The following is a 123,199-nucleotide window of genomic DNA, read 5'->3' as shown; positions in this document are numbered from 1 at the left end:
CTGGATGCCATGCATATCCTACATTTCATGTGCCAAGTGTTTCTCTTGGATATATGCCTTACAGAAGACTGGCTAGATTGTGAGGTATATAAATATTCACTGTAGGAAGAAATGCCAACTATTTTCTTTTTAAAAAATATTTTTAGCCCTGGCTACTGTAGCTCAGTGGATTCAGCATGGGCTGCGAAACAAAGGGTTGCTTGTTCAATTCCCACTCAGGGCACATGCCTGGGTTGCAGGACAGGTCCCCAGTGGGGGCCACATGAGAGGCAACCACACATTGGTGTTTCCCTCTCTTTTTCCCTCCCTTTCCCTCTCTCTAAAAATAAATACATAAAATCTTTTAAAATACTTTATTAAAAATAAAGTGTGTTATCCTTTATACAATCTTTTGGGAATTATAGGATTTTTTCCCTTAATATTCATCCATATTGTTGGGTATTATTCTTTTTTTTTAATCATTTTTAAATATTTTGTTGATTTATTTTTAGAGACAGGGGAAGAGAGGGAGAAAGGGGGGAAAGAAACATCATGTGTGAGAGTTTACACTGATTGTTTGCCTCTCACACGCCCCCAACTGGGGACCAGGCCACAACCCAGGCATGCACCCTGACTGGGAATTGAACTGGTGATGTCTCAGTTCGCAGGCTAACACTCCATCCACTGAGCCACACCAGCCAGGGCAACTAGTTTCTAAAGTGGTTTCACTTATTTACATTCCCTCAACAGGGCAGAAAGATCCTGTGGGTGCACTTTCTCTCCAACATTTGGTATTATTGGACAAATTTTTGCAAATTAAGTGTAAAATGTCATTTCAACATGTCCTGATTTGTATTTCCCTGATCACTAATGACTTTGAACATCTCTTCACATGTTTATTGACTCTTCTTTCCTTCTTCTCTGAGATGGTCTAACAGATAGACCTATTTTTTAACATAAACTAGTACTATTATGACACTCAACAACATTAACAATGATTCCTGGCACTGTATTAGAAATATATGCATGCCAAATGTTCTTCTGCTGATTCCATTTCTTCTTTCATTTATTTATCCAACAAACCCCCAGACCAAGGATATAGGGGACCCCTCAAAACACCTTCCTCACCTGAGGATTCAGAAAGGCCTTCAGCAGGGCACAGAGCCTTCTACCCCTGTCTGGAGGATTCCCTGGAGGAGGAGATGTTTGAACTTGGTTTTGAAGTGTAAATAGGCATTCCCAGGTGAAGGGCAGCACAACTTCTTCCCCTTTTGCACACCCCAGTCCCCGCCCTGGTGATATCTCCCAGAAGGTCAGGGCATCTCCAGAATTTCCATATTGGAGATGTTAAGGGCAAACTGGTTGAAGGGCAGAATCAGCCTTGTCTTAAAGCTACATTTGCAAAGTAAGGGCATTATCACTTCGCAGATTTTATTTTATGAATAAATAATAGTTTCCTAAAGATGTTTTTTATCGACATATTGCATTAAGTTAAGGAAAAATAAATTATTATTGGCACACACTTTTATTTTAGCTTGGGTAGCTGGAGTACAAGATAATGTAGATTATGGGAACATTCAAATCCCACAGTCAGCTTTCACAAGCACAGCAGAGGAGAAGGTAACACTGACTTCTCCCCTTTTTTCTCCAGTGCTGTATCTTAGGGCAAGGCCTACACATCCCTGACTTCTTTCCCTTCTCCCCTCGTGGTATGTTCCAAGAGAAGCCTGTAACCCATCTGCCTTCTCCCCACTTCTCATCCTGTGGTATTTGCCAGGAGATGACAGCCACTGGCACTTCTGCGTCTTTCCAGGGCCCCCTCGGCTTCTCTGAATATTATTACACAGATACATAGAGACGAGACCCAAAGACCCCCCCTCCTTCAGGAAGCCCGCTCAAAGAATTGTCCCTAACTCTGCTCCCCGCCACCTGCGAGACAGATTCACTGCTCGGCTCTCTTTGACTTTAGAGGCTTCTTTATCCTCAGTACGGAACAGACACTCCTCCAACATGGTGTACCCCACAAAGAAGGGCGACCTGGACACGGCCATGTTTCCCACCGCTGCTGAGGGGCACCGAATGCCCCAAAGCACTGACTGCATAACATTTCCAGCTTGACTCTCGGATGACAGCAGCTTCAAATGTGCTTTTGCGCATGTGCAGCTCCTTTTCTGCGATGCCCCAAATCCCGAGAAGGGGCGGTGCTAGGGATAGTGACCGGAAGCGGCTGTGGTTCTCACTAGTTGTTGTCGGGAGGATCTTAGTGCTTTTCGCCGGAGGCGTTTCGCGGTGGTGAGGCCCTGGGGAGGGTGAGTGTTGGGGAATTTTGTGTGGTCAGTGATGGACTCGATTGTCTAACTGTAGTTGGGTGGTTAGCTCATTATTTTTCATTATTTTCTCATCTCATATCGATATTAAGGTCTTAAAGTTCGCTCAAACCCACAAGGTTTGGTGCATTGTGTTGTAAGTATTTTCTAAGAGTTGATAATTTTTCTTTTGCCCGTGAGTTATTTAGAAGTGCATTTTCAGTTTCCAAAAGTTTATCAATTTAATAGTTTTCTAACCTTAAAAAATGCAGTCCAAAAAATGCCTATGTGAAGCTCATTCCTTGAAATATGAGGGGATGCATGGCCTACTACATGGTGAATTTTTATAAATATTCCATATATAGCTTGACAATAATATTTAATTATTTAGCTGTCAGTTGTGTTGTACAAGATTTGTACACTTTTTTGTCTGCTTCTTCTGTTCCTTGGAGAGGAAAGAGAAATTTTCTCCTGTGATGCTGATTTGTCCATTCCTCCTTCCTGCTGTCCATGATCCATTTGAGTTATGTTTCGTATGAAGTGTGAGACTTAGATTGAGGTTCATTTATTTGAATGTCCAATTACTCCAGCACCATTTATTGAAAAGACTATCCTTCCTCTGTTTATATGTTTTGCGCCTTTGTCAAAAATAAATTTGACATATTTGTGTAGGGCTATTTCAAGGTTCTCTATCATGAATAGATGTGTTGAATTTTGTCTTACTGTATGAATTTATATGGTATCATGATTTTTTATCTTTAGCCTGTTAATATGGAGGAGTACAGCGATTGAGTTTTGAATATTGAACCAGCCTTACATTCCTGGAATAACCTCACCTGATTATGGTGTATAATTCTGTGTACGTATTGCAGGAATTGATTAGCTGATACTTTTTTGAGGATTTTTGCATCTAAGTTCATGAGAAATGTTGGCCTACAGTTTTTCTTTTTTATACTGTCTTTGTCTGGTTTTAGTATTAGGGTATCATAGAATGAGTTGGGAAGTGTTCCCTTCTATTTTCTGAAAGAGATTGTGTAGAACTATGCTAAATGTTTGGTATAATTCTCCAGTGAAACCATCTGGGCCTGGACATTTTCTTTTGGGAGATTTTTGATTGTCTTCAATTTCTGTAGAAGTTATATTACTATTCAGATTACCTAGTTAATATCTTTTCAGAGTATTTAATAGTTGGTGAATTGTGTGAGTTTGTGTTTTGTGAGGAATTGGACCACTTCATCCAAGTTGTTTAGTTAATGTGCATGAAGTTGTGTGTGGTATTCCTTTTCCTTTGAATGGCTGCAGGAGCTGTACTTATATCTCCTCATTTCTGATATTGGTAATTTGTATCTTCTTTTTATCTTTGTCAATCTTGCTAGTGGATTACCAGTTTTATCAAAGTTTTTGAAGAACCAGCTTTGGCTTTCATTGATTTTCTCTATTGTTTACTGTTTCCAATTTGATTGATTTTTGCTCTTATGTTTATTACTTCTTTCCCTCTGCTTGCTTTGAGTTTACTATGCTCTTTTTCTAGTTTCTTGAGGTAGGAGCTTAGATTATTGATTTAAGACATTTATTTTCTAATAAAACATTTAAATTTATAAATTTTTCTTTCAACACTGCTTTATCTACATCCCACAAATTTCATTTATATTTTCATTTTCATTCATTACTTTTTAATTTCCTTTGAACCTTCCTCTTTGATCCATGGATTATATAGAAATGTATTGTTTAATTCCCAAGTGTTTGGAGACTTTCCTGTTATCTTTTTGCTATTGATTTCTAGTCCAATATTATTATAATCAAAGAACATATGTTTTAAGATTTCCATTTGTTGAAGTTTGTTTTATAACCCTGGATATGGTATGTGTTGGAGATTGTTGCATGGGTGCTTTAAGAGAACATGTATCTATTAGTATTTAGCTGGAGTAAGGTGGGTATGTTCAATTAGTCCACACTTTTCTTGGTCCTTTGATTAAGGAAAGTAGGCTTTTCTTATAACTTTTTTTGTCGGTGGCTGTTGACAGTTTTGACTTACAGGCTTCTCCAGTGATATATGGGATAGGAAATAAAACATATAGAACTCACCATTGTGATGTTCCCCCAGCCCAGAGGTCTATGGGCTGTCCGCTTTTCATTTCTACCTTTCAGTCTTTGTATTTGTTGTATTATCATTTTTGTTCTGGTCTCTTGTGCATTCATTGTTGTCTTCTATGTTTCTCCTCTATTAACTTTGTTAATTTATATTTTGCTAGGGAAGCACCTGTTTCACATCAATATTAAAATATGTTGCTATGCATTTATACATAGTATCCACAATAACTACTTTGAACCACTGCCATATTTGGGAAAGATTTTTCCTCTCTCATTGTATATATGTAATATTTAAACTTTTCTCCTTTATCTGGTCTGCTAGTGGGTTATCTTATGATGTTGAATCTCAAAGATTCAAGTCTTTGTCTGATTTAAACTCCCTATTACTATATTTTATTTCTTTAAGATGTTATTTTTATTAAGTACTACTTTCTTTTTTCAGAAATTTAATTTTTTTTTTACTTCTAATGTTTTAGGTTGAACACATAGCTCTTTTTAATATTTATTTTATATTAAAAATAAAGCCATTTAAAGCTGTAAATTTCACCGTCTATACAACTTTGGTGTGTTCCATGACTTCTGGTAAAGATTGTGTATTTTCTGTATTGATTTCCCACTTTAGTCCTGGGTTATCTAGGAAAGTTTATTTTCTTTTAAAACAGACTTATTTAGCCCTAGCTGGGTGGCTCAGTTGATTGGAGCAACCAAAAAGGGTTCAATCCCTGGTCAGAGCACCACACCCAGGTTGCCTGTTTGATCCCCAGATGGCCTGAGAATGGGAGGCAACTGAGTATGGGAGGCAACTGATTGATGTTTTTCTTTCACATTGATGTTTCTACCTCTCCCCCTCCACTTCCTCTCTCTCTAAAAATAAATAAACATAACCTCAGGTGAGGATTAAAAAAACAGACTTACTTAGATATATTACAATACCATCAAATTCACCCATTTAAAGTATACAATTCAATGGTTTTAAGTACATTCACAGAATTGTGCAGTCATCCAAACTTCCAGCCAAGATGGAGGCATAAGTAGATACACTTTGCCTCCTCACACAACCAAAAGAAGGACAACAACAAATTTAAATACAAAAAATAACCACAACTGGCACAAAATCAAACGATATGAAGTCCGACACTCAAGGAGTTAAAGAATAAACACTCATTCAGAGTGGTAGGAGGGGTGGAGATGGGCAGCTGGGACGGAGAGGACATGCAGCAAGGTGGCAGATGGTGGACCTGGCGGTCTGACCTTTGCATGTGGATAAACTGGAAGGAACAGCTGGGGAGCGAAACAGACCATGCAACCCAGGGTTCCAGTGCAGGGAAATAAAGCCTCAAACCTCTGGCTGTAAAAACCTGGGGGGGTTTGGTGGTGGGAGGAACTTCCAGGTTCAGTAGACAGAAGTATTCAAAGTCATGAAAGGCAAGGACCTACATCCCAAATTACTCTATCCAGCAAAGCTTTCATTTAGAATAGAAGGGCAGATAAAGTGTTTCCCAGATAAGGTCAAGTTAAAGGAGTTCATCATCACCAAGCCCTTATTATATGAAATGTTGAAGGAACTTATCTTAGAAAAAAAGAAGATCAGAACTATGAACACTAAAATGACAACAAACTCACAACTATTAACAGCTGAATCTAAAAAAAAAAAAATTAAGCAAACAGCTGTAACAGGAACAGAATCACAGAAATGGCAATCACAGGGAGGCTTATCAGTGAGGAGTGGGGAGAATGGGGGAAAAGGTACAGGGAATAAGAAGCATAAATGGTAGGTAGAAAATAGACAGGGGGAGGTTAAGAATCGTATAGGAAATGGAGAAGCAAAAGAACTTATATGTATGACCCATGGACATGAACTAACGGGGGGGGAATTTTTTATTTTATTTTTTTTTAATCTTTATTGTATTTTTTCCATTACCATTTAGTCCTGTTATACCACCCTCCACACTCCTATTTTTTTTTTATTTTACTCCTTACTTATTTTACCTCCTTGTTTTCTCTTCATCCCATCTCTTACTTTTGTTGTCTTAATGAAGTTCCTCTTTGAGTTTACATGGATATTTTCCCTTTCCTAAAAAGAATGACTAAATCTGTAGTGCCTCTAGAATGACAGAGACACCCTCTCCTCCTTCAACAGGAGAAACAATTTTACCTTTGGATATTAAAATTGGACAATTTTAGTCCCTCCCAGGCTATTAATATTTTCCTTGTGACTTGTCTCTTGTAGTTTAAGAAATTTTAGTTAACATTTTTATTCCAGATCACTGTCATGTTTTCAACATCTATTAAACAGAACCACATTTATTTTGAGTCTACCACATATATAGTAAGTACTGTGTGGTATAGTATGGAGAATGTGAACGTTGAAGTCAGGCAGACTGCATTTTACTTAACATCACTAAACCTCTGTTTCTGTAGGCACAAAGTGAAACAATAATTACAGCAACACATAGATGACAGGATTGTTGTGCAAATTAAATGAGGTACCTGGTTCTGCTCATTATATAATTCCTCGTAATAACAATACTTGCTAATATGAATTAAAAGTTTACCTGAACTGATCTGGTCTGGTGCTAAGTGCCTTACAATTACATCTCATATAATTTTCACAATTCCTTGAGATTAATAGTTTTTACTCATTTTGAAAAAAATTCATATTCTTATAACTAAAATTTGGCAAAGCTAGAATTTAAGCCTTTATTAATTTTAGTCTAAATCTATGGTCTTGTTCATATTCCATTTTGATGAATAACTAGACTAGGTATTGACCAGACAGTGTTTACCCCACAGCATCAGTGCCTTGAACTGTACTTTGGTGCCTCCAGAAGACGTGTGTGGGGTGAATGCTGAACGACTGACCATGTGGACACTGTCTTCCAGGTTTCTTGGAGTCTCTGTGGAACCCCTGGTCCAGACCCCATATAGTGAAGTCTGAATCTTCCTTCTGGCCCCAGAAGCTGTGGTTGAGTCCACCGACCCTGCCTGACCTTAGGCTTCTTGGAAAAGCTGAGTTGTGAGCAAGAGAGCCTGAGGGCTGAGGCCCAAAGTAGACATGCCAGCCAACCAGAGCTCTCCCCAGTGGTCCTTGGCTTTGACTACAGGAGGAAGAGACAACTCCTGTGAGGTAAGGAGAAGGAAGAAGTGCCAAGGGGCAGAAATTCATTCAGAAGATAGTGTCTTATTATTTTAATATGTATGACTTTTAAAAATCAGGCAGCATAATCAGGATTTTTATTGGTAATTTATTTCTCTTGAATTTCCTTCTCCTGTCCATTGCTTATTTATTTTAAAGAGTTTTTTTTAAAAAATGTTAAGGTTAATAACCAATTATCATTGTCATATATTTTTGTGAATATTTTTACCACTTTGTAATTAAAATTAGTTTTTAGTTTTATTTACAAATGGTAAAAGGTCAAGTAGTTCTCTAAGACTTCTTTAAAAATGACTCTTCCCACCCTGGCTGGTGTGTCTCAGTAGATTGGGTGCTGGCCTGCAAACCAAAGGGTCACTGGGTCGATTCCCAGTCAGGGCACATGCCTGGGTTGTGGGCCAGGTGCCCAGTAGGGTGTGTATGAGAGGCAACCACACATTGATATTTTTCTCCCTTTCTTTCTCCCTCCCTTCCCCTCTATCTAAAAATAAATAAACAAAAAAATCTTTAAAAAAATTTTTTTTAAATGAGTCTTCCCTGCTTTGTTTCCTCCCAGATTCCAGCTCCCTAGAGGGAAGCACTCTTAATTTTTTAACAGACGTTAATATTTAGTTTTGGACATTATCTATTGACTTTCCATGATAGGAGGTAGAGATATAGCCTTTCTATATACCTCCACTCACATACATATTTGCCTATAAATATTATTGTTTTCATCAGATCCACCGTCAATGTTTATTACTGTGAATATATGTAGTTGAGTCATGTGGTATCCATGCTGTGGTTACTATTTCCATACAACTTTTTCTTTTCCATGCAATTAAGTTTTCTGGTTTTATTCATTTCTTTGCTTTTTATATACATATCAATAATTCAACTCCAAATTATTCCCAGTTATTTAAGTCTCTCTGTATATTCAAACATACTAGATAATAATCATAGTGACAATAATTGTAAATACTCATATAATGTTTACTATGTGCCCAGCACTATTATATACACACAATATATACTAACTCATCTTCATAACAACCTCAAGGAGTGGGTACCATTATTGTTCTCATTTTATAGAGAGGGAAATTAGGGCATAGAGAAAAACTAACTACTAGCCCAAGTTCACACAGCTAGTAGTACGTGAGGCTGTTCTCAAATCTGGGCATCAATACAATGTCTTCTCTTTGAAGAAATCTTTCCTGGAACTTGTTGACTTGCTGAAGGCTGGTCTGGTTGCTCTCAGCTTGACACACAACTATTATCTTGGTCTCTTCCCTTTGCCATCCCCCAGGAAATCCTTTTCACCTCTGTCTTATCATACACACCCTTTCCTGGGGATCCTATATTTTTCTTCCTTTTTTACTGGATCCACTATCTTCTTCTTTCTTGGTTTACCCACCTCATTTTGTGGGAGCACATCCTCTAGTCTGTTCTTGAAAATGGGTACATGACAGGTGGATTTTGCATGTCTGAAAATGTCATGCAAAAATTATTTATTTAATATATATAATTATATAAATAAAAAAGTAATAAATGCCTTGGTATTAAATTTATTTAACTCTGACACTAAATTTATCTTTTCAGGCGGATATAGAGTTATAGGTTGGAAATCATTTTTGTGCAGATTTTTAAAAGGCTGTTTCCAGTCCAGTCCTTGTCTATCCACACATACATTTTCTCTGCTTTTTTTTCTTTTTTTTTTTTAGCATTTTTTATTTATTGTTGTTCATTTACAGCTGTCCTGCCTTTTTCCCCATTGCTCATCCCTACCCCACCCCTCCTCACTCCCACAGTCAGTCCCTGCATTGTCCATGTCCCTGAGTCCTCTATTCATATTCCTTTGTTTGCCCCTTCACCTTCTTTCCCCCATTATCCCCCTCATCCTTCTCCTCTGCTCCCTATCCGTTTGTTCTTTATTTCCAAGTCTTTGGCTCTATTTTGCTCATTTGTTTGTTTTGTTAATTAGGTTCCACTTATAGGTGAGATCATATGGTATTTGTGTTTTCACCACCTGGCTTATTTCACTTAGCATAATGCTCTCCAGTTCCATCCATGCTGTCATGAAGGGTAGGAGTTCTTTCTTTCTGCTGCGTAGTATTCCATTGTGTAAATGTACCACAGTTTTTGGATCCACTCATTTACTGATGGGCACTTAGGCTGTTTCCAGCACTTGGCTATTGTAAATTGTGCTTCTATGAGCATTGGGGTGCATAGGTTCTTTTGAATTGGTGATTCAGGATTCTTAGGGTATAGTCCCAGCAGTGGGATCAAACTGTTCTTATTTGATTGTTGAGCCTCCTCTTTTTAGTCTTTGTTCTACTTATTTTCATTTCTTTCTCCTTGCCATCCTTTCTAATAATTTTTTTAAAAACTTTATCTTCCAGATCTCCTTTTGTGTTTCTCATTAATGCTGTTATATATTTTTATTTTAAATAGCTCTTTTTATTTTCAGAATATTCACTTTTAATAGCATGCTATTTTTGTTTGATGCATGCATCTTACCACTCTAAAATATTAGTAAATTTTTTAATTTAATTTTTTGAGTAACAATATAGACACATGTCTCAAAATTGAAACTACATAAAATTTTAAAATATAAAAATCTACATAGTCTAAGTTCTCTTACCCATCTTTCTGCTATCTGCTCACATATATCTAATACATATAAGCAGGTTAGTTTTCTCTGCATGGTTAGGGTTTCTTTATGCAAATAAAAGCAGCTGAGAACACATTCTTACTTTGTCCTTTTTACTTCACAAAAGGTGGCCTAATAAACACATTTTATCAGTTTTTGTTAGTTTTAAGTATTTTAGTGAAATATGAATTATAAACAATGTCGCAGTGAACACAAACTTTTGTTCATTCTTCTCACGTACATGTGTATACACCTCTCTTAACTACATATGTAGGGGTGGAGTTAATTGGTCATAGATTAAGCCTATTTTTAATGGTTTTATTGTGAAATATAACATACATACAGAAAAGTGTACAAAAAACATTTACAGCTCAGTGACTTTTCGTTATGTCAGTCTAGAAAGTGTCCACAGTCAGCATTTTAGAATCTCCCTACTCCCAAAATAATTACTATCCTGACATTTATGATAATCACTTCCATTAAGAAGAAAATTACAAGCCACAGAGTATAAGAGATAGACAACAGAGTACTTATAGGCAGAATATATCAAGAACAATAAAACAGTAAGGAAAAGCAGGCTACACAGCAGTCAGAGGACTTATTTGAACAGATACATAACAAAAGAAGATGCCAAATTGCTCATAAGCACCAGAGATGGTGCCCAATCTCATTAGTCCTCAGGGAAATGCGAACTGTAAACCACAATGCAATACCACTACACTTCCACAAGAATGGCTAAAATTAAGATGACCATTGATGACAAGCGGTAACAAGAATGAGGTGCCATATCAGCTGCTCATAGGCTCATATCAGCACACCTAGCTGCTGATATGGGATGATATATACATGCTACTGGTGGGAGTGTAATTGGCACAGTCTCTTTGGGAAACATCTTAGCCTTCTTCATCAAAGCATATGTAGACCATATGAGGAAACAATTCCCCTAGGAAAATACCAACAGAAATCCTTGGCTGATGTACTGGACACATGCATAAATGCTCACTGTATTGTTAGCTAGACCTGTGGAGAATCATCTCCCAACAATATCTACCCTTCATTATCTTGCCTTCTGCCAATTTTCCCTTGAGTGTACTACTCTGTCAGCCACTTTGATTGATATGACTGACAGAGGTGAGGGCAAAAATTATTCAGTTTGTCTTGTGCAGCACTGAATTAATCAACAGGACTCCAAATGGCAGAATGAGGGCCAATCAACAGTATTTTGCTCAACCATGACATCCAGGGTTCTGGATTCAGTCAGGTGAACAAATCCTTTAAAGCCATCAAGGTTTACCTTACAAAGCCAGGTGCTTTTCTACCTAAGTTTCTATATTGACCTTTCCGCTTGGCGTGAGACATTACTCCAGGTACAGCAGGATATATTAGCAGTTGCACAGATTCTGCCTTGGCCCAAAGGGGAAAGTTCAACTTCTGGAACAACACTGGACAGTAAGCTGGGCTTGACTCAGAATGCCTTCCAGGGCCAAGATGGTATGTTGATCACCTCAGATAAAATCAGGGACAAATGTCTTACCACCTTTGTCTAATTGGATGATTCCTATCATGAGAATAATTGCCCTGGAGGTGTACATAAGTAACAAGCCATTTACCCTTCTAGGAAGCTCGTAGTAGCAACCAAGTAGGTAGCCTCCTTTTGGAGAGATCCCCAGAATCATTTAAGGGCTACCTGAACCACCGGTCACCACCTTGAACACTTGCAGGTCACATATGACCACCCTTAAGGTCCAGATCATGATATTTTTGGGAGGAAGGCAAGTTAATGCTAGTGCCCCCAGAAGAAAGTATTGTTTACAATTGGTGGGACCCCCTAAGTAGGGCCTCCAGCAGTCAGGAGACATAGGTTGAAAATGCCTCCACTGTGGCCTCTCAGCTAGCTGATAGTCTCTTACTGTTAAAGACAAAACTGAACAAGAAGGGAAATTGATTTTATTCAAGCTATTGTAATCGAGAGAGCATCCCACACGTGAAGATCAGAGCATCTCATCCAGTGATTTTGCCCTTTACTTTCATAATGAGGATTAGTCAAGTTGTGGCAGGGAGATTTACAGGTGGAATTGTTTCTACATTCAGGGGAAGTCTCTGTCAGCTGAAAAGGAAATGTTTATCTCTGTGTCCAAACTTCTAATCTCAGTTAATTATTCATGAGACAGCGAGGAGTTGGAGGGTCTGGGTCTGGCCTTTGAGCAAGTTTGATAAAAGGAGAAATGTCTGTGTTTAGCCTTGTCAGAGGTAAACCCTGGAAGTCTTGTGGGGGTTCATGGAAAGAGTGGACAGCAAATCTTGTCTAAGTCATAAGGGGAAAGGTGTTATTTGTGGTAAGTCATTTCTAAGAGCATAAAAGGGTGAGGGAATTTCTTAACTGTCACTGTTTTTAGGGCTCAGGTGAAGTTCAGCATTGTCAAGGGTCCTCAGTTCTGTTTGTAAACTTGAGTCTAGTTCTTGTTATTGGAGAGACAGCCTAAAGGTGTTCATTCCCACCTGTCCTGTATGTCCATGCTACCAGCTGCATGGCATTCTTCTGTCACATAGAATGACTGAGCAACAGCCAGCGGAAATGGTTCGAGGGGAGGAGACATTTGGACGTATGTTTTTTGTGTGTGATGCAGGAGCTGGGGCCCTCCCTGATGTTTCTGATAGACTTCTTAGCAAGCTTAAGTGGAATGGTGATAACATTGTGGTTGCAGGTATTAGCAGACCTGACAGTCAGGTAAATTTAAGGCACTTGCAGCAGTTGGGGGAAATGTACCACGGCATTTTCCTTTGTGAGGAATGCTCCAAGGGTGGTTCTGAAAGACAAGAATTGTTAATACCCCTCCCTTTCCTGTACCTCCTGGGGTGTAAGGTGTTTCTTCTTCAGTTTCTGTGTTGTTGCTCACCCTCTACTGACACTAAATCATTATGGTTCATTCTAGTAGCTATAAATTCACTCCCCCCACTTATCTCCTCCTAGTTTCCTGACCTTTCATTTCAATCACTCAGATGCAACAGGAACACAAGCATATTTATAAATTTACAGAGATCTGCTATGTTCTACCCTTTGGCCCATGTGGGTTATTGAAGAGGAACACAGTAAGCAGTGTACTTAACCAAGTGGTCATTATTTTATGATCTAGGACAGTGTCAAGCCAACCAGTGAATGCAGGTGACTGAATCAGAATTAAATTTAAATCTCCTAGCAGCCTCCCTTCCAGCTGGTTTGCCACCCATAGGGTTAGCAATCAGACTAATCTGGGGTTGCTCTTAGGTGAAAGGAAGAAGATTGATTATACCCAAGAATATTCAAGACAGGATCCCAAATTATCATATAACCCCTAACAGCTTTTGTTCTGATCATTACCTAGGGAGCGGCTGAAAGGAGATGATTCACCTGTCGGGACAGCCACATTCATTGACTAAACTGCCTTACTAGAGAGCATATATGGAGCAGGAGGAAGTGAGGGAGGTAGAGTCTGAAATCCTTTGGAGTTTCTTTTTCTGAAAATTCTCACCTGAGGACATGTTTTTCATTGTTTTTAGAGAGAGGGGAAGGGGGAGAGAGAAATGTTGATGTGAGAGAGAAACATTGATTGGTTGCCTCCCTTATGCACCCATACCAAGGATTGTACACACTTGGACTAGATCAAACCTGCAAACTAGGTATGTGCCCTGACTGAGAATCGAACCCGCAATCTTTTGGTTATGGGATGACACTCTAACGAACTGAGGGCTAACCAACTGAGCCACACTGGCCAAGGCTTGAGTTTCCTTTTGAGGAGGCCATTCCAATGCTCAGCAATATCAGATGCCAGTGGGTGGTAGGGAGTGTGGAAAGTCCATCAAATACCTTGACTAACAGCCCATTGTTACATGGCTTTTGCAATAAAAGATGTTCCATTTTTAGGCTGCAAATAGTCTAGAAAGCTGAAAACCTGACACAGGTTAATTCTAAGGGCCACAATTGTGTGGATGAAGTGGGATAAGCAGACTGAAACAGAAATGTTTTGACCTGAAAAAGTATCTGTTGATGCAACATCAGTAAAAACTCTGAGACGGGGCTTGAGGTGTGATACATTCAGTTGGCCAGGAGCAGGTGGGGCCACCCTTTGTGCTATGTGCCCTTCATCATCACAAGTCATGTTTTGGAAGGAGTCACAAATTTGGTATACAGTGGTAGCTTCTGTATCAGAAATGCAGTATTGTCATTTGTGACCAGTCTGTTATGATGGATGCATTGCCATGCCCAATGTGATGATGGATGCAGAAAGCAGTGGCAGTAATCTGGTCAGTGAAGGCACAATCAGCAGCTTGATTCCAGTCACTGTCATCAAAGAATGGACCCTTACCATGGGCATCTACATGGGTGATCAAGACCATTCAATTAGTAGCTGTGATTTGTTTCCACAGTCTGTGATATCAAAGAGGGCTGTTCAAGCTCTCAATGTACAGTCTTCCACATGGGAGCCTGAACAGCTGGACATTGACAATAGCTCAATAATAAATAAATGTAAAAGGGAATATTATCTAGAGTTATGAGAATAGCCTTCAGTTCTGCCTGCTGACTGGAGTGCTCACATCCATTCTTAGTTCTGCTGAGGTGGAACAGTCATGCAGCCCAGTTGAAATCATTAGAGTCCAGCTTAGCCAAACCATTAGTGGATCAAGTCCAGGCATTGGGGGAGCTTCTGTGAATTGAGGGACCTATTAAGCTCAGCATCCTTGGTCTGGTTGGCAGAGTGGGAAATAAATTTTTCCCCAAGGAGATAGCTGTCCCATTTTTATGTAAAGCCAGTATGCTGCTGGAACCAGGCCAGCTGTGGTCTTGAATATACTCTTTCCTTTTGACAAGTTAAGCTTGTTGGGCCCTTCCCACCTCATTAGTCATTGAGTCTGAATTGACCTACCCCAAAATGAGAATCTCAGGCTAGAGAGGTGCAAGGCCATCACGGCTCAGGTGTTCACTTTTGACAAAGACCCAGTAGCAAGCTAATAGCTGCTTTTCATAAGGAGTATAGGTGGTAGCTGTGTAAGGAAGATGACAAGGTCAAAACCCCAAGGGGCTATTCTGAAAAAAGGCTGCCTACCTTTGCTAGGACCTCAATAGGTAAAATCATCAATTACACAGACTGGTGGCTCAACAGGGCCATTTAGGCTTTTCGGACCCTAAACATAGGAAGCCAAGAATGTGCTACAGCTTGCTGGACAGCATCCTGCACTGCCTGTTAGTTTGTGTCCCATTCAAAGGACACTGGTTTGCAGTTGAGGATCAAGTAGAATGCCCAGGTGAGGCACATACAGTCTCCCATACCTAGAGAGTTCAGTATGGTGCTGGGCTTCCTTTTTGCTATGGGGTTCAACAAGATAGAAGTTTTTCCTTGACTGCAAGGAAGATAGAGCATTGTGAATCTATTCAGAGGTCCCAGGCATTTTATTTGGTGATCTAGCCCCTGAATTCTGTCAGGGTTTACCAGCCATCTCTGATGGCAAAGGCTTGATAATATCACAGGAAGAGCCATTGAGACTGAGGCTTCTGACTGGCTGACCAAGAGGACTTCATCTAGATAGTGAAGAGTTTGGATAGCAGAGGGTAGAGACTATCACCCTAAAGCCTGACCCACTCACTGGTGTGAAACACCAAAGTACTCTCATTACTCCTGGAACAGCACTGCGAATGTGTATTGAAGGCCTTGCCACATGAATGCAGCTTGGGCTTAGTTCTTGGTGTCAAGAACTGGAAATAGTATGAGATTTTACTCTACTTGGAAGCTAAGAGGTGGGCTCACCACAGTTCCAAGTATGTTGACAGAAGTCATGAGACTCCTGAGTCAGTGATGAAAGACTTTATTACTCAGAGAAAAAGAAAACTGTAGCTAGAGTAGCTTGGTTGCATGTTAAGGGAAAACAAAATTAAACTTTCCTGCAAACCCAGGAAATCCTCTCCACAAATGTAGAATAGAAAGAAACCCATTTTGTTATTAAATAAGCATTAAACCAGACTGCAATGCACATCACAAACAATTGGCTAAGGAGATTGCAAAGACAGAAATCTTACCCTTTTGCATAGCTGAGCAAATAACAGTCCATCACATGGCATGTTCTCAGGATAAATGATAACTTGTCCTCATGCAAGAGGACTTGACAGTGTTGTTTCCCCAGCATTCTTTCATAGTTCACCATAGGTTCACCTGGTATGTGGAGTGGCCATCTGTGCTAGTTAATTGGCTTTACCCAAAGGCAAAATCAAACTTCTCTTGTCTCTATGACAAGCAAGTGGTTACAGCTTAGAGACAGGCACCCAGCCCAAGCTCCCAAGGTGACAGGTAGATAGGGGCTCTATTGTCCTTGATGTCTGTATTTCAAAGAGATGGCTTCCAGACCTTTAAGAAAAAAAATTCCTGGGTTGTAATGCTGACAAAAGGTTTATTTAGCCTTTTAAAAGATACATATATCTATCAAAAGGGCAGAAGAAGGATTTACAAATACCAGTATTCTCTAGGAAATGCTCTAAGAAAGGAAAGGAGGTTTCTTTGCCTTTTGGCAGCAGGGAAAATTCCTTTCTTTCTATCCTGAACAACAGGGGAAATAAATTGACTTCTGCTGGATTCCATATGCTCTGGTATCCTCAAAATGGAAATTATGTGTATTAACAGAACCTTTACCATTACCTGAGAATCGGCTTTTTGAAAAGAGGAAAACTTCAAGCCATCCCAACTGCATACACACCATGATTAGACAAAACCTACCTTCTGCAAGGCATGGGGAGAATGGGGGGAAAGGTACAGGGCATAAGAAGTATAAATGGTGGGTACAAAATAGACAGAGGGAGGTTAAGAATAGTATGGGAAATGGAGAAGCCAAAGAACTTACATGTGGGACCCATGGACATGGGACTTAGTTCCCAGGAACTAAGGTGGTGGAATGCTGGTGGGTGGGGGGTTACAAAGTGGAAGGGAATAAAAGGGAGAAAAAAAAAGGCACAACTGAATAGCATAATCAATAAGATATATATATATTTTTAAAAGCTAGAGTGAACTAAGGACTGTATGACTGCTTTGCCCCTGGCTGATATAAGAGCAACAGTACCAATCAAGTGTCTCTCCTTGCCCATTGATTGCCAGGGGGTTTGTCCTTAAAGCAGCCACCAAACTTGCTCAGCCAACCTGGCTCCACCCAGCAGCCTTCCCATTTGACTTAGGAAATGGGTGGAAAAAGTAATGCTTATTGTGTTTGGGTAGATACCTCAGTTCTCCCAAGGTCGTGGTGGTTGGGGAGCAGAATGTGATTTTTGTATTGTACTCATTATTTCTAAAGCAGTCTTTCAGGGGAGGATAAATAAGCTACGTTCTCACCTCCTGTGCCAGGTCTTTTGTGAGTGCCAGGACCAGTGCGTGGGTGACCTTTAGATCCAATTTGACCTGTTGTAGAATTGATATGGCAAAAGTGGCCATTTTTCTATCCCAGATTGGGCTTGAGTGATCACATCATAACCTGTACAAATCAGGAGAAAATCTTGATATGGTAGAGGGCATACAGTTTGAGATCATGGAACATTCAAGGCATTGCAAAATGAGAACACTAAGTACCCAATAGAGCTACGTGCCAGGCATAAAGTGCTTCACAGACATACTCTGCCACAAAGATAGTACCCCAATGGGAACAGATCTGGAAGCCAGATCTGGTTATTAACTCATTTAATAGTGCATAGATAGTAATAGATAGATAGATAATAGTAATAGGCTAGAAATACAGATGTAAAAAGCAAGTATGAGCATGTTTCCAGGGCATGAACCAGGTACAGACACAGACCAAAAGCCAAGTGGGGTAAACAAGGAGTTACTTTATCTCTGGCTGATAAGGGACAAGCACCACCAAACCTGGTACAACTCTACCCAGGTTAGGGACAGTCTAATTCTTTTATAACTGATTTTGTTACCTCTCAACAAAGAGCTCTCAACAAAGGATATTGTTTTACACATGGTCATAGCTTATGCTTTTGGAAAGTATTTTTTATCAATTCAATATCTTGAATTAGCTTTGTGCTGTAGCAGTATTGTAGCCAATGAAGTTTATCTGAGGCACGATTATTGCTATTGAAAACTTTTCAATATCTTGAATTAAACCAGTATCATTATTCTGCAGGGCCCAAAGTAATGAATTGATTTGTTTCAGTTTGGGGTACTTGTCCAGTGCAATGGGAGACTGCCACTCTCTCTCATACTCCTTTTCTTTCTGAAGGCACATAGTAACCAAATCAGGTGCCTTTTCTCTAGGAAGTGCCACAGGTACTCCACACAGAGTACAGAATACGGTAGCCTTTATTTTGCACAGCAAATTTGCAAGCAGATTTCTACCTAGTATGTTTACAGGAGAAAGTAAGAAAACATGTTCTTCATTAGAGGACCTATCTTTATAGGAACCATGGAAGAAAAGGAACAAGTAGAAAGCTGACATGAAATGTCAACAACCTGCATTGACCTACCACTAGATGAAAAAGGACAAAATTTTGAGGAAATTGCAGAATAAGTAGCACCAGTATTTACTAGAAAAGGCAAGCATAGGTTAGGCTGAGGGAAAGTTATTGAAACTTGTGGTTCACCAGTTTGCACCTCCAAGATTCCCTCCCTCTGTTGATTTTGAGCCATTTGCCTATTATTCCCCAGCTGAGGGTTTTGTCCTGGGCCTTCCTGAATCCCTTGCTCCTACAGTATCTGTGTCTCCTGGTCTTTTTACCAGCCCTCTTCCAATGTATTGGCTTCTTGAATAATGACCTACAGCCTTCCCATCTACCTTGGCTCCCTTTATATGTTGTCCAGAGTAGGTGCTATTCCCTTAGAAAATAGTCATAACTGAGCAGCCAACACAGTGGTTTTTAATTGCTTCCTTTCTCCATCTTTCTCTAGATTGCCCCAAACCTGAGCAGCTGCTGCTAAGATTTGAGTAATAGTCTGTCCTAGGCTGACACAATATGGATACCAGAGAGTGATTTTGATCTGTCCCTCCATCCATGCTGGTAAATTTTGAGAAGGTCTCAACAAACTGCTGATGGAAATTAACAGGGAACTCACTGGTGTTCTGGGTACACTGCTTCAGTTTCTCCCAACTCACTTTTGGCAGAAAGGATTCAAATATGGCCATCTGCAGCCCCTCTCAGTGGGTCCCTAAAGCCCTTAGTTCTTCCATGGTTGTCTGGGGCAGCAGATAGTCTTTTGGCTATGAAACGCCTGATGCAGTGGATCATCTTCCAGTCCTGATGTGTCTGCTCTATCAAACAAGCAAAGCCTGCTTGTTGCAGAATTCTGTGCAGCAACCAGTGCACATCCCATGAAACCATACCGCCAAGTACTTGTGCAAACTTCTGTGAGTCTTCCCTGGGCACAGGAAAAGAAACCCTTAAGTGAGTAATATTAGTGGGGTTGAAGGGCGTGTACATTTTTGCTGTTTCAATTCCCCACCCCCCAACCCCAGGGAGGTCTGGGTAGCTTCTCAATGGCATCAGCTTTATGAGCCATGTGGTTAGGAAGGGCTGGCTGTCTCTTCATTGAGTAAAGAAACACATAGAATTAGCCCTGGCTGGTGTAGCTCAGTGGATTGAGTGCCAGCCTTCAAACCAAAGGATCGCTGGGTCAATTCCAAGTCAGGGCACATGCCTGGGTTGCAGGCCAGGTCCCCAGTTGGGGGCACTCGAGAGGCAACCACACATTGATGTTTCCCTTTCTTTCCACTTCCCTCCCCTCTCTAAAAATAAATAAATAAAATATTTAATTAAAATAGATGGCATTTAGGTTTCCTTTTCCACGTTGGTACTTTTCAAGCTAGCACCCTGTTTTGTTTTTCATTTCCAAGTGATGACTACAACTACTTTCCATTCTGTCACCTTCATATAGGATCACAGACTCTTACCCAAGTTCTCAATTATTCTCTGATAGTGTTGCTTTACAATCTCTGCTTTCTTAGTTATGTGATGATGTGGATGAGAAGGGGACTCTTGAAGATAGAATCTAGGCTAAGTAGGAAATTGAGTCAGAGTGTGGGGGTAAAAAAATAATCTTTCTTCCCACCTACTAAGTTCTTCTAGCTGGGCTAATAATCAAATTATCATGAGACAGATTAACAGCAGAAAATGTTTAACATTTATTATGGACTTGCATGTGGGGGTGCCATAAAAATATTAGACCCAAGGAGACATTGGGCAGTTGAGGCTTATGTGCCATTTTGGACTAAGGAGAGTGAGGCAGGGTCTGGTATTTGTTTAAGTCTTTTTGGCGTGATCTTTCCAGAGACTACTGCATGCAGTTATAACCATATTCATGTATATGTACAAATAAAGAATGCTGCTTTTTGGTTGTTCTTTACATAAATTAGATCACACTAATTCTTGTTCTGCAACTTGCATTTGTCACTTACCAGCCCAACTGGGAGATTTTTTCTTTTTTAATTTAAATTATATTTTATTGACTGGCTAGTATGACTCAGTGGATTGAGTGCTATCCTGCAAACCAAAGTGTCCTCTGTGCTTACCTGGAGTCATTTTGAGGCTGGAAGGGATACAAGTGTTTCAATGGAAGGGGAGCAATGGGAGTGGGGACAGCAGAGAAAGGAGGAGGGTTTATTAAAAGAGAAAGTGACTTAATCCTCCCATTTCACCTTCCATTTTCCTCAATCTTTCTGAATAATTTTAAACTTTCTTCTTAGAATGATATTCATCCCATGAACACAGGTAATTCATTTCCTGGGCATAAAATCCTTCTAAAACCCACCACACATAAGTTAATTCACTCAAATCAAAAACATCTTCCTCAGGCCACTGTAAGACTGTATTTCATTCCAAATGTTATAGAGAGAGACTGTACAGGGTGGGGCAAAAGTATATTTACAGTTGTTCATATAGAAAATAATACAATAATTAATAGATAGCAATACAAGCATAAACTCTGTGTTTTGCCTACTCAAAACTGTAAACTTATTTTTGCCCCACCCTGTATATTAGCCCTTTATGAGACAGACCTGCAGGCAACATTCTTGGCTTCCCATATTTTACCACCATCACAGCTAATGGTGATCCTGATGGATTTTAGGTCTTGTCTAACACATGCTTACTCAAGAATAAAATCTGGAATTTGGAGAGCATGGTTCATTTGGTTAGTATTTGGAAAGAGCACAGAGCTAGGAGGGAGGCATTTTATACTTCACTGGTCCTTAGCTGGTCTGCTCAGTTGAGAACTTTCAGACCATCCCATCCTCATCAGCAGATTGTTGGGGAAAATTTTTTTTAAATTTCCTAACAACTCAGGAAATTGTGTCTACTAATGTAAAAAAGAAAAGAAAAGAATTTTATTACTGAGTATTAAACCAAACCGTGATTTGCATCATGGGCCATCTGCTAAGGAGATTGCAAAGATAAAAAAGATACATCACCCTTTTATGTAGCTGAGTAGATAAAGCCCGTCACATACATGTTCTCAAGATAAATGATAACTTCTCCTCATGCAAGAGGACTTAAGTGTTGTTTTTCTTGGCATTCTTTCATAGTTCACCCTAGGTTCACCTGGTATGTGGAGTGGCCATCTGTGCTAGTTAATTGGCTTTATCCAAAGGCAAAATCTAACTTCTGTCTCTATGACAAGCAGGTAGTTTAAAGCTTGGAGCCAGGCACCTAGACTAAGCTCCCAGGGTGACAAGTAGATAGGGACTCTATTGTCCTTGATGTTTGTATTTCAAAGAGATGGCTCCCAGGCTGTAATTCTGACAAAAGGTTTATTTATCTTTTCAAAAGATTAACATACATATCAAATGGTCAGAAGAAAGATATACAAATACCAGTTTTCTCAAGGAAATGCTCTAAGAAAAGGGAAGGGGTGGAGAAAGGTCTTTTCCCCTTTGGCCACAGGGAAAATTCCATTTCAAAAAACCAAAAACCTTTGACTATAGCTTCCGTAAGCCCCAGTTCCCACAGAGGCGGCTCAGATAATCCTTGACAGCAGCCAGTCTGTGCAGTGAGTTGCATTACGGGAAATGAACACTGAACCTGAGGAACCTGTTGGTTAATAGCAGCTGGGAAGCCAGCCTCAAAGTTGCTTGCTGCCAATGCAAACCTGTGAAACCCAGGGAAAGGGCATTCCCTTGCTTTCTTGTCATACCCAGCAAGATGTGCGGGAGCACAAGAGATCCATGGAAGTGTCTGCCAACTCCACTGGGATAAAAAAAGAAAAAAGAAAGAAAACCCAGGCAACATCCAACCCAGCATCCCATGTGACATCGTCAATCTTTGCAATGTGTTACAGTCACAATGGCTGGAACGGCCAGGGCCAGCCAGAGTGACAGCAGAATTCCATTTGCAGTAATCTCCAGTGACTGCAGCCCATGCTGGACTATTTCACTGGCCATACAAGGCTATTGTATTGACACATTATATAATTACACCTGCTGCCTTTTAGTCTTAATCAAGGCTGTGACTTCCCTTTGTCCTCTGAGAATTCTCTGTTGTTCCTGTTAGACCACCTGGGAGAAGACACGGAGATGGGTTGGGAAGTGATTTGCATGCCCTGCTACCATCTCTCCACATACGTCAGTCATGAAACAGGAGAACCTCCTTTGCATTTTATTAGCATTCATACAACAAGCATTTAAAACACCATACCAGTGACACATTCAGCCATGGAAGCTGCAATGACAGTACATTGTATTGGCCCAACCCCTGCCCTCCAAAGGTGGCCTAGGTGCTTTTCCTCATTAATCCCTGCTGAAACCCTATCACCTGAACTTGGCTGCTGCCTCACCTCCTTGAGATCTGGTAGGATGGGCACTCATTAGGCACCTGTATCCAATATTGCCTTAAAAGTCAGAGGTTCTCCATTCCCTGAAGTTCTCCAGCATACTCAGAGGGTGTATGTATGGCCTTCAGTCCCTCTTGGGAACAGGGAACCCTCTGTCCCACCCCTAATCATTTCTTCAAAGCAGTTGATTTCAAGGTAGATGGGGAGGAAGGGATGAGGCATGGAGTTGAGAGGGTGGCTCCATTCCAGCAAGGAAACCTTTACATTGGTTTTTGGTTTTGAACAATATGGCCAGCTGCTCAGGGTTCAACCAATGAACATCTCATGTTTTCAGTATGCCCAGAACTCTGTATCAGGCGTCAGGGTTCTCATGAATGATGCCATCTATTTCAACTTTAGGGATGCCTCAATTCTGCAGTCACAGCCACATTGCTCTCCAGTCATGCCCATTGGCTAACTCAGGCTTTGCAGCACAGTAGCAACTTTTTCTTTTTAAGATGTCCACTTAAATTTGGAGAGATTGAGCAAAAAGGAAAAAAGAAAAAAATTCAGACAAGAAAAAAAATCATACAGAATATATTTTCTGACCATTATGGAATTAAATTAGAAATGAGCAATAAAAAGGCATCAAAAGAAAATGGCCACCCTGAGTGGTGTGGCTGAGTGGGTTGGGCATCATCCCACAAACCAAAAGGTCACCAGTTCGATTCCCAGTCAGGCCACATTCAGGACAGGTCCCTGGTTGGGGGCGTGGGAGAAGCAACCAATGAGTTTCTCTCCCTTTCTTTCTCCCTTCCTTTCCCTCTCTCTAAAAAATAAATAAATACAATATTTTTTTTAAAATGGCGATATTTTTTAAAGTAAATGAAAGCAACAGTAGAGGGAACTATGTGAAGTGGGTTTTTATTTTTTTTATATTTTATTTTATTTTTAAGTATATTTTATTGATTATATTATTACAGTTGTCCCAATTTTGCCCATTTGCCCCCTCTTCCTGGTACCCCTCTTCCCTCCACCAATCCCCCCTTTAGTTCATGTCCATGGGTCGTGCACATAAGTTCTTTGGCTTCTACCTTTCCTATACTATTCTTAACATCCCCCTGTCTATTTTGTACCTACCAATTGTGCTTTTTAACCCCTGCACCTTTTCCCCCATTCTCCTTCTCCCTTCCAGCTGGTAAACCTTCATGTGATCTCCATTTCTATGACTCTGTTCCTGTTCTAGTTGTTTGCTTAGTTTGTTTTTGTTTTTGTTTAGGTTTAGGTTTAGGTTCAGTTGTTGATAGTTGTGAGTTTGTTGTCAGTTTACTGTTCATAGTTTTGATCTTTTTTTTTTTTTTTAAATAAGTCCCTTTAACATTTCATGGAATAATGGCTTGATGATGATGAACTCCTTTAGCTTTACCTTGTCCGGGAAGTTCTGTGTCTGTCCTTCCATTCCACACAATAGCTTTGCTGGATAGAGGAATCTTCGGTGGAGGTCCGTGCCTTACATGACTTTGAATATTTCTTGCCAGTCCCTTCCTTTTTTTTAAAAAAAGATTTTATTTATTAATCTTTAGACAGAGGGGAAGGAAGGGAAAAAGAAAGGGAGAGAAACATCAGTGTGTGGTTGCCTCTTGTGTGCCCCCTACTGGGAACCTGGCCCGCAACCCAGGCATGTGCCCTGACTGGGAATTGAACCAGCCACCCTTTGGTTTGCAGGCCAGCACTCAGTCCCTGAGCCACACTAGCCAAGGCATTGCCAGTCCCTTCTTGCCTACAAAGTTTCTTTTGGGAAATCAGCTGATAGCCTTATGGGTACTCCTTTGTAGGTAACTCTCTTCTTTCCTCTTGTTGCTTTTAAGATTCTCTCTTTATCTTTAACCTTTGTCATTTTAATTATGATGTGTCTTGGTGTGGTCCTCTTTGGGTCCAACTTGTTTGGGACTCTCTGTGCTTCCCAGACTTGTATGTCTGTTTCCTTCACCAAATTAGGGAAGTTTTCTTTCACTATTTTTTCAGATCAGTTTTCAATTTCTTGCTCTTCCTTTTCTCCTTCTGGCATCCATGTGATTTCAGATGTTGGCATGTTTGTAGGTGTCCCAGAGTCGTCTTATACTATCTTCATTTTTTTTGAATTCTTACTTATTCTTTCTGTTCTGATTGAATGATTATTTCTTCCTTATGTCCCAAATAGTTGATTTGAATCCCAGCTTCCTTCCCCTTACTGTTGGTTCCCTGTAGAATCTACAGTATAGATTTTTCTTTATTTCACTTACTGTAACCTTCATTTCTTCTATTATGTTGTTGCCATACTCAATGAGTTCTTTGAGCATCCTGATCACCAGTGTTTTGAACTCTACATCTGATAGGTTGGCTTTCTCCATTTTGTTTAGTTCTTTTTCTGGCGTTTTGTTCTGTTCTTCCATTTGGTTCATATTTCTTAGTCTCCTCAATTTGGCAGCCTCCCTGTATTTGTTTCTGTGTATTAGGTAGAGCTGCTTTGACTCAATGTAAAAGGCACCTGTAAATTGTGTGGGGCGGAGCCTTAGGTAATCGACAGGGTGGAGCAACTCACTTCATTGCTTTGTGGCTCTGTGTTGGGGGAGGGCTCGGAGAAGGAACTGTGCCGCTGCCTGGCTTCTTGGGGTGTGCCTAGCACTCACCCCGTTCCCAGTCATTTCACTCACTCCTCTTATGTGACTTTTGCTCTTCCAGCTTTGGCCCTAGTGTTGAATCCCAGAGTGGGTTGATTTGCATACATTTTAAGACCATGCAGGCCCTTTAAGTAAGGTTTACTGAAAATCCAGCAGTTTCTTCCACCACCCCCACTGGTTTTTACAGCCAGAAGTTATGGGGATTTATCTTCCCGGCCCTGGAGCCCTGGCTGTGCAATCTGGCCTGGGGCTGGGAGCACTCATTCCCAAAGTATCCTTCCCAATTTTTATTCACCACATGTGAATGTGGGACTGCCTATGCCCATTCTGCCCCCATCACCTCTCCACACCACACCATATCTCCTTGCCTCTCTGCCCTGTCTCCATGTCTCTACCCCTCCTACCTGTCTGGTCCATTATCGCTTCTTTAAAGCCTTGGTTGTCAGACTTCCATACAGTTCAATATTCTGACAGTTCTGGGTGCTACTTGTTTTGAAATTTAGTTGTGATTTTTTTGTGGTTGTGTGAGGTGGCAAAGCATGCCTATCTATGCATCTACCTTGACCGGAAGTCCCTATGTGAAGTTATAAAAAACATATATACATACTTCCTCCTAAAAATTATACAATAGAAATTTTTAATTAAAATGAGCAACATCATAGGATCAGGGCCAAATTCTGTACAAAATTATTCTTTTTAAAAATGAAAGACTAAATTTATACACAATGAATAACAAAATTTTATGATTTGATGTTTGTACTTTACACAACATTATGTATAACTAGGTATTTAGTAAATATATAGTATGGTATATTGTGGTGAAAAAACCATTAAAAACTATTTCCTATCTATGTGTTCCCCATCCCCCCAGTGCTAACCATGTCAGCTTGAACAGGATTGTGTTGTTACAGGTCTCGGTGTCATTTGAGGATGTGACTGTGGACTTCAGCAGAGAAGAGTGGCAGCAACTGGACTCTACTCAGAGGCGCCTGTACCAGGAGGTGACGCTGGAGAACTACAGTCACCTGCTCTCAGTGGGTAAGCACAGTCACCATCTTCATCTGTGAGGAACCTGTTATGGGTAAAATTTTGTCCCCCAAATAAAATCTGTTGAAGTCATATCCCCTAGTACCTCAGAATGTGACCTTATGTGGAAATAGAGTCTTTACAGAAGTAATCAAGCTAAAATGAGGTTATTAGGCCAGGTCCTAATCCAGTATGACTGGTGTCTTTATGAAAAAGGGAAATCTAAACACAGAGACAGATACACCCAGAGAGAAGACAATGTGAAGACACACAAGGAAAAGATGGCCATGTGAATGGAGTGATGCATCTATAACCCAAAAAATGCCTGAGACCACCAGAAGCCAGGACAGAGGCATGAAATAGTTCCTTCCCTAACACTTTCCAAAAGAGTATGGCCCTGTTGACACTTTGATTTTGGACTCCTGGTCTCCAGAACTATGAGACAATACATTTCTGTTGTTTTGAGCCACCCAGTTTGTGATACTTTGTTAGAGCCATCCTAAAAAAAAAACCCCAAAACAAATACAGATTTTTGTACTGGGAAATGGGGGTGCTGCTGTAACAAATACCTAAGAAAACATGGAAGTGACTTTGGAATTGGGCAGTGGGCACAGTGGAAAGGTTTTGAGGAGCTTGATAGAAAAAGCCTACCCTGGCTGGTGTAGCTCAGCGGACTGAGCACGGGCCTGCAAACCGAAGGGTTGCTGGTTCTATTCCCAGTTGGGGCACATGCCTGGGTTGTGGGCCAGGTCCCTGGTAGCGGGCATGCAAGAAGCAACCACACATTGATGTTACCCTCTCTCTCTTTCTCCCTCCCTTCTCCTCTAAAAATAAATAAATAAAATCTTCTAAAAAACCAAAAAGCCTAGATTGCCTTGAAGAGACTGTTGGTAGAAATATGAATGTTAAAGGTGGTTTTGATGAGGTCTTGGATGGAAATGAGGAACATGTTATTGGAAACTGAAAGAAAGGCAATCCTTGTTATGAAGTAGCAAGTAATTTGGCTGAATTGTGTTCTCTTGAGTGGAAAGTAGAACTTGTAAGTGATGAACTTGGATATTTTGCTGAGGAGATTTCTGAGCAAAGTATAAAGGCATGGCGTGGTTTCTCCTTGCAACTTAGAGTAAAATGCTGAAAGAAAGAGATAATCTGAAGGAGAAATTTTTAGTAAAAATAAAAATTAAAAAAAGAAACTAGAACATGAAGATTTGGAAAATTCTCAGCCTATTGATATTGCAAAAAATGAGAAGGTGTACTCTGGAAAGAACACCAAGACTATGGCTGGACAAACAGTTGCTAAAGATTGGTGTATGACTTGTGGATCCAGTCAGTCTGAAGATGACAGACAGGAAAAAATGAAGGAAAGCTGTTGGATTTATGGGATTTTAGAGACAGGAAACAGGCGGGTAAAGCTATTTGGCTGTGAATATGTGTTTAACTCCAAGAAAAGGGATGTATGATCCCAAGAATGGTTCAGAAGCCAGCAGGGATGTCACTGCCACCACAGGCCCAGAAGGCATAGGCCAGGAAAATGCGAGGAGATAGGCTGTCACCTCTTTGGTTCCAGAAGGTGAGTCACCCACTTAGTTTCAGGACTGAGGGGGCAGCACTGCCACCTAGGGCTGAAGGTGTAAGGTCACCACATCTGATTTGAAGTCACACCTCTCAACAGTTACATGCTTTCTTCAAAGTTTTTTCAACTTTCCCTTATGGTACTTGTTGACTATTAATTTCATGCCAATATTTAGCCTTACATGGATTTTACCACTCACATTAGGCTGCATTCTCAAGCAACACAATTCTGAGAAGACCAAGGGTCAGTGGTCCAGTGGCTGCTACTGGCCTCACACCACCCACAGGTCCTCAATCAGAAGGACCTGGGTTCACTATAAGTGACATCAGGAAGTAGGTCTTCCAGATCCTACATTTCCTGTGTCCCACTACAGGGCAAAGATTCAATTCAGTCAGTACTGGGCTCTTCCGTGTCCACTCACTGTTACTGAGGGAATCCTTGGTAAGCTTCTTTTCCTCCATTGACTAATATGCTTAAATTCAGTGAGTGACTACATTAAGACTCAGTAGCAAACCAAAAGCTGTTTCTGAAAAGGAGACCAGTTATCCACAGAGGATGGCAGGGTTCTGCTCCAATACCTCTGAGGTAGGACAGTAAAGATGTATAGTTGGACTTGCTTGTACATGCCTTGTTTATAGCACAGTCACCCCAGCAAAAGGCAAACTGCTTCTAGTGGTCTTTACTAACAGGTATGGCAAAAAAAAAAAATAGCATTTGCCAGATCAGTAGTTGCATACTGGGCACCAAGGGATGTGTTAATTTGCTCACAATGAAATCACATCTGGTACAACAGCTACAGTTGGAATCACCACCTACTTAAGCTTCTGATGATCCACTGTCATTCTCCAAGATCCATTTATCTTTTGCACAAGCCAAATAGACTAGTTCAATGGGGATATTGTGGGAATAATCACCCCTGCCTCCTTTAAATCTTTGATGGAGACACTATCTATACAATTCCACTTAGCCTGTCTTACCATAGTAGCCCTCACTCAACAGATCAGAGAACCAATGTGAGGATTTTGCCAGTTACTGAGTAAGTCTATTCCGATTATGCATTCCTGAACTGAGGAAATAACCACAGGATGGATTTGGGGACCCACTGGGCCCACTGTGAGACAGACCTGAGCCAAAACTACAGCAATCACTTCACTTTCATAAGCCCCTGCTCTGTCTGGTGGGCCACAGTGACCTTTTGGGTCTCCTGGAATCAGTGTCATGTTCAGAGCCGGTGTCCAGTAATTTCTGAAAAGTGTCACTATTGCCTTTTCTTCAATGCACAATCACCCTGGTAAAAGCCTGTAGGTTCCTTCAAGGAAGGCTGGGAGAAAGGTTAGTAGTATATCTTTTTGGCAGTATAGTGGGGTCCTTCCTCAAGGGATCGGGTCTTCCCTTAATTCAAGGTTTCTGTGTCTCCAAATTGGTTCATCTGGTAATTGATTGAGGATTCAATACTCTGTTTTTATGTTTCAAATTAGAGTTTTGTTCATTTGACCTAGAACACTTCTCACACAGATCAAGTAGGGATTTAGTAGATTGCCCATCTGTCTCTGTTTTAGGGACATCATGATTAAGTAGCCAACAACAATAGGTGTCTGCAAATCAGACTATGCTGAATACTGGTGTGACCCTGCTGTCCATTACAGTAATCACATCCACCTTGCATTTGGCAGTTAAGTGCATCCGCTTGGCCCCTGACACCCCTGGATCCAATTACCCCCATTGCATTTAGATTTCCCAATTCACTGGCCACAGTTCCTACTGTAATTTCTGACCTACTGAGAAGAGCATTCACAGAGCTCTTCAAGGACATGGCAGGGCTCCCCTCACAAATTTATTTCTCACAGTTGTGATGACATGTGTTCTTTGGACCCTCCCAGTGTGGGTGAGCAGATCTTACATGATAAATCCACTTTAACATTCCAGTTTCCCTAAGCATTTGGATATCTTTTTATACAGTATACCAAAGCAGTTCTGGTATTTCAAATGCATTTAATGTGGACCATTTTTTGATCTGTGTTTCAGCCAACCAACCAAGCCCTGTCTAACCCTTCAAGTGGAAATATTAAGTTCTAAATCTTCTTAGTGTGTCTATATCAATAAATTCATCCTCATCCAACTTTGTTTCTTCCATTACCCCACACTCTTAATATCCATTTCCACACATATTTCCCAGATTTCTGTCTGTATAAACTGAACAAATCATGCAGTCTATTTGGTGTGTAGTGCACCTCCTCATGGGTCACACCTCACCCCTTGAAGCCTGATGAGACTTGAGTCTAGTTACAGGTCTAGAAGCAAAGAGGGGTTTGGGGGGTGGGTGCTGAGGGGAATCAGCAGTGCCTTTTGAGGCAACTGCCTCAGGGGAGGCCATTGCAATCTCCTCAGGCTAAGTAGGGGTAATCTGCCCAGTCAGGAATGGAAAGGCTGCTTGTGCTGGCAAAGACGATTCATCAGAATTTAGAGGTTCCATGTCCTCATATGGTCACATTCAATTTTCAGGATCCCATTCCTTCTCTATCAGTGCCTTCACTTTAATAGCAGACACCTGCCAAGTTGGGAATTCAATTTGGGTTGTAATTTAGCCACTCTCAGGATGACACTTGGGTTTGGGTTTCAGCAATCTCAGCTCTGAAGCTACAGAAGCTAAAATTTTCTTTCAGGACAGGAGTAGAAATTTTTAGGTCATTTATGCAGTGCTTGAGCTGGGAAATCAAATCCCTGAGCTTGTCCTTTTCTTTTCCCACTTTGTCCAGAGACATTAGGAGCAATAAGCCAACCTTATTATACTTGTCTGACAGAAATTTTTAAGGTATTAAATGCATGGTCATCCAGGATCTTGCCTTTTATAAGCACTTATTTAGGAGAATCCAGTGGTGATATTTTTGCATATCTCTATTGCTGCATCATACCACAGACTGTCAGTGACCTCTCTACTACTGGAAATAGTCATTAGTGCCTTGAAATACAATCAGAATAGGAAACCAATTCTAGAAACCCCATAACCAATTCAGAAAATGCATCCTTAAGATTCAAGGTTCTGTTCCTCTAAAACTACTCTTGGTACCAAAATCTGTATTAGTGTTCTCCAGAGAAATGGAACCAACAGTGTGTGTGTGTGTGTGTGTGTGTGTACACACACTATACACCCACAGAATACTCATATGTAGGGGGGCTTTATTTTAAGGAATTGGCTCAATTGTGGGGACTGTAAGTCTGAAATTTATAGGGCAGGCCAGCAGGCTGGAAATTCAGGTAAGAGTTGTTTACAATCCTGATTTGGAAATTTGCAGGGCAGGCCAGCAGACTGCAAACTGAGGCAAGGTTTCTATGTTGTGGCCTTGAGGCAGAATTCCTTATTCCCTTTGCCCTCAGCAAGCACCCCAGCTGCTTGTGGTTCTTTACCTGTTGGAGTCACCCAAATCTTCATTCCTGAAGAGTGTGGGCCATTTAGTAGTCCTGCCTGAATTGGATTATTGTAATTTTTCATTCACTTTCTTTAATTTTTTTAAAAAATTTTATTGTTATTCAATTACAGTTGTATGCCTTTTCTCCCCATCCCTCCACCCCACCCCAGCCGAACTCACCTCCCTCCCCCACCCTCCCCCTTGACTTTGTCCATGTGTCCTTATAGTAGTTCCTGTAATCCCCTCTCCTCACTGTCCCTTCCCCACTCCCCCCTGACTATTGTTAGATTGTTCTTAACTTCAATGACTCTGGTTATATTTTGTTTGCTTTTTTCTTCTGTTATGTTCCAGTTAAAGGTGAGATCACTTAATCACAGGGCATGGTAGTATGCCCTAAGGGCTTGCCTGCATTGCAGACATACTCTTCCTGATCTCTACTGTGCAGTAGCAGTCCAGTTTCTCCTAGGTAGACAAGTTCAATCACCCCAGCCAGCACAACAATTCCTTTATTGCCTGTTGATTAAGAGGCGTGAGGAGCCCAAAATGTCCCTAACTTCCAGTTTTGTGGAATCATTGTTGAATCTCCTGGTAGATGGAGCAGCATTCCTCTCTTTGGAACTAAGACCTCTAGACCAGCAGAGCATAAGGTCAAGGGAACAGGAAGTAAACATTTTGCTTGTGAACCACTAGGGGTAATAGTGAATGCTGTCATTCCTGGCCCAGGGCCAAGGGGGTGGTACTACCACCCTAGTGGACTTAAAGGACAGAGCATTGAGCCAATGAGAATTATTCTCAAGCCTTTAAATTTGGATGAAATTTTCCCTGCTACATTTCAGACTTGCATGGGACCTGCAGTCCTTTTTTTCATTTCAATTTCTCCCTTTGGAAAGGGAATGTCTATCCCATGCCTGACCCACCATTGTATTTTGGAAGCAGATAACTCGTCAGCTTCCACAGGTTCTCATGGAGAGTAATTTTATTCCAAGATGACTCATATTCAAGTCTCACTCATAACTGATTTGGGTGATTTAGATAACATTTCAGACTTTGAGTTGATGATCTTTAGGTAACAGTTTTGGACTTAAGACTTTTGGGGATATCGGGATGGGGTTAGTATATTTTGAACATGGGAAGGATATTAATTTTGGGGGGGTCAGAGTGCAAGCTCTGATGGGATGTGTACCCCCAAAAGATATATGGAAGACAACCCCCCTATTCCTCAGAATGTGGCCTTATTTGGAAATAAGGTCTGGATAGAGGTAATCAGGTTAAAATGAGGTCCTGGGGATGGGCTCTAATCTAATATGACTGGTGTCCTTAAAAAAGGGGAAATTTGGGCACAGGAATAGACATGTATAGAAGGAAGGTGATGAGGAAACACACAGGGAGAAGATAGCCATCTGATGACCAGAGTGATGCATTTACAACCCATGGAACACCAAAGATTGCCACTAAACACCAGCAGCTAGAAGATGCAAGGAAGGACTCTCCCTGTGTCCTCCAGAGAGAACATGACCCCGCTAACACCCTGATTTCAGAATTCTGGCCTCCAGAAATATGAGATAATAAGTTTCTGTGGTTTTAAATCAGCCAGTTATTGGTACTTTGTTATAGCAGCCCTAGGAAACTAAGACAGAATGTCAGTGACAGTATTTCCATTCTCAGCTGCTGAGTGCTCTGGGACATCTTAAGTGTGTGATGATGTTGTCCTTGATTGGTCTGAGATTCTTCAGTCCCATTCACCTCTGTGATTATTACTCTTTTCCCAATGAAATGTGGTTACTTTTCTGAAGAACAAATGGAAAGCAATTAGCTGGACCCAGTTCTCTATTATGTCCTATTAACAGGGTATGAAGTTCCCAAACCAGGGGTCATCTTCAAGTTGGAACAAGGAGAGGAGCCATGGATGTTGGAGGGAGAAACCCCACATGAAAGCTGTTCAGGTGAATGTGGCCTGCAGTCCTTTTTTTTTCATTTCAATTTCTCCCTTTGGAAAGGGAATATCTATCCAGGCAGAAGGGAGACATAGAAATTTTTTTTTTCTGAGAAGCTAGTCCCTTTAAAATGCTGTTATCGCTGCTGTTCTTGAAGGTTTAAACTTTAGAAACTGCTTGAGAAGAAATAACATTGGCCTCTTAGGTACCAAATTGCTCTCTCCCTTTATTTTCTTTACTGTTATCAACTATCTTCTTTGCTTGGCTTTCCTCTAGGAGAATTACTGCAATTCGTATTCTCTGGATCATATGCCAGCCTTCTTCACTGTGGATGTTGCTTTCTTGGATATTCTCTTCTTCTATCACATTTTTATGCTTCATTACTTAACCCCAACCCCAGGGTCTTAGAGTCTTATACATGGTACATTCAGGTTTTAATGGATTTGCCTTCTTTGAAAATCAGTTGGTTGCTTCACTCCTGTTTTTCCTAGTATCCTTTTACTTTCTTCCTTTAACTTTTGTCTTCTCATTCTAAGATAGCAATAAACTGTCACCTACAACCAGCCTTACCTCCTCCCTTTGTACATATTACCTTCAGATTCCTCATTCCTCTCCACCTCCCCTATCTCCATGCCACTCTCCCATCTTCCAACTTTGCAAGCACTATCGTGTAGCATTTTTTCTTTTAAAATCAACTTTATTAAGGTGTAACTTACACACAGTAAAGTGTATCCGTTTCAAATGTACAGTTTGGCAAGGTACACACTGGTATAACTACCACCCCAGTCATGCTATGTAACATTCTATCACACAGAAATGCTTCCTCATGCCCTTTGTAGTCAATGCCTACCACCATTTTGGCCCCAGGCAACTATTGACATTTTTTGGGGGGTCACTATAGATTGTATTTGTCTTTATTAATGTTTTAGATCAGTGGAATCATACTGTCTGTACTCTTTTCATTCAGCATAATTATTTTGTGATTTATCCCTGTTATTGAGTATATCACTAATTAGTTCCTTTGAGATGCTGAATACTATTCCACAGTATGAATATATGGTTATTTGTTGATATGCCTGTTGATGACAGATGGATATTATGACCTGCAGTGAACATTTTTGTATGTCTTTGTATGAACATATGTTTATATTTGTCTTGGTAAGCATATACTTATATGACATGGCAACTCCATACCTAGAAGTTGCCATGTCATATAAGTATATGCTTACCTTTATAAGAAATTGCCAACCTGTCTTCCAAGTGGTTGTGCCATTTTACATTCCCAACAGCAATACATGAGAATTCCTGTTACTCTACATGCTCACCAACACTTGCTATCATCAGTCTCTTTAATTTTGCTATTATAGTATTAATAGATATGTAATAGTATCTTATTATGATGTTAAGTTGCATTCGTCTGGTGAGTAATGATGTTAAGTATCTTTTCATGTGCTTATTGACCATTTGTACATTTTTTTGTGAAGTGTCAAATATCTTTCTCATTTTATTGGGTTGTTTGTCTTCTTCTTAATGAGTTGTAAGAGTTGTTTATATTTGCTGGATACAGTTCATGTGCCAGATCTATGTATTGCCAATATTTTATTTCAATCTGTGGCTTCCAATTTTATTGTCTTACTTGTGCCTATCAAAGACCAAAAATTTTAATTTTGATGGAGTTTGTCATCTTTTAATATTTTTAATTGATTTGAGAGAGAAAGAGAAACTTCAATTTGTTGTTCCACTTTTTTATGCACTCTTTGATTGCTTCTTGTATGTGCCCTGACCAGGCATCAAACTCGCAACCTTGGGGTATTGGGATGACGCTTTAACCAACTGAGCTACCTGGCCAGAGCCTAATTCATCATCTTTTAAAAACTTGTTATTTTTTGTGATCTGTTTAGCAAGTCTTTGCCTACCATGAGGTCACAGAGATTTTCTTATATTTTCTCCTATTAATTTTACCATTTTAGCTTTTTCAGTTTAGGTCCATGACCCATTTTGTAATGTTTGATGTAAGGATCGTTGTTCACTTTTTCAATTTGATATCCAGTTGTTCCAGAACCATTTGTTAAAGAGACTTTCTTTTCCCCCATTGAATTTCCAAGGCATGTTCATCAAATCAATTGATTTTACATATGTGAACCTATTTCTTGACTCTCTATTCTGTTCCTTAATTGATATGTCTTTCTGTTTTAAAATACTGGTTTTATTATTATTTAGGTATGGTGAGGCCAACAGATCCAGAGATGATTGCCACTGAAAAAATCATTTGTAACTCATAGCCCCCAAGATGAGGGGCCATGCCACACCATGCAAGACCAGAAGGGAAAGTACCAGGGTCAATCAGAAGGCAGAAGTTGTGATGAGAATGCATAGGCAAGAACCTTTATTGTGGTTTTCTTGAGAAAGAATGGATGAGGCGGAGTAAGCAGGCTGGGAAGGTTCAGGATTGGCTAGTTTGAGTAATTCATTGGAGGCTCTGTGGTGCAGAGACTGTCCCTAGTTGCCTGGTGCCTGGCCCTGAGGTGATTAGGGCAGAGAGATAGTGACTCAAACTGTGAAAGCTTGATAAAGGAGATAGTTGGTGGATATGGGCCTGTGGATTGGTTGGTTTGCATCTGAAAGGTATGCTCACAGGGAATTCATTTGCTGTCTCTAGGAATTAACTACCCCTGGGAGGGACAGTCTCTTCAGAATCAGCAAGGCACCAGGTGACAGAGCATCAAGAGTACAGAAAATAAGAAAATATAGTTAATACACAGTCCTTTTGGCAAACCCACACATGCTTTTATAAAGAGTCTTGAAATCAGGTAGGATAAGTTCTCCAACTTTGCTTGTTTTTATTACTTTGGCTTTTCTAGGTAATTAGCATTTCCATATAATTTTAGAATTAGTTTATAATTTTTTAAAACATGCCTACTGAGATTTTGTTTGGAGTTAAGTTGACTCTCTAGATCAATTTTAGGAGAATTGACATCTTAACAATGTTGAGCCTTCTAATCCATGAAGATGGATATTTTTGTATTTATTTAGATCTTTGATTTTGTTCAGTGCTATTTTATAGTTTTAAATGTAGAAGTATTATGCATCCTTCATTAAATTTATTCCTAATACTTAATTTTTTCACACTATTGTAAATGGCATTTTTTAAATTTTATTTTCGGATTGCTCATTGCTAGTACAGATCACTAGTGATTGATTTTTGTACATTGTGTATCCTGAGGCATAACTAATCTGCCTATTAGTTTTCTTGCAGGTTCCTTGGGATTTTTCATGTAAATAATGATTATCACTTTAGGGGCACTTTTACTTCTTCCTATCTAATCTCTTGCTTTTTACTTCTTTTCCATCCCTTATTTCACTAAGACCTTCAGTTTGATGTTAGATTAAAAGTGGGAGTGTGGGTTTGCTTGACTTTTTCCAGATATTAGGGGTAAAAAATGTATATTATTAAATATGATTTTAGCTGTAGGCTTTTTGAAACTTCCCTTTATCAGGTTATGTAAGTTCTTTTCTAATCCTAGCTTGTTAAAGAGGTTTTTTTTTAAATCATAGTTAAGTGTTGAATTTTGTCAAATGCTTTTTCTTCATCTTATTAGAGTGATCATGTGAGTTATTGCTTTTATTTTGTTAATATGTAAAATTATTTATTGATTTTCAAATGTTAAGTTAACCTTGTATTTCTGAGATAAATATTGGTGATTATGATATATTATCCTTATTATATCTTGTTGAATTCTATTTTTATTTTTTGTTTAAAAATATTTGCATGAGGATACTGGTTTGTAGTTTTCTTTCCCCCCCCACCCCCGTAGTTTTCTTTTTTGCAGTGTCTTTGTCAGGTTTTGGTATTAGGGTTATGCTTGACCACATAGTATGAGTTGCGAGTGAATTCTCTTCTCTGTTTTCTGAACTAGTTTGTGTAAGATTGTTATTTATTCTTATGCTGTTTCACAGAATTCATCAGTCAATCTGTCTGGGCCTGGGGTTTTCTCAATGGAAAAGTTTTAAAAAACAAATTCAATTTCTTTAATATACATAAGTTGTATTTTGGGAGGAATTTGTCTATTTTCTTTATGTTGTCTAATTTAATTATGTTGTAGTCTGAGAATACACTGTATGATTTCATCAAATGATCTAGGGGAATGTTTCATGTGTCTCTGAAAAGAATGTGTATTTGGCTCTTTTCTTGGCTCTTGATGGGTGTTGTGTTCAATAAAAACTAATTACACATGATAGAGAGTTGGAGTGTACAAATCCATTTATTGTTTGTATAGGTCAATATGGCTACCACCACGATATTTTTCCTAGAGGCATGAACACATTTTTTCAGTTTTATTTTAGATATAATTGACACACAGCAGTGTATAAGTTTAAGATGTACTGCATAATGACTTGACTTAAATACATTATGAATTGACTACCACAGTAAGTTTAGTTAACACCCATCTCATATAGATATAAAAAAATATTTTTAAATGTTCTTTTCCTTATGATGAGAACTTTTAGGATATGCTCCCTTAGCAAGTTAAATTGGTTTTTTGCTCACATGAATTTGGTGTTGGTGCTAATAAGCAAGAGGCAACAAGATGAGTGAGGATTTATAATCTAAAGCTAACGAGGACTTAGACTCTGAGTCACCCCCTCCGAGACTAGGCTCTCCATCAATATTTTCCCTGAAAACCCTTGTCTTTTTAATCTTCAATCCACCCTACTTGATATTCAAGCCTCCTTCCAAAATTGAGCAAAATTGCTTATGTTGAACTCCAATCTGCAACACTTAATAACCATGTTTTAGGACAAAATATATAGATAACCATGGTGAGCTTTGCCTTCCTTATCTACAATAGGTAAATAATAATAGAAAATACCTCATAGAACTTTGGAAAGGATTAAATGAGTACATATGTATATATTTCTTAGAATAATGCCTGGAACATCATAAGTGTCATGCAAGAGCTTGGCACATAATAACTGCTATATAAGTATTTCCAATTATCATTGTCATCATCATCATCAGATTTGCTGGTTTCCCTGTATTCAATTTGGAGTAACTTATATGTACCTTTTAATCTTCTGCTATCTATTCTTTGTGTTGATTTTACTTTTTTTTCCTCTTTTTAGATGGGAAGTTTGGGATTAATACCTCAAAAATAAGAATATCTGGGAAAGCTTCATTTCATAGTGAAATGGAGGGTGAAGATATAAGAGATGATTCATTGTATTCAATTTTAGAACTGTGGAAAGATGCTGAACAGATAAAAATATATCAGGAAAAACAGAACAAACCTGTGAGTCATGCTACTTTCATCAATAAGCAAATATTGAATACAGAGTGGCATTATGAATATAAAGACAGTGGAAAATTTGTTCATCCAAGCCCAAATCATATTATTGCTTCACGGAAAACACCCCATAAACACGACTCATTTGAAAAGGGTTTTAAGCATAATTTAGACTTACATATTCATACTAAAAACAAAGCAACAAAGAACTTTGATAAAATTATTGGACACAGTCAAGTTTTCACCCAGAGTTCTTATACTAAGCATGAAAATATGCATACAGGAGTGAAATTCTATGAAAGTAATCAGTGTGGAAAAGTCCTCAACCTCAGTAACAATCTGAAATTTCCTGTTGGGGAAAAAGCCAATATGTGTACTGAATTTGGGAAGATATTCACCCAGAAGTCACCCTTCTTTGCATCTCAGAGAATTCATACTATGGAAAAACCTCATGAACTTAGCAAATGTATAAATGTTTTTACACAGAAGCCGCTACTCAGTATATATCTGAGAGTTCATAGAGATGAAAAACTATATATATGTACTGAATGTGGGAAGGCATTCATCCAGAATTCAGAATTAAGTATGCATGAGAAAACTCACACTAGAGAAAAACCCTATAAATGCAGTGAATGTGGAAAATCATTTTTCCAGGTGTCATCTCTACTTAGGCATCGGACAATTCATACTGGAGAAAAGCTTTTTGAATGCAGTGAATGTGGGAAAGGCTTCTCCCTGAACTCAGCCCTCAATGTACATCAGAAAATTCATACTGGAGAGAGACACCACAAATGCAGTGAGTGTGGGAAAGCCTTTACCCAAAAATCAACACTTACGATGCATCAGAGAATTCACACAGGAGAGAGATCCTATATATGTACTGAATGTGGGCAGGCCTTCATCCAGAAGGCCCACTTGATTGCACATCAAAGAATTCATACTGGAGAGAAGCCTTATGAATGCAGTGACTGTGAAAAGTCTTTCCCTTCTAAGTCACAACTCCAGATGCATAAGCGAATTCACACAGGAGAGAAACCTTATATATGCACCGAATGTGGGAAGGCCTTTACCAACAGGTCAAATCTCAATACTCATCAGAAATCTCATACTGGAGAGAAGTCTTACATATGTGCTGAATGTGGGAAAGCCTTCACTGACAGGTCAAATTTCAATAAGCACCAGACAATTCATACTGGAGAGAAACCCTATGTTTGTGCTGATTGTGGGAGGGCTTTTATCCAGAAATCAGAGTTAATTACACATCAGAGAATTCATAGTAGAGAGAAGCCTTATAAATGTCCTGACTGTGAGAAATCCTTCTCTAAGAAACCACATCTCAAAGTACATCAACGAATTCACACAGGAGAGAAACCATATATATGTGCAGAATGTGGGAAAGCCTTCACTGACAGGTCAAATTTCAATAAACACCAGACAATTCATACTGGAGATAAACCTTATAAATGTAGTGACTGTGGGAAGGGCTTCACTCAGAAATCAGTTCTGAGTATGCATCGCAATATTCATACATGAAAGTAACTCTGTTTCTTGAAAATGAGAAAGCCTTACCACAGAAGTCAGATTAAACTGTATATAAAATTCATCCAAGACAGGTCCTAAATGAATATATTACTTAATAAAAAGCATTTGTCAGGCTTTCTTCCTGAGAGGAGAAAAATTATTTAGAAGACATACTCTAAGAATGCATTGAATGAAGGGGAATTTTCATATTTGCACAACCTCATGAAATATAATAGAATTCATACTAAGAAAAATGCTGTCAGTTTGATGCATTAGGAAAAAAGCCTTCCTATTGTAAACAAAGTATTATAAAGCAAATTGTTATGAAATTCTTTATAGATGGAGTATGAAAAATTATGTCAGTCATGTTTACTGTGTTATATTAACCAACTTAAAGTGACAACAAAATGAAAGGTAGGACAACAAAATGTATTTGATGTGTAGACCTACTCTAAGTTCTGTGGGTTGTTTGTGGCAGAACACATTGCACAACAGGAGGAATAATTGAAGTTCATTTATTGAATTTAATATAATTGTGTCTGTCAGATGTTTTCTATTGAATTTTCTCTCACATGAATTCAGTTTTAAAGTCATTGTGGTTTTATATTTACACACACCAGCAGATATGATTTTACATAAACACATAAATGTAATCCTATCATTCATACTGGTTTCCATGACTTTGTATTTTTATCCTCTTTCATTATGGTACAATGCAAAATAGCCACAGATCTCTCCTGTCCTTTTATGCATGCTCCTTTGTAATGTTACTCTGTTGTTTCTCTTATTAAGTGGTAGAGCTCTCTCTCTACTCCTTGAATCTGAGGTTGGCCAGGTGACTTGCTTTGGCCACTGTACATTAGCGAAGAGATTCAAGAAGCGGCTGGAGAAGTGTGAAAAAAGCCTGCCTTGAGGCTTACTCTCTCGCTACTCTTTGGAATTCTAAAATCTTCATATGAAGAAGCTGAGATTACTCTACTGAGGAATGAGAAACCAGATGGAGCAGAGATGAGCCAACCCAGCTGAGGCCCCTTAGGCCAATTGCCAGACATGGGAATGTGGCCTTCCCTGACCTTCAGCCCCAGCCTAGCCAAGCCCATACCAGAAGAAGCCATAGCAGTTATCCCAGCCAACCTGGAGAATTGTGAATTAAATAAAATAATTATTTTAAACTGCTAAGTTTTGGAGTATTTCATTGTACAACAAATGCTAATAATGCTTAAAAGTGTATGAATGGGGGGATATTATACCAAAACATAAGACATGTGGTATTGGCTTTGGGCCTGGGAAGCATGTAGAGAGGGAAAACAATGAAGAAATCTGTTAAGAAAGGCTGGAAAAGATGACGTCCCATGCTACTTAGTAAGGAAAAAATAGCAAAACAGTCCCCATGCCCTGTGGGAAGATAGAGAATGTACCAATTGAACTTGTGGATCTGGCTAAGGAGATTTTCAACAGAATGTTGGAAGTATTGGTTTCATTCTATTAACTGCATGTGATAAAGTACAGAAAGACAGATATGAACTAAAAGAATGACTATTCCAGATGAGATCAGCACATTCAGGGTGGTATGCCCATAGACAGAGAATGGCTATTCCATTTGCAAGCAGAACTCAGAAGAAATACAAACAAATTTAAGACTTGCTGGGTTAGAAAATAACTGTTTCGCATCTCCCATCTCTCCATCCATCAAAATATTTTCAAGGTGAAAATGGTCTCGGTACAGATCAGTCATGAGTGTGGCTGTAAGACCCTTTGTTAAAATGTACAAAATACTTAAGTTGGTATTTGGCAGACCCTCTCAGCTAAGCTAAATGGCTTCTGTACACTTCATGACTTTGTCCTCAATAGGCTGACACACTTCTCAAATTAGAGAGGAGCCTGCCTTAAAAAGAATTGTCAATGTTAGGAGAGTTCCTTCAAGATGGCTGCGGAGTAGATGGGAGCTACACTCATCTCCTCCTGTTGCCAAACCAGATTTACAGCTAAATTATAGAGTAATCAGTCTGAATGACCAACTGAAGGACAGCTGGACAGGTCTATTATATTTAAGGATTTATAGAAGAAGCTAGAGACTGGTAAGAAGGGTGGAGACATGGAGAGGGATGGCCCCTGCACCCATGTGCAGCAGCTGACAAGCCAGAGGGACATCTTGACTGCAAATGTATCCCTTGAGGAGCATGGGGTCTCAGCCCCACATGGGGATCCCCAATCCAGAGTGCCAAGGGCCAGGAAGTGGAACCTCCATAGCATCTGGCAATGAAAATCAGTGGGGACTCTGCCCAGAAGAGGAGGGAGTCTGCTAGAATACTAGGTGCTCTCTTAAAGGGCCAATACAGAGAGGCTTGCTCTCAAGCACTCACCTGGGGCTCCAATAGAGGGAAGGCAACTCAGGGCATACGAAGTCCTACGGAGAACCCCTGAGTGGCATGGCCCTGAAGAGAGATCTGGAGAGTCAGCTACTGAGGTCCAGGTCCTGAGTCAATATCTCACACTGCCCTCATGTGCCATCTTCCCAGGGTCAGGCACTTCTGTTCTTACAGCACCAGTATGGGGAGTGCACTAACCGGTCCTCCAAATACTGGTGATTCCACCCTGCCAAGCTTTAGTCCGGCAGAAAGGACTGTTAGCTGCACCCAACAGGACCTTTGGTGTGCTCTTTTCTCTGGAGAAATTATAGGCACTCAGACAGACATGGAAATGTGAGGCTTTGGAACAGGGGCCAGTCTTCTTCCCTACCTGCAAGCTCGGCTAGCACCCCTGCCCCACAATGAGATACTATTTTGTTTTATCTTCCCAAGTCCTGATGGCCCTGTACTGCTGAGCTCTCTAATCTACAGGGGGAAGGAGGGAATGCAACTCAGAGCTGGGACCTTCAGAGCACATCTTCCTTAGAGACTCTGGTCTGGGGCTCGAGCAGGCACAGCTGCATAGCTAAGAAGAGCTGTAGAGCTTGTCCACCACCAAAGCCTCAGCCAGTGCCACCCTCAATGGAAGACTGTCTTGATCTGTTTTCCCAAGTCCTGGTGGCCCCACCCTACTGAGCTCACTTCTGTGGGAGGATGGGAATGCCACTCCGAGCTGCCATTTTCAGAGCATATCTCTCTCAGAGGCTCCAGTCTGGGGCCCACCCGGCACCACCACCAACAGAAGACGGAAGATGGTCTTGATCTGTTTTCCAAATCCCGGTGGCCCTGTCCTGCTGTGCTTGCTCCTACAATAGGAACAGCTGGTTGCACCCAACCTGAACCAGTGGTGCCTTCCCTCTAGAGCAGCAGTCTCCAACCTTTTTGGCACCAGGGACTGGTTTTGTGGAAGACAATTTTTCCATGGATTGGGGTGGGGGGAGATAGGAAGAGGAGCTCAGGTAGTAATGTGAGCGAAGCTTCACTCACTCACCTGCTGCTCACCTCCTGCTGTGTGGCCTGGCTCCTAATAGGCTGTGGACCAGTACCAGTCTGCAGCCCAGGGTCGGGGACTCCTGCTCTAGGGGAGCTAGAGTTGGAGACTCTAGCAGAGACTGAGTGGTATGGTTCTGGAGTAGAGGCCACATTCTCACCATTGAATGCCTGACCACGCTGCCCCCAAGTAGGGGACCCACTAACCCTGTCCTTCTGACCTGGTTTCCCCACCCTACCAAGTTTGCACCATGTGGAAGGGGATGTGGGGTGTGGCCAGCTGGGGCCCACTCCTCAGTATTTCTTCAAAAGGCTCCAGAGGAAATCCAGGCAACCTCACAGGGTGGTGGAACACCTGACAGGTGGACACTGATCTCAGAGAGCTGTGGACCTTCAATTGATCTGCCCCTAGCTCAGAGCTGTAGGAAGCTGACCCTTGTGCACAGCTTAGCCCCTCCCCCACACACCCAGGCCCCTCCCATGTACACCCAAGCCCAGTAGACACAGCCACAATCAGTGAATAGCATGGTAGTTCCAGACAGGTAGCCCAAGGCTGGTTACACATGTCGACACTGACCTGCACCAGAACCCCATTCAAGTGGGCCCAAAACCAACACAACCAGTGGTGGGCTTCAAACCACACCAGAGCTACACCCAACTAGCCACACAAATGTCACAGCCAAAGAGGAACTCTAGAAGGCACCAGAACTTTCTGGAAACAACTCTGCCTTGGGGGCAACCCCAGAATAGCGACTCATACATGGGGAACAAGGTTTATCCTTATAGTCATTCAGCCTGAGGGTTAACTCCACGTACAAATGGGCCAACAATACTCATCACTCAATTCCAAAAGGAGGGGGCACATAACCCACACAAGAAACATTTCTGGAGCACCTAGCTCAAGTGATCTAGAAGACTGCTACGTAGACCCACAGGGAAGTACATTGGAAAGCCCTTATAAGAGAACCAAGATGGCGGCGTAGGTAGACACACTGCGCCTCCTCGCACAACCAGAACTGACAAGAGAATCGAACGGCAAGGGGGTCCGACACCAAGGAAATAAAAAATAAACATTCATCCAGACTGGTAGGAGGGGCGGAGACGGGCACCAGGGTGGAGAGGACTCGCGTGGCTGTGGCGGGACCGAGACTGGCGGAGTGTGGGACGAATGGGGCAGGCAGTCCGAGCACTAGCAGACCCCACGGCCCCACATTCGCACAGATAAACCAAGAGGGCCGGACTCAGAGTGGCGGAGAAAGGGGCAGGCAGAGCAGTGGGTAGCACACCGGGGCCCTACATTCGTGCATAGATAAACCGGACAAATGGCGGGGATCAAAGCAAACCAAGCAACGCAGGGCTCCAGCGCGGGGAAATAAAGCCTCAAACCTCTGATTGGAAACGCCCATAGGGGTTGGGGCGGCAGCAGGAGAGACTCCCAGCCTCGCAGGAGAGGTTGTTGGAGAGACCCACAGGGGCCTAGAGTGTGCGCAGGCCCACCCACTAGGGAACCAGCACCAGAGGGGCCCAGTTTGATTGTGGGTATTGGAGTGAAAGATTGAAATCCGGAGGAGAGTGAAGCGGGCGCCATTGCTCCCTCTTGGCCCCTCCCCCAGGTACAGCGTCACAGCTCAGCGAACATTGTTACCCTGCCCCGGTGAACACCTAAGGCTCCGCCCCTTAAAGTAACAGACGCACCAAGACAAAAAAAAAAAAAAAAGGCCCAAATGACAGAACACTTCAAAGCTCCAGAAAAAATACAACTAAGCGAGGAAGAGATAGCCAACCTATCAGATGCACAGTTCAAAACACTGGTTATCAAGATGCTCACAGAATTGGTTGAATCTGTTTGAAAACCAGATGAAAAAATGAAGCCTATGCTAAGAGAAACAAAGGAAAATGTACAGGGAACCAATAGTGATGTGAAGGAAACTGGGACTCAAATCAACGGTGTGGACCAGAAGGAAGAAAGAAACATCCAACCAGAAAAGAATGAAGAAACAAGAACTTGGAAAAATGAGAAGAGGCTTAGGAACGTCCAGGACATCTTGAAATGTTCCAACATCCGAATTATAGGGGTGCCAGAAGGAGAACAGGAAGAACAAAAAATTGAAAACTTACTTGAACAAATAATGAAGGAGAACTTCCCTCATCTGGCAAAAGAAATAGACTTCCGGGAAGTCCAGGAAGCTCAGAGAGCCCCAAAGAAGCTGGAGCCAAGGAGGAACACACCAAGGCACATCATAATTACATTACCCAAGATTAAACGCAAGGACCTACATCCAAGATTACTGTATCCAGCAAAGCTATCATTTGGGAACAGTAAAAATGACAGCAAACTCACAGTTATTAACGACCACACCTAAAACAAAAACAAGAGCAAACTAGGCAAACAACTAGAACAGGAACAGAACCACAGAGATGCAGATCACATGGAGGGTTGTCAATAGGGGAGCGGGAGGGGGAGAGGGGGGGAAAGGTACAGAGAATAAGTAGCATAGATGATAGGTAGAAAATAGACAGGGGGAGGGTAAAAATAGTGTAGGAAATGTAGAAGCCAAAGAACTTATAAGTATGACCCATGGACATGAACTATAGGGGGGGAATGTGGGAGGGAGGGGGTGGACAGGATGGAGTGGAGTGGGGGGGGAGGAAATGGGACAACTGTAATAGCATAATCAATAAATATATTTTAAAAAAAAGAAAGCCCTTATAACAAGATTGGGAGTCATAGCAGATATACCCAATACACGGAGTCAAACACAAAGAGGAATACAAAATGGAGAGACAACAAATGTGCCCCAAACAAAAGAATAAGAGAAATCCCCATAAGAAATATTAAATGAAATGGAAGCAACCAAGATACCAGATGCAGAGTTTAACCCTGTGGAGGTTGCAGTCAAAATTGGATCTTTTAGATACAATTTACTATTGAATATCACACACCCTTATGAAACGTGGTATAACCAAACTGATAGCTTAAATATTATGGCTTAACATTAGTCATGTACAAATGCACAGATAGTCATGACCTTGAACCTATGCATCCAATATACAAGGGTATGAAACAATATGTAAGAAAAGAGTTTGTTTGTATTTCTCAGGTAAGCTACAACCTCCTCAGGGTTATTAAAACAATGATTGTAAAGATGCTCAAGGGCCCTAGGGGAAGAATGGATGATCTCAGTGAGAACTTAAAGAGATAGTAAACATTAAAAAGGACATAAAAAACATAAAAAAGAACCAGTCAGAAACAAAGAATACACTAGAAGGAATGAACAGCAGGTTAGATGAAGCAGAGGATTGAATCAGTGATTTAGAGGACAAGATAACAGCAAGCACCCAAGTAGAGCAACAAAAAGAAAAGAGAACTTTAAAAAATGAGGAAAGTCTAAGGGACCTCTGGGACAACATCAAACATAAGATCATTGCATCATAGGGGCACCAGAAGAGTGAGCAAGGGATTGAGAACTTATTTGAAGAAATAATGTCTGAAAACATCCCTAATCTGATGAAGGAAAAAGTCACACAAGTTCAGGAAGCACAGAGAGTCCCTGTCAAGATAAACCCAAAGAGGCTGACACCGAGATACATCATAATTAAAATGCCAAAAGTTAAAGACAAAGAATAACTCTTAAAAGCAGTAAGAGAAAGGCAGTTACCTACAAGGAAGCTCCCATAAGACTGTCAGTTGATCACTCAGTAGAAATATTTCAGGTCAGAAGGGACAGATACATGCCCCCCCAAAGTGAAACTAGACCACCAACTTACACATACACAAGAATAAACTCAAAATGGATTAAAGACTTAAATGATAGACTTGAAACCATAAAAATCCTAGAAGAAAATGTAGGCAGTAAAATCTCAGACATTTCTTGTAGCAATATTTTTGCTAACATATCTCCTAGGGCAAGGGAAACCAAGGGGGAAAAAAATAAATAATTGGGACTACATCAAACTAAAAAGCCTTTGTAGAGTGAAAGAAATCATCAACAAAATGAAAAAGGAATCCAATGAATGGGAGAACATATTCACCAGTGATATACCTAATAAGAGGTTAATATCCAAAATATATAAAGAATTTATATAACTCAACACCAAGAAAACAAGCTGTCCAATTAAAAAACGGGCAAAGGAACTGAAGAGACACTTTTCCAAAGAAGACATACAGATGGACAACAGACATATGAAAAGATGCCCAATGTCACTAATCATCAGAGAGATGCAAGTTAAAACCACAATGAGATATCACCTCACACCTGTCAGAACGGCTATCATCAATAAATCAACAAACAGTAAGGGCTGGTGAGGATGTGGAGAGAAGGGAACCCTAGTGCACTGTTGGTGGGAATGCAGACTGGTGCAACCACTGTGGAAATCAGTATGGAATGCCCTAAAAAAATTAAACATGAAACTGCTTTTTACCCAGCAATTTCACATCTGGGAATATATCTGAATAAACCTGAATATATGCACCCTGTGTTCATTGTAGCATTATTTACAATAGCCAAGATCTGGAAGTAGCCCAAGTGTAGATGAGCAGATGAAAAAGCTGTGGTATATTTACACAATGGAATACTACTTGGCCATTAAAGAAAAGGAAATCTTACCTTTTGCAACAGCATGGATGGGCCTGGAGAGCATTATGCTAAGTGAAATAAGCCAGTCAGAGAATGACAAGTACCATATGATCTCACTTATATGTGGAATCTAATGAACAAAATAACTAACAAAAAAGAAACAGAAGCATAGATACATAGAACAGACTGACAGAGGGGAAGGGAGTTGGTGGCTGGGTGAAAAAAAGTGAAGGGATTAAGCAAAAATATAAATATAAATATAAAAACACATAGGCACAGACAACAGTGTGGTAATAGCCAGAGTGAAATAGGGTGGAGCAAGGTGAAAGAGGTCAAAGGCAGGATAAATAGGGAAGGAGACTTTACTTGGGGTGATGGCTGCTCCATTCAGTATGCACAAGATATTTTGTTGAGTTGTACACTTGAACCTGTATGATTTTATTAACGAATGCCCCCCCAATAAACTCAATTTTTAAAAAATGAATTGTTGCCCTGGCTGGTGTAGCTCAGTGGATTGCGTTCTCACCTGCGAACCAAAGGGTCACCAGTTCAATTCCTAGTCAGTACATATGCCTGGGCTGTGGGCCAGGTCCCTGGTGGAGAGAACACAAGAGGCAACCACACATTGATGTTTCTCTCCCTCTCTTTCTCCTTTCCCCTCTCTCTAAAAATAAATAAATAAAATCTTTAAAAAAATTGTCCATGTGGCATTTGATGTATAGAGTAAATATAACCAGATTCATAGAAAATATTTAAAGTTTTTCATAGACTTTTAGTAGTGAAACTACCTCCAGGATGGTCTTAAAGTGACTGAAACAGTCCAGAATGAAAGTGGCCTCTGGACTCCCCTCTGTAACTTCCATGAATAGGAATGAAGCTGAGAAAGTTACTCAGCTGCAAACATGGGCCATTTCTTATGGGAAAAGAATATGTCAGAGAGAAAACCACAGAACAATATATTTAAATGAACTGGGGAGCTATTCCCAGGTGGAACTGTGACCTAATCATGAAACATCTGCCCTTGGCACAGGCAGACCTGACATTTGTTCTGTGGGATTTCAGAATTGTTATGGAACAGTGATGGATATGTGCCTCTTTTTTTCTCTCCCTTTTGAATTGGAGTATCTATTGCAGTTATTCTTTTCCTTTGTCCCCATTGTGTGTGTGTATGTGTGTGTGTGTTGGGTGGGCGAGGGTGTTCATATAATTTTTCATTTAGGTTACAGGTCTCTGGATCAAGAAACTGAGAAACTTCACACAAAGAGCCTTAGCCACATCTGAACCTGATATAGAAGACTTGAGGTCCTGGATTTGAACATGGTTCCACAATTTGGAATGAGACATTTGGAGGTCTTGGAACAGGGTGAACATATTGTTACATGATGTGGTAGTGTAAATAATTTATGACCAGAAGACAGCCTGTGTTAGCTAGAAAAATGCTACAAATTTCTCCCATCCCTACATGTATGCCCCTTTTTAATCTTTACTTCTCTGTATGTTTCAGTTGGGATAATTTCTATTAACCTATCTTCAAGTTCACTGATTTTAACCCTACCTTGGCTCTGTCAGGTCTACTGATGAACCCATTAAAAACATTCTTCATCTCCATTATGTTTTCTTTTTTATTTCTGATATTTCCATTAGACTTACTTTTCATCTTTCTGCTGAAATTCCCCATCTGTTCATATCTGTTGTCCACATATTCTACTATTCTCTTTAACATACTAAATTATTGTTATTTTAAATTTCCTGTTTGATAGTTCCAACAACTGAGTCACTTGAGTCTGAGTCTGTTGATTGCTTTGTCTCTAACAGTGGATTGTTTTCTCTTGCATCTAATTGTTTTTGCCTGAATGTCAGATGTTACATGTAGGAGAATAGAAACTGAGGTAAATAATACTTTTTCCTGGAAATAGACATGGCTGCTTTTCTGATAGGTCATTAGTGTGTGTGTGTGGCGGGGGGGATTGAGACTATCTAGTCAGGATTTGGGCTGAGTTTGGGTTTTGTTGTTGCTCTGGTAACCATCAGCATACCATAGACTTCAGATTTCTCTAGTGTTACCTTGTGCTTAGGGCAGGCACTGATTTTCCAGAGAATTTTTCTCAGTGTTCCTGCACCACCCTGGTCTTTAAGTTTTCCTGTATGCCTGCATCTCAGGGAGGACCTCAGTCCATCCTCTTGCCTCTTCCTTAGTACTAGACTGCTATTATTACTTGGGTCTTGGTGACCTATTGAGGGGGGCAGGAATTGTCCTGGGTCAGCCTCAGTCTCAGGCAAGTCCTGTATCCCTAGGTCTTGAGGGTGGGAGTTTTTCAGTGATCCTGCCCTTCCTACTGATAAAAGGTTTTTAATGGTCTGGGCCCAGGATTGTTGCTTGCCCTTCCTCCACAAGTGGATATTTTTCCTTTTCCCTTCCTCTAGCCACAGTGGATCTTACCTGTGTCTTGGAGGCAACAGAATTTGCTGCACTTTCCCCACTGGCTTAAGGCTTTTGTTCTATAAGGGAATAGGGTCCCACTGGGGTTTTGTGCCATTTCTGTATAGCAGCTATCTCATTGCAGGCCTACACCACTGAGAGAGGCTTTCTTTAGACTCCTGTCCTATCCCCAATGTTGTGTGTGTGTGTGTGTGTGTGTGTGTGTGTGTGTGAGCACCTAGTTGAGGTCTATGGGGAAGATCCTGCAAGTGGGGGCCAGTGACCTTTAGGTCTTCAGCTCTCAGGGATTCTATATTCCCACACAATACCACTGCTGGTATGTTGCACCTATGTTCCTTCCTTCTCTGCCACAGGTGACCCACTAAGGTACTTGTCATATATCAAGCTACTTGGTTGCTCTATGATCTTAGCTCTCTGATGAGTTCAAGAAAAGTTGTGATTTTGTAGATTTGTCAATTTGATTCAATGAAGAACAGATACAGAGGTACCCAGGAGGTTTTAATTCTTCCTCACTCTCTTCCACTCTATATTCCTCCATTCCTTGCATCTCCCAGCCCTGCTGACCAACAGTGGCCCAGGCCTACCACCCGATGCTTGGCTGCAGACCCACAAAAGGCAAAGGCTTTTTCATAGACTTCTCCACCAGTTCCACCTTCACTGTCTCTCTTCAGCAGCTGGATGTGCATGGCTTCTCAGATTTTCCTGCAAGCTCTGATTTATCCATCCCTACAATAGGCTTAATAAAAATATTAACCCTTACATGTAGTTCTGTCATCCATTTTTATTTAATTTTATATATGGTCTTAGGAAAGGGGTTAGGCTCATTTTGTTTTGCATATGGCTGTCCATTTGTTCCAGAACCATTTGCTGAAAAAGATTATTATCCCTTCTCTATTGAACTGCCTTGTCATCTCTGTCAAAAATAAGTTGGTTGGGTTATTTCTGGAAGTACTTCAGTTATGTTTTTGTGCTTGTCTATCTTAACATCAGTACCACTGTTGGCATTGCTGTAGCTTCTCTATTATTGTAGCATTACTGACTACCGTAGCTTCATAATAAGTCTTAAAGTCAGACGGTGTTAAGTCTTGCAATTTTACTCTTCTTTTCCACAGTTGTACTGGCTATTCCAGGCCTTTTGAATTTTCACATGAATTTTAGAATCAGCTTACTGGTTTTTGTAAAAAGCCTGCCTATGTTTTGATTGAGATCGAGTTGAACCTATAGATCGATTTGGAAAGAATTGGCATTTAATTGAGTTTTCAGGTCCATGAGTAGGGCTTATTTCTCCATGTATTTAGGTCTTCTTTAATATCTCTCAAAAGTGTTTTATTTGTGAAATATATCCCTAAATACTTCATATGCCTATATTATAATTGTTATTTTTAAATTTCAGCTTCTAATAGTTATTTGCTAGTATACAGAAATACAGGCTTTGTATATTAATCTTGTATCCCATAATCTTGCTAAGCTCAGTTGTTGATAAGATCATATGATCGTCACCCTTCATGTTGTTTATGTGGTATAACATGTTAATCGATTTGCAGGTATTATAGCATCCTTGCATCCCCAGAATAAATCCCACTTGATCATGGTGTATGATCTTTTTACTTTATTGCTGGATCCAGTTTGCTAATATTTTGTTTAAGTTTATAGCATCTATTTTCATCAGGGATATTGGCCTATAATTTTCTTTCTTTGCAGTGCCTTTACTTGGCTTTGGAATTAGGATAATTCTGGCCTCATAAACTGAGCTTGGGAGACTTCCCTTTTCTTAAATTTTTTTGCAGTAGCTTGAGAGGATATGTGTTAGTTCTCTGAACATTTGGTAAAATTCATTTGTGAAGCCATCCAGTCAAGGTCTTTTTGTTGGGAGTTTTTTTAAAAAATACTGCTTCAATTTCACTGGTTGTAATTGGTGTGTTCAGATTCTCATATTCAGTTTTGGAAGATTGTATGTTTCTAGGAATTTATCCATTACTTCCAGATTGTCCAATTTGTTGGAATATAGAGGTTCATAATATTTTCTTAGAATCCTTTGTATTTCTATGTTGTCAATTGTTACTTCTCTTTCATTTCTGATTTTATTTATTTGGGTCCTCTCTTTTTCTTGATTCTGGTTAAAGATTCATCAATCTTGTTTATCTTTTCAAAGAACCCATTGTTGGTTTTGTTGATGTTTTGTATTGTTTTATTCAGAGTCTATTTTGTTTATTTCGGTTCTGATCTTTATTACAATAATTCCCTCCTTCTACTCACTTTGGCCTTTGTTTTTTGTTCTTTTTCAAGTTCCTTTAAGTGTAAAGTTAGATTGTTTATCTCAGATTTTTCTTGTTTCTTGAGATAGGCCTATAATGCTATGAATTTCCCTCTTAGGACTGTTTTCACTGTGTCCCACAGATTTCAGATTGTTGTGTCCTTATTTTCATTTGCCTCAAGGTAACTTTTTATTTCTTCCTTGATCTCATTGTTAACCCATTCATTGTTTAGTAACATGTGGTTAGCCTCCATGTCTTTGTATGTTTCTTATTATTTCCTTGTGATTAATTTCTAGTTTCATATCATTATGGTCAGAGATGCTTGATATGAGTTCAGTATTCTTAAATTTATTGAGACTTGTTTGTGTCCTAGCATGTGGTCTATCCTAAAAAATGTTCCATGTGCTCTTGAAAAGAATGTGTCTTCTTCTGCTTTGGGGTGAAATGCTCTGGAGATATCAATCCAATCCATTTGATCTAGTGTGTCATTTAAGGCCACCCTTTCCTTGTTGATTTTCTGTCTGGGAGATCTATCCACTGATGTCAGTGAGGTGTTAAAATCCCTTACTATGACTGTATTATTGTCAGTCTCTCCCTTTATGTCCATCAAGATTTGCTTTACATATCTAGGTGCTCCTATGTTGGATGCATAAATGTTTACAGGGGTTATACCCTCTTGTTGGACCTCTGTCTTTATCATTAAATAATATCTTTCTTTGTCTCTTACTATAATCTTTTAGTGTCCATTTTGTTAGATATAAATATTGCTACCACAGCTTTTTTTCCCCATTTGCATGAAATATCTTTTTCCATCCCTTTACTTTTAGTCTGTGTGTATCTTTCGATCTGAGGTGGGTCTTTTGTAGGCAGCATATACATGGGTCTTGTTTTCTCATCCATTTAGCTACCCTATGTCTTTTGATTGGAGCATTTAAGTCATTTTTATTTAAAGTAATTATTGATAGGTATGTATGTATTCCCATTTTATTCTTCTTTTCCTTCTTCAAGCAGGCCCTGTAACATTTTTTGTAATACTGCTGTGGTGGTAACAAACTCCTGTAGCATTTCTTTTCTCTGGGAAGCTCTTTATTTTTCCTTCAGTCTTAAATGATAGCCTTGCTGAGTAAAGTAGTCTTGGTTTTAGGCCCTTGCTTTCCATCACTTTGATATTTTATGCCTATTCATTCTTGCCTGAAATGTTTATGTCAAGCAATCATCTGACAGTCTTATGGGAGCTCCCTCATAGGTAACTAACTGTATTTCTCTTGTGGCAAATCTTCTCTGTCTTTAACCTTTGGCGTTTTAATCATGATGTGTCTTGGTGTATGCCTCTTTAGGTCCATCTTGTTTGGAACTCTCTGTGCTTCCCGAACTTATGTGTCTTTTTCCTTCATCAGGTAAAGGAAGTTTTCAGTCATGATTTCTTCAAATAAGTTCTCAATCCCTTGCTCTCTCTCTCCTTTTTCTGGTACCCTTATGATGTGGATGTTGTTATGCTTCATGTTATCCTAATTTTTAAAAATTAATTTTGTTTTTGCTGCTCTAATTGGGTGTTTTATTCTACCCTGTCTTCCAAATCGCTGATTTGATCCTCTGCTTCATCCAACCTACTGTTTATTTCTTTCAATGTTCTTCATTTCATATATTATGTGCTACATTTCTGACTGGTCCTTTTTTATGGTTTCTGTGTCTTTTTTCATGCTGTTAAGCATCATTATCACTTTTACTTTGAACTCTATGTCTGATAAATTGCTTGCCTTCATTTCATTTGGCTCTTTTTATGGAGATTTTTCCTGTTCTTTCACTTGGAGCCTGTTTCTTTGTCACCTGATTTTGGCTGCCTCTTTTTGTTTGTTTCTATGTGTTAGATCTGCTCTGACTCCGAGTCTTTGTGGGATGGCCTTATATAGTAAGTGTCCTGTGGGGTCTAGTGGTGCCTTCTCCTTGATCACCTGAACTGAGTACTCCAGGAATTTTCCTTGTGTATTTCCCTTGTGAATATCCCTTGTGTGGTTTATGTGGGCCCTCCTGTTGTAATTCAGTCTTGACTGCTATTGGCCCATTCATGCATGGGGCCAACCCTCAGGCTGGCTGACTGTGAGGTTCAACCCTGACCATGGCTTGCAGTCTTGCTGTGCAGGTGCTGACCACATGAAGAAGAATTTGCCTCAGCAGGTTTTGGTGCCTGCTGTGATCTCCCTTTTATGCCACTTGTGAGACAAATGGATTCTGCTCTGAATTTGTCTGAAGCTAGACACTGGATGTGTAGGTTCTGGGCCTCTTCAGAGGGACTCTCTTGCAAGACAATGTAAGAGAAGGACTATGACTGGCTCTGTGCAACCTGTTTGGATACAAGCAATCCACAGTTTGTGGCTGCCTCTGCTTGGGCTGGATGTGCATGGGAAGGACCAATCTGCACACCAAAGCTGTCTATTACCAGCACTGGGCCTGAGGGCAGGGCAGCAAAAGTACCAAGGTACCCTAAGATCTGTCTCTACCTGCCACAGCCAAATGGTTGCCTGTTAGGCTCAATCAATGAAAGAGCCTCTGGCTGTACTTGAGTTGCATGAAGTAGGTTCATAGTGAGTCACCAGGTAAGAGTGAGTGGTGCTCACCAGATTGACACGTTCAAACTTGGTGCCATTGCTGGGTCTGAGGCCAAACTTGATGCCATTGCTGGGTCTGAGGCCAGTCAGCAAATGTCCCAGGGTATACCAAGTCTAGCTGCCACCCACTGGGTGCTTGCATACCTTTGTTGGGGTGGGGTCTCAGGGATACATCAGGGTGAGACTAGCAATCAGGACCAAACAGACCAAGGTTTGGCTCTCTGAAAGGAAGACTCTGCTCCAGGAGGGTGTGTGAGAGAAGTATGACCCACATTCTAAAGCCACGTAACTCCGTCCCAGGTTCTGCTGAGAGGAAATGGATCTCAGCAGGGTGGTGCTGTCAGGATGTGGGAGAATGGGGCTAGTGGATCTCTCATGAGGAGAAGGTGGGGGTGTGGCCTGTGACCAAGAGCCATACCAGTCATTCTGTCCCAGATTTTGAGCCAACCTTGGCAGGCTAGAGCCAATAGGAGTTGGGTGGGTGGGGCCTCCAGAGCTGGAGCTAGAGTCTGGAGGGTCAGTCTACTGGTTCTTCCATGAGGGGAAAATGCCAATCAGGTTCACAGGAAAGTGGTAGAATAGTCCTCGCCCCAATGCCACACAACTGTCACTGACACCCACTGAGTCTGCCCAGACTTCTGCACCCTGGCCAAAGCAGCTAGCTCCTGAGCAGGATATAAGCTCCACAGGGTAGGGTACACTGGAGCCCAGGGTGGGTGGCTGCAAACAAAATTTTGTGTGTTGGCCCTTTAAGAGGGTGCATGTGTCTCTAGCAAGACTCCCACCTCTCCCTGGCAGACAGAAACCCCACTGCTTTTCACAGCCAGATGTTATGTGGGCACTTATTCCAGGTTCTGGTTCTCTGAGCTGCGGAGTCCAGCTTGGGATTTAGACCCCACGCTTCTCAGGGGAACCCCCTGCAGCTGAGATATTCCTCTGAAACCTCAACCACCACCCGTGGGTGCAAGGCCATCCGATTTCACGTCTCTGATCTTCCTACCAGTCTCAGCATGGCTGCTTTTGTAAATTTTTGGTTATAAGCTTTCTCTGCAGCTAGTCTTCCATTGGTTATTCAGGATGATTATTCTATATATAATTTAGTTGTAATTCCAGTCTGGTCCTGGGAGGAAGTAAGTGTAGCTTTCACCTACACTACTGCCATCTTGGATGTCAGTCAGGAATATCAGCAGGAAAATAAAATGTTTCTAGTGCCCTTGGGTATTCTCTCAGCAGACTGCACAAAGAGCAAGGAAGTCAGCCCATTTTTCCCCAAGCTTTCCTCTCCCTGGAAAGGCACTAAATACAAGATGGGGCAGAGGAGGTTACAGTTGTGAGTACATGAAAGTTTATTCTTGTATTACTTTCATTTTGTATTATTTTCTATATTGACTATAAACCTACCTTTGCCCCACCCTGTATGTCATGTTTTACTTAACATAGCTCAAAAAGTGAGTCCACAGCTTGTTTTATTACAGAATAATTTAGAGAATAAACAAAGCTTGGGAGTGCACAGGCAGGGTCTCAGGTCTGACTCACCTGTTTTGTTACGTCCAAACACTGATCATGCCCAGGTTTTATATAGCTTGGGTTGTCCAATTCCACCACAGAAGCATAAGTGCCACAAATATAGTCATTCACACAATGGGACTTCTTATTCTGGAGCAGATGGGTTGTAACATAGTCTTTGGCCATGTCCATTCAGATCAGGGCTCTCAATCTGTCCCTCGCCTTGGAAAATGGTTTTTTTTTTTTTTTTTTAATTTTTTTATTGTTATTCAATTACAGTTGTGTGCCTTTTCTCCCCATCCCTCTAACCCACCTCAGCCCAACCCCCCTCCCTCCCCCACCTCCACCTTCCCCCTTGCTTTTGTCCATGTGTCCTTTATAGTACTTCCTGTAATCCCCTCTCCTCACTGTCCCCTCCCCACTCCCCCCTGCCCACTGTTAGATTGTTCTTAACTTCAATGTCTCTGGTTATATTTTGTTTGCTTTTTTCTTCTATTGATTATGTTCCAGTTAAAGGTGAGATCATATGGTATTTGTCCCTCACTGCCTGGCTTATTTCACTTAGCATAATGCTCTCCAGTTCCATCCATGCTGTTGCAAAGGGTATAAGCTCTTTCTTTCTCTCTGCTGTGTAGAATTCCATTGTGTAAATGTACCATAGTTTTTGGATCCACTCATTTGCTGATGGGCACTTAGGTTGCTTCCAGTACTTGGCTATTGTAAATTGTGCTGCTATGAACATTGGGGTGCACAGGTTCTTTTGGATTGGTGTTTCAGGGTTCTTAGGGTATAATCCCAGCAGCGGAATTGCTGGGTCAAAGGGCAGTTCCATTTTTAGTTTTCTGAGGAAATTCCTTACTGTTTTCCACAGTGGCCTCACCAGTCTGCATTCCCACCAACAGTGCACTAGGGTTCCCTTTTCTCCGCATCCTCTCCAACATTTGTTTGTGGATTTGTTTATGTTGGCCACTCTGACTGGTGTGAGATGGTACCTCATTGTGGTTTTAATTTGCATCTCTCTGATGGCCAGTGATGCTGAGCATCTTTTCACATGTCTCTGGGCCCTCTGTATGTCTTCCTTGGAGAAGTGTCTGTTCAAGTCCTTTGCCTATTTTTTAATTGGGTTGTGTCTTCCTGGAGTGGAGTCGTGTGAGTTCTTTATATATTTGGGAGATCAGGCCCTTGTCTGAGGTATCATTAGCAAATATGTTTTCCCATACTGTTGGTTCTCTTTGTAATTTGGTGCTGTTTTCTTTAGCCATGCAGAAGCGTTTTATTTTGATGAGGTCCCATTTGTTTATTCTTTCCTTTATGTCCCTTGCTTTAGGGGACACGTCTGTGAGGATGTTGCTGTGTGGAATGTCTGAGATTTTCCTGCCAATGTTTTCCTCTAGGACTTTTATGGTGTTAGGACTTATATATTTTACACAATGGAATTCTACGCAGCAGAGAGAAAGAAGGAGCTTATACCCTTTGCAACAGCATGGATGGAACTGGAGAGCATTATGCTAAGTGAAATAAGCCAGGCGGTGAGGGACAAATACCATATGATCTCACCTTTAACTGGAACATAATCAATAGAAGAAAAAAGCAAACAAAATATAACCAGAGACATTGAAGTTAAGAACAATCTAACAATAGCCAGGGGCGAGTGGGGTGGGGACAGTGAAGAGAGGGGATTACAGGAAGTACTATAAAGGACACATGGACAAAATCAAGGGGTAGGGTGGAGGCAGGGGAGGGAGGTGGGTTCAGCTGGGGTGGGGTGGAGGGATGGGGAGAAAAGGCATATAACTGTAATTGAATAACAATAAAAAAATTTTTAAAAAGATATGGAAAAGCACTGGCAGGCTGTAGTACAGGATATCTTTATAGATGTCAATGTGTATACAAAATAAGAAATGTGTATCGGTCTCAATTATTTTAAGTTTACATAATGTGGTCCCAGCTAACCTGAGAATCACTTTATTTGACACCCCCAGGAAAGTAATATACATTTGCCTTTGGAACTGACTGATTATTTGTTGCTTTGACTGATTAATCTAATTATTCTTTTAAAAAATTAAAACTCCACAATGAGCCTATCTGTATTAAACATTATGAAATCCTGCATCTGACTTCATTATAATAGTAATGGAAGAAACTATGCTTTTTGAATGTTCATTTATTGAAATGGCAGTACATTCACAGAGTACAATTTTCAAAAGTTATGAAAGGATATACAGTTATCTCCCAATTCCATCCCCCCAGCCACCCACTTCCCCTTCTCTTTCCCAGATGTAGTCATGGTTTCCCAGCTTCTCATGTATCTTTCCATACAGTTTATGCATATACTCTGAATTATGTACTTACCACATGTTCTCCTTTTTTATATACAAATGGTAGCACATTATACTCACTATCCTGCGCTTTGCTTTTTCCACCTAATAATGTATGTTGGTGATCATCCCACATCACTACATAAATGGTGTCCAAGTTTTCTTTATATATTTTATTTTTGTCTACCTAGGAGTTTGTTGTATTAACATACCAGGATTTCAGGAACCAGACCCCTGATGTGGTCATTTAGACAGCTTCCCAACCTTTTGTTTTTGCAAACAGTGCATTAATGAATACCTCTGTGTGTTCATCATTTTATACATGCATGAGTATATGCATTCCTAGAAGTGGGATTGCTAAAAAGCCAAGTACATTTCTGATTTTCATTACTGTGAAATCATTCCTCTTTGAATAAACAGTTTTTCCTGTAGTTGATGTTTGCTGGAGGTTCACTGGGAAATGAAGCCAGGGCCTCATTTAAAGCAGTTCGGAGGTTTTCTTACAACTGGGACTTTTTTTCCCATTTGGTAGTTCTTTCCTACTTGACTTCTCTGGAGTCAGTAAATAGGGGCAGCTGTAGGATTCATCACAAGGAACACTCCCTTCTTTTGGCCTATCCCCCATCAATTGCTCCCCTGATTAGTACAGACTAGTTTCTGCTAAATATGGTTTGAGCAATTCCTTTTCAATGCCCTGCCTGTCACGTCACTCCTCAGACCCTAAATGGCTATAGGAAACATCCTACCTCCCAGCTACCCATGCTCTGGTTTACTGCTGTTGCAGTACATCGTACTGTACTCAGGGTGTACCCTGAACCTCAGCTAAGAGTCCTTACCAGTACTGTCTAACACCTGCAGGCTTGAGCATTCTAACTCCTCTGAGATCTTCCACATCTGCCTGTGACAACCCTTTCTTCAGGGTTTCGGCTAATTTTGTCAGTAACAGAGAGTACACTTCTGCTTCTTTTTCTCCCTACAACTTTTGGGTGAAGACTGAGATTAAAAAAAAAAAAAAGGTTGACTTTATTCCCTATATTTAAACCAGAAGTCAAAACATACTTTAAAAATGTTAACTAACAAAACTTTCCTTTAGGGAACATAACAGACACTATTGATTTACTTTCTAATGTGTAATCATCTTTGACTTCCGAGTATAGCCTTTCCCGTGGGCTTTCTTTCCTGTATGTGTTCTCTGATGTACAATAAGGTTTGATTTTTGGGTAAAGGCTTTCCCACATTCTGTACACTTGTAGGGTTTCTCTCCAGTATGAGTTCTTTGGTGTACAGTGAATGTTGATTTTTCTCTAAAGGCTTTGCCACATTCAGTGCATGCATATGGTTTCTCTCCTGTGTGGGTTCGCTGATGTATTATGAGCTGTGACTTCTGGCTAAAAGCTTTCCAACAGACAGGGCACTCATAGGGTTTCTCTCCTGTGTGAATTCTCTGATGTATAATGAGCTTTGACTTTTCTCTGAAGGCTTTGCCACATTCATTACACTTATAGGGTTTTTCTTCTGTATGAGTTCTTTGATGTATAATGAGATATGATTTCTGGGAAAATGCTTTTTCACACTCACTGCATTCATAGGGCTTCTCTCCTGTATGACCTCTCTGGTGTAGCATGAGATAGGATTTCTGAGAGAATGCTTTCTCACATTCATTACATTCAAATGGTTTCTCTCCAGAATGAGTTCTCTGATGTACACCAAGATTTGACTTTTGGGTGAAGGTTTTCCCACATACATCACATTCATAGGGTTTCTCTCCTGTATGAGTTCTCTGATGCACAATGAGAGTTGATTTCTCATTGAAAGACTTCCCACATTCAGTACATTTATGAGGTTTCTCTCCTGTATGAGTTCTCTGATGTATAATGAGAGTTGACTTATCACTGAAAGTTTTCTTACACTCATTACATTCATGGGGTTTCTTTCCTGTATGAGTACTATGATGTATAATTAGATCCAGCTTCTGTATGAAAGATTCCCCACATTTAGTGCATTCATAAGTTTTCTCTCCCGTGTGGGTTTTCTGATGGACAATGAGGTTTGACTTCTGAGTGAAGGCTTTTCCACATTCATTACATTCATAAGGTTTCTCTCCTGTATGAGTCCTGTAATGTATGATGACAGTTGACTTTTCTCTGAAGGCTTTTCCACATTCTGGACATTCAAAGGGTCGTTCTCCTGTATGGGTTCTCAGGTGTATAATGAGTTGAGATTTTTGGCTAAAGGCTTTTCCACATTCAGTACATCCAAAGGGTTTCTCTCCCGTATGAGTTCTCCAATGTACAATAAGGTGTGACTTCTTGCTGAAGGTTTTCCTACATGCAGTACACTCAAAAGGTTTCTCTCCATTTTTAATTCTCTGATGTAGACTGAGACCTTTCTTTCGCCTGAGGGTCTTCCCACACTCTTTATATCCATAAGTTCTCACTCCAGGAGTTGTTTTCTCATATTCAGTATGAAATAATAATTTTGTACATCCATTATCATGTTTCTTTACTAAAAAGCTTCTACTAAATAAGTCTAAATTGTCTACCATATTATTTCCAAATGGCTCATGTTTATGGGGTCTTTGTATTGAAGCAGCAAGGTCTGTACTCAGAAAAAGTGTGTTTCCAAATTCATTATAGTCATGTTCACCCTTGGTGGTAATTGTTTTCTTGTCAGGGAATCCAATTTGCATCAACAGACATTTATCTTCGTCATCCTGATGCTGTCTCTCAACCTGTTCATCAACTTGGCAGGCTTCTTCTAGAAGGAAGTAGAATAAACCCATTTTAATACTTTGACATTATGCAATGGCCCTTCTTTAGAAATGCACTGCTACATGAAAGATGATACTATTATCTCATTTTATCAGAGTTCCTGGAGAGAGAAACTTGACCATCAAATCCTGTTCTTTTACTAAACTCCCACCTGCTAGCCATTTTGTTACCAGGAAAACTTAATCTTACCTTGACAACTAAGTATTTATCACTATCTTTATATCATCTCTGATTTCCATCAACTCTGGTGACCTTATTACACGTAAACTTCATTTACCATATGAACCTTTATCTGTACCTGACATACTATTTATACAACTACTTATACAATAATACCTAATTCACATTCTCAGTAAATGAAAGATTTAGAATAATTAGCCTTAAAAACAACAAAGAAAACCTAAAGTTCTTTGCCCCTGGATTCACCTTTGTATTCACAGTTCTTCAACACCACCTTCTGTTACTGTCTAGACTATTTCTCCTAAAAGCTAGTTCTATTATTAACTCCAAACTCTTCCTCAAGTTCCATCATCCACAGAGCCTAGACCTCCATATTTTGCTATATTCAATTATAGATAACTTTCAAGAAGTTCAGTCTTTTCAAAACTTACCTCTATAACTTTAATTTTTATAAACTTCTAAAGTAGTTGTTCATCTGTACCACCCATTCAGACCGTTGAAATCGCAAAGTCTTGCCTTTAATATACCATATTTCATCAATCAGAAGATGAATATTATTCCACATTTTAACATTTCTGAATCCACAAGCACTTTACAATCAATAACATGTCAAAAATTCTTTCTTAGTGGTGTGTCTTAAAATCCAATGCTATCTTCAGAAATCAAAGGTATTTTTGTACACCAACAATGAAATATCAGAAGCAGAAATCAGGAAAAAAATCTCATTTGATGTAGCAACAAGAAAAATAAAGTACCTAGGAATAAACCTAACCAAGGAGGTAAAACACCTGTACTCAGAAAACTACGCAACACTGAAGAAAAGAAATTAAGGAAGACACAAACAAATGGAAGCATGTGCCATGCTCATGGATTGGAAGAATTAACATCTTCAAAATGTCCATACTACCCAAAGCAATTCATAGATTCAATGCAATCCCTATTAAAATACCAATGACATATTTCACAGATATAGAACAAACATTTCAAAAATTTATATGGAACCACAAATGACCCCGAATAGCCACAGAAAATTTGAGAAAGAAGAACAAAGAAGGATCACAATACCTGATATCAAACTGTATTACAAGGCCAATGTAATCAAAACAGCCTGGTACTGGCATAAAAACTGACACAGAAAAAAAAGAACACACATATAGATCAATGGAACAGAATAGAGAGCCCAGAAATAAACCCATGTCTCTATGGTTAATATTCACCATAAAACTAGAATAATAATAAATATCAGTGAAGATAGTCATATTTTTTCTCTTACCAATAAATAAACATAATACATCACATAAACAAAAGGAAAGACAAGTGCATGTCCTCCTTCTCCAGAAGAAGTGCAGACACTTCTCCAAGGAGGACATACAGAGGGCCCAGAGACATATGAAAGGATGCTCAGCATCACTAGCCATCAGAGAGATGCAAATTAAAACCACAATGAGATACCACTTCACACCAGTCAGAATGCCCATCAGAAATAAATCAACAAACAATAAGCGCCGGTGAGATTGTGGAGAAAAAGGAACCCCAGTGCACTGTTGGTAGGAATGTAGACAGGTGCAGCCATTGTGGAAAACAGTATGGAATTTCCTCAGAAAACTAAAAATGGAACTGCCTTTTGACCCGACGATTCCACTGCTGGGATTATACCCTAAGAACCATGAAACATCAATCCAAAAGAACCTATGCACCCCAATGTTCATAGCAGCACAATTTACAATAGCCAAGTGCTGGAAGCAACCTAAGTGCCCATCAGTAAATGAGTGGATCAAAAAACTATGCTACATTTACACCATGGAATACCACACAGCAGAAAGAAAGAAGGAGCTCCTACCCTTTGTGACAATATGGATGGAACGGGAGAGTATTATGCTAAGTTAAATAAGCCAGGCAGTGGAAGAGAAATACCATATGATCTCACCTATAAGTGGAACCTAATCAACAAAACAAGCAAGCAAGCAAAATATAACCAGAGACACTGAAATTAAGAACAAACTGACAGTAACCAGAGGGGAGGTGGGAGGGGATAACAGGGGGGGAAAGAGGGCATGGTTTTCAGGAACATGTATAAAGGACACATGGACAAAACCAAATGGGGGTAGGATCAAGGGTGGGAAGTGGGGATGGCTGGGGTGGGGAGGAATGGTGTAGGGAAAATAAAGACAATTGTACTTGAACAACAATAAAAAATGTTAGGGAAAAAAAAGAAAAAAATCCAATGGTATCTTGAAGTCAGTAAAATATAGTAAATACTTTTTGCACATATAGTACTTAATTTTTATCATTTTGAAGTTTATTTTTCTTATCACCTTTTCTTAAAATTTTGTATGAAAATTTTCAAACATACAGAGAAGTTGAAAGAAGAGTCACTATAACTAAACTCCTCATGTCATCACTTAGATTTATTTAATAAGGATAACATGATAATACTGAATTTTAAAATGGATCATGCAGTGGTGGTTTCTCTTCCTGGAACATCCTTTCCTTGGATTGCTAACCACTAGTTCTTAACCAGTAGTGAACATTAGAATCACACAAAAAAAAACTTTTACAAAATAAATTTGATGGGACCCAAGTCCACCAAGGATCTACTGAATCTGAACCTCCTTGGGTGGTAAGAAGCAGCAGAGCATATGTGGCTAGGGTTACAGGCTCTCTAGCCCAGGTTCAAATCCTGCCTTAGCCCTTTACTTGCTCTGTGAACTCAGGCAAGTTAATCTATTTGTATTTTACTTTCCCACCTTGAAAACACAGGAATTATAACAGTGCCCACTCAATATTTGTTGATATGATTAAATTACTTATAACAGAATATGCATGACACACAGGAAATGCTTTTAAATGTTGACTACAACAATGACTATACTACAACTACTACTACTACAACTACAACTACTACTATTAGTTAAGAGCCACTATCTTACTATAAAAATAAGTAATATCTCAATATACAGGGTCCAACACAAATAACATCCCTTTTTATTGCAAAATCATAAGCACATAATTCTGTAACATAACAATATTGCACTCAAGCACACCCTATGACACTTTAGGTGAAATGTTCAAATTAAAACTATAAATTATTATACCCATATTATTACCCTACCAACCACACTCAAGCAGGTGTTACTTCTGCTGGATCCTGTATTTAACGTGTTCTTGAATATCAACTGAAAATAAGGTTAATAAAACTGTGCATAGTAGGCTAACATTTTTCTAAAAAAAGGAAAGCTATAAAAAATATATTTATATAGGCTCATCTTGTAAAAAACAATGGAAGAATAAACTTCTAAATTTTAATAAATGGTTACATCTGATGGTAGTGTTAACTTATAGAGAGAAAGAAAGAAAAGAGTGGGATGGAGAGGGAAAGGAGCTAGACTTCTTAGAATATACCTATTTTTCAGGAACTACTATAAAGGACACGTGGACAAAACCAAGGGGGAGAGTGGAGGTGGGGGAGGGAGGTGGGTTTGGCTGGGGTGGGGTGGAGGGGTGGGGAGAAAATGCAGACAACTGTAATTGAACAACAATTAAAAAAAAGAAAAAAGAGAATATACCTGTTTTCCAGATTTGACTTTGGATCCAAGCAAATATTTATGTTAAAAAGAAACAACACACCCAAAATGGAGTCACTTGTGGTAAACCCCACCAAGGCTTAAACTGCAGTTTCAGCCTCTCCTAGGAGTAGAATTTTAAAACCATTCTAGAATTTCCTGACCAACACTAATCTGACTAATGAGGTAATCTGACTGATAAGATCCCTTGCCTTCCCCTAAGGGAAGGTGACCTTGTCTGAAATAATACACTTTTTTTTTTCTTTGAAATAATATGCCATTTTAAACCTCCTTCTCCCACTCTCCTTCTGCCTATGAAAAACTTCCATGTTATACAACTCCTTAAGCTCCCTTCTATTTGCTAGATGGGAATGCTCCCCAATTCATGAATTGTTTTATAGTGTCAATATAGCCTCCAAGTTATTCAGTTGAATTTTTGTTCTTTAATATTTGCAAATTTTATATAATCAGACAGCAAAATTGAATATAAAAGGATTCCCTAATAATTAATATCCTCTCATCTTTATTTCCTAACAACCATACTGAAAAGTCTTGATTCTTAATGACACTGACACGATTACTTCAAATGATTCAACCCTCTATATACATTCAGCAGCCTCAGAATAATACTAACAATACTGCTATGAAAGAGGAATATGTTAAATACCACCATGGGGGTACTTCATAGCAAAATCCGAAATGTGAGAAACTAAAGGACAAATGTCCGACTTCCTTAAAAAATAAATACAAGGGAAAAAAGACAGATGGAGGGAATCATCTGTAGATGAATAGACAAGAATCTGAGTAGCTATGAGCACACCCAGCACCTAGATGCTGACTTTTATATACTATTCCCCACTAAATGGAATCAGAGATCCTTGGACAAGTTGCTCAAGACAAGGTGAACCTGGAATGTATTTTTGTGCTAGGAAGTGTTCAAGGAATGATGGAGATGCATCAAAAGACAGAGGAGTCAGCCTGAAAGGACTCTTATTAGTCAAATTGAGAACAATTTGAACATCAAAATGAATGAGAATATAAAGTAATGGATTATAATACATTAAAAAATAGGAATCCATGAGTCCTTACTGATACTAAAATTAATTACTAAATTAATGGAGATGGGGTAAGGGAAAAGTTCTTTACAGAAGAGTGCCAACTTACAAATGTAGAAGGAACAATAGAAAATTCATTATTTTTAACCAACTCAGTCATAATTGATTTAGGTAAGAATCATCAGGGAATGTTAAAACCACTGAATAAAAGTTTTTGAGGAACAGGATATTTACACAATTTGGCAGTTCCACAAAATGTTAAACACACTGTTATCACATTGTTGAACAATTCCACTCCTATGTATGTACTCTAAAGAAATGAAAATATACATCACCACAGAAACTTCTACATTAATACAATCATTAAAGTGGAAACAACCTAAATGTCCATCAACAAATGGAAAATAAAAAGAATGATACATCTTTCTTCCATAAATGAAGTACTGAAACATATTACAATACGGATGGATGACCCCTGAAAACATGGCAAGAAGTAAAAGAAACCAGAATAGGCAAAACAATAGAGACAGAAAGCAGATTAGCAGTTCCTAGGGGATGGGGGCATGGAATGGAGAGTGACTGATTGAGATAGAGGGTTTCTTTTTGGGGTGATAATATTCTAAAATTGGGTAGTGGTGATGGCTGCACAACTCTGTGAATATACTAAAAATCACTGAATTTGTGTGCTCCAAAAGAGTGAATTTTATGGTATGTGAATTATCTCTCAATAAAGCTCTTTTTAAAAAGAGATAATCAAAATGTTTTAGATAGGAATATCCAAGCTGAATGGAATTGGGCAATTCAATCTGGAATTCAAGCATTAGCTTCAGCCTATGACTAATATGTGCCTGGCTTTAGATAAGGCAGTGAGATTTAGTATGGTAGAAGTGGCAAGGCTTAGGGGCTGGGAACTGGCATACACAAGACACACATATGGGGAACGGAGCTGTGCAAAAACTTGTGGGTGAGCATCAATTAAGGAGAGTGGTCTGGTGGGTGTGGGACAGGGGAAGGGGGTCAGTCTTATGTCTGGGTGTTCACGTCCCTGTCCTCAAACAACATCAAAGGGCCACAATCTTTCCCCAGGTATTCCTTAAAGCCCTTTCAGAGGTCCTCATCACTGACTAACAAGCTGGGACCTCATGTCCCCATAGCCTGGGTGACTCCACTTACCTGGAAAGCTCCAAATTGGGATTTTATCTTCTGCAAGGTATGGCTCTTCTACCTCCAATTTGAGGATGAGGTCTGGTTTGGTAGCCTGCTGCCCTGCTAATGAGAAACGACAGCAACACCTCCTTGGTCTTCAGAGCCTCTGAGAAAGAGGAAGGTGGAGTTTGGGGCAGCATAAGGGACCTATCACTTGACACAATGGTTAAGTTAAATCATTTCACCTGGACTTTTAGTTCACAAACACCTTGTCAGGGGAGCAAAGGGGAAAAAGGGAACTTTGATCTCTGGAGTTCACTCTTCAAACAGTTCAGAGACTTTATAAGTTTCTGAAGTTGAATTAAAGGACATCTATTGGGCACAGTAATTATAAACAGCAAAATTACCTGAGGAAGTCATTCTTACCCACAGAGACCAGGTTTCTGTAGGTCTCCAGCATCACGCCCCTGTACAGGATCCTCTGTGGAGGGTTTAGGTACTGCCACTCTTCCTGAGTGAAATCCACAGCCACATCCTCAAATGTCACGAGTCCCTGTAATTGCACATTCCTTCTATTCTAAACTGCTGATCCCTGGGTGATAGGGATGGAATTTAGGGAAACTTCTAATTGGGTTCCAAGTTCATGATGACGACTTAATACAGGATGCCTACTTTATATCAAGTTAGTGACCTACTTTGTGGGAAAATCACAAATTGTGGTAGAAAAACCATTCCATTAAATAATAGAACATGTAAGATAATCTGGTATCAGCACAAGGCTAGACAAATAGTCCAACAGAAATAAAAAGAGAATCCAACATGTGTGGACACCTGAGTGATGACAAAGTTGGCCTTAAAAGCAGTGGGAAGAGGATGATGTTCTCAAATAAATGTGGCTGGGTTACTGGATATCTATATGAGGGAAAATGACATATAACCTCTAACACCATACACAAAAATAAGCTACAGGTGAATTGTAAATGTAATGTGAAAGGTAACACAAATAAGTATCTAGAAAACAATATAGGGAAGTGTTTTCACAGACTTGGGATAGGGAAACACTTCTAAAACAAGACAAGAAAAGCACTACTCTTAAAAGACTTATAAATGTTACAAGATTAAAAGTACAATGGAGAAGGAACAGCTAGAGGTGGGAGGAGGTTGGGGGTGGAGTGAGTGAGCAAAAAGGAAAAAGGACTCATGGACAACAGTGTGGTGATTGCTGGAGGGAGAAAGGTATAAGGGGCTAAATGGTAATGGGAAAAAATACAGTAAAGATAAAAAAGGTACAAAAGTAAAAAGGCAAGCTATAGATGGGGATATTGTCCACAACATTCATACATGACAAAGGGGTCTTATCTGGAACATATAAAATAACCTCTACAAATCAGTAAGAATCATACAAACAATAGACAAGAGATGTAAATAGGCACTTCACTAAAAAGAAAAACCAAATGACCTATGAACATGAGAAAACATACTTGACCTCATTAGCACTCAGGTAACCAATGAAATGTACTCAATGCCATTAGCACTCAGGTAAGTGAAAATTTAAGCTGCAATGAGACACCACTATGCACCCACCAGAAAGATTACAATTAAACAGACTAAAATACCCTAAGATTGGTTTGCTATGAGAACTTTTACATACTGTTAGTAGGAATGTAAACTGGCATAGTTGTTTGATGCAACAGCTTGGCTTTATTTACTAATGGATGGAACTGGAGAGCATTATGCTAAGTAAAGTTAATGATTTCTATACACTATGATCCAATGATTCTACTCAAAGGTACGCACCTTAGAGAAAATCATGCATATGGCTCTAGAAAACAAGGACAGGGATGTTCACTGTGGCATTATTTCTAATACTAAATTGTGGAGAAAAATCAAAATGTCCCTCAACAATACAATGGGTAAATTGTGGCCCAGTCTTTCAGTGGAATACTGTATGGTAATGCAAATGAATGAACTACAACTGTATAGCCAACACAGATGAATCTCACAGATATACTGCCGAGTAAAAGAATCCAGACATCAAAGAGTACATATTGCATGATTCTATTTATATATCGTAAAGAGAACAGGCAAGGCCAATCCATAATGTTAGAAATCAAGAGAGTGGTTACCTTTGGGAGTGGTATTGATTGGGAAAGAGCATGAGTGGGGATTCAGAGGTCCTGATTTTGTTCTAATCTTGACCTATAGAGTGGTCACACAGTGTGTTCACTTTACGATAATTCACCAAGCTGAAGACTTATACACTGTACTTCATGTGTAACTCAATTTATTTTATATCTTTATACTTAAAATTACTTTCAACAAAAGTACAAAGGCAATTCAATGGAAAATGGGAATTCCCATTTCAACAAGTGGTACTGCAACATTTGGATATCCATATGCAAAAAAAAAAAAAAAAAAAGAGAGAACTTCAATCCATACCTCCAACATATATAAAAATTAATTCAAAATGGATTACAGACCTAAATGTAAAATCTAAACCTATACAATTTCTAGAATAAAATATACAAGAAAATCTTTCTAAACTTAGGTTAGCAAAATAATTTCTTAGATGTGACACCAAAATTCAAAAGACACTGTTAAGAGAATACAAAGCCACACAATGGGAGAAAATATTCACAAATCACATATCTGGCAAAGAAGTTATATATTGAGAATATATAAAGAACTCTTGTGCTCGCTTCGGCAGCACATATACTAAAATTGGAACGATACAGAGAAGATTAGCATGGCCCCTGCGCAAGGATGACACGCAAATTCGTGAAGCGTTCCATATTTTTAGAGATGCTAAAGGGACTGCTTTAAGGAAAGGAAGGAAAAGAGAAAGACAGAGGAACACAGGTAGGAAATAATGGCAATGAATAACTACCTATCGATAATAACCTTAAACGTAAATGGATTAAATGCTCCAATCAAAAGACACAGAACAGCTGAATGGATAAGAAAACATGACCCACACATATGCTGCCTACAAGAGACCCATCGCAGGACAAAAGACTTACACAGACTGAAAGTGAAGGGCTGGAAACAAATTTTCCAAGCAAACGGACAGGAAAAAAAAGCAGGGGTAGCAATACTCATATCTGACAAAATAGACTTCCAAAGAAGGGCCATAAAGAGAGACCCAGAAGGTCACTTCATAATACTCAAAGGAAGAATCCACCAAGAAGACATAAACATTGTAAATATATATGCACCCAACATAGGAGCACCCAAATACATAAAGAAAATATTGGAGGATTTCAAGAAAGATATAGACAGTAACACAATTATAGTAGGGGATTTTAACACCCCACTATCAAAAATGGACAGGTCTTCCAAACAAAAGATCAACAAAGATATTGTGTCACTTAACAATACCTTAGAGGAAATGGACTTAACTGATATATACAGAGCTTTTCATCCCAAAGAAGCAAAATACACGTTCTTTTCAAGTGTCCATGGAACTTTTTCAAAGATAGACCACATGATAGGACACAAAGCAAGCCTCAACAAATTCAAAAAAATTGAAATCATATCAAGCATCTTCTCTGACCACAAGGGTCTGAAACTAGAAACCAACGCCAAGGGTAAAAACCCAAAACACTCAAAAGCATGGAGACTGAATAGCATGCTATTAAACAATGAATGGGTCAAGAACGAGATTAGGGAAGAAATCAAAAACTTCCTGGAAACAAATGAAAACGAACTCACAACAACCCAAAACCTATGGGACACAGCAAAGGCAGTCCTGAGAGGGAAGTTCATAGCAATACAGGCCTACCTTAAGAAGTTAGAAACAGTTCAAACAAACAACCTAACCCTATGCCTACAAGAACTGGAGGAACAACAACAAAGACAGCCCAGAGCAAGCAGAAGGAAGGAAATAACCAAGATCAGAGCAGAACTAAATGACATAGAGACTAAAAGCACAATTGTAAGGATCAATGAATCCAGGAGCTGGTTCTTTGAAAAGATAAACAAAATCGACAAGCCTTTAAGTAGGCTCATCAAAAAGAAAAGAGAGAGGATCCAAATAAACAGAATTAGAAATGAAAGTGGAGAGATTACAACTGATACCACAGAAATACAAAGGATCGTAAGAAATTACTATGAAGACCTGTATGCTAAGAAATTTGAAAACCTAGATGAAATGGACACATTTCTAGAAAAATATAATCTTCCAAAACTGACTGAAGAAGAAGCAGAAAACCTGAACAGACCAATATCAGCAAAGGAAATTGAAGCAGTCATCAAGAAACTCCCATCACACAAAAGCCCTGGACCAGATGGTTTCACAGGAGATTTCTACAAAGCATTTAAGGAAGAACTAACCCCTATCCTTCACAGACTATTCGAAAAAATCCAAACTGATGGAAGACTCCCAAACTCTTTTTATGAAGCCAACATCATCCTAATCCCAAAACCAGATAAAGACACAACGAAGAAAGAAAACTTCAGGCCAATATCGCTGATGAACACAGACGCTAAAATTCTCAACAAAATATTAGCAAACCGCATCCAGCAATATATTAAAAAGATCATCCACCATGACCAAGTGGGATTCATCCCAGGGATGCAAGGATGGTACAATATTCGCAAATCAATAAACATAATACATCACATCAACAACAGCAAAGACAAAAATCACATGATCATATCAATAGATGCGGAAAAAGCATTTGATAAGATACAGCACCCATTTCTGATAAAAACACTCAGCAAAGTGGGAATAAAGGGAGCAGTCCTCAACATAATTAAGGCCATATATGAGAGACCTACAGCCAACATCACACTCAATGGACAAAAACTTAGAGCTTTCCCACTAAGATCAGGAACTAGACAAGGATGCCCTCTCTCACCACTCCTATTCAACATAGTATTGGAAGTCCTAGCCACAGCAATCAGACAAGAAAAAGCAATAAAAGGCATCCAAATTGGAAAGGAGGAAATGAAACTGTCACTGTTTGCAGATGACATGATAGTGTACATGGAAAACCCTATAGACTCCACTCAAAAACTACTCGACCTAATAAATGAATTTGGCAAAACAGCTGGATACAGAGTCAATACCCAGAAATCAAAGGCATTCCTGTACACCAGCAACGAAACTGCAGAAACAGAAATCAGGAAAAAAATCCCATTCGATATAGCAACAAGAAAAATAAAGTACCTAGGAATAAACCTAACCAAGGAGGTAAAAGACCTGTACTCAGAAAACTACACAACACTGAAGAAAGAAATTAAGGAAGATACAAACAAATGGAAGCATGTACCATGTTCATGGATTGGAAGAATCAACATTATCAAAATGGCCATACTACCCAAAGCAATTTATAGATTCAATGCAATCCCTATTAGAGTACCCATGACATATTTCACAGATATAGAACAAACATTGCAGAAATTCATATGGAACCATAAACGACCTCGAATAGCTGCAGCAATTTTGAGAAAGAAAAACAAAGCAGGAGGGATCACAATACCTGATATCAAACTGTATTACAAGGCCACTGTAATCAAAACAGCCTGGTACTGGCATAAAAACAGGCACATAGACCAATGGAACAGAATAGAGAGCCCAGAAATAAACTCAAGTCTATACGATCAATTAATATTTGACAAAGGAGGCAGGAGCATAAAATGGAGCAAAAACAGCCTCTTCAACAGATGGTGTTGGGAGATCTGGACAGCTACGTGCAAAAAAATGAAACTCGATCACCAACTTACGCCATACACGAAAATAAACTCAAGATGGATAAAAGACTTAAATATAAGCCGTAACACCATAAAAGTCCTTGAGGAAAACATTGGCAGGAAAATCTCAGACATTCCACGCAGCAACATCCTCACAGACACATCCCCTAAAGCAAGGGACATAAAGGAAAGAATAAACAAATGGGACCTCATCAAAATAAAAAGCTTCTGCATGGCTAAAGAAAACAGCACCAAATTACAAAGAGTACCAACAGTATGGGAAAACATATTTGCCAACGATACCTCAGACAAGGGCCTGATCTCCAAAATATATAAAGAACTCACTCGACTCCACTCCAGGAAGACAAACAACCCAATTAAAAAATGGGCAAAGGACTTGAACAGACACTTGTCCAAGGAAGACATACAGAGGGCCCAGACACATATGAAAAGATGCTCAGCATCACTAGTCATCAGAGACATGCAAATTAAAACCACAATGAGGTACCATCTCACACCAGTCAGAGTGGTCAACATAAACAAATCCACAAACAAATGTTGGAGAGGATGCGGAGAAAAGGGAACCCTTGTGCAGTTGGTGGGAATGCAGACTGGTGAGGCCACTGTGGAAAACAGTAAGGAATTTCCTCAGAAAACTAAAAATGGAACTGCCCTTTGACCCAGCAATTCCGCTACTGGGATTATACCCTAAGAACCCTGAAACACCAATCCAAAAGAACCTGTGCACCCCAATAATCATAGCAGCACAATTTACAATAGCCAAGTACTGGAAGCAACCTAAGTGCCCATCAGCAAACGAGTGGATCCAAAAACTATGGTATATTTACACAATGGAATTCTACGCAGCAGAGAGAAAGAAGGAGCTTATACCCTTTGCAACAGCATGGATGAAACTGGAGAGCATTATGCTAAGTGAAATAAGCCAGGAAGTGAGGGACAAGTACCATCTGATCTCACCTTTAACTGGAACATAAGCAATAGAAGAAAAAAGCAAACAAAATATAACCAGAGACATTGAAGTTAAGAACAATCTAACAATAGCCAGGGCGGGGGTGGGGGGTGGGGGCGGGGATAGTGGGAAGAGGGTATTACAGGAACTACTATAAAGGACACATGGACAAAACCAAGGGGGAGGGTGGAGAGGGGGGAGGGAGGTGGGTTCACCTGGGGTGGGGTAGAGGGATGGGGAGAAAAGGCATACAACTGTAATTGCATAACAATAAAAAAAAAATAAAAAATTAAAAAAAAAAAAAAAAAAAAAAAAAGAACTCTTAAAGTTAAAAAACAAAAGGGCAAACGAGGGATACTTCACCAAAGAACATACACAAATGACAAGCATGTATAAAGATACTTACCATCCTTAGACATGAGTAAACTGCAAATTAAAACCACAATGGGATACCACTACACACCTATGAGAATGGAAAAAAATACTTGAAAATACCAAGTGCTGGTGAGGAAGTGGAACAACTGAAACTCTCATATATCACAGGTAATGCAAAATGGCGCAGCCACTTTGGAAAACAGTTTTCCAGTTTCTCAGAGAGTTAAGTATGGATTCCCATATGACCCAAGCTATCCTACTCACAGGTATATTTACTCAAATTGAATGAAAATTTATGTAAATCCCAAAACTTGCACATGAATATTTATATAGAAACTATATTTGTAATCACTCAAATTGCAAACAACCCAAATGTTTTTCAACCAGTGAATGAATGCACAAGCTGAAATCCATACAATGCAATACTACTACTCAGCAATAAAAATGAAAGAACTAATGATACATGCGACAACATGGATGAACCTCAAATGTATTATGCTCAGTGAAAGAAGTCAGACTCAAAAGCTACGTACTATGATTCTATTCGAATAACATTATGGGAAAGGCAAAACTAGAGAGACAAAAAACTATCAGTGATTACTACAAAAGGAAAATATTGGGAGGTGAAAGAACTGATCTCTATCTTCATTGTGGTGGCAGTTACATACTCTATGAGTCTGTCAAAATTTGCAGAACTATATATATGCTAAAGACAGTCTGTTTTACTATATACAAATTATACTTTAATTTTTTTAATTAAAAAATGTAAAGAGCTTCCAGGTAACCTAGAATAAATCTCTCCACACATCCTCCAAAAATGAACTATATAGATCAACATGAAGAACAAGTAAAACTACACATAATCTATACCTTCAGTATAACTTACAATAAAAAATTAAGACTTGTACAAACTTCTAAATACCTGTAAGTAAAAAACAAATACCAAATTACCACTGAGCTGGCTTTCAAACTACTGTCATAAGCCTTTCTAGAATGTAGAAGAGGCTGAAAAAAGAGTCAAGAGAACAGAAGGGGGAGCAGAGCACCTAAGCATGAACTGAAATCATGCTTCAAGGGGGGACATTTACCATAAGTATGAAAATACTGAAAAAGGAGGAACAGAGCAAACAGTCAACGGTATTCTAGCATATATGAAGACTGGAGACCAAAGATAGAGGACATTGAAAGATCTGACGGTAAGAAGAGTGCTTAAGGACAATAAGGTCCCTGGGACCTGCTCGGGGACCAGGGCAGCTGAAGCCAGGGCGCAGGGTCTGTTGCAGGATTCTTGGGAGAGAGCCATGCCAGGCTGTGTGAGCAGCCAGGTGCTTGTTTGGACCAGGGGGGCTTGAATAAGAAGAAATTCTCAAAAAGAAAAAGAGAAAATAGAGGCACTCAGCAGCTAGTTAGAGAACTCTCCGCAGCAGCCACAGCCTCTGGCACCCCTCCCCCCTCAGCCCCTGGACTGTAAAGGCAGGATAAGCAGCCCCAGCTCTCACCTGAAGCCTGGTTGCGTGCACCAGGATTAGCAGACTGGGGACCCACAACTAAAATCCCAGCTGGGCACCCACACCTGAAACCACGGCTGGGCGCCCACACCTGAAACCTCGGGTGGGTGCGCACCAGGAGCAGAGGCTAGCTGCCCCCCACACAGGCCCAGAGTGGCGGACACACCGGCCATGTGACCCAGGCCCAAAGTGGCAGATGGCTGATCAACGGCCTGGCTGCCTGCGAGCGACCACACCTAAAAGCACCGTTTCTGAACAACTCCTACCTAGCCCCTGCGCACAGAGCCCTGCAGGGACTACTGGCTCTCTAGGAGGAAGGCAGAATGCAGAATGCTCAGCAGAGGGGAGCTGCAGGGCTAGGGGAGACTGCATTCCCCGGAAAGACTTGACCCAGTAGGGGGCTGAACTACCCCATAACAGCACCGAGAGGCCCTAGCATCTAAGACAGCAAAGAGCAAGAACGGGGAGTGTGAGCTGCCCCTAATTGGTGCAAATCAAGGACAGCACAACTGGTGAACTAAACGCCTAGTGAGGAGCAGAAGGACCTGGAGGAACTGGACTGAAGACTGAACAACAGCGAAGAGTGTGGCTAAGGAAGGGAGAAAAGTGAAACCAAACCTTCCAACCACCCCCTCCTGTTTCACAGACAGGAAGACCAGCAGAACTAACCTGACCAGTTTAAAGCCAGCAGAAGACTTTTTCTTTCTTCTTTCCTCCTTTCCCCCTGAATTCCTTCTTCCTTTCTGTACTTCTTTCATTTTTTTATACCTTCTTCCTTCCATCCTTCACCTTTTTTATTCCTTCTTCCTGCCTTCTTTTATTTATTCTTTTTTTAATTTTTGTTAAAATTCCTTATCTTGCCTCTGATATTTCTTTATTCCTTCTTCCTTCCTTTCCTTCTCTATTCCCTTTTTCCCCTCCTTTCCTTTTTTTTTTTTTTGCCCCCCTTCCTCTTTTTCCCACAGGTGAGACAAGAAAGCCTGGAGTGCTGAAAAGACCAGAGTTAGACCGTGTTACACCCATAAACGTCACCTCAAGACCAGTGAGCACAGGAGATTAAGGAGACAGCACCACTGAATCCCATGGGCATTCTACCATAGAAGTTCATACCATAAACCCAGGGAGTCAGAATAGAGCAATTTCAGAAGCAGAGGATAACAAGAAGAGTCTCACAAACAATGAGAAGACAAAGACACAATCCCCAAATGAAAGGAAAGGAGGAAGCCTCAGAAAGAATGCTAACTGAAAAAGAGGCAAGTCAACTATCAGATACTGAGTTCAAAGCAATGGTCATCAGGAAGCTCACTGAGCTCTCTGAGCTCACAGAGAACTACCAGAAACTACAGGGAAACTACAATGAACTCACTGCAAACTATATCAACATGAAAAAGGAAATAGAAACTCTCAACAAGGGCCAAGAGCAAATGAAAAATACAATTTCTGAATTGAAGAACACAGTAGAATGAATAAAAAACAGACTTGATGAAGCAGAGGATCGGATCAGTGAGCTGGAGGACAAAGTAGAAAAAAACACCCAGAAAGAGCAAGAAAAGGAAAAGGGGATCAGAAAGAAGGAAGAGGGATTAAGGGAAATGCAGGACAACATGAAACGTAACAATATCCGTATAATAGGAATACCAGAAGGAGAAGAAGAGCAAGGGATAGAAAATCTGTTTGAAAAAGTAATGATGGAAAATTTCCCTAATCTGAGGAGAGAAAAAGTCACCCAAATCCAGGAAACACAGAGTCCCAAACAAGAGGAACGCAAAGAGGCCCACTGCAAGACACATCATAATTAAAATGGCAAAATTCCAAGACAAAGAGAGGATCTTAAAGGCAGCAAGGGAGAAACAGGAAGTAACATACAAGGGAGCCCCAATAAGGTTAGCAACTGACTTCTCAATGGAAACGCTCCAAGCCAGAAGAGAATGGCAAAAAATATTCCAAGTAATGAGAACCAGAGGCCTGCAACCAAGACTACTTTACCCAGCAAGGCTCTCAATCAAGATAGAAGGCCAAATAAAGAGTTTCCCAGACAAAAGAAGTCTAAAAGAATACACTTCCACCAAACCAGCTCTGCAAGAGATGCTAAAGGGACTGCTTTAAGGAAAGGAAGGAAAAGAGAAAGAGAGAGGAACACAGGTAGGAAAAAATGGCAATGAATAACTACCTATCGATAATAACCTTAAACGTAAATGGCTTAAATGCTCCAATCAAAAGACATAGAATAGCTGAATGGATAAGAAAACATGACCCACACATATGCTGCCTAGAAGAGACCCATCTCAGGACAAAAGACCTACACAGACTGAAAGTGAAGGGCTGGAAACAAATATTCCAAGCAAAAGGACAGGAAAAAAAAGCAAGGGTAGCAATACTCATATCAGACAAAATAGACTTCCAAAGAAGGGCCATAAAGAGAGACCCAGAAGGTCACTTCATAATACTCAAAGGAAGAATCCACCAAGAAGACATAAAATTGTAAATATATATGCACCCAACATAGGAGCACCCAAATACATAAAGAAAATATTGGAGGACTTCAAGAAAGATATTGACAGCAACACAATTATAGTAGGGGACTTTAACACTCAACTATCAAAAATGGACAGGTCTTCCAAACAAAATATCAAGAAGGATATTGTGTCACTTAACAATACCCTAGAGGAAATGGACTTAACTGATATATATAGAGCTTTTCATCCCAAAGAAGCAAAGTACACATTCTTTTCAAGTGTCCATGGAACTGTTTCAAAGATAGACCACATGATAGGACACAAAGCAACCCTCAACAAATTCAAGAAAATTGAAATCATATCAAGCATCTTCTCTGACCACAAGGGACTGAAACTAGAAACCAAACCCAAAGGAATAAACCCAAAACACTCAAAATCATGGAGACTGAATAGCATGCTATTAAACAATGAATGGGTCAAGAACGAGATTAGGGAAGAAATCAAAAACTTTCTGGAAACAAATGAAAATGAACTCACAACAACCCAAAACCTATGGGACACAGCAAAGGCAGTCCTGAGAGGGAAGTTCATAGGAATACAGGCCTACCATAAAAAGATAGAAACATTTCAAACAAACAACCTAACCCTACGCCTACAAGAACTCGAAGAACAACAACAAAGACAGCCTAGAGCAAGCAGAAGGAAGGAAATAACCAAGATCAGAGCAGAGTTAAATGACATAGAGACTAAAAGCACAATTCTAAGGATCAATGAATCCAGGAGCTGGTTCTTTGAAAAGATAAACAAAATCGACAAGCCTTTAAGTAGGCTCATCAAGCAGAAAAGAGAGAGGATCCAAATAAACACAATTAAAAATGAAAGAGGAGAGATTACAACTGACACCACAGAAATACAAAGGATTGTAAGAAATTACTACAAAGAACTGTATGCCAAGAAATTTGAAAACTTAGATGAAATGGACACATTTCTAGAAAAATATAATCTTCCAAAACTGAATGAAGAAGCAGAAAACCTGAACAGAGCAATAACAGCAGACGAAATTGAAGCAGTCATCAAAAAACTGCCAACACACAAAAGCCCTGGACCAGATGGTTTCACAGGAGAATTCTACAAAGCATTTAAGGAAGAGCTAATCCCTATCCTTCACAGACTATTCGAAAAAATCCAAACTGATGGAAGACTCCCAAACTCTTTTTATGAAGCCAGCATCATTCTAATCCCAAAACCAGATAAAGACACAATGAAGAAAGAAAACTTCAGGCCAATATCGCTGATGAACATAGATGCTAATATTCTCAACAAAATATTGGCAAATCGCACCCAGCAATACATGAAAAAGATCATACACCATGACCAAGTGATGCAAGGATGGTGCAATATTCGCAAATCAATAAACATAATACATCACATCAACAACAGCAAAGACAAAAATCACATGATCATATCAATAGATACGGAAAAAGCATTTGATAAGATACAGCACCCATTTCTGATAAAAACACTCAGCAAAGTGGGAATAGAGGGAGCATTCCTCACACAATAAAGGCCATATATGAGAGACCTACAGCCAACATCATACTCAATGGACAAAAACTTAGAGCATTCCCACTAAGATCAGGAACAAGACAAGGATGCCCTCTCTCACCACTCCTATTCAACATAGTATTGGAAGTCCTAGCCACAGCAATCAGACAAGAAAAGGCTATAAAAGGCATCCAAATTGGAAAGGAGGAAATGAAACTGTCACTGTTTGCAGATGACATGATAGTGTACATGGAAAATCCTAGAGACTCCACCAAAAAACTACTGGACCTAATAAATGAATTTGGAAAAACAGCTGGATACAAGGTCAATACTCAGAAATCAAAGGCATTCCTGTACATCAACAACGAAACTGCAGAAACAGAAATCAGGAAAAAAATCCCATTTGATATAGCACCAAGAAAAATAAAGTACCTAGGAATAAAACTAACCAAGGAGGTAAAAGACCTGTACTCAGAAAACTACACAACACTGAAGAAAGACATTAAGGAAGACACAAGCAAATGGAAGCATGTGCCATGCTCATGGATTGGAAGAATTAACATCATCAAAATGGCCATACTACCCAAAGCAATTTATAGATTCAATGCAATCCCTATTAGAGGACCCATGACATATTTCACAAATATAGAACGAACATTTCAGAAATTTATATGGAACCATAAACGACCCCGAAAAGTTGCAGCAATTTTGAGAAAGAAGAACAAAGCAGGAGGGATCACAATACCTGATATCAAACTGTATTACAAGGCCACTGTAATCAAAACAGCCTGGTACTGGCATCAAAACAGGCACACAGACCAATGAAACAGAACAGAGAGCCCAGAAATAAACTCAAGTCTTTACGGTCAATTAATATTTGACAAAGGAGGCAGGAGCATAAAATGGAGCAAAAACAGCCTCTTCAACAGATGGTGTTGGGAGATCTGGACAGCTACGTGCAAAAAAATGAAACTCGATCACCAACTAACGCCATACACAAAAATAAACTCAAGATGGATAAAGGACTTAAATATAAGTCGTAACACCGTAAAAGTCCTCGAGGAAAACATTGGCAGGAAAATCTCAGACATTCCACGCAGCAACATCCTCACAAACATGTCCCCTAAAGCAAGGGACATAAAGGAAAGAATAAACAAGTGGGACCTCATCAAAATAAAACGCTTCTGCATGGCTAAAGAAAACAGCACCAAATTACAAAGAGAACCAACAGTATGGGAAAACATATTTGCCAATGATCCCTCAGACAAGTGCCTGATCTCCCAAGTATATAAACAACTCACATGACTCCACTCCAAGAAGACAAACAACCCAATTAAAAAATGGGCAAAGGACTTGAACAGACACTTGTCCAAGGAAGACATACAGAGGGCCCAGACACATATGAAAAGATGCTCAGCATCACTAGTCATCAGAGACATGCAAATTAAAACCACAATGAGGTACCATCTCACACCAGTCAGAGTGGTCAACATAAACAAATCCACAAACAAATGTTGGAGAGGATGCGGAGAAAAGGGAACCCTTGTGCAGTTGGTGGGAATGCAGACTGGTGAGGCCACTGTGGAAAACAGTAAGGAATTTCCTCAGAAAACTAAAAATGGAACTGCCCTTTGACCCAGCAATTCCGCTACTGGGATTATACCCTAAGAACCCTGAAACACCAATCCAAAAGAACCTGTGCACCCCAATAATCATAGCAGCACAATTTACAATAGCCAAGTACTGGAAGCAACCTAAGTGCCCATCAGTAAATGAGTGGATCCAAAAACTATGGTATATTTACACAATGGAATTCTACGCAGCAGAGAGAAAGAAGGAGCTTATACCCTTTGCAACAGCATGGATGGAACTGGAGAGCATTATGCTAAGTGAAATAAGCCAGGCGATGAGGGACAAATACCATATGATCTCACCTTTAACTGGAACATAATCAATAGAAGAAAAAAGCAAACAAAATATAACCAGAGACATTGAAGTTAAGAACAATCTAACAGTGGGAAGGGGGAGTGGGGAGGGGACAGTGAGGAGAGGGGATTACAGGAAGTACTATAAAGGACACATGGACAAAAGCAAGGGGGAGGGTGGAGGTGGGGGAGGTAGGGAGGTTCAGCTGGGGTGGGATGGATGGATGGGGAGAAAGGGCACACAACTGTAATTGAATAACAGTAAAAAAATTAATATTGAAAAAAATGAAAAAGAAAATACTGAAAAACTAGCCAAATATATCAGAGCACCAATTATAGGAAAGGCGTGAGGGACAAAAGGTGGCAGTCACCAAAAAAAAATCACCTCTGAGGGATCAGAGGGTAAAAAGGAATGAGAAAGAACCATTTGGAGACTAGATAGTAAAGGGGAAATCTACAGGGAAATTTAGGGTCAGAGCAGACAAAGAATGAAAAGAAAAAGAAAAAGAATGAAGAAAAAAAAAGAAACAAAAAGAAAACTAGTCAGAGCACACACATCAGTCAGTGGATCTCCACAGTGCCAACAGAAAGTCCATTAAGTAAACTGCAGTTTGCCTCACTGACAATAGAGGGTGGTCTTGCTCTGACTGGCGTGGCTCAGTTGTTTTGGTTGGGCATCATCCTCAAAGTCAAAGGTAGCTGGTTCAGTTCCCAGTGAGGGGATATGCCTAGGTTGTGGGTTCAGTCCCCAGTCAGAGCATATACGAGAGGCAACTGATTCATGTTTCTTTTTTTAATTGTATTTTATTGATTATGCTATTATAGCTTTCCCCCCTTTGCCCCCTTCCACCCAGCAGCCCCCCACTCCCTCAGGCAATCCCCACACAATTATTCATGTTCATAGGTGATGTGTAGGTTCTCTATTCCATTTCCTATATTGTACTTTATATCACCATAGCTATTCTGTAACTTCCTATTTGTACTTCTTAATCCCCTCACCTCTTCACCCATTCCCCCAAAACCCCTCCCATTTGGCAACCATCAAAACACTCTCTGTACCCATGATTCTGTCTCTGCTCTTCTTGTTTGCTTAGTTTGTTTTTTAGATTCAATATGTATTGTCATTTTATTGTTCATAGTTTTGATCTTCTTTTTCTTAAGTCCCTTTAACATTTCATATAATAATGGCTTGGTGATGATGAACTCCATTAATTTTTTCTTGTCTGGGAAGTTCTTTATCTGTCCTTCAATTCTAAATGATAGCTTTGCTGGGTAGAGCAATCTTGACTATAAGTCCCTGATTTTCATGATTTTGAATATTTCTTGCCAATCCCTTCTAGCCTGCAGTCTTATGGGAAATCAGCTGACAGTCTTATGGGAATTCCCCTGTAGGTAACTTTACTGCTTTTCTCTTGCTGCTTTTAAGATTCTCTCTTTATCTTTAACTTTTAGCATTTTATTTTTTTAAGATTTTATCTATCTATCTATCTATCTATCTATTTATTTGCAGAGAGAGGGGAAGGGAGAAAGAGGGAAAGAAACACCATTGTGTGGTTGCCTCTCGCACACCCCCTACTGGGGACCTGGCCTGCAACCCAGGCATGTGCCCTGACTGGGAATCGAACTGGCACTCAACCCACTGAGCCACACCAACCAGGGCTAACATTTAGCATTTTAGTATGATGTATCTTGGAGCTGGCCTCTTTGCATCCATCTTGTTTGGGACTCTGTGCTTCCTGGACTTGCATGTCTATTTCCTTCACCAAATAGGAAGTTATCTTTATTTTTTCAAATAGAGTTCCAATTTCTTGCTCTTTCTTTTCTCCTTCTGGCAGCCCTATGACATGAATGTTGGAACACTCAAAGTTGTCCCAGAGGCTGCTTACACTACCCTGCTTTTTTCTGGATTCTTTTTTCTTTTATTGTTCTGATTGGTTGTTTTTGCTTCTTTATGTTCCAAATCATTGATTTAATTCTCAGCTTCATCCACTCTACTGTTGTTTCCCTGTATACTGTTTCTTATTTTAATTAATGTATCTTTCATTTCTGACTGGATCTTTTTTATGCTGATGAGGTCCTCACTTAATTTCCTTGAGCATCCTTATAACCAGTGTTTTGAACTCTTCATCTGATAGATTGCTTATCTCCATTTTGTTTAGTTCTTTTCCTGCAGTTTTCATCTGTTCTTTCATTTGGGTCATTTGTTTCTTTGTCTCCTCATTTTGGCACCCTCCCTCTTTGTTTCTATGTATTAGGTAGAGCTGCTATGACTCCCTGTCTTGGTAGTGTGGCCTGATGTAATAGGTGTCCTGTAGAGTCCAGTGGCACAGCCTCCCCTATCACCCAAGCTGGGAACTTAAGGTACACTGTCTGTGAGGGCTGAGTATACCTTCCTCTTGTAGATGAGCCTGGACTGCTGTTGGTAGGTCAATGGGAGGGATTTACCTAGGCCAGTCAGCTCCAAGGACTGACTATGGCAACTGCCCACCAATCACTGCTCTCTTTGGAGGATCAGTTGTGCAGGGGCAGGATGGTGGTGCTCCAACATGGTATGTAGCTGTCCACTGGGTATGCAGGCTCTGGGGTTTCCCAGGTGGTATGGCCCAAGGTCAGCCCCCACCTGTTTTACCCAAGGCCACCCTGCCTGAGCCATAAAGCAATCTGAGATGGCTGCTATTTGTGCTGGGCTTGGGAGTTCCCAAGTGAAGCCAAGCTGTGAATCTAAGCTGGCTGCTGCTAGTGCCAGGCCTGGCACCACTTAGCAAGAGGTACGGGAGCTGGAGGTTCATTGAGACTAGCTGTTGCTTGCTTGAGAATATTTAGAAAGTTGTGAAGCATGAGCCAAGACCAGTCACTCATATGGAAAAGAAGCGTGGGTAGGCCTGTACTTTGAGTGGGACAGAGTCTATGGCGGTTTGCAGGGTGGGGCAAACAGTGTTAGCCCAGTTGATGGAGTCTCACATATGGCACTAGGCTGCCAGCTCTGTGGCTCTGTAGAGAGAGAGTTCAGAAAAGGGACAATGGCCCCTGCCCACCTTTCTGTCAGGGAGAAAGCTGTCCCCCAGCTCTTGCCTTGATGCCAGACACTTTAGTTTCTCCCTGTATGCAACTGGTGCCTTTCAAGCTGCTACCCCAGTGCTGGAGCTCAGAGGGGGTGTGTCTGAGTAAGGCTGTGTATGGGTTAAAAGGAACTGCTTGGAACTCCAGAATTTTCTTCCACTCACTCAATCTCTGCTGATTTTTGCAGCCACAAGTTATTGGGACTTATCTTCCTGGCACTGGAACCCTTGGTGGGAGGCCTGGTTTTGGGCTGGGACTCCTCATTACCAAGATATCCCTCTCAAATTTTTATCCACCCCACGTGGATGTGGGACCAGCCTATTCTATGTCTCTGCCCCTCCTACCCATCTGGTTGGATATGGTTTCTTTAATTCCATAGTTGTCAATCTTCCATTCAACACGATTTCTGATGGCTCTGAGTGATGGTGGTTGTATATTTCGGTTGTAATTCTGATGTGGTTGTGTGAGGAGGCAAGCCGTGTTTACCTACGCCGCCCTCTTGACTGCAAGTCTGATTAAGGTTTCTCATATTGAGGTTTCTCTCCCTCTCTTTCTCCTTCCCTTCTCCTCTCTCTAAAAATAAATAGATAAAATATTTTTCAAAGAATCTTTTAAAAAGAAAGGATGGTGTTGAACCAAGGATCATGCAAATGCCACCCCAACCTCCAACAAAGTCCTCGAACAAACATGAAAAAGCAGTCTACATCAATTCAAAGTTTCTTTAAAAGTAATAGAAAATGAGCCCTGACTGGTGTGGCTCAGTGGATTGAGCACTGAACTGAGAACCAAAAAGGTCGCCCGTTCAATTCCCAGTCAGAGCACATGCCTGGGTTGCTGGCCAGGGCTCCAGTATGGGATGTGCGAGAGGCAATCACACATTGATGTTTCTCTCCCTCTCTTTCTCCCTCCTTTCCCCTCTCTAAAAATAAATAAACACAATCTTTAAAAAAAGTAATAGAAAATGAGAAAATATTTCAGATGATAAGAAAATCACCCCACAATGACATCAGCAAAATGACAGAGTAGGCAGCGCCAAGCTCTCATTCCCCCAAGAAACATCAAAAACAAGCAAGAACTGTCAGAACCAACTTAATTAGAACTCTGGAAAACAGTCAAAGGTTTGCAGCAACCAAGTGAGCATGGAAACAAGAAAAAGGCAACTTAAAGTCAGTGGGAAAATTTCATGGCACTTCTACTCGCTCTTGACCACCCCTTTCCATGTGTGGCAGTGGCAGCCCATGTTCCCAGTGTGGGACCCTTGTTTCTGGAGGGATCAGAAAGACCTTATTCACAAATTAGTGTCTGTCTGTTCAAACCTGTCTGGGACTACTGGAAGGAGTGATGCAAGGTGCTCAACTCTGTTTCACCTAACTCAGAACTCAGGTCAGAAAAACAGCTGGTGTTGCTCCAAAAGGCTGCAAGGCAAACTAACAACCCACAGATGCCTGGGACAAAAGATTATACTCCGGACATACAACAGACTGTCTAAGGCCTGAGAGGAAAAGCTAGGGGAGGGTCTCTGGGAAATTACATTATGCAAAAGCACCCATAAGAAGGAATGCAATCTTACCATTTGCAATAGCATGGATGGACCTAGAGGATATCATGTTAAGTGAAATAAGTCAAAGACAAATGCCAAATGATTTCACTTGTATGTGGAATCTAAAGAGCAAAATAAATGAATAAACAAATTAGAAATAGACTCATAAATACAGAGAACAGATTGATGGTTGCCAGAGGGGAGGGGGGTTTGGGGAGGTGGGTGAAAAAGATGAACAGATTAAGAACTACAAATTGGTAGTCACAAAATAGTCCTGGGGATGTAAGGTATAGCAGAGGGAATATAATCAATACTATTATAATAACTATGTACAGTGCCAGGAGGGTACTTGAAATATCAGGGGAAACACTTTGTAAAGTATATGATTCTCTAACCACTATGCTGTATAATACCTGAATTAATACAAAATAATACTGAATATAAACTGTAATTGAAAAATAAAATTTTTAAAAAGTACCCACGTACAGGGAAATTTAGAAAGCCCACGTATATGCCCAGGATAAGACTCGTGCTCACAAAAGACCCAAGACTCTATGTACTATAATTCTTCCCAAGCATCTCATCAATGTTATAACAAAACAACATTAAATAAAATCATGTTATTAAAGAACCTGCCATATTATCTGAGTAGTACAAAAGGGGAAACTTTTAAAATATACATCTACCTGCTTATTTTAAAATGAAACATTTTAAGCATAAATCAGAAACTAACGGAGAACCAAGATTGCGGAGTAGGTAGACACACTGCGCCTCCTCACACAACCAGAACTGACAGAAAATCGAACGGCAAGGAAGCCTGACACCAAGGAAATAAAAAATAAACATTCATCCAGACAGGTAGGAGGGGTGGAGACGGGCACCGGGGCAGAGAGGACTTGCGTGGCTGTGGCGGGACCGAGACTGGCGGAGTGTGGGACCAACAGGGCAGGCAATCTGACCACTAGCAGACCCTGCCGCCGCCGCACATTCGAGCGCAGATAAACCGAGAGGGCCGGACTCAGAGTGGCAGAGAGTGGGGCAGGCAGAGCGCGGGTAGCACACCGCAGCCCCACACTCCCACACAGATAACTGGGACGAACAGGAGGGGAGCAAGGCAGACCACCCAACCCAGAACTCCAGCACAGGGAAATAAAGCCTCAGACCTCTGATTGAAAGCACCCGTGGGGGTTGGGGCAGCAGCAGGAGACTCACAGCCTCACAGGAGAGGTCGTTGGAGAGACCCACAGGGGCCTGGAGTGTGCACAAGCCCACCCACTCGGGAACCAGCACCAGAGGGGCCCAGTTTGATTGTGTGTATTGGAGTGAAACATTGAGATCCCGAGGACAGTGAAGCAGGCGCCACTGCTCCCTCTCGGCCCCTCCCCCACGTACAGCATCACAGTGCAGCGACCAACGTTACCCCGCCCCGGGAACACCTAAGGATCCGCCCCTTAAAGTAACTGACGAGCCAAGACCACAAAAAAAAAAAAAAAAAAAAAAAAAAAAGGCCCAAATGACAGAACACTTCAAAGCTCCAGAAAAAATACAACTAAGCGAGGAAGAGATAGCCAACCTATCGGATGCACAGTTCAAAACACTGGTTATCAAGATGCTCACAGAATTGGTTGAGTTTGTTCGAAAACCAGATGAAAAAATGAAGCCTATGCTAAGAGAAACAAAGGAAAATGTACAGGGAACCAATAGTAATGTGAAGGAAACTGGGACTCAAATCAACGGTGTGGACCAGAAGGAAGAAAGAAACATCCAACCAGAAAAGAATGAAGAAACAAGAACTTGGAAAAATGAGGAGAGGCTTAGGAACCTCCAGGACATCTTGAAACGTTCCAACATCCAAATTATAGGGGTGCCAGAAGGAGAAGAGGAAGAACAAAAAATTGAAAACTTATTTGAACAAATAATGAAGGAGAACTTCCCTCATCTGGCAAAGGAAATAGACTTTCAGGAAGTCCAGGAAGCTCAGAGAGTCCCAAAGAAGCTGGAGCCAAGGAGGAACACACCAAGGCACATCATAATTACATTACCCAAGATTAAACGCAAGGACCTACATCCAAGATTACTGTATCCAGCAAAGCTATCATTTAGAATGGAAGGGAAGATAAAGTGCTTCTCAGATAAGGTCAAGTTAAAGAAGTTCATCATCACCAACCCTTATTATAGGAAATGTTAAAGGGAGTTACCTAAGAAAAAGATCAAAAATATGAACAGTAAAAATGACAGCAAACTCACAGTTATTAACGACCATACCTAAAACAAAAACAAGAGCAAAGTAGGCAAACAACTAGAACAGAAACAGAACCATAGAGACAGAGATCACATGGAGGGTTGTCAATAGGGGAGTGGAAGGGGGAGACGGGGGGGGGGGAAAGGTACAGAGAATAAGTAGCATAAATGGTAGGTAGAAAATAGACAGGGGGAGGGTAAGAATAGTATAGGAAATGTAGAAGCCAAAGAACTTATAAGTATGACCCATGGACATGAACTATAGGGGGGGAATTTGGGAGGGAGGGGGTGGGCAGGATGGAGTGGAGTGAGGGGGGGGGGAATGGGACAACTGTAATAGCATAATCAATAAATATATTAAAAAAAACATTACAAACATTCAAGAGGCCATAGTAATACCTAAAAATATCAGCCAATAGTTGTAAAAGATGAGATAGAAGTAGAAATTCATGCTTTTTCAATGCTGAGTAAATGGCACTAAACCCAATGTGAAAGCTACTGGAGAACAGGCTAGTCCCACAGTGCCAAAAAAACCACCTCACAGATTACTGACTAATTACAAGGGCCAAAGTGCACATTTGCAACAGGGAGATCTGAACTTAATGATGAGCTGCACAGTCAGTAGTGGGAAACCTGGCTTTATATATCTCCTGATAAGAGGTGAAGTTACAACACCCCATGTGTGGTAAATAAAGAATTATGTGCAAATCAATCTACCCTAAATCTAACCCAGCCTTTAGACCAAGGGTTGGAAAAAAAAAAAAAGAAACTAACAAGATTGGTTATCTCTAAGGTGGAATAAGAATGGGTACAAAAGCCCCGGCAGGTGTGGTTCAGTGGATTGAGTGCTGGTCTGCGAACCAAAGGGTTACTGGGTCAAGTCCCAATCAGGGCACATACCTGGGTTGCAGGACAGGTCCCCAGTTGGGGGCACACCACAGGCAACCACACATTGACGTTTTTCTCCCTTTCTCCCTCCCTTTTCCTTTCTCTAAAAATAAATAAAATAAAATCTTTTTAAAAATTAAAAAATAAAGAATGTGTAGGAAGTACAGGGGAGAGGTGACAATTATATGTATGTATTTTTATATAGTTTGATCTCTTCAAAACATGTCAACATTTTTACACATAAAGTTAAGAAAATTACATCCACAAAATGGAAAGAAATAAAATCTAAAACTGAATATAAAAAGAAAAGTAAGGACCTAACTGTACACCAAATAAATAACATAAGCACACTGAATATGAGAAAAAGAAAAATCAGTCCAAATAACTTCTAAACAGAGAACTTTGATTACATATCCTTGGTATGAAAGACATGCAAACAAATCATGTACTGTATTCAGTAGGTTGGTTTTTCATGGGTGTTGGTGCAGGAGTTCTGATTCTACTTTCTATGTATTATAAGACTGAGTAAATGAATCAATATATTGATGCTAGGAGCAGGTACTTTGTGTTGGAAAAGAGAGATGCAACTATAAAATTAGAGAAGAGTAGGAAGATTCCTAGGATGTTGTATGAATTCAAGGCATGTATGTGGGTATGTGTATGCATGCACATGTGTATATTTACACATATAGACATATAACTAGACACATATGAACAGAAAGCTCTGTTTACTGAAAGGGCCTACATGTAATGACACCCCAGTAGTGATGAGCACACCTCACACACAGATCTTGGTTTCTATATATCATTATCTGCTAACAGGAACCAGTGCTTCTTGGACAAATGGCTGATTCCAGGTCTGGGTCAGGGAAAGTAAAAGATGAGGGTTAGGACATCTTACTGCATTAGACAGTAAACGAGTGATACAAAAATTATAGGCATGTGTCGAAAGGACACCAAAACCAACTTAAAAGGACTCCCACTGGCCAACTCAGGGATAACTGAACATCAAAATAAACAATGACAGTAATGGGTTATAATCCATGGAATATAATAAAAACTCATAAAAATAAAAATTTTGTATTACTGATATAAGTAAATAAATGAAGGAGAAGAAGAAGCACCTTCTAACACCATCACCTGGGGCATTAGGATTCCAACATGTGGATTTTGGGGAGAAACAAATATTCAGACCACAGCAAAGATCAACAAACAAAAATCAATCATATTTATTTTTTTAAAAGATTTTATTTATTTATTTTTAGGGAGAGGGGGAAGGAGGGAGAAAGAGAGAGAGAAACATCAATGTGTGGTTGCCTCTCGCACACCCCCAACTGGGGACCTGGCCTGCAACCCAGGTATGTGTCCTTGACTGGGAATCAAACCAGCAACCCTTTGGTTCTCAGGCCAGCACTCAAATCCACTAAGCCACATCAGCCAGGGCAAAAGCAATCATATTTCTGTATAATGGTAATAAATATTGGAAACTGAAATTTTAAAAACAAAACAATTTACAATACAGTAGAAAATGAAATGAATGAAACATGTATAGGACTAACAACACATGGTGTTATGAACTGAATTGTGCCCCCCAATTCACATGCTGAGGTTCTAACCCCCCCCAATGTGAATTTATTTGAAGATAGGGCCTATAAGAAGGTAATTAAAGTTAAATAAGGTCATAAGAGTGGGGCCCTAATATGATAGGACTGGTGTTCCTCTCAGAAGAGGAAAAGACACCAGAGCTCCCACCCTCTCTCTGCACAAGCACAGAGGAAAGGCCATGTAAGGACACAGTGAGAAGGCAGCTGCCAACAAGGCAGGAAGAGAGGTCTCACCGGAACTCAACTCTGATGGCACCCCGACCTGGGAATTCTAGCTTCCAGGACAGTAAGAAAATAAATTTCTGTAACATTTTGTTATGGCAGCCCAAACAGTCTAATACACATGTAAAGGATCTGTATGTTGAAAATAACAAAATTGTCATGGGGGGCTGGATGAGGGGGTGGAGGGGTTGAGCAAAAAAGAAAAAAGGAGAAAAAACTCATGGACATGGACAACAGTGTGGTGATTTCGGGGGTGGGTGGGTGGGGTAAGTGGAGGAGCGTAGAGCGGGGGAAAATGGTGATGGGCAGAGACTTGATGTGGGGTGAAGAACACACAATACAGTGTACAGAAGATGTGTGTAGAACTGTGCACCTAAACCTGCATAATTTTGTCAACCAGTGTCACCCCAACAAATTCAATAAAGGGAAAAAAAGAAAATTATAAAATATTGATGAAATAAATCACAGAAGATCTAAATAAATGGAGAGACATACCGTGTTCATTGATTGGAAGACAACATAATAAAGACATCAATTCTCCCCACTGATCTACAGGATTAACTCGATTCCTATAAAAATCTTAGCAAGATAATTTTTAGATATATAACAGGATTATTCTAAAATTTTTGTAGAAAGACAAAGGCAAAGGAACAAGAATAGCCAAACAATTCTGGAAAAGCAAAATCAAGTTGAAGAAATCATACTACCTCATGTTAAGACTCCATATAAAGCTGCAGTTAATAGAGATGGTGTGGTACTGGCAGAGGGATAGATATATAGATCACTAAAACAGAATCTAGTCCAGAAGTAGACCCTGCAAAGATGGCCAATTGGTATTTGACAAAATTGTAAAAGCAATTCAGTGGAGAAAAATGGTCCTTTCAACAAATGGGGTTAGAACAAATGGAAATCCATATGCAAAATTATGAACCTCTACCTAATCCTCACACCTCAGATAAAAATTAATACAAAATGGATCATAGGTCTATATGTAAAACCTAAAACTATAAAACTTATAGAAAAAATAGGAAAAAATCTTCATGACCTAGGGTTCAGCAAAGAGTTCTTAGACATGACATCAATAGCACAATGCATGCAAGAAATAATTTGTAAATTGGACATTTTCAAAATTAAAAATTCTTGCTCTGTGAACAACACTGTTAAGAGAATGAAAAGACAACCCACACACTTGGAGAAAATATTTACAAACCACATATCTGACAAAGTACTTGTACACAGAATATATAAAGAATTCTCAAAACTGAAAAAAGTGAAGGGATTGAGAAGTACTGATTGGTACTTACAAAACAGTTATGGGGATATAATGTACAGCATAGGAATATAGTCAACAATATCAAAATAACTATGTATGGTGCCAGTTGATACTGGAAATATCAGGGAGAGCACTTTGTAAAGTATATGATTATCTAACCACTATGCTGTACACCTGAAACTAATACAAAATAATATGAAACATAAACAGTGATTGAAAAAAAATTTTAATGAAAAAAATGCATAGTGAGAAAATCCAATTTAAACAGAGGCAGAATGCCCTAGCTAGTGAGGCTCAGTGGATCGAGCACTGGCCTGCAAATCAAAAGGTTGCTTGATTCCTGGTCAGGGAGCATGCCTGGTTTTCGGGCCAGGCCCCCAGTTGGGGCGTGAGGGAGGCAACTGGTCATTATCTCTCACACATCAATGTTTCTCTCCCCCATCAATGTTTCTCTCCCCCTCTTTCTCCCTCCCTTCCCATCTCTAAAAATAAATAAATAAAAAATATTTTTAAAATAGGCAGAAGACTTGACTGAACAGAAACTTCACCAAAGAGGGTATACAAAAAGTAAGTAAGCATATATAAAGATATTCAACATCATCAGTCATTCTAGGGAAATACAAATTAAAACCATGATAAGATACTACTGTGCTACTAGAATGACTAAAATTAAAAATACTGACAATATCAAGTGCTGGCAAAAATGTGAAGCAATTGGAATTTTTATAAATTGCTGGTAAGCCCTGGCTGGTGTGGCTCAGTGGATTGAGTGCCAGCCTGAAAACCAAAAGGTTGTAGGTTCAATTCCTACTCAGGGCACATACATGGATTGCTGTCCAGGTCCCCAGTTGGGGGTGTGGGAGAGACAAACATTCAATATATTGATGTTTCTCTCCCTCTCTTTCTCCCTCCCTTCCTCTCTCTCTAAAAATGAATAAATAAAATCTTTTTTTAAAAAAGAGAGCTTAAGATTAATTAATTAATTGCTGGTAAAAATGAAAAATGATTCAGCCATTCTGGAAAACAATTCGGCAGATTCTTAAAAAGTTAAACATACGCTTACCATATGATCTAGCAATCCAATATTTACTGTAGATAGAGAAATTAAAACAGATGTTCATATAAAAACTTGTTATGAGTGTTTAAAGTAGCTCTACTAATAATTGCCAAAAACTGGAAACAATTCAAATGTCTTTCAACAGGAGAACAGATAAATAAGATGTGGCACATCTATAGAATAGAATACCACTCAGCAATAAAAAAGAACTACTGACACACAACAACCTGGCTCAATCTCCAGAGAATTATACTAAGTGGGAAAAAAATCCAATCTCAAAAGGTCACATACCATATGGTTCAATTTATATCACTTTCTTGAAATGACAAAATTCTAGAAATGGAGAACAGATCCGTAATTGCTAGGAGCCTAGGAATGAATGGGATGAGGGTGGAAAAAGGGTAGATGCGGCTATAAAAGGGCAACATAAGGGATCCTTACAGTGACAGAAATGTTTCTTGACCATATTAATGTCGATATCCTAGTTGTGACATTGTACTATAGTTTTTTGAGATGCTAACATTGGGAGAAACTGGGTAAAGGATACATGGGATTTCTCTGTATTATTTTTACAATTGCATGTCAATCAATTATCTTACAAGACCATTTAATTTTTTAAGGGGTTACATACCATATGATTCTATTTATATGACATTTTTGAAGAGATAAAACCATAGTGACACAAAGCAGATCAGTGGTGGCCTGAGGTTACAGGTAGGGCAGCATGAGGCAGTTTTTTGCCACGATGAAACTATTCTCTACTCTATAGATTAGTTGCGCCAATTTATACATATGTTTAACATTTATTGAACTGGACAAAAACAAAATCTATTTTACTGTACTCTAATTTAAAAATAAACATTTTAATTGAATTTATTGGGGTGACATTGGTTAATAAAATTATATAGGCTTCAAGTGTACAACTATATAACACATCATCTGTATATTGTGTTGTGTGTTCAGCACCCCAAGTCAAGTCTCCATCACCATTTAATCCCCATATACTCTCATCTACCTGCCTCCAGTCCCCTTCCCCTTTGGTAATCACCATACTGTTGTCTGTGTCTATGAGGGTTTTGGTTTTTTTTTTTTTTGGTTGCTTAATCCCTTCACCTTTTCACCCAGCCCCCAACCCCTTCCTCTCTCTGACAGCTGTCAGCCTTTTCTCTGCATCTATGAGTCTGTTTCTGTATTGTTTGCTGAAAAATTTTTTAAATTAAAGTGAAAGGAAAAAGGTGGTGGGCTATGGGGGTCTGCAGGACTTTGTCTCTCAGACAGATAAGAATCAAAATTCCAACTGAGAAAATTACTTCAGGAAAACCATTTGAAAGACACGCAGTTCCCTAAGATATTTCATTTCCAAATTACATTTTGACATTAGGTCTCCACCTCACTGAGTGAGTATTTCTACTGTAAGGAATATCTGCAGGAAACCAGGGATTGCATTTTTCACCAGGCTATAGTTGAAGACAATTCCACCCTCCACAGGAAGACCCAGCAAAGAAATGCCTTGAAAGGCAATTGCAGGGAACCTTTCTTTCCTAAGGACTTGGTGTGCTCTCTCTATTATGAGTAAGGTGAGCCAGGTTACTGGTTACATTTCCTTCCCTCTGGCTGCCAGAGGCTCAAAGACAAATTTGCAACTCATCACTAATATCTGTTATACCCTAAGCCTTCCACATGTCTACATTGGCCTTGCTGCTTTCATTCTCCCTGATCCTAATGCTATGTACACATAATTTCCCATTTTATGTCAGAGATTCCTATGTAGCTCATCGCATCCATGGTAAAACAAGAAGAAACAGACAAGTCTTACCTGGGATTTGGCCATTTCCTGCTCTTCTTGGGAAAAGGCAGATGTGTGAAGGCTGAGCTGGAAGAGTGGAGAAATGTAGAGCATATGAGAAACCCCATCAGGTTTCCAGTGTCCAGAATTATCTGCCTACAAATTCCCTCACACCAGCCAGATGTGAGGCCGCTCTGTGGGAGTTTGGGCAACCATGTGGTTTTAACAACCACCTGTGTATTCTTGCTTCTTTTCCTCATGCGAACATTTAACACAAAAGGTTTTTTCTATATACATTTATGTACTGACCCAGAAATTGTATTTCTAGGTATTTTCCTTAATGAAAAAAATGTACCATAATTTCTCTATAAGTACCTTCATCTCAGCATTGACTTTAACAATGCCAAACTTGAATGATCCTATATGACCCATAATACAGGATTGATAAGGAAACACAAGAAATGAAATGCTCTGTAGCTATTAAAAATAATGTTGTATGGAACTGTGTATTTCTTATGTGTGTACTTTTTATTAAGGTAATATTAGTTTATTACATTATATAAGTTTCAGGTGTGCAACATTATAATTTGACAACTGTTTATACCACATCGTACTCACCTATCTGCGCACTTTTCTGTATATATCTAAATTAAGTTTTAAAATGTTATAAGTTTATAAGCTGAATCGCAGTAAACTTGTAAACTAAAAAAAACTGGTTATAAAATTGCAGGAACCAGTTTAAAACTGTATGTTAAATGTTTAAAAATGCATACCTCTTATAAGAATGGACATTTAAATGTAGGGGAATAAAGTTAGTTCCTTTTGATTTTATTTTCTTCTATTTTCTAATTAATCTAGAATTTAAATGCGTTAATTATCTGTTAACCGCCAAGAAAACAACTTTTTAAGACATTACTCCTTGTCTTTAGCCGATCCCCCACAGACCCCGCAGACCAAGGCCCTGCCCCCTCCCCACCCCCAAGCCCAGGCTCTGAGTGAAGCCCTTAGGCAGGTGAGTGCTCTCAGATGCCTTCTACCTTCTCCTCACCTCACTGGGGCCGTCTTGCCCAGGAACCAGAAGGAAGACTTCGGATGTAGATTCACTTCGGCTGGAACACTGACACCAGGCCCCTACCTCGGGGCTTGGGTAAGGGGAGACGAGGGCACACCTGAGGAGGGGCCTAAAGGGTGCTATGAACCCTTAGCGCAGGTCACTGTGCTGGAAAATGTGTAAAAGTCAACGTTTAATAAGCCCCATTCAATCCTGACTAGTCCCATAACTTTGCCCACCATTGAACCCAAACACCATCTTCACTGACCTCTCGGTCCCCTATCATTCAACCCACAAGCCCCTACATCAATGACTCCCACAAACCCCGCTTTACTCGTCCCCCAGAACTCCCCATCACTCAGTCCATCACCCCTAGCACTCGCCCCGTCAACCTCGCTTTCTCTCTCTCTCTCGATAACAGATTTTCTGCTCGCTGCAGAAGAGACCGTTGCAAGAACTAGCCCCGAGAAAATACTTCCGCTTCGGAACCAACTCCGGCACCGCAGCCTAGAGGGTTGCAGGGGCCGCGTGTGCGCACACTCAATTGGAGCTCGAAGCCCAGGTCGGCCAATAGTCAACACGCCGCCCCCTCCCGTCGCCCGGAGCGAGCGCGACGCGACCGCAGCGCAGGCGCACGCGCTGAGGGAAGATGGCCGCGCCAGTGACGTCACTCCAAGGAAATGGCTACGCCCACCGCGTCTCCTCCTTTGGAAGGTGGCTGCGACCAGCAGGTGTTTTACTTTGTTCTGCAGAGATCGGCATTCCTAAAACTTCCAAGACCAATTTTCTGACAGGGAGGGGAAGTACCCAATTAAGAATAATTCTAGCACGAAGGATTTTGGTGTCTTGAATTTGGAGGGCAGCATCTTGTTTGCAGGTGTAATTGAACAGTAAGACGGTATGCGAAGCAGAATTGCAAGGCGTGGACCTGGTATAGGAGGTAGCTCTGGCTCCATCCAGTGGCTAGGGCTGGGAGTTCACAGTCAAGTGTTTAAAGGCAAACCAGAAGCTGAAGAATAAACCAACGGTGATCTAGGACACACACGTGCGCGCGAGCACACATGTACACACTTCGGAGTGGAAGGGGGTGTGTTAAGTAGGGGTTGACAAGCTGCTTCCTCTGGATCGGCAACGACGACCTTCTTTCGTAGGAAATGACAGTTACGCAATGCAAAAGAGGCAGGCCACACAAATATCTGAAGCAAAGAGCTTTCTGGTGGAGGGCACGGATGTTAAAGGCCCTGAGGTAGGGCCTAGTTTGATGTCCTGGAGGAACAAAAACTGTGTCATTGTATTGGGAGTGTAGGAGGTGTGCGCAAGGGAGAGGTGAATGGGGACCAGATGCTGTAGGGCCTCCTCTGCCAACAGAGCTCTTGTTTCATTCCGGACCTAATGGGAAGCCATAAGTGGAATCAGATTTTTAAAAGACCAGTCTGAAGCGATCTAACATTATATATTAATGGTAAAAATACACATATTTGAGTCCTGTTTTTTGCCTGTCTTGCAACACTAGAACATAAGTTCCATAGGGATTTGCTTAAGTACCTCCCCCATGGCAGGTAGCGTTCTATCTAGATAGTGGAAATATAGCAGGGAAGAAAACAGAAGCAAAAACAAACGAACAAACAAAAGGGACCACCATGATGGAGACAGCCTCGTTTCAAACCCACTCCTACCAGTTGTGTAACCTCGGGTAAGACTCAACTTCTCTGGGCTGTTTCCTCATCTATAAAACTGGGGCACTGACAATACCTACTACTTTAGGGTTGTAGTGACAAATGCGTTGATAATTGAAAGGGTTTAGAACAATGTCTGACACATGGCAAGTGCTATATAAATGTTGATGATGATGATTTAAATAAAATTAGATTGTGTATGTATAAAACTTTTTTAATAAGAAGAAAAAATAAAAAGATGGTGTTGAGACCAGACTGCAGAGGGCAAAGGCAAGGGCAACAACAGGAAGATCAGTGGGAAGGCTCCTGCCAACAGACCCATCAAGTGATAAAGAGGGCTCAGACCTATCACATTATCTTCCTCTGTGCCAGGCACTGTGTGAAGCACATGACATGACCTGCCTCAGAGAGCCCCCACTTTCTGTGAACAGCCCTATGCATCCCCCACACTTCTCAGATAAAGAAACTGAGTCACAGAGAGACTAAATAACTTTCCCAAGGTCACACAGTTTCACAAGGTCAGATCCTTCACTACCACCCAATAATACTCTTGTTTATTCAAAATCCCACAGAACTTCCATAAAGTATCTGAGGTTCCTCATTCTAGAAGCATTAAAACTAGCCAAGGAATGTTTTTTTTACCAGAAGTACAGATGGAGCTTCTAGCAGACAAAATAAAGAGAGAAAGCAAAAGAATAACTCAGATCTCTTGCTCCCTGGGAACAAAATTTATAAGCCCTCTGAATGCATTAGTAAGTAGAAAGTAGGAGCAACTGGACCTTTAGGCTCATCCTAGTCTGGCGTCTTCCAGCCTGTAAACAATATTTCCTTACCACCTTGTATGTGCACACACACACACACACACACACACGGAGAAAGAAACCCTTTAGGGTTGGTGGGTGTTGGGGTGCCAGCTCCAAAAATGTTCTTGAGTCAGTGATACAGCCCTCAGAAACTCTCCCAGGGTTCACAACGCACATCCAGAAGATATGTGAGGCCAGCTTTTCTGCTGCAGAGCTGAGACCCCCACTCTCTGTCCTGGACATCCTCTACCATCAGACCCTACAGGCGAGACCTCCTCAAACAGTGGCCTAAGTGGCAGGTAGCTAGGTGAAGTAGTGTGGAAAGCTGACAGATGGTCCTACCACCAAGTCTGCATATGTGACACTCCCACCCAAAGGCCCTCCACCTCACTGGTGAGTCATTACAGTTGCTCTTAATATACATTTTATCAAAACTATGAAAGTTGCCAATTGTGAGCAGTCATTTGGGACCATGAGGTAGCAGGTGAGTTTGATGGAGCAACAGCACAGGAGATAGTTCTCTGGTGACCTTGGAGCCATCACGCTTGCCCTGAACTACCTACTTCCAAGTGAGGAATCCCCTTCCTACCTCTTTTTTTAAAAGAGTTTATTTATTTTAGATAGAGAGGAAGGAAAGGAGAAAGAGAAAAAGAGAAACATCCATGTGTGATTGCCTCTCACGCCCCCTACAGGGGGCCTGGCCTGCAAACCAGCATGTGCCCTGAATAGGCATGGAACCTGCGACCCTTTGGTTTGCAGGCTGGCGGGCACTGAATCCACTGAGCCACACCAGCCAGAGCCCCTTCCAACTTCTTAAAGCCACTGGTATTTGTACTGGTGTCTGTATGAGCAGTCAAACCAATTCCTGACTGATACATCAGACTTTTCTGTCTTGGTTGATGTGACAGTAAATGTGAGACACGTGGTACTGGGAGGGTGGTGAATAATGGTGAATGAAGGACAAATTGGGAATGAATTTGGAAAGGCAAAGGACTATGGAATGGAGATGAAAGAGCAGTAGAGTGGAGTGAATGTGAGTAGTGTGGGGCAGAGTGAGGAAGTAACTATGCATTAGATTGTGCCATAATCTGAAGTTATGGATGAGACTGAGTAAATGATGGGAAAATGAGATACAATCTAAGTGTCAAAAAGTTAAAGTGGGAGCAGACTGTGAGTGAATGGGGTAATGAAAAGTGGTAAATATGAATGGAGTTGATAACGCATTAGAGTTGATATGAATACTAAGGATTACAATATTAATGAAGGGTGGTTTATAAGGCACAGTATGAGCAAAGACAGGTGAATTTCAGGGGAAGGTAGGAGTGAATGGAAGTAATGTGGTGCACAGAGGGAAGAATGGGGTGCACAAAGGGCAGAATAAGAGGGAATGGAGATAAATCCATAGTAGACTATGAATGCATGAATCAGGTTGAGTTTAAGTGGGGATACTATAAGGGGAAGGAAAGTGACAAAAGGTGAATGAGAGGCAGGCTAGGATTAGATAAGGGTAATGCAGGGCAGTGTTCCAGGAATGTACAGGGATCCCAGTGTGAATCAGCCCAGCTGAATGAACTGAAGCATGTGAGTAAATGAAGGCAATGTTAGGCAGGGTGAGAAGGGATGGAAGTAAAAGGCAGAGGAACATGGGTAACTAGGTATTGTGAGGCAAAGGAAGAGGGAATGAAGGTCCACTCACATGGCCCAAGATGAGTAAGGTGGGGAAAATGGGGCCCAATGTGAGCAAAAAGTGGTGAATTTGAGGTAGAGTGTGACTAAATGGGGGTATTGTGGGGCAGAATGGGAGCAACTAGACTTGAATCAGGAGCAGAATGGGAGTGATAATTGGAAATAAGGGTTACACTGGGAGTGGATTTAAATGAATGCGATAATAAAAGGCAGAGTGAGAGTAAATGGAAGCAATAAAGAGAAAATTGAGAAAGCATGGAGGCAGCCAAGCACAGAGTGAGTATACCTAGGTAACTTGAGCTTGTGTTTAGGAGTAATATGAGACGCAAGTCCAGGAAATGGCGGTATATAGAGGCAGCGTTAGAGAAAACAGAGGTGAAGAAATAACAGGGAGAGAATAAGGGAGAAAAATGAGGTCCGGAGTCAATGGGCAAAGCTGAAGGATGGGCCATATGAGACTGAATGGGAGTCATTTGATGCAGTGTCAAGGAAGTGGAGGTGAAAGTAGGAAATGAATGTAAGTGAATGGAGGTGAAAAACGAATATGACATGGGAGAATTGGGGTAATGATAAGTAGAGAATTAGGGAATTGTAGTAATTGGAGGCCAGGTGTGAATGACTGAGTGGATGAGAGGCAGTGTAAGTGAATGGGGAATAAAAGATAGAATGAGAACAGAGGTGAAAAAGCAGTAGACTATGTATACATATAATATATAACATATAACATGTAACATGGGACAGAGTGTGGAGTAATATGGGGCATATTCCAGTAAATCAGGATGAAACAGGGGACAATAAGTAAAAGATGTGGTGAGAATGAGTAAATGGAGGTAATGGGGGGCAGTGAGTGAGGGTGTGGTGGTCATATTTTGCAAAGCACAAGGAATCTGAGGTGGTAGTACACACAGTGTAGTGAACAGAGCTGATTACTCAGCAGAAGGGGGGCGGGAATGGAAGTGCGGGACAGAGTGAGTGAAAATGGAAGTAACCAAAAAAAGAAAAAGAAAGAAAATGGAGGTATCCAAGTGCTAGAGAATGATTAACAGTAGAGTGACACAGTGTTAAGGAATGTAGAGGAATGTGAGCCAAGCATGAGTCCTGTCTGTCCTTTGCGATCCCAGCACCCCTCTCTCTGTATCTCTGACATCTCAGTTTCTCCCTGTTTTTGTTTCCTTCCATCTCTGTGTATATGTCAGTGTCTTTCTTTTTCTGCCTGTGTGTGTGTGTGTGTGTGTGTAACAGGAGGGCTGGCACTGAAGAAGATGGTGAGGTGCCAAACCCTCTGGCTTTTGTGTTCCAGAACATCTATCACTTAGGTCTTTGCTCATAAAGCCCAGAGTTCCAGAATACCCTAGTTCTGAACACTGCATGGTGAGTCTGGAGCAAGGAGTCTACTAGGAAGGCTTGTGGGAGTCATAATGCAAGCCTGGGGCACTGTGGTGGTGACCCTCGTGCTGATAGTTGCCACTGTGGATGCCAAGATCTATGAACGCTGCGACCTGGTAATGAAGCTGGAGAAGGCGGGCCTCAATGGCTTCCAAGGCTACGGCATCGGAGACTGTGAGACCTCAGTTGCCCCATGCCTCACCTATACCCCAAACCTCCCACCATGCTTAGATACAGACCCCCCTTGTAACCTCCCTAGGCCAGGGCATAATCTTCTCAGTCACCCCCTGACTGACTGTGATGAGTGGTTTAACCAATTCTAATGTTATTACCATCATCGCCTTCACAATCACCCTCACCTCTACCATCAACACCATCACTACCATCAATGTCATCACTGCTATTACCACCATGAATGCCATAAACACTGCTATCATTGACATCTCACCAAAATTACCAACATCAATACCACCACCAAACCAAGAGCATCAACCCTACAACTGAGATGACAACCATCCCTGTCCCCACCCTCCTCTTCCTAACCTCTTCTATTCCTAGAACCCATGACCACCTGCTACCTTCCCTCTCTCTGCCCCAGGGCTATGCATGGCACATTATGAGAGTGGCTTTGACACCTCCTTCATGAACCACAATCCTGACGGCAGCAGTGACTACGGCATTTTCCAGCTGAATTCTGCCTGGTGGTGTGACAATGGTGTTACACCCACCAAGAACCTCTGTCACATGGAGTGTCATGGTGAGGCAGCAATGGGGATACCCAGAAGCTCTGCCTGGCCCCAACACACAGAGGGCAAGGTTATCTAAGCCATAATCTCAGGTAACAAGCAGAAAAACAATAGGGAAAGGAGCAAAGTTGCCTGGGCTGTTAGAGACACCACCCTTTCTCCTAACCCAGACTGCGCTGAAATGTTGTCTGGGTCAGGAGGACTCCGAGCTCCTAAACCTCATCCAGAGTTGAGGCTGCAGTTTTCTGGAACTCAGGAAACAGGAAACTTCACTTCACATGGAATTGAGATTGCCCTGATTTGGGGTTGAGGTTTTTCATCTCCTGATGTGAGGGAAGAAGCAGATACCTAACTGTAGGAACAGAAACAAGGTACCTCTGCATAAAGGAGAGAAATTTCCAGATAAAATTGTAGTGCTGTTGAAAACAAAATTGAGTAGTAGAAGTTGTTCAAGGTTGGCCAAAATGGTGTTTGAGGTTGCCCAAGACAGATCAAAATGGACACTGAGGTTATTTGGGTCATTCATATCATAACCAGTCAAAATGGGAGTTGAGGTTATCCCGGACCTGACAACACAGTGTTCAAAGTCACCAGGACTGACTAACCTTTCAGTTGAGTAGCCTCCCAACCAGCCAACATGGTGGTTGACATGATGTCAGGTCAGCTACCATTGCAGCTGAGATCATTCATAACCACATAAAATGACAGTTGAAGTCATATAGCACTGGCCAACACGGACTTTAAGGTTGTCCACAACTGATCAATATGGTGGTTGAGATTATTTATAACAGCCAACATGACAGTCAAGTTCATTCAGGATGAGTCAAAACGAGTTAAGATTGTACAGAACCAGCCAACATGATAGTTGAGGTAACCAGCTGACAAGTATATCAAGGTTACCCAGAATCAGCTAATGTAGTTGTTGATGTTATTTAGGCCCCAAGAAAACCAGGACCCCTGGACCCTACATACACTGTTACCCTGTCCCCAATGCACCAGATCATTGTATCTCTCTCTTTCTCCCAGACCTTCTCAACCGCCATATTCTGGATGACATCTTGTGTGCCAAGCAGGTAGTGTCCTCAAAGAATGGTATGAATGCCTGGTAAGTTCACGGGAATGGCTTGGACCCTGGGCAGCTGGGGTAGTGACACCACCACCCCATCAGCTTATCCACTTCATCCTCCCTCCCTCCTTCCTTTTCCCAGGGGTTCCTGGATCCAGCACTGTTATGGCCATGATTTATCTGACTGGCTCAAGGGGTGTAATATGAGTATAAAACCTGACACACACAGAATGACTTCATGACTTATTCCCAGAGACAGAGACTTTATTTTCCTTCCTTTTCTTTCTTTTGTGGACTTAATAAAGGATGGTACCTGTAAGCAATGCAAGAGACCTCTGATGCTTGACCCTCTTCATTTTTCCAATGACTGGAGGTACCCCCATTCAACAAGATTCATATATTCAAAGCTCTAATCAGGGGATACCAGATCACTCAGGGTTGTACAGGGTGTGGAAGATAGTGTAGTGATTAAGAGCATAGGTTCTCTCAGGTTCAAATACCATCCCTACCACTTACAAAGTCTGTACCTTGAGGGAGGCACTTAATATCTCTGTGCCTCAGTTTCTCATATGTAAAATGAAGATGATAATGACAGTAACTATCTCTTGGGGTTGTGGGAGGATTAATGTTTGTAAAGCACATAAAGTGAAGGGTGAAGATAATTGGCTTCCCTTAAAAAGTATCACTCTCAGTTGAGGGCACTCCATGGTCTTTAATTAAAACAGATACAGTCTCTTCAGGAAGCTCAGTGGTAAATAGAAGTTCAAAGTACTCACATTCTTCCACATCCTCCCACATATTACCGTTCTAACTCTCAGCCCCCATTCCCACTTTCACAATCAATATCCTAAGTTTAAAATGATAGACTGGGAATTTAGCCCAGGGATTCAATAAATGCACAAGGTAATGATTTCCATTCATGGAATGCCTGGGTTTTAGTCTGTGCCTTGAGCAGAGAATTTAGGAATCTGAACTTGCTACTCTTTCTTTGTGCTGCCAGTCCCATTGGTAGCAGCCACCTCCAGGAAGAAGCAGTCCTTCGTGTCCTTTGTACTCTTTGGTTAGGGGTAGATACTCATCTACTCAAAGCTTTGTTTTTAGTGTTTATTTCATCCAAGGTAAGCAGAGATGGTCATTAAAGCAGCTATCTGCCACTGCATGTCAAGGAATTCCCGAGGCCCCAACCTTAATGCCAACTGGATTTCCTCTGCCTTCAGCCCCAACCAGTCTAGATAACCAAATCTCTCATTTCCTTGAGGGTCCATAATGGGTGCCATTACTCATTACCAATTTCTGAATGTGATAGTTATTCATCAGAGGCAGAAGAAATAAACTCTTGTGACTTTAAGTAACAAGCAAATTTCCTTAAAGCTTATCAGGTATTTCTGGGAAGACTGCATGATCAAGCTCAGAAAGGGGGAAGCACACCCGAAACCTTGACCATAAAAGAGGCTGGAGAAGAAATACTATATTATCAATTGTTCCTACTTCTGGAAATTGGATTTGATGCCCTAGTGGGGGTTTTTTTCTTTAATTTGTTCTGATTATGCGTCCTTTCTAATAATTTATGACATTTATAGTATAATTGTAATCACTGTTCCTTTAGTGGTTATCCTTAAATCTGTAACTTTGTATCCATCGGTAAACCTTTTATTTCTTGTTCATGGTACTTATTCCCCATTATGAGAGATGCCAAACAGCTATTCTTAACAATATATTTTATTAATTTCCTATAAGTTTAGTATTAATACTGAAATATTTCCCTAATTATTTCCATGGGACTATGTTTCTCAAAATAAAGTGGGTTCCTGTTGATACTGTGCCAAGATTTACAGTGAGGTTTAGCTTTTAGATGAAGGCTCTCATACATTCAAAGCCTCAAAAGATTATAGACTTGAACAATCTCTCTGATGTAAAATAGTCATTCAGTACAAACCCAGGATAACAAGTACAGAGGCCAAGTTGTTTTGCATCAGGACCTTGGTTCTTGCTATTCCTTCTGCCTGGAATGTTCTTACCCCCAGTATGGCTGACACCTCATTTTCAAGTCTAAGCTCAAAATGTCATGTTCTCAGAAAGGCCTTGCCTGACCATCTTAACTAAAGCATTAACCCCAACCTTATCTTTTCCTTTTCCTTTGACTTTTCTATGAAGGATTTCCCATTTTCAGTTCTGTCACAAACTTTCTCTTCTGTGAGTTCTTTAACCCATCATGAGTCTTAACTTCTGGCAGAAGGTTTTTCTCATATTCAGGATAGTCATAGGGTTTCTATCCTAGGTGGGTTCTCTGATGTACAGTGACTTTTGACCTCTTACTGAAGGCTCTACTACCCTTATCACATTTATAGGGTTTCTCTCCTATATGAGTTCTTTGATGTATAATAAGATATAATTTCTGGACAAAAGCTTTATCACATACATTTACACTCACAGGGTTTTTCCCCTGTGTGAACTCTCTGATGAATAATGAGATAGAATTTCTGGAAGAAAGCTTTATCACATTCATTGCATTCATAGCTTTCATAGGATTTCTCAAATTTTCCTCCTGTATGAGCTCTGTGATGTAACATGAGCTATGACTCCTGGAAGAAGACTTTTCCACATACCCTGCATCCATCAGTTTTTTCTCCTGTATGAATTATTTGATGAGCACTAAGACTCAGTTTAAGGGTGAAGGCTCTTCACAGTCTTAACACATATAAGGTTTCTCTTTTGTATGAGTTCTTTGATGTCTACACAGTGTTGATTTCTCTCTGAAGGATTTGCCATGTCTATTACACTCACATGGTTTATTTCCCGTGTGTGTTCTCTGGTGTACACTGAGGTGTGCCTTTTGATTGAGGGTTTTCCCACTCTCAGAACATTCTCCTGTGTGAGTTCTCTGACGTATAATGAGCTTTCTCTTTTCTCAGGTGTTGCCATACTCATTGCAGTCATATGGGTTTTCACCTTTATGAGTTCCTTGACGTTTATACAGTGTTGATTTCTCTCTGAAAGATTTGCCACATTTGTTACATTCAAAGGGTTTGTCTCCTGTGTGCACTCTCTTTCGTACACTGATGTGTGCCTTTTTGTTGAAGGCTTTTCTGCATTCTGCACATTCATAGGGTTTGTCTCCTGCTTGCAGTAAGGAATAAATTCTTGTGGAGAGTTTTTCTACACTCACAAATTAATAAGTTTTCTTTCCAGATTGAACAAAGAATGGGTTATGATTATGACTTTTCTCACCACAGTATAGTGATGGGGTTTCACGCCATCCTTTTTCTCACACCTGCCATGAATTAATAATTTACCACATTCACTACATTGATAACATTTCTGTGCTACAAAGCTCTATTAGGACTCAATATGGCTAAATTATGTGTAGAACTTTTCCCATATGAGATATATGTGTGTATGTGTGTGTGTGTATATATATATACACACACACACATACACACACACATATACACACACACATAGATATAGACATAGATATATAGATATATATGGTGTGGGTGATAAAGAAACCACCCATGTATTCTGAAGAAGTGGGTTTACAAATCCATGACATTCATGACCTATCTCCTAAATTACATTCTTCTTGTTAATGGATGTAGCTTGTCTCAGGTGTCTCTTTTGGTTTTCCTGGTGCCTCTCCAGCTGGTCATCAACTTGCCAGACTTATAGAAAGAAGAAGCAGCCATATCCTATAAATACACCTCTGCCATAACCAGATCTCTGGTGGGGCTGACTTTTATTTTAAGTCTATATACTAGTCAGAAGTACATGTCTATCCTACACCCTGAGCTTGAGGAGGAAAAAACCCAAATTCCTCTAATAAAAATTGGAACAGGAAAGTAATAAATATGTGACTTTGATTGTTTAAGAAAAAATACCTTAAAATTGAGGAGAGAAGGTGAATATAGGTTTAGGAAGCCATGAATAGGAAGAAAGGATTTTGAAAAGGCAGTAGATCCAGGATTTGGAGGGAGGGGACTCAAATAGAATGAAAGTAGACTTTCAGGAAAGCTGAAAATAACTGAGGTGACCAAGAGAATAAGCACCATGTCATTCTAAGATTACCATCAGACAGTAACTCACAAAATTAACAATTTGGAGTTCACAAAAAAAAGGTTCAAATCCTTTAGGAAGATAGTTCTGAGCCTTCAAAGATATCCAGCCCTCACTGGCCCACTGGGATCTTACTCTCATCGTCTCTTACCTGTTCATTTCTTACTTACCTGTACAGTTCAAAATTGGGATTTCTTTCTCTATGATCCCCTCTTCTCCAAAGAGGCAATCATATCTGGTTTGGTAATAGGATACCCTGTAATGGAAAATGATACAAGACTTTGGCACATCTGTTTGGGCTTCAGGGCCTCAAAGTAATTAGGGAGGTATATTTTAATAAGTGTAAATTTCACATGGGATGTGTAAGTAGAAACATTTTGGCTTCCAGTCAACATGGCAGTGTAGCCCTGACCAACATGGCTCGGCTGGTTTGGTGTCATCCTGCAAAGCAAAAGGTTGCTCATTCATTTCCCAGTCAGGGAACACACCTAGGTTGCAGGTTCAGTCCCAGTCAAGGTGTGTATGAGAGGCAACCAATCGATATTTCTCTCTCACATTGATGTTTCTCACCCTCTTTTTCTCCCTCCCTTCCACTCTCTCTAAAAATAAGTAAATAAATAAAATATTTTTTTAAAAAGATGGCAGTGTAGGTAAATGTAGTACTCCCATCCTCCCGCAACCACATCAGAATTATAACTAAACTACAGAACAACCATCATTCAGAATCGCCTGAAATCTAGCTGAACAGAAGTCCTACAACTACGGAAATAAAGAAGAAGCCATATCAAGACTGGTAGGAGGGGCAAAGACACAGAACAGACTGGTCCACAACCATGTCTGATGGATAAAAATTGGTAGGAATATCTCTGCTTCAGAGATCCCTCTGAGGAGCAAGGGGTCCCAGCACCAGACCAGGCCCTCTCAACCCAGGATTCCAGTGCCAGGAAGAGAAGTCCCCACAACTTCTGCTTGTAAAAAACAGCAGGGATTGTGGCTAAGTGAGACAGAGGGCTCCTGGAGTCCCAGGTATTCCTCTTAAAGGATCATACATGCACTTAGTAGGACTCGTTCTGAGCTCCAGCACTGGGGCAACAGCTCAAAAGGCACCAGAGACATATGGAAGAAACTGAATTGTCTGGTATCATGGCAAAAGCTGGGGGACAGCTTTCTCCCAGACAGAGGTGCTGGTAGAGGCCATTGGTCCTTTTCTGAGCCCTCCTACCACAGAGCCAGCAGGACAGCGCCATATCTGAGTCTCCATTAACCTGGATGACACTGTTAGCCCCACTCTGGTAATTCACTGAAACCCCCACCCACCCAAATTGAGAGCACACCCAAGCTGTTTTCCATTGGCTTTTCTATACGAATGGCTTGTCCTGAAAAGATACTCAAACTTATTAATAATTAAATAAACAAACAAAAGAAAGAAATGAGATGTTTTCAACAATCAAATGGCAAGGATTAAAAATATGACAAAATGGCCCTGGCTGGTGTGGCTCAGTGGATTGAGCACGGGTCTATGAAGCAAAGGGTCACTGGTTTGATTTCCAGTCAGGGCACATGCCTGGGTTGTGGGCCAGGTTCCTAGTAGGGGGTACGCAAGAGGCAATCACATATTGCTATTTCTCTCCCTCTCTTTCTCCTTCCTTTCCCCTCTCTCTAAAAATAAATAAATTTTTTAAAATAGGACAAAATGATTAGAAGGGGTGTTTTCATTCACTATTAATGGGAGTGAAAACTTGCACTAACTCTTCAAAAGGCAATCGGGTAATGTCTATGAAAGTTCAAAATGCGCATGCCTTTTGAAACAGAAATTCTAGAATGCTCACCACAATGTACAAGGATAGATGACAAGAAAGATCACTCCCACTGTGACAGAAATTACACAGATGTCCTTGAATATGGGGGTGATTAATAAATTGTGGCATAAGAGAAAACATGCAGCTGTTAAAAATACCTCATGTCCTCATAGTAAAATATTTTCTGTTGAGTTGGGACAATTCCAGCTATGCCAGTGACCAGCTGTACAACAACCACATGCTACCTGCTTATCCACTCTGGACTCAATTTCTTCATCTGTAAGATGTAGATAATAAGGATACCTGCTTCTGAGAGCAGTTGTGATGATTAAGATTGTCATGCATATAAAATGCACAATAGAGTGCCAGGTATAACATAGGCTAATTACATGTTAGTTCCTGTTACTGCCACAAATATTATTATTCTCATCATCATCTGTATTATCACTATCATCATTACTACCATTATCAATATTATTGTATAAAGGGAAAACAGGGCGTTGAAAAACAGTTTGTGACAGTCTTTGCCAAGAGTCACCATAGTTTCCTGCTTCAACAGTGCTTGAATGGAACCTGGCATTCAACCTCCCACCCCAGCCAGCTGCCCAGATCCATCCTGCCACCTCACTGCGACCTCAGACAGCCCCAAAGCCCCTGCCACTGTTCCAGCACTGCAAAAGCCACCTGTCCTATACCGCCCATCATGATAACCATGTCCACCTGGAAGGTGGGCCAGAACTACCACCAGGACTCAAAGGCCACCATCAACCGCCAAATTAACCTGGAGTTCTACACCTCCTACATCTACCTGTCCATGTCTTGCTACTTTGACCACAATGACGTGGCTTTGAAGAACTTTGCCAAGTATTTTCTTCACCAATCTCATGAGGAGAGGGAACATGCTGAGAAACTGATGAAGCTGCAGAACCAATGAGGTGGCCAAATATTCCTTCAGGACATCAAGACACAAGACCATGATGATTGGGAGAATGGGCTGAATGCAATGGAGTGTGAATTACACTTGGGAAAAAGTGTGAATCAGTCACTACTGCACTTGCACAAACTGGCCACTGAAAAAAATGACCCTCATTTGTGTGACTTCATTGAGACCCACTACCTGCATAAGCAGGTAAAATCCATCAAAGAATTAGGTGACCATGTAACCAGCTTGCACAGGTTGGGGGTCCCTGACTCTGGCATGGCAGAGTATCTCTTTGACAAGCACACCTGGGAGACAGTGAAGAGAGCTAAGCCTCAGGCTGCCTTCCCACAGCCACAGGGGTGACTTCCCTGGTCACTGAAGCAGTATGTGCCTGTGGGAATTAATTTTACCTTTTCTATAACTTGTACCAAATCATCCACTTATGTCCTTCATTTGTACCATCCCTTCAAATTAAGTAATTTGGTACCAAAAAAACCCCAAACAAATAAAGAAAAACAGTTTGTATATCATGAGCAAACCTTAGCAAAAGGAATACTTATGTTAACTATATGTTTATAGATTTATGTAAATGTAAAGAACAAAGGAGAGGGGGGAAGTGTGTAGAAGGAAATTAATCAGTCACTATAAAATTGGTTACTTGGAATGAGTGGTAATATGAGATCCTATTTTCTCTTTTTAGGTTATACATTCTTAAAAGAGGTTGATTATCACTTTTGTAGTGAAAGGAAAAATAACAAAATATAGACTCTTAAAGGAGAGAAGGGAAAGACTTGAATATAGTCAGGTACATTATGAATTCTGCGCCTGAAAAGAAAAAAGGTAGACCTATGGGTCGCTCAGGCTATGCTGAAATCCCAGATGAAAAAAATGTATTGGAAAATAATTCGTAGTGTATAAGGTTACTGCCGAATATCTTCTGATTATTGATTCTTCCTGACCATCAAGATTTTATCCTTGTATTGAGCTGGAACATAATATAAGACCCACTTGTGTAGATCTATTCTGGATTCCTGAATAGTCACTTCTGTCGAGTTCTGCCCCAGCAGGCCACATTTGGCTGACATGAAGACATATTTTAAGTCACACTCAGAGCAATCCTATCCCTGTATTTATCGCAAGATTGCTGATAAGACTGATCCACCTGAGAAATGTCTTGAAACCTCAACATCAGGAAATCTTTGCTTCTGCGGAAGTGGTTTACTTTATAAGAGGACATACAGATGACGAATAGACATGTGAAAAAATACTCAAGGTCACTAGTCATCAGAGATATGCAAATCAAAACTACAACGAGGTATCACCTCACACATGCCAGAATCACTACCATCAATAAATCAACAAACAAGTGCCAGAAAGTATGTGGAGAAAAGGGGAACCCTAGTGAACTGTTGGTGAGAATACAAACTGGTGCAGCCACTGGGGAAAACAATACGGACTTTTGTCAAAAATTAAAAATGAAACTGCCTTTGACCCAGTGCTCCCACTTCTGGGAATATGACCTAACAATCCCTAAACACCAATCAGAAAGAATATATGCACCCCCACATTCATAGCCCAGATCTGAAAGCAGCGCAAGTGCCCATCATTAGATGAGTAGACAAAAAAAGCTGTGGTACATTTATACAATGGAATACTACATGGCTGTAAAAAAGAAAGAACTCTTATCCTTTGCAACAGCATGGATGGATCTGAAGATTACTATGCTAAAGGAAATAAGTCAGTCAGATAAAGACAAATACTATATAATAAGATTTATATGTGGAATCTAATGAACAAAATTAACTGACAAAGTAAATAGAACCAGAAGCATGGAAACATGGAACAAACTGACAGAACTCAGATGGGAAGGAAGGGGGGTACTGAATAAAAGAAGGTGGAGAGTTTAACCAAAGAACATATATGCACAGCCCATGGACACAGACAACAGTGCGGTGAAGGCTAGGGGAGGGGGCTCGGGCAGGGCTTGGGTGGAAGTGGGCAAAGGGGGGGAAATGGCAGAGATACAGAATGTCAACAATTTTTAAAAAGGATAAATAAAATGTTTTTGGTTATTGACTCTTCTAGAAAAAAAACATACATAAAAAGCTGATTTTAAAACACACAGTTTAAGTTCTCCGCTTACTGGAAAGGTCATAGGTCCTAGGAAAGACTCCGTATCTGAAGAAGTTGTAGACTCAAGGGAAGGATTTGAGCAGGCAGCACGCCTCCTACACTCTATTAAATAAACATCAGACACGTTTAATTTCTTAATTAATAAAATAAAATAAATAACATACGCACTAAAGAGTGCAGGACAAAGGCTGAATGGGAAGGGAACATCTGAGCATGCGTACTGACGAAACTACGGAACTTGGAGTAGCCAATTGCGACAGGAATGCAACCTTTGCTTGAAGGCGGGAAAATTATTGTCTCCACCCATTTTAAAACAACATTGTAGGCTGGAGAAGCTGGACTGATAGACCCCTCTTCCGCCTCCATTTCCACTCGATTATCCTGACCTCCGACAGCCAAATTAAGTTCACTAACTGCTAAAGTGAGTCGATTGGCCGATTGATCGAGTGGCGCGTTTTCCTCTCGGCATGAATCAAGCCTTCACAACCGCTTCACTTCTTCCGAGGTAGGTTCTCTCTGAGGGTCAGACCTAAACACATTAAGCGGGGAGGGATGTCATGTAGAAAAGTGGGGAACCTCTGCAGAATGCACAGTGGTTGGGTCTTTGCTGTACCTCCCAATAATCTGCAAATTAATCTGCAAGATGGACGATTTAAAGTCTTTCGGGGAGATACCATTAGGGCAGAGATAAAAACTAAAACTGTCGTGGTCTGTGAGACTCCCTAATTGCTCTCACTCAGGGAAGCCAAACCCCCTCAGCCTGAGAAACCCCAAAATTAGGCTAATACCCCTACATTTCCTCAAGCAGAAATAATAGCCTCAGCCTAAAGGACCCGTTTATTTCATCCTCTGGGATAAAGCAACAATCATTTTCTTTTTTCGTTTTTGTTGTTTTTATTTTATAATCTTGTTGATTATGATTTACATTCAATATTATTTTGTATTAGTTTCAGGTGTGCAGCATAGTGGTTAGACAATCATATACTTTACAAAGTGTTCCCCCCACTATTTCCAGTACCCACCTGACACCATACATAGTTAATAAAATATTACTATATTCCCTATGCTGTATTTTACATCCTCATGACTATTTAGTAACTACCAGTTTGTTCTTAATCCCTTCACCTTTTTCACATTCCTCTATAGCAACCACCAGTTTGTTCTCTGTGTCTGTGAGTCAGTTTCTATTTTCTTTGTTCATTTATATTGTTCTTTAGATCCCACATATCAGTGGGATAATATGGTATTTGTATTTCTCTTGACTTATTTCACTGAGCATAATACCCTCTAGGTCCATCCATGCTGTCTCAAATGGTAAGATTTCCCTCTTTTTGTGGCCCAGTAATATTCCATTGCATCTAGGTGCCGCTACATTTTTGTCTTTTAAATATTTTATTTTTAAACTATTACAGTTGTGCCAATTTTTCCCCTTTACTCCCTTCACAGCCCCACATACCCACCATCAATCCCCACACCATTGTCCATGTCCATAGGTCATGCATATATGTTCTTTGACTAAACACTTCACCTTCTTTCATCCAGTCCCTGCTTTGCCCATCCCCTCTTACAGCTGTCAGTCTGTTCCATGTTTCTGTGCCTCTGATTCTGTTTTGCTCATTAATTTATTTTGTTCATTAGATTACACTTATGAGGTCATATGGTATTTGTCTTTCACTGACTGGCTTATTTCACTTAGTATAATGCTCTCCAGCTCCATCTATGCTGTTGCAAAACGTAAAAATTCATTCTTTTTTACTGCTGCATAGTATTCCATTGTGTAAATGTACCACAGCTTTTTGGTGCACACATCTACTGATGAACACTTAGGCTGTTTCCACATCTTGGCTATTGTAAATAACACTGCTTTGAACATGGGGGTCCATATATTCTTTCTGATGGGTGTTTCAGATTTCTTAGGGCATATTCTAAGAAGTGGAATTGCTGGGTCAAAAGGCAGTTTCATTTTTAATTTTTTTGAGGAAATTCCATACTGCTTTCCAGAGTGGTTGCACCAGCCTGTGTTCCTGCCAACAGTGCTCTAGGGTTCCCTTTTCTCCACATCCTCACCTTGTTGTTTGTGGTACTTGTTGTTTGTTGATTTAATAATTTTTTTAAAGATTTTATTTATTTATTTATATTTAGACAGAGGGAAAGGGAGGGAGAAAGAGAGGGAGAGAAACATCAATGTGTGGTTGCCTCTCACACGCCCCCTTCTGGGGACTTGACCTGGCACTGCAACCCAGACATGTGCCCTGGCTGGGAAACGAACCGGTGCCCCTTTGGTTCACAGGCCAGCGCTCAATCCACTGAGTCACACCAGCCAGAGCTATTGCCATTTTGACATGTGTAAGGTGACAACTCACTGTGGTTTTAATTTGCATCTCTCTAATGGCTAGTGATATTGAGCATATTTTCATATGTCTCTGGGCACTCTGCATGTCTTCCTTGGAGAAATGTCTATTCAGGTCCGTTGCCCATTTTTTAATTGGATTCTTTGTCTTCCTGGTGTTGAGTCACATGGGCTCTTTATATAGTTTGGATACTAAACCTTTGTCCAATGTATTGTTGGCAAATATATTCTCCCATTCAGTGGAATCCCTTTTCATTATGATGATGGTTTCTTTAGCTATGCAGAACCTTTTTAATTTGATATAGTCCTATTTGTTTATTTTTTCTTTTGTTTCCCTTGCCTTAGAACATATATTGGCAAAATTTGGTACAAAAGAAATCTGAAATTTTACTGCCTATGTTTTTCTGTACAATTTTTATGCTAATGCGATTTATATTTAAGTCATATCCATTTGACTTTATTCTGCTCTATGGTGTAAGTTTGTAGTCTAGTTTTTTTTTTGTTTTGTTTTGTTTTTTTTGCAAATACTAGTCCAGTTCTCCCATCATGATTTATTGAAAAGAGTGACTTTCCTACATTGTATGCTCTTGCCTCCTTTATTAAGTATTTTTTGAAGCCTCAAGTATATATTTTATTTATTTATGTATTTATTTTTAAATATTTTATTTACTTATTTTTAGAGAGGGGGAGGGAGAGAAGAAGAGAGGGAATGAAATATGTGTGCTTGCCTCTCAAGTACCCCCCACTGGGGGGGGTTCCTGGCCCACAACCCAGGCATATGCCCACTGGGAATCAAACTGGAGACACTTCAATTCACAGTCCAGTGCTCAATCCACTGAGCCACGCCAGCCAGGGCTCTTTGTTAAGTATTAATTGACCATAAAGGCATGGCTTTATTTCTGAGCTTTCTATTCTGTTCCATCGACCTATGTGTCTGTTCTTATGCCAGTACCAGACTGTTTTGATTACAGTAGCCTTGTAACATAGTTTGATATCAGGTATTGTGATCCCTCCAACTTTGTTCTTCTTTCTCAAGATTGCTGAGGCTCTTCAGGTATTTTTGGTTCCATATAAATTTTCGGAGTATTTGTTCTAGATCTGTGAAATATGCCATTGGTATTTTTAAGTATATTTTACTGATTATGCTATTATAGTGTTCTCAATTTTTTTCTCCCCTACACCCTGCACCCTCAACCCTCCAACATTCCCCACCTTAGTTCATGTCCATGGGTTGTACATATAAGTTCTTTGACTTCTCTGTTTCCTATGTCATTCTTAACCTCCCCGACTATATTGTACCTACTAATTATGCTTCTTATTCCCTGTACCTTCCCTCTCCATTATCCGCCTCTGCCTCCCCACTGAAAACCCTCCATGTGATCTCCATTTCTGTGTTTCTGTTCCTGTTCTAGTTGCTTAGTTTTTGTTTTTGTTTTTTAGGTCCAGTTGTTGATAGTTGTCAGTTTGTTGTCATTATACTACTCATAGTTTTGATCTTCTTTTTCTTAGATAAGTCCCTTCAACATTTCATATAAGGGCTTGGTGATGATGAACTCCTTTAACTTGACCTTATCTGAGAAGCACTTTATCTGTCCTTCCATTGTAAATGATAGCTTTGCTGGATAGGGTAATCTTGGATGTAGGCCCTTGCCTTTCAGGACTTTGAATGCTTCTTTCCAGCCCCTTCTTGCCTGCAAGGTTTCTTTTGAGAAATCAGCTGACAGTCTTATGGGAACTCCTTTGTAAGTAACTCTCTCCTTTCCTCTTACTGCTTTCAAGATTCTCTCCTTATCTTTAGTCTTGGGTAACTTAATGATGATGTGCCTTGGTGTGTTCCTCCTTGGGTCTAATTTCGTTGGGATTCTCTGGGCTTCCTGAAAGTCTATTTCCTTTGCCAGACTGGGGAAGTTTTCCTTCATTATTTGTTCAAATAATTTTTCAATTTCTTGCTTTTCCTCTTCTCCTTCTGGCACCCCTATGATTCAGATGTTGAAGTACTTAAAGTTGTCCCAGAGATTCCTAAGCCTCTCCTCATTTTTCTGAATTCTTGTTTCTTCATTTTGTTCCAGTTGGATGTTTCTTTCTTCCTTTTGTTCCAAACCGTGGATTGAGTCCCAATCTCCTTCCCTTCACTGTTGGTTCCCTGTATATTTTGCTTTATTTCACTTTGGGGAGCCTCCATTTCTTCCTTCATTTTGCGACCGAGTTCAATCAACTTTGTGAGCATCTTGATTACCAGTGATTTAAACTCTGCATCGGTTAGGTTGTCTCTCTCCCCTTCACTTAACTCTTTTTCTGAAGTTTTGATCTATTCTTTCATGGGGGCCTTATTTGTCTTGGCACACTTGTTATGTTGTAAGGGGGCAGAGCCTTAGGTATTCACTAGGGCAATGCAACCCTCTTTGCTGCATTGTGGTGCTGTCAGTATGGGTGAATGTTTAACTCCTTGGTTGTTGGAATTCCATGCAGTTTGATTTTTTTGGCACTTCTGATTGTTTGTTTTTTAGATTGGTTGTTATCCTTTTCATTGTGATAGGAAGTGAAGCGTTTCTACATATGCCTCCATCTTGTCTGGAACTCCCCATTGGTATTTTAATAGGAATTGTGTTGAGTCTATATATTGATTTGGGTAGAATAGACATTTTAATGATGTTTATTCTTCCAATCCATGAACACAGTATATGCTTCCACTTATTTGTATTTCCCTCAGTTTCTTTCTTCAGTGTTCTATAGTTCTCTAAGTACAGGTCTTTTACTTCCTTGGTTAAATTTATTCCTAGGTACCTTATTTTTTGTTGTTGTTGCAATAGTAAACACGACTGTTTTCTTAGTTTCCCTTTCTGATAATTCATTATTGGTATATAAAAATGCCATTGATTTCTGAGTATTTTGTATCCTGCTACTTTGCCAAATTTATTTATTAGGTCTAATAGTATTTTGGTGGAGCCTATAGATTTTTCTCTGTACAATATCATGTTGTCTGTGAATAATGACAGTTTTGCTTCTTTCTAATTTGGATGCCTTTTATTTCTTCTTGTCTGATTGCTGTGGCTATGACTTGCAGTACTATGTTGAATAAGAGTTGGAAAGCAAACATCCCTGTCTTGTTCTTGATCTTAAAGGAAATGCTTTTAGTCTTTGCCCCATGAGTATGATGTTGGCAGTAGGTTTTTCATATGTGGCCTTTATATTTAAAAATTTTTTTTTATTTATTTTTAGAGAGAGGGGAAGGGAGGAAGAGAGGGAAAGAAACATCAGTGTGTGGTTGCCTCTTGCACACCCCCCACTGGGGACCTAGCCTACAACCCAGGCATGAGCCCTGACTGGGAATCAAACCGGCAACTGTTTGATTTGCAGGCCAGCACTCAACCACTGAGCTATACCAGCCAGGGCCAAATGCAGCCTTTATTATGCTGAGGTATGATCCATCTATTCCCACTTTGCTAAGAGTTTTTGTAATAAACACGTGCTGAATTTTATCAAATGCTTTTTCTGCATTTGATCATGTGATTATGTGATTTTTATCTTTCATTTTGCTTTTGTGATGTATCACATTTACTGATTTGTGAATATTGTACCAATCTTGCATCCATGGAACAAATCCCACTTGATCATGGTGTATGATCTTTTTAATGTATTGCTGGATTCAGTTTGTTAATATTTTGTTGAGGATTTTATCATCTATGTTCATCAGAGATTTTGGCTTGTAGTTTTCTTTCTTTTTTGTGCCTTTACCTAGTTTTGGGATTAGGATAATACTGGCCTCATAAAAAGAGCTTGGAAGTCTTCCCTGTTCTTGAATGTTTGGAATAGTTTGAGAAGGATAGGTGTTAGTTCTTCCTTGAATGATTGGTAAAAGTCTGCTGTGAAGACATCTGGTCCAGGACTTTTATTTGCTGGAAGTTTTATTTTATTATTGCTTCAATTTCATTAATTGTTAAAAGCCTATTCAATCTATTCAAGTTTTCTTCTTCCTAAATTCAGTTTTGGAAGATTGAATGCTTCTAGAAATTTATCCATTTCGCCCATGTTGTCCACTTTTTTAGCATTTAGTTGTTCATAGTATTTTCTTATAATCCTTTGTATTTCTCTGGTATCAGCTGTTACTTCTCTTTCATTCTTGATTTTATTAATTTGGGTCCTCTCTTTTTTTCTGTATGGGTCTGGTTAAAGATTCTTCAATTTAGTTTATGTTTTCAAAGAACCAGCTCCTAGGATCATTGGTCTTTTGAATTCTCTTTTAGTCTCTATTTATTTCAGCTGTGATCTTGATTATTTCCTTCCTTCCACTTACTCTGGGCTTTGTTTTTCTAGTTCTTTTAGATACAGGGTTAGATTGTTTGAGATTTTTTCTATCTTCTTTAGGTAGGCCTGTATTGCTATGAACTTCCCTCTTAGGGCTGCCTTTGCTGTGTCCCATAAGTTTTGGGTTATTGTGTGTTCATTTTCATTTATTTCTGGGTGCTTTTTGATTTCTTCCTTGATCTCATTGATGGCCCATTCACTGTTTCGTAACATGTTATTCAGCCTCCATTCATTTGAATGTTTTTGAGTTTTTTACTGAGGTTGATTTCTATTTTCTGGCCCTTGTGGTCTGAGAAAATGCTTGATATTTCAATTTTCTTGAATTTGTTAAGACTTATTTTGTGTCCTACCATGTACTCTGTCTTTGAGAATGATCCACGTGCACTTGAGAAGAATGTATTCTGCTGCTTTGGGATGAAATGTACTCTAAATATCAATTAAATCTGTTCGATCTAGTGTGTCATTTAAGGTCGCTGTTTCCTTGTTCATGTTTTTCATATGAAAGATCTATCCATTGGTGACAGTGCAGTGTTAAATTCCCCTACAATGAATGTATTGCTCTCGATCTTGTCCTTAAAGTCCACCAAGGTTTTCTTTATGCATTAGGGTGCTCTGATATTGAGTGAATATATGTTTACATGCCATTACACGTTTTATCCCTTGGTCTATTGATAAGCACTTGGGTTAAAGCAACAAACTTCTTGGCCTCAGGAACAAAAAAAAAAAAATCCTCTACTTCAGAGACTCCCAATGCCCTCATTTCTGCATTAAAATCCCCTACATCTCAGCCAGGTTGATGCCTGGTCCAATAGTCTCAGAAATTACAGCTCTCTTTACACTAATAATTTCCAGATAACCTACAATTAGCCTCCAAATCCACTCATATTAGTGGTCCTCATTTCTTTTCAACAGAGAAAAAACCCACATCCCTCTACCTCAATATCCAAACCATATGATCTCTGAAACTTAACTCTCCTGGCTTTCTTGACACAAAACACCTCTTCGGTAACACAACCCCCTCAATTCACTGCTTCTCCAAGAAGGGCCTTTCGATCTTTTCTTTGGGGTAAGCCAAACTCCAGGCAAACTACTAACAGTAGCCAGACCCCCTCAAAGACTCAAGGCTCCTTTGGTCATGCCCACAGAAAACCTGTCCCCCATCCATCCTTCTCCCAGAGACCTACAGCCCCTATCCTAACCTGGATTCCCCAATGGCCTTTTTCACTGACAAATGAGCCAAGAGTGCAGAAAAGTAAAACCTTGTTCCTGGTGACAGTCTGAGTATGGTTTTCCCTCAGTGCTTTCTCCCTCACAGGACCTTTGGCCTTGCAACTGGAGAGACTCAGGCTGTGTCCCCTCAAGGTCAGATCATTCCCAGAGCCATGAACACAGGCAGCTCCTTTGCAAAAAACCCTATGGATGGTAAAGGCAAATCAGAAGAGAAATGCAAGGTGAGGTGATCCAGAGGGGGAAGAGTGGTAGCCTGGGGACTCCACAGGGCGGCTAGATTCTGAGGACGTGAGGCCAGAGGCAGTGAGGACAGGGAAGAGGGTGTCAGGGTGGTGATCCAGAGCCTTGGGAGCTTCCCACCCTCACCCAGAACTTGCCCAGCATCCCTGGAGACGACGAGGCCTGTGACCTTGCACTGCATTTGGTGACTATCAGTGCATTCTGGAAGGTGAGAGCAGAGCCCACCACCCACATGAAGCACCTGCAGCATGCCAGAGGAGAGGCTAAGGACTGTTACCCTTGTTCTCTGTTAGCAGTGACATCAATCAGGAAGAATTATTAGCTGCAGGTCACAGGTCCAACACACAGGTCCTGCAGTGGAGGAAGAGGCCAGGCTAAATGTCAAGATATTTTTACCTGAGACACCGCCAAGATTTATTTTTCTTTCTTTCCTAGGCCTTCATGGATATTTGCAAATACTTCTCTGAGGAAGAGTGGGGAAAGCTGGGAAACTCAGAGAAAATCACCCATGTGTACATGAAGAGAAACTATGACACCATGACTCGGCTAGGTAACAGGAAGTTCTGGGTCCAGACAGGCCTGGGAACACAAGACCATCCCTCTTTCCCTCTGCATACCATGGCTTTGTCTTAGGCTGCGGCCAGTGTCCCCTTCTATCCTTTTCTGTGGGGAGAAATCCCAGAGCAGCTCCAGAACCTTCTGCTCTGTTGCATCCTGAGCAGGGCTCAGGGCTGGGAGTGGCCATGGAGATGCTCAGACCTGGGTCCCCCACGCTTCACTCCCACTGGCCCTTGTTCGAATCCCCCCTGCCTGATAACCCTTACTGTTCCTGCTGTACCCCCAGCACCCACACTCCTCTCAGGCTGTCTCTGAAGGAACAAATGTTTTGCTTCCCCCAGGTCTCAGGGCCCACCTCCCAGATTTCATGCGTCCTAAGAAACAGACCACAAAATCTCCTGAGCATGATTCTGATGAAGATCAGAACCCTGGGAATCAGGGTGAGTGACAGGAAGGGCCTGGAAAGTATCTCCTAAAGCCTGACTGTTTGGGGGTTCAGCTGCTCAGGAAAGATTCTTAGGGGGTTCTTTCCTGAAAGGATCACTGCTGAGTGAAGAAAGTAAGATGCAGAAGGTTATGTACAATCAGAGGCCATTCATATAAAATCCTCAAACACGCAAAATAGCAGTAATGTTTTTATAGTTAATAAATTAACAGTAAATGTATACAAACCTGAGTGAGAATAAAACTTGTCAAATTCAGGAGTCGAGAAGTGCAGGAGGGCCGACAGGGATCGGTGAGGGCTGCACAGGTGCTGTCAGCTGTGACTTGTTCAGTGTTTTGATCTATTTTGAATGAAGGAGCTCAGAGCAATCTAAAGCAGTTGTGCAACAATGTTCAGATCTGACTGGACCCAGCCGCAGATGTGCACACGTTTCTCATATTGTCCTCCGTAGTTTTCTGGAGTTTCAAATATTTCTTT

At 40.4% G+C, this 123,199-nt stretch overlaps 3 protein-coding genes, 2 non-coding genes and 2 pseudogenes across 5 annotated transcripts; 5 read left to right on the top strand and 2 right to left on the bottom strand.

Annotated features, from left to right (window-relative positions):
* The first annotated feature begins 2,197 nt into the window (after positions 1–2,197).
* ZNF81 (zinc finger protein 81) lies at positions 2,198–41,485 on the top strand. The gene is made up of 5 exons (XM_024580085.3): positions 2,198–2,288; positions 7,260–7,503; positions 26,480–26,606; positions 33,422–33,517; positions 38,633–41,485. Exons 2-5 carry the CDS (start codon positions 7,432–7,434, stop codon positions 40,324–40,326), a joined length of 1,989 nt encoding a protein of 662 aa, XP_024435853.2. The 5' UTR covers positions 2,198–2,288; positions 7,260–7,431; the 3' UTR covers positions 40,327–41,485.
* LOC112322541 (small nucleolar RNA SNORA48) lies at positions 17,925–18,059 on the bottom strand. The gene has a single exon (XR_002976653.1). It is a non-coding gene; the product is annotated as a small nucleolar RNA SNORA48 (small nucleolar RNA).
* On the top strand, positions 18,187–18,348 carry LOC112322524 (U4 spliceosomal RNA; annotated as a pseudogene).
* A 17,764-nt stretch (positions 41,486–59,249) lies between the features above and the next one.
* LOC112322436 (zinc finger protein 182) lies at positions 59,250–97,943 on the bottom strand. Its single transcript, XM_024580015.3, has 6 exons — positions 97,717–97,943; positions 97,322–97,492; positions 96,304–96,360; positions 68,556–68,682; positions 68,157–68,252; positions 59,250–62,171 (listed from the first exon to the last, which is right to left on the bottom strand). Exons 3-6 carry the CDS (start codon positions 96,316–96,318, stop codon positions 60,538–60,540), a joined length of 1,872 nt encoding a protein of 623 aa, XP_024435783.2. The 5' UTR covers positions 96,319–96,360; positions 97,322–97,492; positions 97,717–97,943; the 3' UTR covers positions 59,250–60,537.
* On the top strand, positions 70,821–70,927 carry LOC128780031 (U6 spliceosomal RNA). The gene has a single exon (XR_008426031.1). It is a non-coding gene; the product is annotated as a U6 spliceosomal RNA (small nuclear RNA).
* A 4,964-nt stretch (positions 97,944–102,907) lies between the features above and the next one.
* Positions 102,908–104,929, top strand: LOC112322405 (sperm acrosome-associated protein 5-like). The gene is made up of 4 exons (XM_024579982.3): positions 102,908–103,049; positions 103,474–103,632; positions 104,648–104,726; positions 104,830–104,929. Exons 1-4 carry the CDS (start codon positions 102,908–102,910, stop codon positions 104,927–104,929), a joined length of 480 nt encoding a protein of 159 aa, XP_024435750.3.
* A 6,313-nt stretch (positions 104,930–111,242) lies between these two features.
* On the top strand, positions 111,243–111,790 carry LOC112322500 (ferritin heavy chain pseudogene; annotated as a pseudogene).
* Positions 111,791–123,199: the final 11,409 nt, after the last annotated feature.

Source organism: Desmodus rotundus, chromosome X (genome assembly GCF_022682495.2).
Source record: "Desmodus rotundus isolate HL8 chromosome X, HLdesRot8A.1, whole genome shotgun sequence".
Taxonomy (NCBI): Eukaryota; Metazoa; Chordata; class Mammalia; order Chiroptera; family Phyllostomidae; genus Desmodus; species Desmodus rotundus.
Note: the sequence above shows the minus strand (reverse complement) of the source record. Positions and strands in the feature narration are given on the sequence as shown.

Coding starts and splice junctions, on each gene's coding strand:
- ZNF81 (XM_024580085.3), top strand. CDS start 7,432: ATGCCAGCCAACCAGAGCTCTCCCCAGTGGTCCTTGGCTTTGACTACA. Junction 7,504..26,479: donor GAAGAGACAACTCCTGTGAG/GTAAGGAGAAGG, acceptor GTGTTGTTACAG/GTCTCGGTGTCATTTGAGGA. Junction 26,607..33,421: donor CAGTCACCTGCTCTCAGTGG/GTAAGCACAGTC, acceptor TCCTATTAACAG/GGTATGAAGTTCCCAAACCA.
- LOC112322436 (XM_024580015.3), bottom strand. Junction 68,253..68,555: donor CAGAAACCTGGTCTCTGTGG/GTAAGAATGACT, acceptor GTTTCTCATTAG/CAGGGCAGCAGGCTACCAAA. Junction 62,172..68,156: donor CCCAATTTGGAGCTTTCCAG/GTAAGTGGAGTC, acceptor ACTTCCTTCTAG/AAGAAGCCTGCCAAGTTGAT.
- LOC112322405 (XM_024579982.3), top strand. CDS start 102,908: ATGCAAGCCTGGGGCACTGTGGTGGTGACCCTCGTGCTGATAGTTGCC. Junction 103,633..104,647: donor CTGTCACATGGAGTGTCATG/GTGAGGCAGCAA, acceptor TCTTTCTCCCAG/ACCTTCTCAACCGCCATATT. Junction 104,727..104,829: donor AAGAATGGTATGAATGCCTG/GTAAGTTCACGG, acceptor TCCTTTTCCCAG/GGGTTCCTGGATCCAGCACT.